Below are 121896 nucleotides of genomic sequence, written 5' to 3' on the forward strand. Positions count from 1 at the left end.
CTATAACAAAGAGCAAAGAAGAGGAAAGGCACCATTTTCCTGCAGCATCTCCTACTCAAACTCCAAACCCTGACATTAAGTCCTACAGCCTTAATTGAGCTTACAAAGTCCCTGTCAAGAGCCAGAAGACTTAAATTTGTGATCATATTACCTATAACATGTGATGATGCCAGTATTCCTTTAACATCTGTTTAAACTAGTAAAGTCTGGAGAGGAGTAAGGCACCCTCTCCAAATCCAAAGAACTACAGTTATTTGCCTTCACTGATCCCAAGATCCTTAAGATTTCCCCCCTTATCTAAAGGCAAAAGAGCAGTTCTAGCATGCACAGTATGCACCAAAAAAATGCAAAATTTGAGAGAAGTGTGCAGGCTGCAGCAAGAAGTAGAAAAATGAGTATCACCCCCTTCCTCCTTTCTGCCTATGGTTTGTACTGCTTCTGTCTACTGCTATTTTTAGTGGGGATTTTATGCACAGAAATACCAGAATGCATAATCCAGTTGATTTTGAGGACAGTATTCTTGCCCCTGCCCCTCAGTAAAGGGAGAAACAGCAAAACCGTTTAGGAGCTGAGGATTCTATCTAAACACAGTATGCTCAGTAAAGTGAGCACAAGGAGAGCAGGAATAGAAAGAGGAAAAGATTAAAAGGGATATTCATTAAAGACCAAGCAGTAGGCGGGGTTGCAATATTAGGTGGACATGTTTCATGCAAGAGAGGTATAGGATCTGTATTGTGATAGAATGCACAATGAATAGGGGCAGACACGCCACATGGGTGAGAGAGAGGCCAAGTCTACTCTGTTCTGAATAGGCATACCAAAAATATGGTGCCAGTAAAATGAGTAAGGCAAAGGAAAAGATCGCGTTCCAAAGAGGCGCGGCTTGTTCCCCATCCTTCCTCTCCTCCCCCCCCCCGTTTCACAAAAATGTAAATCAGACTTAATACTTTTGTAATCAACGTAGTACTACCGATAGGAGGCAAATCTCTCTAACTGTTCTCTTTATTCGATCCTTCCTCCAGCCTTAGATGCGGTAGAGGAGCCGTGCGCTTTTGCATCTTTTCACCTTCTGTCCATGGACAAGAATGCCACGTTACATAGTAGAGGAAGTCTCGAATGTTTCGCGGACGGCAGCTCAGAGATATTAGTATCTTCGTTGCTGCCGCAGTTTTCCTCTGCAGGATGAAGCTGCAGTCACACCACTTGACTTCACTTCGCCCCCATTCTGCAGCTCTTGCAATAATTTATGGCACCCGGGACATTCCTCGCTCCTGCTCTGAATTTGGCTCCAAGTCCTCCTATTGTTTTGGAGCCTTTTTTAAATCCTTTGCCACATGATCGTGCTGGGTTTTGTACTTTAAAAAAAATTATATATATCTAGGACAAAGCTTGGGGCTGAGCTTTTCTGATCCTTTTTCATTATACAAGGCTTCTTGATCTATGACGCTACTACAGGTTCCACAAAGGACAAAATAACTTCCAAATGCAATTGTGTAGCCTTTCTCTTCCCTGAATTGCAGGACTGTCTTGTAAATCTTTCAGTAAATTCAGATGCAAGGGGAATGGGGAAGATAAATTGTAGCTCAGCCAGAAAGTATGTGAGTTACTCGAACATCAAATATGTAGAAAAGCCCTTGCAGCTGTCGGCCATTTGTCTTCCATACCCACCCACGCACCCACCCAATTCCAGCAGGATTCAGATCATTCTGACGTCTTGATTTCTAAATACCACAAAAATCTATATTTTGTATCGTGTATTTAAATGCTGTTTTAAACAATGCAATAATGAATTGTTTTAAAGAACTTAAGACCTGCGTAAAAATAGTGAGTAATTGAGGAAAGTGTGTTTTGGGGAAAGTTTGCTAAAGATTTGGCAAAATGCAGTCCCATTTCTTTGATCTCATTTTGAAAGTGTTTTGAATGAGAAAAAAATGTGTACAGGTTTTATCAATGTACGCTTTTGTGCACTCTTGATGCCAACACAATCATACTGAAGGTCTCTTTTTGTGTTTTAGACAGATGGGCTAGAGGTAGACCACACATATATACAGATTATCCAAATGCGCCACTGTCTCCCCAGGAGACAATATGATGTAAATTAATGCGACAGTGGTGCCCGTCGAGTAGTTTATGTCCCTGCATTTTCTCCTACAGAATGACCCTTTGAATTTGCCTCATCATCTGAAAAAGCAAAGAGTACATTATCAACCTTCCTGGTTTCGAAGTTAGACTTGCCCTGTTGAAGGAGGACCGCTCCGTCTACCTAGAGAAGAGAGTTTTTTAAAAAACAAAGTTTTACCCTGTGGTCGGGATGTCTAACCCTTCGTATCAGGCTTTTCGATGCAAGGAATTCAGTTTGGTGTTAGTAGAAGTCTGCCCCCTAAAAGAAGAATTTGCCTTGCTTCCTCGTTAGAAAGGAAGAGTTGAATCAGTTCACCCGCACGCATACCTCCTCTCTCTCAGCAAATCATGGCAAAAAGGGGGTCATTGGTTTCAGCCAATCACCGATTGTGAGCTCACAGATGGACGTACCAGCCTGCCCAATGATAACTGTGCAATAAGATTATTATCCTAAATGCTTGCAAAGCCAGCTTTCCCACCTAGCCCTGAGAGGGGATATAAAAGCAGCGGCGCGGTCGCTTCTTTTCCCATTCTGTTACTTACATCGACTCTTAGCTTGTCGGGAGAAGTAACATCAATCGTATCTATTTCTTTTCCCTTCCTTCTTGCTCCTGTTTCTTACAATCCTTCCACGTCAGCATCATGGTGAGTAGGACAAAGTGAAAGAAGAGAAGCTGGACAAGGACTTTGCAAGACAGAGCAGCTCACAGGGTGGGAATTACACTACCCTCCCCCATGGTCTCCTTATTGTGGTGGTCGGGGAATGGAACGTGATGTGTGTATCAGGGCGCGGAGATGGGAGTAGAGAATCCAAAAGTTGAATGGAGTTCTATGAAACCTAGAAAAGCCACCGTGAAGGTTGGCTGGCTTAAGACGAGAGCGAGAGGGCGAACGAAAGGATGACGAGATCTGGTTTTAAGAGGTGGAGGAGGGTGGAAAGCTTTTGGTTACAGAACTGGCAGTTTTTTTAAAAAAGTGGGGTTGGAGAGCGAGAATCTTTCAGAACTATGCAGCTTTTTAGAATGGCTAGAAAGAGAATGTGATCTGATCTGGAGGCGGGAGAGGAGATGGGAGAGTTCTTGGAGAAATATTGGAGGCGAGCCTCGTTGAAGGGGGATAAAAAGACATCGGAGAGAAAAAGGAGCAATTTTTTTTTTAAAGTGCACTGAAGGAGGTGGTAGGAAAATCAGGTGGCGAGAGCCCGGTCAGTCTGTTTCTGGGAAGGTAACATAGTTGGTGGGTGGGGGGATGGAATTGAGTGGCGCTGAAGGGGGGAGAAAGAATGTTCTAGAAAATGGCGAGGACGGGGTGGTTGCGGAGTGGGCCTGGAAGAGGGCGCTTGAGGAGAAAATGGGGAGGGTGTTATAGAAGGACTGAGGTGCAAATGGATAGGTTTATTTATTGCACTTTATTGCCTTTCCAGATTCTCTCTTCCACCCTGCCCATTTCATCCTCACAACCTTGTGAAGTGCCCTGTAGGGTGACACGTTCTTCCAATGAGCTTCATGGCTGAGAGGGGATTAGAACCTGGCTTTCCCCAGCCCTAATCTGACCCTTTAACCCCCACTAACCCTAGGTTATGTAGGATTGAAACAGTATTGGGAGTGTGTATGTGTGGGGCGTGGTGAAATTTAGGTGTGGAATCACAGGGGGAAGGGAAGGCTCCCCTCTTTGTGGTGGTATGAGCGGGGCAGGGGAGTTTGAAAAGGCGCGTGGAGGCGTATTGACTCCTCCCCGCGCGCCGGCCGTTACATTTTCCCGCGCGGGAAGCTAGAGACGGGGGGGGGGAGGGGTGCTGATTGCCTTGGCCTGGTTAACGGGGTAGTGAGGCGCGCGTTGCGTTCTGCTGCAGCTGAGTATGCAGTATCTGCATATGCCGTCCGACCTCCGCTTATGCGCGCGCGCGCACACACACATATGTACATTGGCACAAAGAACACATGGTTAACCTTTTATCTTCTGCTTACTCCCCCCCCACCTCTTAAAAACGTTGCAGGACTTCACAGTCCATTGGGACTCATAGTAGCTACAGTTTAAGCAGGAACAAAAACCACCCTTGCTGTTTTACATCCTTCCCTTTTACAGGGCTGGACATGCAAAAGCTCTAGTAATGCCCCAGCAGTTAATGTGAGTTGGAAATAAAATAGTCAGTAGGTAAACTGGGTGAAGAGCAGCTTTTCCATGCTGGTAAATCCTACCAAACCCTGCCACTTAATGAAACCCTGGTCAACGCAGACCGCTAAAACAAGAGGCTAGGATGAGCTTTGGGGCTGCACTACAAGAAGCTTAATGGCAGTTAAATTTGGGGTTAATGTACAAGGCATTGCTTAATCCGGTGGCTTAGAACTACTAAAGGCTTAGAACTATGAATATACAAAATGCTCAGTATATGATGACATCTTAGTGCCATCTGTTCAGGGGAAGACTCTTATCAAGGATTGAAAAGAATGTGTTGAGGCAGGTGGCACTCTATAGAATGGGTGAGATTTGTACATGACGAGCACAAGTGGATGTGTGTGGGGGTGGGGGTGCAGAAGGAATGGCATCTGACAGGAATCTAGTTTATCTAGGCTTGAGATAATCCTAGCAACAGGCTGTCAGCAGATGCTCCCCAGAGTAAATGGATGCGGATAGGAGGCTTCCATTTCCTTTGGCTTCTTTCTTTGCTTTGCAGACATGAGAGGCTGATTGCATCTGCTTTGCCTTCTGAGTCAGCTGACAGTTTCCAAGTGGTGTGATTGGTTGGTAGCCATTCCGGGTGCTGTCTGCAGATAGTACAGCTGCAACATTGTACTTAATAGCTTATTCATGATGTTTTTATAAGACCACAGAATTCTCTGTGATTAAGTCTTGGAATTTCATATTTGTTGTTATGTGCCTTCAAGTCGATTACAATTAATGGCTCAGCAACCTCCAATAGCATCTGTCATGAACTGTTCTGGCTTCCTTTATGGAATCAATCCATCTCGTTTGGCCTTCCTCTGTTTCTACTCCATTCTGTTTTCCCCAGTATTATTGCCTTTTCCAGTAAATCATGTCTTCTCGTTATGTGTCCAAAGTATGATAACCTCCGTTTCATCATTTTAGCTTCTAGTGATAGTTCTGGTTTAATTTGTTCTAACACCCAATTATTTGTCCTTTGTGCTATGCACAAAGCTCTCCAACATCATATTTCAAATGAGTTGATTTTTCTCTTATCCACCTTTTTCATCCATACATAGAGATTGGGAATACCATGGTCTGAATGATCCTGACTTTAGTGTTCAGTGATACATCTTTGCATTTGAGGACCTTTTCTAGTTCTCTCATAGCTGCCCTCCCCAGTCCTAGACTTCTTCTGGTTTCTTGACTATTGTCTCCATTTTGGTTAATGACTGTGCAAAGGTATTGATAATCCTTGACAAGTTCAATATTCTCATTGTCAACTTTAAAGTTGCAAAAATCTTCTGTTGTCATTACTTTAGTCTTCTTCACATTCAGCTGTAGTCCTGTTTACCTTCTATCAGCATTCGTTTCAAATCATTACTGCTTTCTGCTAGTACAGTAATATGGTATCGTCTGCATATCTTAAATGATTGATATTTCTCCCTCCAATTTTCACACCTCCTTCATCTCAGTCCAATCCCACTTTCTGTATGATATGTTCTGCATATAGATTAAACAAATAGGGTGATAAAATACACCCCTGTCTCACACCCTTTCTGTTTCGGAACCAGTTGGTTTCTCCATATTCTGTCCTTACCGTAGTCTTTTGTCCACAGTATAGATTGTGCATCAGGACAATCAGATGCTGTGCCCCCCCCATTTCTTTTAAAGTATTTCATAGCTTTTCATGATCTACACAATCAAAGGCTTTGCTGTAATCTATAAAGCACAGGGTGATTTAATGAAAGCCAATGTTAAAGATGCATTTTTCAAGGTAACCAAGGGCCATGAATTGAGTTATAGCTGTGCCTTGCAAGCAATCTTAACTGGAGCACAATAGTGTTTCTATTACTGTAAATCAATGCACTTTCTCTTTGGCCCAGTATATTAACCATAGTGTTTCCTTTATAAAAGTCTAAGGGACCAAATAACCTTTAGTGCAAACACCTGTAGAAAAATTTGGAAACAATAAGAACAATGGTGTAGTGGTTAGAGTGTTGGACTAGGGACCTGGGAGACCAGGGTTCAAATCCCCGCTTGGCTTTGAAGCTCACTGGATGACCTTGGGCCAGTCACTGTCTCTCAGCCTGACCTATCTCACAAGGTTGTTGTGATAATAAAATTGGAGGTACGAATCATGTTCGTACACCACCTTAAGCTCCTTGGAGGAAAGGTGGGATATAAATTAAATAGGACAGCTACACAATACATGCAGTTTCTAATTTGTTCAATAAACTGTTTATGAAGGGAAATGCTTAATGATTCTTTATTTAGAACTGCTTGGGGCAATTTTTCTACTACAGCTCATCTAAGCTTTATCACATTTCTCATAAAACAGTTACCCCAACACGTTTTGGGAATCATATCTGTTGTACAGCTGCTCCTTTTACTCTGATGCAATCAGAGAACTACACACAAAAGGGCCTTTTCATTGGTGGCTCATGTGGGAAACTCACTACTGAGGTGTGTCTGGCCTCATTCCTCTATAGTTTTAGATGGTTGGTTAAAATGCTTTTTTTGTGTGTGTGGATGGTTGGGGAAAGGAGAGGCCTGTTTGCTACTACTGCTATAAGTGATTGTTATACAAGTGATTTGTAATGTGTTGTATACCATCCTGTGGCTTGTGCGAAAGGTGGTATACAAATAATAAGCAAAACAAAGTGATTAAATTTGTTAATCAAATATTTCTCCTTGCTGCAGCGTGAGTGCATCTCCATCCACGTTGGCCAAGCCGGTGTCCAGATTGGCAATGCCTGCTGGGAACTATACTGCCTTGAACATGGCATACAGCCTGACGGGCAGATGCCCAGTGACAAGACCATCGGAGGAGGAGATGATTCTTTCAACACATTCTTCAGTGAGACGGGAGCTGGCAAGCATGTCCCCAGGGCTGTCTTTGTAGACTTGGAGCCAACTGTGATCGGTGAGCAAACAAGCCTCTTCTAATAGCTTTCTAACTCTTCTATGTGCTTGTATACAGGAGGGACACAAGATGTCTTAATGCTTGGATTTTTTCTCTCCACAGATGAGGTGCGCACCGGAACTTACCGCCAGCTCTTCCATCCTGAGCAGCTCATCACTGGCAAGGAAGATGCTGCTAACAACTATGCCAGGGGCCACTACACCATTGGCAAAGAGATCATTGACTTGGTCCTTGACAGGATCAGGAAGCTGGTAAATAATTTCAGATTGGTTTGAATGTGGTCCTGGGATGACATTAGCAGGATAAGATATCTGAGGTCATCAGCATGGTGAGTCTCCTGAAAACAAAAACCCTTCTATGTGAGGGTTCAGAAGCAGATTATTTCTAGAGTTGAAGATACAGAAGGGTAGTGTATGTGTGGCCTGCAAACCAGTGATGAAAGATCATGGATGAATGAGCAATTCAATACTAATGGATTAATCATACTCTGGTAAGATGTGAGGAATCTTTTCCATGTGGCTCACCTGATGTGGGCTTGAGTTATCTCCTTTGAAATGAGGCCTTGTCTTTAAACATCAGCTATAAAACAGCAACTGTTTAATATGGGCTGCACATGAAGATTGATCTTAAATGTAACCTATATATAGCAGTGGCCTGCTACTAGATCTGTATAATGTGGAGATGCTCCTCAGTAGTTGTCCTTGGGAATGTTAGGGCTGGTATAGAGCACTTAAAGGTCTACACATAAACACAAGCAGTAACCAGCACCGTAATGTTGCAGCAACAGCAGAGGGTGAGCTCTTCGACATTTGTTAGCCCCTGATAAATAGATACATTGCTCTGTCCTGCCCGTTTGAACCCAGAAAACACTTGCATGGAAGGGCAATGTATAGGGGAGTAGTGGAAGAGCTAAGAGTGCACAAAATTTTAGCAGTGCTAATAGACACCTGCAACAAATGTTGCACTTTGTCTCTCACACAGCCTGTTGCTTTTCTCCCTCAATTGTCATCTCCTACTCCATTTCTAGCTCCTGTTTCCTCACTCTGCTGCACCTCCCATTTAATTCCTCTTCAATGTGTTGCCACTGATTCTGCTACTTAGCTCCTCTCTGCTTTTGCTCTTAACTCTCTTGTGTCCTGTCTCTGTGCTTTCCTCCCTGCTTTTCCCAGCACTGCTTGCTTTCTCCTTCCTATAGACACATAGCCAAGAGCCAGCACGTTAGTTTTTGAAAGACTGTTACATAATCTTAGTTCTAAACAGAGTTTACACATGTGAGGAGCATGAGACATGTGCAGTAGTTTTTCTAACACTTTGGGTGATATTTTTGCACTTTTCTGGGGGGTGGGTCTTTAAGTTCTTTAGCTCTTTAAGTTAAACTTACCTCTGAGTGTTCCCCTAGTGTGCTAGAACCTCATTTTTATTTAATAATCTTACTTACCTCCCCTTGCATTGAGACAGGTCAGCCAAATTCTGATGAGCTGGAGGCTTCCTCCAAATCTAGAGCATCAGAGAAAAGGGAATGACCCCCTTCCCAGATGCAAATTCATCTAAAGACTGGGATTTGTCTTATTTATTATTATTTGTTAGATTTATATCGTGTCCTCCCTCCCAGTAGGAGCCCAGGGTGGCAGGATTTTTGGAGCTATAATTGGGTTTGTGGAGGCTTGAAAGTGGAACCATAACAAGCCTCTGCACATTTTAGCTATCCAAACTCCTAGATCCATCCTGGTTGATCTACCTTGGAAAAACCCTGACCTTTGCCAAGTAATGGCCATCTACAGACTGAGACTTTTTCCATGGCAAACATTTTTAAACCATCTGCCATGTGAGATGAAAGGGATGAAGGAAAAATCAATTAAAATTCCTAGATGTCTCATGTCATTTGTGGTACGCTTTTGGAAATCTGATCAGGAAAAGCAGCTGGTCTAACTGCAAGTGCATCAGGGCGTTTTGAGTAGATAAATGCACAGTGTTAGCCAGTCAGATGGTCTTGATGTAAAGAGGTTCTTCTTTTCAGGGCTGTGATAGTATTTTTTTTTTTAAGCATCCTTTCAAAGCTGTTGTGTGTACATTGGCATAAGGTACCCAGACATACTTAACTACAACAGTTAGAGTCTGATGTAAGCCAATCCCTGTTGAAGAGATCAGTGTCCTAGAATGGTAATAATTACTCAGTAAGGCCCAAAGTCATTTTCGTTGCTGAATGCTCATCCTTTCTGTAAACGTGAGCGATAAGTCTTTTCAGCAAAGGTGTGAAAAGCTTTGCTTGAGACAAGAGTATTCAGAATCTTTAAAAACTCTGTACTAAACATTGTGTAATTCTTTCCAACAGGCTGACCAGTGCACAGGTCTCCAGGGCTTCCTGGTCTTCCACAGCTTTGGTGGAGGCACTGGCTCTGGTTTTACTTCCTTGCTGATGGAGCGTCTGTCTGTTGACTATGGCAAGAAGTCCAAGCTAGAGTTCTCCATCTACCCAGCTCCTCAGGTCTCCACAGCTGTAGTCGAGCCCTACAATTCCATCCTGACCACCCACACCACCCTGGAGCACTCCGACTGCGCCTTCATGGTAGACAATGAGGCCATCTATGACATTTGCCGCAGGAACTTGGACATTGAGCGCCCCACTTATACCAACCTCAACCGCCTCATCAGCCAGATTGTGTCCTCCATCACAGCATCCCTGCGATTTGATGGTGCCCTGAATGTAGATCTGACAGAATTCCAGACCAATTTGGTGCCCTATCCCCGTATCCATTTCCCTCTGGCCACCTACGCCCCAGTCATCTCTGCTGAGAAAGCTTACCATGAACAGCTTTCTGTAGCAGAGATCACCAATGCTTGCTTTGAGCCAGCCAACCAGATGGTGAAATGTGACCCTCGTCATGGTAAATATATGGCCTGCTGCCTGTTATACCGTGGGGATGTTGTTCCCAAAGATGTCAATGCTGCTATTGCCACCATCAAGACCAAACGTAGCATCCAGTTTGTAGACTGGTGCCCCACTGGTTTCAAGGTTGGTATCAACTACCAGCCCCCCACCGTGGTCCCTGGAGGTGACCTGGCCAAAGTGCAGCGTGCAGTCTGCATGCTGAGCAACACCACAGCCATTGCTGAGGCCTGGGCTCGCCTGGACCACAAGTTTGACCTGATGTATGCCAAGCGTGCCTTTGTCCACTGGTACGTTGGGGAAGGGATGGAGGAAGGAGAGTTTTCGGAGGCTCGGGAGGACATGGCTGCCCTAGAGAAGGATTATGAAGAAGTGGGTGTGGATTCCGTTGAAGGAGAAGGGGAGGAGGAAGGAGAGGAATATTAAACCTGCTCCCCTACATCTCTGCTGCATGGCTCATCTCTGTTTTTTTTTCAGCTTAACACACTTAGCTTACTTGTTAACTGGGGCAGTGTTAACTATGAAGAAGTGCAGCAGTCTTCACTAGGATGTCTTGCCATTCCACTATGTGATCATGTCAATTTTCCATGTCTTTTAAACGTATCGCCATGTCTGTGAAATAAAGGCTTTAAAAAGATCTTGTGCATATGTATCATTCAAAAGTCAACATTCTCTTAACACAGGGTTATTCTGTACTAGCCAAAGGCACTGAAATGCTAGTTCTTACGTACAATGCTATTCAGTATTGTCACTGTCCTTAGAAAATGCTAGGAGAGAAAATCTCTTAACTGATTCTCATAGCTAATACTGATTATGTGAAATAGGTCACTTTACATTTTATATAGCTTATTTACTGTTTCTTCAATGTCTGGATTAAGGTTTTTATCTTAAACGTGCACAGTATTATTATTTAGACCTCTTGTTACAGAGGTCTCCAAACAACTTACAGCATATCTAAAAACAAACACATAATATTGACAATTTATACAAAACCATGCAATTTATAAAAAACAATACAGTAACGCCCACCCACCCCATAGCTGTAGTGGTAGCACACTAACAGCAAAAATAATGTCTATCAGAAACCTGGGGGAAAATGTTTTATGCTATCTGAGGTAACCTTTTAGGGTCCCTTCCAAAGTGGCTTCCAGCATATTAAGAACCACAATAATATTAATCACAGACAACATTCAACTTAAGTATAAGTAGTAAATTTAATTATTATAAACTACAATAGGACCATTTGTACAACAGCCTATAAATAATTTAAGAGAAAGCAGTCTTTAGGTCTTGCTATTTAGTTCTGAAAGCTTGATTAACATTTTTAAAGGAAACAAAATGTTTAGCTTAACATTGGGTTGCATCCAGTCAAGTCCTGTTCATGCAAGGAATTCTATTGCACAACAGAACATCTCCCCCTTTGTGCCCTCAGCCCAATTTGTGGGTTCTCCCAATCCTCCAGAGAAGGTTTGTGGGGGGACATGAGAGAGGGGGAAAGTTCTGTGGCACAAGTGGAAGTCCTTGTTTGAACCGGACAGCTTTGTTGGATATAACCTATTGGATATAACCTTGTCTACTTCCTCTGTGCTATGACCCCCAGCTGATACACAGTGCCTTGCAAAAGTAATCAGACCCCTGACCAATGCTCTCATATTACTGAATTACAAATGGTACATGGTAATTTTGTTCTGTATGATCATTTTGAAACAAACTCAAAATTGATTATTGTAAGGTGACATTGAATTTATGTTGGAAAACGTTAAGTGAGAGATAATATAATGCAAATGCATAGATTAGGAAAAGGGGTACAAAATATTATCCGAGTGTTTGGATATCCCATTGAGCACAGTTGGATCAATAATGGGGAAGTGGAAGCTGCATCATACCACCCAAGCACTGCCAAGAAAAAGCCGTCCCTCAAAACTCAGCGCTCAAACGAGACTTATGAGAGAAGCCACAGAGGCCAACAATCACTCTGAAGGAGCTACAGAGTTCAGTGGCTGGGAGTGGAATAATGGTGCACCAGCCAACCATACCAAGAGTTCTGCATAACACCGGCCTGTAAGGGAGGGTTGCAAGAAAGAAGCTTTTCTTCAAACAGTACCATCTGAAAGCATGTCTGGAGTTTGCCAGAAAGCATGAGAGTGCCCCAGCTGCGATGTGAGAAAAAGTTTTGTGGTCAGATGAAACCAAGATAAGAGCTTTCTGGTCAAAACTCAATGTGCTATGTGTGGTGCAAACCTAACATTGTCCATGTCTTGAGACACCATCCCTACAGTGAAGTATGGTGGTAGCATCATGCTGTGAGGATGCTTCTCATCAGCAGAGACTCTGCCTCTTGTTAAAATCGAAGAATGGATGGAGCAAAATACAGGGAAATACTGCAAAAGGACCTGTTTCAGTCCACTAAAAAACAGGCTTGGGAGGAAATTCATTTTTCAGCAGGACAATGATCCCAAGCACAAGACCAAAGCAACACTGGAATGGCTGAAGAACAAAAAGGTGAATGTCCTACAGTGGCCCAGTCAAAGTCCTGATCTCAATCCCACTGAGAATCTGTGGTGCTCTTTGAAAATTGCGCTCCACAAGCGACGTCCAAAATCCCTCCGACACTGTGTGCAAAACTGGTACATACCTACCCCAAAACACTTAAAGCTGTTATTGCAGTGAAAGGTGGCTCTACCAAATATTAATGTGGGGTGGTTGAATACTTATGCAAGCAATATGTTTCAGTTTTTTGTTTCTTACAAACATTTCCCAACATAAATCCAATGTCACCATACAATAATTGATTTTGAGTTTCAGTGTTTCAAAATAAAATATCATACAGAATGAAATTACAGTGTACCATTTGTAATTCAGTAATATGGGAGCATTGGTCAGGTGTCTGATTACTTTTGCAAGGCACTGTACCTATCTTGTAATGGAAAGCAACCCCTCATTATCTAGTGATCCTTATAACTACTCTGAAAAGGAGGCCAGTATTTTCCCTATACAACAGATTGGGAGACAGGTTGAGTGCCCTGTATTAAGCTGTTACCCCCACTCAGTGACTTCAAGTCAATTGTTTTAAAAGATACCAATACAGCCTCTTACCATGCATGTGGGTAACCTTTTCAGAAGAGCAACTACTTTTCAGAAGAGCAAACTACTGCACTGTAGTTTTCTTTCAGTTTTATCCTGTCAAGCATATTCATAAACTTCTTGTGACTAATAAGCTTTTATTTCAAATAGTTTGTTTTAGGATTGTAAATTATGTTAACAACCAGATGTTAATAATCCTGTCACCAGCTTTTTATAGCCTGAAAGTATTGCAGAGGAAGAGCCTTTGTTGGTCTTCATTAGGTCTCATTAATTGCCCAAATAAACCTCCTTAGGCTGGGGATGGGGGGGCAGAGAAAAATGGGGGGGCAGAAGAGTTGGGGCATTGGTCACTATAAAACAGGTTTCTGCGGGGAAATGCTTTCATAGGCATTGACAAAAAACCCAATTTATACATTTTAATTAGGAACTATCACTTGTGAAGTTTATAAAAAAGCAAATCAATTTAAATACAATATTTGCCACATGCAAAATAGTTGTGTAAACTAAATAACAGTGACTAGGAAGTAAATGTATATCGTGCAAGTCATCCTACCATAATGATCTGAACTGTTAATAAAGTCTGAGGAACTGTTCACTTGAAATTCCTTCAAATATGTTACTTTCAAAAGCCAAGATTACCAAGTTTGCTTTTCTCTGCTGAAGCGTTGAACACCTGCATGGTGTTAGTGCATGTGTCAAACCTGAGAATGAATTTTCACACACAGCTGAATTATCGCACACAGCCAGAGGTGAGTCCTGCATGGAAAGGCTTCCTTGTACAGGTACAGTGTTTTAGTAAGCTCATGAACTGCAAGTTCAATTCTCCTGAGGCAGCTGCTTTCTGGAACTACCTATACCCTGGTCTTTGTTGCCATGCCAAGAAAGCAATTAAGAGAAGTTTCACTTTAAAAATTAATACCTGTAAACTTCACTTTTCATAAGGAAATGCTTGACAGCATCACAAAGGATCTATATGTCTCTCTGAACTATAGGTGCTAGAATAAACTGTACAAGCACATAACTTGTGCTCTACAGAAAGGCCCTGGGCCAGCCAGCTGCTTCTGATGGCACTACCAGCAAATGTCATACGCCCTGTTTTGTTACTACATAGGTTTGCATGAGAAAAGTTAAATAAGATGAATTATTTATATTGATTTACACAGTTGGATGGAGGTCCAAAGGGTTGCAACTAAGGCTCTAGCCACATTATATACCCTTCAAAGCCATATTGAAATGGAACCAGCTTGAAAAGATTGAAAGGATATCTTTTTCAACTTTTTTAACAAACTAGGGAAGACACACACTCTCTCTGTTTTTTCCAGGTCATTAGGCTTCCTGGGCCTTGGAGAGCCAGCTTAAACACCTCTCTGCTTCTTCTCAGGTTCTGCCCTGGACTCAGACTGCTGCATATCTAGGCCCAAAAGCCTAGGCACACCCATCAGATACACTAACAGCACTACAAGGGAGGGAGATGTCAGTGCTGCTAACAATAATTCCCCACCACCACCAGACCCATGCCCCAAATCCAGCAATATCTGACCTTAACCCGCTGCAGACTGCATTTGATAACATTTTCATTATTGTGAGTGTTATGAAGAATTGCTCAATGAAGCTGATAACAGAATTTAAAAGTACTAGCAACCATTGGTGTGTTGTATTTAAGTTTGGAACTGCAGATATAAATGTGTGTGTGTGTGTGTCTTTTAGACCTGAGAGAAGTATGGAGGTGTTGCATTCCTGGTGTTTTTTTTTTAAAAATGCTGTGTGTCTGTTTGGTTGGCTACTCTAAGAACAGGATGCTGGACTAGATGGGCCTTTGTCTGATCCGGCAGCTGTTCCTGTGATGATTATAAGACATACTGTTTATACAAAGGATACCTGTTGTGGCAACACCTTATTAAATACAGAGGTTCCTCATTAGTGAGGCAGGCGCATTCTGTGCATGTTCATGTTCAGGCCATTTATTTCTGAGGCTTATAGTTCCTAATCATGTCTCCTTTGGTGGTGCTTAGGCTGCATCACACTTTGATTGGGTAGAATGTTGCCTGCACATTTTCCTTCTCAGTAACCCAATTAGCAAGAACCTCTTTGTCTTTATACCTTTAAAAAACAAAGCACACCAGAGGATCTGGACACTTGACTTAAAAATCCTCCTCTCTGTCGCTGGCTCATTGTGTTGCATTGGGTAAATTACTCTGGTATCATTTCAATCAAAGGGGTAGCTAGCCATGGCTTATAGCAAAATTGAAACAATAGTCAAGTAGCACTTTAGAGCCTGTACATAGGAACAGAAATGCAAACAATCAAAAATACAAGAAAATAGCCAAAAGTATATATTTTTTTAAAGGCTAGGTTTTGACAAGACAGTTTCATGAATACATAATAGCAGAGAGAAAAATGAAATTGAAGTATTTGTAAAAACCACCAGATTCTAACCATAAAATGTTTGACATCCACTAGATATTCCACAAGCGATTAGACAGAAAAATTTGCCACTGCCAGATATGTGCCTAAAAACGCTAGATTTTAGTGGGAAAAGCATTAAATTGGCAACAATGGGGGAGATGCTCCGGAGTGCATCACAATAATGACCTTCCTGCCTTGCCTTCCTCCAATTGCAAACCCATAGGTTTGGCAACTTCCTCCCACATCCATCAAGATTTGCATTCATTTCATTCACACTTTCAACTCTGATATTTGCTATGTTTGGTATCTATCCCCTTTTATCCATGAGACAAAGATACTGTGGATTCTTGAGGAGAATTTATTGATCACATCCAATCACATTCTTGGCCTAATCCCTCCTGCCCCTTTTCCCTCTCATCCCAGCTCCTCCCCTCAACTACTGGGCCCTACTCAAGACAAACTTCTTAAAGGCAAACTTCTTATTAACAGAATATGACACTGCATTTCCTTGGTAACTGTGCGCTGCCCCTGTATTTGGATGCCTAAACTGTATTTCTAAAAGCTCAAGTGAAGTTTTAAGTTACTGCCATGCTAGAAATTTGAGGACTGCAGGAACATTTAATTTGGGGGGCAGAATTATCATTTAGGGGGGCAATGCCCTCATTTGCCTCCCCCCGTCGCTACACCCCTGGACCTACTACAGAAAAGGCTAAAAAGTTTTGTCACTTTGTCATGGCAGCTGGATTATGTCCCTTTTAAAGATACTGGAAGACTTGAAGTGATGAGAGTGTATGATATGAAGCAATTCCTACCTATCCTGGACCCAGGATTCTATAAAAGACTTTATAAAGTTCGGAACAATTCCTTTCACTTTGGCCCAGGAACTAATTGGAAGCTAGTACATGTGAGCACAGTAAGGACAATGTGCTCTATTCTGACAATCTACGTCAGTGATGGGGAACCTGTGGCCTTCCAGATCTTGGATTCCATCAGCCCCACCCAGGATAGCCCATGGGGATGTAACTGAACAGCACTGATCACTGGTTCCCCATCCCTGATCTATTTTATTTATTTTTATTGTTCACATTTACATAGCACCTTTCTTCCAAGGAGCTCAAGGCGGCATACATGTGTTCTTTCCCCCTCCATTTTATCCTCACAACAACCCTGTTGAGATATAGCGACTGGCCCAAGGTCACCTAGTGGGCTTCATGACTGAGTGGGGATTTGAACTCTGGTCTGCCAGGTCCTACTCTAACTTTCTAACCACTACACCACACTGGCTTTAGATAATCTGGCTCTTGCATTTTGGACCAGCTGTAACTGTAGCCACTTTCCGTAAAGCTGACGGCTATGTTTGTAATGTTTTACAGGCATCACCCATGAATTCTGAAACACATACAACATTATTAGGTGGTAATGGAAACAATGCAATATGAATTTCTGCAGCTCGTAGGAAGAAACTTTTCGCCCAGCATGAAACCATTCCAAAGTTCTGAAATAGCTACTTGGGGAATGCAATGATCATCTTCAGTATTTTGGATGCAAAAAATGTGTGATACAGACTTCCTCACTGATATTCATTGTGTTCCTCTAAGTAAGATTTAAAACCCTTTGTTTTTAAATATATTCCATTGGTTCTTTTTCTGCTGAGTATCAATGCTTGCTTTCTACATTCTCTGCACTTCAGGGCTATTTTCTGTCATGCTACAAGTTAGAAAGGAGATTTCTTTCTTCCTCCAGTTCACTTGAAAGATAGCATGACCATTCTCTGCTCTCCTGTTGTATAAAGCTAATGTATAAAGCAGGCAGCCCAGGGCCCCAATCTTGTCTAGTATGTTACCGAGTTAGCTGTACAGTATCACACCAGTTAAGATGGTTTCTCATGTTACTCTTTTGTACATAATTATCTCTATTTGTGTACAAAGGGATATGTGTGTAACAAAGAATGATAGAACAAATGTCTAAAAATTAATTCCTTAAGCTGATGCATAGCTAATCCTGCTCTCATTGGTGGTTTCAGTTCAATACCTGTTACCACTTTTAGGATTTTTGTAATTGGCTTGCTTTATATGTTTTGTTTTGTTTTTTTAAATATTGTATATTTAATTATAACTTCATGTTTTACAGTTAGTTGGCAACCTTGGGATCCTAGTACAAAGAGGTGAGATATAAATTTAAATAATTATACTGTTGGAAGTGGGACAACAGCAACTCCCGTTTGGGTTCTTTTGTTTGTATTCCAGAAGGGAGATAGAGTTAGGGTCCTCCAGCTAGCTAGGCTTGCCTACCTTTACCTGTGCTGTTCTCTACCTAACTTCCTTCCATTGTAAATTGATATGCTCAGGGAAGCTGACCTGCCTCTCCTTCCTTTGTCTTTTTCTTTGATTGTCCAAGGAGAGAGGAGACATCTCTGTCTTTGCTCTCTCTCCTGAGCCATGAGGGCAATACCCAAGTCCAGGTATTGCACCTCCAACTAAGTTAGTTAGTTAGAACTAGGTATGCCTTTCCTATTTACTATGTATTTCTATAAATAAAGTAACTTTTCTTATTTTACTGTTAAGCCTCAGTGATCTAAATCCAGGGTAAAAGTCTGCTACTTAGGTAAATACACACACTGGCACACATGCAGCTCAGATGCTGAGTATCTCCGCATATTTCCATAACAAAGGGTTATGGCCACCCAGTAAGCTAAATTGAACTGCAAGTTGTGCCTGAAAGCTAAAAAAGGCTAAGTACTGTGTGTGATTTACAAAAGAGATCAAAAGAAGACTTTAAGTTAGAGAGAGAAAAGCAGAACAAAAGATAGGAAACCATGGCTGAAGAATCAACACTTAAGTCAAGCATCCCTAGGTTGGAGAAGGACAATTATGCAATTTGGAGTCTTGGAATGACTGCACTTTTGGAAGGGGAAGATCTGCATGGAGTCCTCACTGATCCTGAACCCTCAGCAGCGGATGAAGCAGCCTCTGCCTCCTGGAAGCGTAAGCATGCCAAAGTGAAGTCTGTTCTTATGGCTGCTTTATCAGATGAAGAACTAAATGTTTGCATGGGCTGCAGGAATGCTAAAGAAATATGGAGAAAGCTTGAAAATCTAAAAATCATGATGTTTCTCTATTAGTCACCATACACGCTGAAACAATCTGACAGAGAGGATCGGAATCCACATCTGGAGAGATTTACAAGTCTGCTCCGAGAATTAGAAAGTTGCAGAAGATCTTTAGATGATTTACAAAAAGTAATACTCCTGGCCTCTCTAAATGAATGCCATTATATCACGGCTTGCATACTTCAACAGACAGATCAGAATTTGGATCAGATTATGGCATATCTGAAAGATCAGGACTATAAACAGAGACAGGAATAAGCTCTATCTGAAAAAGCAAATTTTACTGCGGGCAGAAACAGCAATCAAAGGCAGGATAGAGAGATGAGTCATGCCCTGAAGCGACAGCAGGGCACAGATAAACAAAGGAAGAATTGCTTCAAATGCAAATATCTTAATCACCTTCAAAGAGATTGTCCTAGAAGGGAGACAGGAGAAAGAGTTGATTTTAAACAGAAACAAGCTGAAAGAAAATCAAATAGCCAAACTAAAGTGAAGCATTCCAGTTGCTATGTACCTGATGGAAAGAATAATGATTATAAAACCAGATTTTTAATCGATACTTGGGCTACCACACATTTGGTAAATAATAAAATTATGTTTAAGAATTTTAGCTCCCATACACAGAATGTCATTACAGCATCAGGAGATGTTTGCTGTTCTCAAGGAATAGGCACTGTGGAGCTACTTTGCAAAATGCCAGAGGGCGCCAGAGAGCTTGAACTGAAAAATTGCCTATTTATTCTAGCACTTAAAGATAGTTTAATAAGTGCCACAATAAATAATGGAGTTTGGAGGTGAACTTTATTTAAGTGCAAAATTTGCCAAGTTTTAAGTGAAGGAGAAGTATGTTGTACCGCAAAACTGAAAAATTGACTTTTGCATTTGGAATATTTTGAAACTATGCATGCAAATACAGCCAAAGAAACCTGTGATTCTGGAAGTTTACATGTCTGGCATCAAAGAATGGGACATGCCAGCTTAGCCAGAATTAATGCTCTAGAGAAGGAAAAGTTGGCTAGAGTCATTAAAATTGGACAAAGTAAATCTACAAAGAAATGTGAATGTTGTATAAAGATAAAAAGTGTGAAACCAAAATTTCCTAAGAAAAGTGAAAAGAAAATGAGAAAACCTCTAGAATTAATTCACACAGACCTTTGTGGACCCATTAGAATGCCATTACAGGGTGGAAATTTATGCATGCTTACTTTGATAGATGATTACTCAAGGTATACTACAATGTACCTACTGAGAGAGAAAAGTCAAGTACTTCAAAAATTAAAGGACTATATCAGAAATGTATCCAACAAATTTTGCAGAAAGCCACAAATTATGACAATGGAAGAGAATTTGTGTCCAGGGCTATGCAAGACTTTCTACGTGAGGAAGGCATAGAGCACCAGATGACTGTTGTTTATACTCCAGAACAAAATGGGGTTGTGAAACACATGAATTGGACTCTTGGACAAATTATTCATTCCTTGTTGGAAGATGCACAGTTACCACAGAAGTACGGGGGGGGAGCAGTGGTTACTGCTACCTATCTGCAGAACCAACTTCTGGCAGCTGCAACCAACAAAACACCTTCCAAGCTATGGCATGATTGGGCACCAAGCGTGTCTCATCTTCGTGTATTTGGCTGCAAGGCCTTTGTGCACATCCCGAAACAAAAGAGGTCAAAATTTGATAACACTGCCAAGGGAGGAATATTCATTGGATATTCTTCAACACAGAAGGGATACTGTGTCATAGATCCCAAAACTGGCAAAGTTGGAGTATACAGAGCTGTCCACTTTGATAAAGCAAAGTGTGCACACCAACCAGAGGGGGTGCCACACCAAACAGACAACAGCAAAATGGAAGAAGAAACTGAGCTATTCTTCCACAATAGGATACAGGATACAGCAGAGCTTGGAAGTAACTCGTTATTTTTAACGAGTTACTTGTAATTAGTTACAATTTTAAATAATTGAGAGCTATTTCGCTAAGGGCGGTATATAAATTGAAATAATAAATAAATAAATAAATAATGAGTGGGTAATTCCATTACATTTGGCAAGTAATGGAACGACTAGTAATTTCCCTACTTTTCAGCTGCAACTTTAACGTTTCCATGTTAGGTTGGACGTTACTTGGGGGCGGGAACAAGGGGAAGTCAGCTCCTGGCTGTGATTGGTTAACACAAGACATGTGCCTCACACTGATTGGACCTCTGCGCAGACTCTCTCTTCCCTCGTGATCTGTGTTAGGAGGCATGAGGGAAGAGATGAATAGGCAGGGCCTGCTAGCGTCTGAGAGGAAAAAATGGACGCCGGAGGAAAAAGCTAGGGCAAGGACAACGGAGGAGAAGGCAGCAGCAGAATGGTGAAGAGCTGTGGAGGTGAGTGACGATGATTTGTGTGTGTGTGTGTGTGCCCCCCGCGGCCCCTTCCGCCCCCGTGGCATTTCCCCCCCGCCCCCGCGGCCCCTTCTGCCCCTCCCACTGCCTCTCCTTGCCTTGCTGCCGCCCCCCCATCAATCACAAGGCACTTCTGAAACTTTGGCCTACTTCTCTTCCTTCCCCTCCTTTTTGAACTCTCCCCCTTGTTCCTATGCATACCTGTGTGCTGTATTTATCCAGACAGAGCACTCCTGCCTTTTAAAATGCCGGCTAGCTTTTTATTGTATATTTATTTGAACTCCATCTTTCTTTTTATTTGTATTTTTGTCCTGTTTAATCACAAGACTGAATTGTATGTGGGACAAAAACTGTCTCAGTAATAATAATAATAATAATAAAAATCATTAGGCGTATAATAAATGGCTTAAGGCTGATTTTTTTGTTCTTGGCAGAGATGAGGTGAGAGGTAGGGTCCTTGCAGCTCCTCCTCTCAGTCCCCCAGCTCTCAAACTCATGTTCTGTGAGAAAGAGAGAGATTCCCAGTCCCAGAGAGAGATAGACTGTTGACAATCTCTGCTAATATCTATACAAATGTACATAACATGCATCACCTGAACTCACATGATCTAGAGTTACCTTAGATCTTGCAAGATTTGCAAATGAGAAGCAATAGGGTTCTATATTAGTTCTGATTGTCTATTGGACTATCATAGGTTATATGTTTTTTTCATTTTCTATGGCAAAAACTCTAACTTCAGTGGAATTTATGTGATGTGTTCTAATCATTTGAATTTGGCTAATGAATGCTTTATTCTTTCATCAGAACTTTAGCAGTAGTACTAAAATATTAATAAAAAAGAAAAGGGAAAGAAAAAATACTTTACATACATCATTCAGCTGTATTGCTAATTATAGATATAGATATAAAAGATAAACGGCATTTTGTCAAAAGTATTTTTGTCTACATTTTATACCTCATCCTTGGTTTTCCAAGCTTGGCATGGAATGCTTCTCATACAGAATTAATTTGAAATGCTGCATATTTATTATCATAATCATCATATTCAAAATAAAAAATATATGTACCGCCTTCAAGTTGATTCCAACTTATGGTGACCCTATGAATAGGGTTTTCATGAGGCTGAGAGGCAGTGACTGGCCCAAGGTCACCCAGTGAGCTTCATGGTTATGTGGGGATTTGAACCCTAGTCTCATTTTGTTCTCACAACAACCCTGTGAGATAGTAGGTTAGACTGGCCCAGGCAGGTTTATTCAGTGAGCAAAAATGATGCAAATAGGATCTCTTTTAATTGTGCTATCGACCTGCTTACTTCCACTCTGACTGGGGGATCTTGCAGCATGGGGAAGAGATGGGGGCACATCACAGCTGAAGTTCACCCATATAGGAGCATTATCTCTTGTTTATTACAGAGACACCTGTAGCAGGTTTTGCTGCTGAGAGCAGCAGTCAGTTAGTGCGGCCACTTGAGTCACAGCTTGTTGATCCTGAGGAGGCAAAACTAGAAAGTGAGGTTCAGAAAGGAGGCCCTGTGCACGAGGAGGAGGAGGGCATGAAGCAGTGCCAGCTGCCCACAGCCACATCTGCAGAACAGCAAGTACAATGGTTTGGCTTTGAGAAAGCTTGTACATTTGTGAGCCAGAGTGGGGAAAATGTTGTTGTACGATGCAATTACTGCCTTCCAAGGATCAAAAATCTGAGATCAGCTGTTTCCTTCTCATCCAATGTGAAGAAACATTTTGAGGTAAGCCTTTGTCATGCTGGTCCTCAAAGAGTGTCCATTGTCTATTTATGTTTAAATTGTGAAGTTCCTCTTCCATTTTTTCTTGGATTCATGCTTTGTTCTTCTTCCTCAGAGGGCACACCCTGAGAAGCTGAGAGCAATTGAAGAAGCAATAAGGCAAGGAGACGTGGCCTTCTTGAACCAATGCATGACACCCCTCCTCCCAAAATGCTGAAGCAGCAGCAGACAACCCTTGAGAGGTGGGGATCTGGCAGGGAGCCTGTCACCCAGAGCAATCTCGACAGGAGAATCATTGATTTCATTGTAGAGGAGACATTACCACTTCAGACTGTGGACAAACCATCATTCATTAATCTGGTTCGCATTGGACTCCCCAAAGATCTCACCATCATATGTGCCAAGACTCTGAGAGACAGAATTGAGAAGAGAGCATGCCACATGAGAGAAACTCTTGCAAACCGAATGGGTGCTGTGGCATATATAGCAACCACTGCAGATTGTTGGACCAATGGCAAGAAGAGTGGGGTAACAGCCCACTGGATCAACCCAACTACCCTGAAATGTGAGGTCGGGGCCTTGGCTTGTAAGCGTCTGAAGGGGCGCCATACATACGATGTCCTTTCAAAAGCACTGCATGATGTACATGTGCAGTACAGGATCCACAACAAAGTTATGTGCACTACTACAGACAATGGCTCCAACTTTGTGAAAGCGTTCAGAGTTTTCATGGCCAAAGAACCAGTGGAAGCTGCAGGCACCAGTGACGATGATGGTGATAACCAGGAGGAGGAGGAGGCTGAGGTGGAGTTTGTGCCTATCTGTGAGATCCTGGACACAGGACCTGAGGCAGAGGAAGAAGCTGCAGACTCAGGAGACGATTTTGTATTACCACCACACCAGAGATGTGCTAGCCACACCCTCAACCTTGTGGCAACACAAGACATAAAGGCCATGCTTTCTGACTCCTCCAAAAGTAGTCTTCTTGGTCCTTTCAAGAAACAGTTTCGTTCCTTGATGGGAAAGTGCAGCAAGTTGTGGTCCAAGCAGAACCAGTCAGCCCAGATTGCTGAGTATATCCGTGTGCAATGTGGTGTGTATCTGAAGGTACCGAATAAGACCAGGTGGAATTCCACCTTTGATGCGTTGAAGCAACTACATGAGCTCCTGTCAACTGTGCCACTAAAAATGCATGCCATAATGGACCGCTGCTCCTTGTCCAGGATCACAGCTGCTGAGATTGAAGTGGTACAGGAATACACAGAGATTATGGAGCCACTAGCCCAGTCCCTAGATATCCTGCAACGGGAGAACGGCATGTTCATGGGGTATTTGCTACCAACGCTCTGCAATCTGGACCGCAAGTTAGAAGGACTGGAAAACAAACCTGAGAGGTACACATACTGTTTTCAGCTGCTGAGAGGTGTGCGCGAAGCCCTAAGAAAGCGGTTTGCAGCTATCTAGGAGGACAAGAGGCTTCTTCTGGCAGCCTGCCTACACCCTCGCTTCAAACTAGATTGGCTGGAATCGTGTCAGGCCACCACCCATACCAACAAGTAAGAACATTAGGGAAGCCCTTTGGGTGGATTACTCCAAGGGAAATGTTGTCTCAAGGGAGGCATCAGAGGGCTTAAGGTGGTAGGCAGGGGCTGGGCCTTTTCTTCCTGGGGCTCCTCATCACAACCTTGGGTTGCTGCAGGTAATCCTTAAGGGTCTGCTGTGCTGCCCCATGAGTGTGGTGACTTGGTCACCTTCCTACCTTCCATGTCATCATCCACAGGCTCAGGCTGGACCCTGAACCAGGGGACATGACAAGCATCAGGAAATAAAGAGCAGATGATGGTTTCCTAACATTTATGTGTTAACATATCCTCTCTCTTTCTTAGATACACAATGGAAGCCTTGTTGAAAGCTGAAATAAAGATGGGTGTTCTTAATAAGGACAGTGATCAGTCTTCAGATAAAGACCAGGAAGGAGATGACTTAGAAGATGACTTCTTTAACTTTCTGCCCCAGGGCAAGAAGTCAGCAGTGGACACTGCTGAGGAGGAACTGGTGAGGTACCTGAGGTCTCCCAGCAGGGAAGTGTCATCACTCCATGGCTTTCCACGTGTGCTGCGGTGTTTTTTGCAGCACAACACAGGCATGCCTTCAAGCGCCGCAGTAGAACGCCTGTTCAGTACTGGTGGCAACGTAATGACTGTAAAAAGACATTCCTTGACTGACATGCTCTTTGAGCATCTTGTTCTTTTGAGACATAACAGAAACATATTATAAAAACATTTCAAGTGTAAAATTTGATTTCAAGAGTTGGGGTATCTTCATTGCTTGGGGGGATGTGAGATTCTGTTATGCCATTATGTTAATCTTATGGATAATTTTTTTTATTCTACTACCCCCTGTGTGTGTGTGTGTGTTTATTTTTAATATTGTTTTAGGCTTCTTAGATGTGCAGCAGCCAAGGCCAGCACCTTGTAGGAGTTTTTTTAAAAAAGTAACTGAAATGTAATTGTAGTGATTACTTTTGAGAAAAAGTAAAGTAATCAGTTACTTTCAGAGCAATTGTAATTGTAACGGTTATTACTACTTTTTTGGGCCAAGTAATTGTAACTGTAATTTATTACTTTTTAAAAGTAATCTTCCAAGCTCTGGGATACAGGATACAGGATCAGTCTCGGGCTCTGAATCTGGCAACCCTACCAGAGGAGCAGGAGACCTGACCTCCTCTCTGAGATTTATAGTGCCCTACAAATTTGTAAAAATGCAAACACAATTTGGGTTGGTCTTTCACAGTCCAATCCATTTTCTGTGTAGCTTGCAAGAATTTGGTAACGTGCCTCAGAGCTAGGGTTGCCAGGTTCAGGGCCCGAGACGGATCCTGTATCTTTAGGAGAAGAGACAGTCAGCCAAGTGCAGGTGTTCTTGCAACACCGTAATGGGAAAAACCACAAGGTGGAATTCTCCCTTCCCCCTGCACAACTTTTAAACATACAGAAGACCTCTTGGAGGCTCGGCCTGGCAACCAAGAGGTCTTCTGTGTCTTTAAAAGTTGTGCAGGGGGAAAGGAGAATTCCACCTTCTGGTTTTTCCCATTGCAGTGTTGCAAGAACACCTGCACTTGGCTGACTTTCTCTTCTCATAAAGATACAGGATCAGTCTCAGACCCTGAGCCTGGCAACCCTATACTAGATGTATTTTGAAGGAATACAACTTCCTAATTATATCATGCTGTCTCACACAAGAATTCTCTCAATGCCTCTAGATGGCACTAGATGCATATGGTTATTTCTGGGGTGGGGAGGTGAACAGGCCTGGATTCATGCCTGGTATAATTGTGACCATGAGTCGCTGCCCTAAGAAGAAAAGGAAAACAGGATGCTGTATGTTTATAGGTGACTCTGGAGAGTTGTCCGTCTGCAGTATCATAAAACACATACCATATCACATGGAGCTGACAATTGTGATGCAGACCTTTACTTAATGGTTTTGATGATATGGTGTTGTGTCTAAGCACATGGCGATGAATAAAGGGCCTGTACTATGCGCTCTCTCTCTCTCTCTCTCTCTGTGTGTGTGTGTGTGTGTGTGTGTGATGGTAATATTTGACTCATCCAGTGCTGGCTCAAGGATTTGGGGGCCCTTAAGAACATAGGAAGCTGCCATTTACTGAATCAGATCATTTGTCCATCTAGCTCACTTTTGTCTAATCTGATTGGCAGCAGCTCTCCAGGGTTTTGCCAGCCCTATTTGGAGATGCTAGAGATTGAACCTGGGATCTTCTGCTTGGAGAGCAGATGCTCTACCACTGCGCTATGCTCTTTTCCCTTGGGCAAGATCCCCTGAGTGGGCTCATCTTCTCACTGGTGTCCCCACTACAACTATCTACTTGCCTTCTGCCTCTGGAACTAAACCATGCAACCACCCAGGACAACTGAAGGATGCTGCCCTATCTGGTCACTCTTGTCACTGCATGCATGCTCAGAGGGCAAGTGAACAGGCAGTGACAACAACAAGAAGCAGCAGCAGCAGCAGAGCCAGGGGGCTCTGAAGGTTGATAGTGCCCCCCCACATAAGCATGGAGCTTGGCAGGTGCCCAAATATGCCTACCTCAAATGCTATTCCTGACCCTACCATGTTGCAAGGCAGTACAATTAGCTCTCCACACAGGCCCCTCTAGACATCCTTTTTATTGTGCATTCATAAGTGTGCTCATGATGGAATTGGGGAGGTTATATGTGATGCTAACTTTCAATACTGTCTGGGTTTGCAAGCATTTCAGAGTGGACATATGGATTTGTTTCTAGTCGGTGCATGTCCTATAACTTTCTTCTGAAAGTCTGTAACTTTGTATACCACAAATGTGATGAGTTTGTGTGTGTGTCCTGCTTTTGTTGCCTTGTAGTTCAAGAGTGCTCCTCCAGACTCCAACAATGTGATAACATTGGAGAAGCATCACAGAACATCTAATAAAGCGGAATTATACTTGGACAGTCCAGTATAAAGCCACCGCTAACCTGTTGGCCATGCTAGCTGGGGCTGATGGGAGTTGGAGTCCAGCAACATCTAGAAAGCTACAGGTTTCCCATCCCTAATCTAAATATGACTTGCTGCAAACAGCTGCCAGAATCAGGCTATGGGCCCATTGACACAGAGACTTACAGTGAGATAGGGGCTACTTGCATCCCCATTTAATTCACAGGGTTTACATGACATTGCCAGCAAAGGGAAGGTGTGTTGCTGCTTTTCCCTTTAAATCCAAATTAAACCAACCCACTGAAAATGTGAAAAGTGAAGGAAAAACCATATCTGCTTTGCTGCGCTCCTCCCATGTAGGCACTTTGCTCCAATGCTTTTTGCTGGGGGGTGGATTGTCACTTTCAGATACTCCCCTTTCTCCACCCACTAAACTCTCCATGAAATTCATTTCGTTTCCATCACCTTAACCAGCCACTTCCAGTCACTCTAGCCTTCCTTTTCCCCCTTCCCCCCCTTAAGTTTCTTCCCTCGCTTTTACTTCTATGGTTGAAATAAATAACAACGAAGGCCAGATGTGTCATTAGAATGCAGTGGGCTGGGAAGAGTTATTTGCACGCACACCTGGCCTCATTTATAGGCAAGGATAGCTTGGGCAAGACCTGTGATGCTCTGTCTGTTGGGAGGAACCTCTATGGTTATTGGTTATGGCCGTTCCTTCCTTGTCTCTGTGGCTGGAGAATTTGGGTTGACACCCAAGCCCTGAGTGGAAGGGTGGAAAGTAACAGAAAGAGACGCTTGGTCAGACACACGTGTCAGTGTGAGGAGTGGCAAGGAGTGGCAACCGCCACATCCACTCGGAAGGCTCTTCCCCGTAGGAACAGTGTGGTCTCCTTGGGAGTGGGACAGTGAAGCTCTGGAGCTTGTGTGAATGTTTCCTACGAAGTAACAAGGTGGTGTACATGCAGAGCTTGGAAAAGTTACTTTTTTGAGCTACAACTCCCATCAGCCCAATCCAGTGGCCATGCTGGCTGGGGCTGATGGGAGTTGTAGTTTTAAAAAGTAACTTTTCCAAGCTCTGAAATATGGTATCGGGTTGTAGCCTTGTATATTGCCTGCTTGCTTGAGGGTGAGCCCTGTTGAGGCTTACTTCTGTGTAAATAAGGACTGGGTAGGCATTTAAGGATGTAGCCTGAGCGCATATGGATGGGAGTAAATCACACTGGACATGGTGGGACTGACTTCAGCAATGCCTGCCTGGGGAAGTCAAGCTCCTTGAATTTATAAGAAACAATGAAAGAACCCCCCTCCCCTTCTCCATTAGCAATATTCCGGAGGGAGTAAACATGTAAATTTGGGGGTGGGACCACAAAGAAACAGTGATACTAAATGTGAATGGAAAACAGCAGATTGGAAGGCAATGTGAATCTTGCAAATCTATCATGAAGAGAAAAGCTGCGTCTTTAATCCGAAGTTTACCTCCCGTGTGAATTAGCCCTGTATTACAAACTATACTTTCCAGAGCAGGTAAGAAAATAAGTTCCTTAGAGTGTATATGTATAGCCTGTTGTAAGCCATCTTGATGTACTTGTATGAAAAGTGTGGCTTATAAATACTTAAACAAAAAAGTAGTATTTATTATAAATATTTTTATGCAGAGTAAAATATCCCAGTTTCAACCAGAGTTAATCCAACCCCTCACCCCCACTTTAGTTAAGGCTGAGACTTTTTAGAATGTTTGGGCCAACTGGAGTTTTTTGTGTTTTTTTAATCAGAATATAACAAAACTTCAATGCTCTTCAGGTATAGAACATGTGAGTGACTTTTTGGTATGCCATAACTGCTGTAACAATTTCTTGCCTAAGTACATGATTTATATTGATATCCGTTGGAGCAAACCTTTTTTCTTTTATTCTCTTACCCAGTTTCACAACTGGGCAGGGCACAGCTTAGACTTCTTTAAGAGCTATGCCTTTTGCTCCTCTGTCCCATATGGGATATGGGATATTCCATATGCTGCTCTATCACATATGCTTTATCGATACCAGGCATACAGAACGTGTGACCTACAGATGTTGCTGGACTCCCATTCCCATCAGCCCCAGCCAGCATAGCCAATGGTCAGGAATGATGGGAGTTGGAGTCTAACAACATTTGGAAGGCCACAGGTGCCCCATTCCTGGTCTACACCACTGGCATTTTGCTCCATTTTACTACACAATTCATCAGAGGGTTTATTCAGCAAGGCCGTTAATTCCTTGTTCTTCCTTCCTGGCCTCACATTATATCTTAATATTTGACAGAGCAACCCTGTACTTGAAATCCACCTGCTGAGGAGCTCTAGGATTTGGCAGAATTGGTAGGAAAGATCTGCCAGCAGAACAGGCAAAATGGAGCAGAATCGTATACCCATATACAGGTTCCGGTATCCTTGCAAACTCCATGACAAGCAGTTATGCAACAGGTAAAGGTGTGTCTAATAGGGAGCTGGTGCCATAGGGGACACTCCAGCTGCTACCCTGCTGTCTGTTGAGCTACTGCAAGATCCACAGGAGCCCTGCTGGGGTGACCAGTTGGCAAACCCACACAGGCCTGTCGTTCGCTTTCAGGGCTGTGTCCTGTGGATGTGAACCTGTCATCATGAGTTCATTGGCTCTTTCCTGGTGTGGGCGGCATGTAGGTATAATTGCAGGGGTGGGGGAGGGGTCTGCTTCCCCAGAGCATTCCCTATGCTGCACTCAGCAACACCTAACTCCCCGCGTATCAGCTGATGAGTAGAGACTTCAATCCTGCTCTTTGCAGGGATCTGCTTCTATAGGTTTGCTATTGGTGGTTTGATGCTGTAGGCACATCTGCCATTTTTGATTGTCTGAGGTGTCCATTTCCCCACTCCATCCTGGGTTCAACGTGCATAAAATACAGCAGCCATTCCACCAGAAGAGCAGTGGCATATCATCCCTGCTCATTGGCATGATTCTTATAGGGTTAATGGAGAATTTTTATATATCCACACTTATAAACATAGGTTATTATATTAGAATGTATAGGTTTATATAATATAATCACAAGGAACTAAGCAAAGAAGGCCCTCAGGACTTGGGACCCCTAAATCCAGACTCACAGAGAAGTGAATTCAGCTTGAACTTCTCAACCCATGCGTTGAAGCAAGCAGGCATTTGTGTATGATTAACTTTTTAGTGATGTATTGTTTATGAGCAAGCATGCATGTGATAAGAATGTAACAAGTACTGGATGTACATGGTTAGATCTTCCCATGGTAAAGCTGGACTTTGATAAATGAGTATATTGTTTATGAGCAAATAAGCATAACTAATTGATCCTGGGAAACTGATTTTTAGTGATTCTTGGTCTCATATGCTGTAAAACAATGACCCCATCTGGGAAAAAACTTTACAACATAACCAAAGTGAGAATGAGATAAAACTTTTAGTTTATACTGATTTTTAATAATATGGGGTGTTTAATTTCACTTTGATAAATAGAATACAACTTAGTAAGTGTGTTTTCATGGTAAAAAGGTATTCTGAGTAGCTTGCCTTTTCTATTCCTCTGGGGCTGAAAGACACTGGTTGGCCAGAATCACCCAGTCTTTCTCTAGACTGGGTGGTCTTCAAATGTAGCCCAGTGTTTAAAAAATAATCCTCTCTCATAAACTAGTGGGATTTCTAAGAAAAAATAAGACATAAGAACCCCTATTAAAGCTGCGGTGCTCATGAAATTTCAGCCATCCTAAGTTGAGGCAAACCCAAGCAGGTGTACCTGGGTCAGCCTGGCCAATCAGAAACAATGGAACAATGGATGTACCGAGTTTGCTTAAAGGCACATTCACAACAGTAACTGGTTTCAACTGGCCTGAAAGAGCATTAGTCTTGAGAGACAGCAGAACAATGGTGATATTAATAAGACAGACAGATTATTGGAATAAGAAGTATATTACCTAATGTTTTCTGTTTGGGTTGGAAATATTGCAGGAAGGAGGAACTGTTATGTTATGTGGGAAGGAACTTATGGGATTGGTAAACTAAGGTCACATGTGTATTCAGTGCTGTATAAATCCATGCAGACTGTATTTCAGTGCAGTCCTCTCCAGACTCTCTGGAAGGCTGACCTTGCATATGCTTGTAAAGAATAAAGGCCTACCTTTTTGCTTCAAGCCTGTGTCCTCAAATTTCTTCAAGGACCCCCAGTAAAATATCCCATAGGAGAAAATTCTCCATCAGATTGCTCTGTTAAAAGGTCCTACACCTTCAGGTCACAACAACAAAGTGGCGTACATGCAGAGCTTGGAAAAGTTACTTTTTTGAACTACAACTCTCATCAGCGCAGTCCGGGAGCTGTAGTTCAAAAAAAGTAAAATTTTCAAGCTCTGTGGTTCTCCCTTTCCATTTTATCCAGAGAAATGAGTACTGGCACCTCATTTTTTTTTAACAAACGAGTGTTATCATACATAAATCCTGCAGGAAAGGAGACAAAGAAAAGACAGTGGAGAATTGCAATGTCATAATTAAAGTGAAAAAGAGCAGTCATGAACACCATGGACCCTCATTGATTTTCTATCATATTCTATCATCAGCGCAGATAAAATTTGCTAGAGTGGGAACTTCTCTATGATGGCACTCACACTGTGGAATTGCTTGCTAAGAGAAGCCCAGTGAATCACCTGCCTGGTGGGGTTGCACCAGGAGGTGAAGAACTTTTTTGTTTCAGAGAGCTTGTGCTGGTGGTTAATATTGCACTGGACTTGCTGAGAGTGTTATTTTTATTATTGTAATTGTTTCAATGTTGATTTTACTGTTCTTGCTGTGTTTTAATGCAACATATTGTAAATTTGTGCATGCATCTTTTTAATGCCAAGTCTTGTACTGGTTTGTTTATGCTGCTATTGCTTGCCAATTAGGCTTTATGTGGATGTTGGTATTTTAATTTAAATAAACTAATGTTTTAATGTTGCATGTCATCTTGGCTGCTTTAGGGCAAAGATGCAACTAAAATGGCATAATAAACGACATAGTTGGCTTTACCCAGGTTTGGGTAGCTTGCCCACATTGAGAAACATGTGTCCTCTTGACAGATGCCAGTATCCATCGAGGCTGGGAAATCTAAACAGGGCACATGTACTTGCTAAGCTTCTGTAGGATGTCTAACGTACCCCTGTACTAGGATGTTGATGCATTTGTAAACAAGCCATTGAGGCACTCTAAATGCACAACTCTTGCTAGGGGTCTACAATCCTTGCAGTACAATCCTGGTCCTATGTGGAATTTTCATTGCATTTCTTGGTATTTATTTGAAGTACTACAATGTTGTAAATCGCTTAGATACTTATCTGAAATATGCAGCAGTATATACAAATTACCTAAATAAAAAAAGAGTCCTTTCCTATTTTTGTCAGTACTTATTATTCCAGTATTGATATGAAGAGTTGCACTGAGAATTGAACCGTTTGGGCTTCATATGATAAATGTGGTGATTTTTCAGTCAGTATCCAACAGTTTCATTGCACAGTATAAAGATGAGGGTGTGAACTGCCCCTGATCTTTAGCGATCGACTCTGCCCTTGATAAAAGAGGTAGCAACTGCAGCATCTGAGTTCTTGAAGGAAACTTTCTCCCAGACATCCTAGGATCCCAGGTCTTTGCAGACAGCAGCAAATAGGGTGGACCCAAGTAGGGAAAGAGACTGTGTGAGCAGTGCTGTCAACAAGAAAAAAATCCCACCAGACCCATGCCCCAAATCCTTCAAAATCTGACCTTAACCCACTAGACACAACGTATCATTTTTGTGTTATTGTGAAACACTGTTTGGGATAATTGCTTAACAAAGTGGGTAATAGAATTTGTTGTTGTTGTTATGTGCCTCCAAGTAGACTACTACTTATGGCGACCCTTTGAATCAGCGACCTCCAACAGCATCTGTCATGAACCACCCTGTTCAGATCTGGTAAGTTCAGGTCTGTGGCTTCCTTGATGGAATCAATCCATCTCTTCTTTGGCCTTTCCCTTTTTCTACTCTCTTCTGTTTTTCCCAGCGTTCTTGTCTTTTCTAATCAATCATGTCTTCTCATTACGTGTCCAAAGTATGATAACCTCAGTTTCATCATTTTAGCTTCTAGTGATAGTTCTGGTTTAATTTGTTCTAACACCCAATTATTGGTCTTTTTTGCAGTCCATGGTATGCGCAAAGCTCTCCTCCAACACCACATTTCAAATGAGATTATTTTTCTCTTATCCGCCTTTTTGACTGTCCAACTTTCACATCCATACATAGAGATCGCAAATACCATGGTCTGAATGATCCTGACTTTAGTGTTCAGTGATACATCTTTGCATTTGAGGACCTTTTCTAGGTCTCTCATAGCTGCCCTCCCCAGTCTTAGCCTTCTTCTGTTTTCTTGACTCTGGTATCCATTTTGGTTAATGACTGTGCCAAGGTATTGATAATCCTTGACAAGTTCAATGTCCTCATTGTCAACTGTAAAGTGGCATAAATCTTCTATTGTCATTACTTTAGTCTTTTTGACGTTCAGCTGTAGTCCTGCTTTTGTGCTTTCCTCTTTAACTTTCATCAGCATTCGTTTCAAATCATTACTGGTTTCTGCTAATAGTATGCTATCATCTGCATATCTTAATTGATATTTCTCCCTCCAACTTTCACACCTCCATCTTGGTCCAATCCCGCTTTCCGTATGATATGTTCTGCGTATAGATTAAATAAATAGGGTGATAAAATTCACCCATCTCACACCCTCTCCAATGGGGAACCAATTGGTTTCTCCATATTCTGTCCTTACAGTAGCCTCTTCTCCAGAGTATAGGTATCAGGACAATCAGATGCTGTGGCACCCCCATTTCTTTTAAAGCATTCCATAGTTTTTCATGATCTACACAGTCAAAGGCTTTGCTGTAATCTATAAAGCACAGGGTAATTTTCTTCTGAAATTCCTTGCTCCGTTCCATTATCCAACGTATGTTTGCAGTATGATCTCTGGTGCCTCTTCCTTTCTAAATCCAGCTTAGATGTCTGACATTTCTCGCTCCATATATGGTAAGAGCCTTTGTTGTAGAATCTTGAGCATTACTTTATTTGCGTGGGATATTAAGGCAATAGTTTGATAATTACTGCATTCCCTGGGATCCCCTTTCTTTGGAATTGGGATGTATATGGAACGCTTCCAGTCTGTGGGCCATTGTTTAGTTTTCTATGTTTCTTGACAGATTTTAGTCAAAATTTGGACTGATTTGGTCTCAGTAGCTTGTAGCAACTCTATTGGTATGCCATCTGTTCCTGGTGATTTGTTTCTTCCAAGTATTTTAAGAGGAGCTTTCACCTCACATTCTAAAATTTCTGGTTCTTCATCATACGGTTCCTCCGTGAATGAATCTGTCATCCTGGCATCTCTTTTATAGAGTTCTTCAGTATATTGCTTTTATTTCATCTCGGTCAGTCAGTGTATTCCCCTGTTGACTATTCAACATCCCTACTCTTGGTTTAAATTTCCCTTTCATTTCTCTGATCTTTTGGAACAGGGCTCTTGTTCTACCCTTTTTGTCGTCCTATTTCTATACAGTAACTATTGTAATAGTTCTCTTTGTCCCTACGTACTAGTCGCTGTATTGTTGCATTTAGGGTTCTGACTGTGTTTCTATCTCCTTTTGCTTTTGCTTTCCTTCTCTCTTTAACCATCTGAAGAGTTTCTTCAGTCATCCATTGACGTCTTTCTCTCTTTTTAACTAGAGGTATTGTCTTTTCGCATTCTTCCCTGATAACGTCTCTGACTTCATTCCATAGTTCTTCTGGTTCTCTGTCAACTAAGTTTAAAGCCTCAAACCTATTCCTTATTTGATCTTTATATGCTTCTGGGATGTTATTTAAATTGTATTTTGGCATTATGATTGCTTTGTTGGTCTTCTTTAGCTTTACTCTGATTTTCGATATGACCAGTTCATGATCTGTACCGCAGTCTGCTCCTGGTCTTGTTTTTGCAGAAAGTATGGAACTTCTCCATCTTCTGCTATCAATTATATAATCAATTTGATTCCTATATTGACCATTTGGTGATGTCCATGTGTACAGTCGTCTTTTCGGTTGTTAAAAACATGTGTTCGCAAGAAACAAATTATTGGCTTCACAGAATTCAATAAGTCTTTCTCCTACTTCATTTTTGTCTCCTAGGTCCCATTTCCCCACAATTCCTAATTCTTCTCTGATCCCTGCTTTTGCATTCCAGTCCCCCATGATTATCAACACATATTGTTTTGGTGTGTGATTATACTTCTGCATAAAATCTCTCCAATCCCTCTTCTTCTGTGTTGGCTGTCGGAGAATAGACTTGGATGATGGTTATATTGATAGGTTTCCCATTTAATCTCATTGATATAACTCGCTCAGACCTTGCATTGTAGCTCCTAATTGCTCTTGCTACATCACTTCTCACTATTAAAGCAACCCCATTTCTTCTTAATTTCCCATTTCCTGCATAAAATATTTTGTAGTTGCCTGATTGGAAATGTCCCATTCCTGTCCATTTTAGTTTGCTCACACCAAGTATTGTAATGTTGATGCGTTCCATTTCTTGCTTGACAATTTCTAACTTTCCCTGGTTCATGCTTCTCAAATTCCATGTTCCTATTGTATACGATGTACAACTCTGGACTCTCCTTTCGCATCTGTGCGCATCGTGCTCTGTATGCCTCTGTGTTGTATTTACGTTTGGAACTGCAGATATAAATATGGGTGTATCTTTAGATCTGAAAGCAGTATGGAGGTTTTGTATTCCTGTTTTGTTTTAGGTTTTAAAAAATGCTGTGTGTGTGTTTGGCTCCCGAGAACAGGATGTTGGACTAGATGGGCCTTTGGCCTGATCCAGTGGGCTCTTCCTGTGATAATTAGAAGATGTACTGTTTATACAAAGGATGCCTGTTATGGAATAATCTTATTAAATATAAACAGAGGTTCCTTATTGGTGCGTTAGGTGCATTCTGTGCATGCTCATGCCTGAGGCTTATAGTTCCTAATCATCATGTTGTCTCTGCTCAAGTCTGTGGGAGCCAGCTGTGGTTTGTGAGGAGTTGATGGTGCTTAGGCTGCATCACACTTTGGGCAGAATATTGCCTGCACATTTTCCTTCTTAGTTAGCCAATTGGCAAGAACCTCCTTGTCTTTATACCTTTAAAAAACAAGCATACCACAGGATCTCTTCCTCTCTGTCACTGGCTCACTGTGTCGTGTGGGTATATTACTCCAGTATCTTTTTAGTCAAAGAGGTAGCCAACGAGCCATGGCTTATAGCAGAAATGAAGCAATATTATTATTATTATTATTAATTGCATTTATATACCGCCCCATAGCCAAAGCTGTCTGAGTAGTTTACAACAATTAACCAAAGCACTCTGAGTCACGTAGCACTTTAGAGACTGTACATAGGAACAGAAATGCAAACACTGAAGAAATACAAGAAAATGTCTGCAAGTAGAATTTTTTTTAAAAGGCTAGATTTTGGCTAAATAGTTTCATGAAATACATAATGGAGGAAAAATAATGAAATTGAAGTATTTGCAAAAACCAGATTTTCGTCATAAAAAGTTTGACATCCACTAGATTTCCCGCTAGCTAGGAAAATTCGCCGACATATGCTAAAAGCACTAGATTTAGTAGGAAAATCACTAAATTGGCAACAGCGAGTAAGGAGCCACTACTTCTACCTCATCAACAGGGTGGAAGGGGTGGTGCCCTGCGAAATAATGGACGCTAAGGTCAACCTACCAGGTTAAACTCTGGTCTCCAGAGGTAGCCAATGAAAAACAACCTTTATCCAGCCTTTATCCAACCAATCAGATTTTTTTCCATGCAAGGGATTTGAAGGGGTTAGGCTGGCTGTTTCTTTTCCTTTGCCTGTCGCTGTCTGCAGAAGTAGGTTAGTTGGCTGGCGGGGCCGTGTCTCTTTAAGAATGGGACGCGGAGCTCCCTCGGCGGCGGATACATTATGACGCGGTTCGAGTGTTGAAACGTTCTAAAAGTTACGCCTCCGCAGAAAAAGGAACCAGATAAGCTTCTTTCACTGTGGCTCCCACACTAGGGCTTTGGGATTCCCGTTCCCTACTTCCCTCAGCTCCTCTGCCAGCCCTTCTCACCTTCAGCCATGCTGACCAGAGAATGGACTCGGGAGAACACGATGTGCTGTCCACGCGGGAGCAGCTATTTCACGAGAGGGTCCGGGAGTGCATTGTAAGTACGGGGCTGGTGGGTTGGCTCTCGGCTGTGATAAATGGTGAAGACGGGCTTAGAGAATAAGGCAGCAAAGGGGCGGGGGGAGAGTTGGCTTTGCATCAGTGAAAAGGAAATGACCTATCCCTAGACTGCAACCCTAACCCCACTTACCTGGGAGTAAGCCCCACTGAATTCCTTAGGGTTTCCTTCTGAGGATGATGGCTAGCACAGGTACTGTAGACTGGCTACACTGTGTGTGTGCGTGTTCTTCGCAAGGAAGAATGATGGCTCACAGGCTGGGAGCCCTTGGGGAGGGGAAAACCATAGATTTCAAGGTTGGAGAGCATCAAGCCCCGTCAGGCCTTCTATGCGGTGAAATATTCTAATCTCTGTCGCACAAGGATGTACAGTCATCATAACCTACGATTAAGAGACGGGTTGCAAAAGCAAGGTAGAGCCGGTCACTAGTGAGAATAGGCAATCAATTTATTTACAGTACCAACTGAAACAACTGGAATCATCTTTTTACTCGTTTATTTTTATCTCACCCTTTCTCCGAGGACTTCGCAGAGTTCTTAACTTCACAACAACCTAATGTGGCAGCAGTTAAAAGATTTGACTAATTTTGTTGCTCAGGGTTGTTGCTCTTTTGTTTTACCGATTTTTTTGTTTTTGTTTTTTCTATTTCTAATGGCTACCCCCATAACAGGAGGGCTTTGGTCAGCAGTGTTGTATAAGGTTGTGTTGAAGGCGGTGGGTAACCTTGGGACAGACGCTGTCTCTCAGCCTAACCGACCTCACGGGGTTGTTGTGAGGATACAAAGGAGAAGGGGAGAAGTGCATATGCCACCTTGAGCATCTTGGAGGAAAGGTGGGATGTGAATGTAATGATAAATAAAAATAAAATAAATATTGACTTGACCAAGGCCCCAAGTGAGGTTCATAACTGAGTGAGGATTTGAGCCCCAGTCATCTTTCCCAGGCTCTCTAGCACTGTTGGTGTACGTAGTGCTTTGTAGGTGAGCATCAGCAAAAGCAGGCAGACCTTGACTTTGAGGAGCCTATAAGCTGGACTGCTTTTGTTTTGCATTTGCCAACCATGTGTTGAGCATTGGTGAGTTGTATAACATGAGGTGTGTATGTCTAGACAACTGAAGTAGGACATATACATTGCTATGAGTTCTTATGACCAAGAAAAACAGAATGTTTGGCGTGTGGGTGTGTTTTATTTGTCCTTGATGGTGGCAGAAATCAAGAGAAATATAGCAAGTGGTCTAGAGCATGGACGGGGAACTTGTGGCCCTTCAGGTGTTGTTGGACTCCAGCCCTTATCTGCCCCAGCCAGCATAGCCAGTGGTCAAAGGATGATGGGGGTTGTAGTTCTGTATAACTGAAGGCTGCAGGCTCTCCATCTTTGGCCTAGAGGCTTCATTGTTAAAAAGCTGCTTAGGTCTCTGTTTTCAAACATTTTCTCTGGCCTGGTGGCCTTGAGACATTTTAGTACAACCTTCATATATTTGTTTAAATTGGAAGAAATTTAAAATTGGCTTGTTTTATTGCAAGGTATATGACTGCAAAAAAACTGAATATGGTTCCCTTTGGTGAACTAGTTGCTTAACCTTTGTGTGATTATAGTAGTGTTCCCAGATTACAACCTGGGTACTTTTCACTGTACCTTTAAAAAGAGAATTAGGAGAGAAGCCAGGCATGCTTCTTTTCCCCCCCTCTCCTTTTCTCTTTTCCTCTCCTGGTCCTGATGTCTGTCCTTCTCTACCAAGTGCTGTGTGATCTCCCTAGATCTTGTTTAACTGCAGAGGGAGGGAGGGATAGGAGAAACTATGGTTGCATCACATCCCAATTCAGCTGCCAGTTTGAAAGTAAAGGAGAAACTCTGGGGTGTGACCTGGTGAGGATTTTGTTTTTAAGGTCAGGCATAGGGCTGCTTCCTGTGTTAACAGTGTGCATTTAAAAAATGCATGCAGATGTATATCTGTAAAAGACTGGTGTACATGTGACTGTTTTGCTGTTAAGGTGCATGTTTGGGAGATAGGTGGGAGGCAAAAGTTGGTCAGCTGAACAAGTCTCAAGAGTTGTCATAACACTTCCTTGTCATACTGACATTTGCCTTCAGGAGCTTTCCCAGACCCCAAACTCCTCCATTTCAGACCCCAGTATATAATTAAATTATTTCGTGTGAGCTGTAGCTTTGGATGAAATTCCTTTATGGTGGCTTTGGTATATTTCTGAAGGTTATAAGAGGACCTGAATGAGAGACCATTTGGGAATGCTCTGTACACTGGTCTTGAGCTCCCTGGAGGAAGAGCAAGATACAACTTTGTAAAGCTACTGTATTATGCTATCAAGTACCCTAACCCATGGGGCATATATGACCACAGCCATATTGAGAAGTTTTGTGAATGCGATGTAGTAGCTATTCTGGCTTATGAAAAATCATTCGGTAACAAACAAGCTGGTCTGTTGAAATGTAACAGAGATTTAGTCCAGTATTTTTTTTTAAAAAGCACTTCTGATTAGAGTTGTTCAGTTTTTGTTTTTGACTTTAAAAAAGATTGCTGCCCTTGTTGGCTTTGCCAAAATCCACATACACAGATCTCTTAATTCCTGGAAACCAGGTGAGATTTTTGTCAAATAGGCAAAGTCCATCACAATGTTGGGATACTTGTATACAGCTAAAAGTATTGATGGAACCTCCCACATGTATCCTTTGTGGAGGCACCTGAGCTGCACGTGATTTCAAAGGTTGGCTGCCTTAACACAAGAAGAGCCCTGCTGTGAGCCAGGCCAATGGCCCATCTAGTCCTGCATCTGGTTCTCACAGTGGCAAGCCAGATGCCTATGGGAAGCCCATAACCATGACCTGAGTAGAACAGCACTCTCCCTGCTTGTAATTCCCAGCAACTGACATTCAGATGCATCCTGTCTCTAACATTAGAGGGAGGGAACAGTGCTGTTGTGGCTAGTAGCCACTGATAGTTTTAGCATTCCATGAATTTTAATTCTAAAATCACCCAAGTTGGTGGCTATCACTAACTCTTGTGAGAGCTAATTCCGTAGTTTAACTATATGCTATGGGAAGAAGCACTTTCTGTTGTCTGTCCTAAATCTTCCAACATTTAGCTTCATTAGATGCCCCTGGGTTCTGAGAGAGGAAGAAGAACTTCCCTCTAGCCACTTTGTCCACACTATCAATCTTATACACCTCTATCATGTCCTCTCCCCAAACACCTTTTTTCTAACCTAAAAAGTCCCAAATGTCATAACCTTTCCTCATAATGGAGTTGCCCCTTTTGTTTTGTTTTTTTAACCTTTGCCAGCTGTACAATAAGCCTTTTGACATGAAGCAGCCAGAACTGCTTTCACCATGTGCCCCGCCCCATTTAAGTACAGATTCTGCTGCATCCCACGAGGTCTGAGATGACGCTTCCTGAATGCTTGCTTAGTGTTATATTTTGATACCTGTTGCCCAAGTGGCTCCTGCTGGGTGCGGGGTTTTGGATGACAACATTAACAAGTTGCATCTATATTTATGGACCTGTCTCTTCCCAGAGACAGCCACCCATGCAGCTTATGCATGATATGAAGGGACTGGAAAGCTGAGAGATTCTTGGCATCCCTCTCTGGGGCAGGGAGTTCAGTCTTACCAGAGTGATTTTGTATGCTAAAGATTAGTCCAAAGTCCCATCTGTGAACTCCAGAGTATTAGTGGAGATCTGAAGTTCTGTAACAACTGCAGTTATTTGCTTAGCAGGGAGAATGCTTGGGAATTATGCAAAATGAGTGTATAGGCCTATGGTGCCTAAGTAAGTAGTGGGCATCAAAAGTGTGCGTTTTCACCTGGGAGGAACCAGTGTTCAGCCATTGGCATGTGGTGACAAGTGGGCACAAAGCATTTAGTCCAGGGGTAACCAACATGGTGCCCTTAGATGCTGCTGGACTGCAACTTCCATCATCCCTGACTATTGGCTGTGCCAGTTGGAGTTGGAGTCAAGCATCATCAGGAGGTCACCACGTTCATTACCCCGACTTAGTCCTTAATAAAAGCATAAAAAGAGTCTGGCTGGATCAGACCAAGCATTGTGTCCAACATCTCCATAGTCCATTCAAAACAGTGATCATCCAGATGCTTCTGGTAAGCCCAGAGGTCTGCAGCCCTCTCTTACTGCGCTTCCAGGCAACTGGCCTTCAGTGAGATTGTTTCTCTGAACCTGGAGTTTCTAGCCAGCTAGCTATTCCTGGCTAATTGGAGGTGATAGACCTATCCTCCATTAATTTATATAATCTTTGAAACTGGGAGGAAGAATAGTATTCTAGTACTTCAGAGAACTGGAATAGAATATAGACTTAACAGGAGATTGTGGGTGGGTGGGTTGGGTGTATCTACATTTCTGCTCATGAGCCATATTGTCATTTCAACCTCAATATACCTCTGAGAATCCAGGCAATCATTCAAACATGGCATGCATAATTCATGCCCTTAGGCCATTGTACTTTAGATAGTAATCTGTGAGCTAGCATAGGATCAGTTGCTGGCTTTCATCTGCTTCCACAGAAGTGCTTTCTGAAATTGTTTCTGTATAGAACTGTTCACATGAACACATTATAAGATGCGAATATTTCAGGATTTATGAATGGGATACTGCATTTCTGCTGTCTTATGCTCTCAGAATCATCCCAGGAAGACCTAGATGGTTGACCATAGTTTGTCTAATATTGTATTATTCTTTGCCTACACCCCAAATCCCTTGGCATCTCCCCATACCTTCGACTGATTAATTCTTTTATACAATGAAACAAATTTACAGTGCAATATTATCCCTCTTACTCCATTCTCTTTTACATAAATAAACAAGTCCATAGTCTCAAAGTAGGGATGGCCAACCTGGTGCCTTATAGATGTTTTGGATTGCAGTTCCCATCAGTTCCAGCCACCATGGCCAATGGAGAGGAATGATGGGAGTTGTAGTCCAACAGCATCTGGAGGTCCCAGGTTGACTGCCCCTGTCTCAAGGACACTACCCTGCTTTAATACTTTCCTTTTCATCTTAATCTCTTGAATCAAGCATCCATCCTGCTGCTGGTCTGTTTTGGATTCAAAACTGATGGAGGCAGGCCCAAGGGAGATGCTGGGGGGGTTGGCTGATGCTTCCACTCCTTCTAGCTACCAGAGCGGGTTCAGAGGTGCTTGGTGGGGGTTGTTGCAGTCACAATGGATGTGTACTCCTGTATGTATGTGTTATAGAGGGAATAATAGCTGACTGCTGTCTGAAAGCGAAGACAACTTTGTCTGGCCCCAGAGCCTGAGCTGGTGAAATGGACTCGAGTCTGTGAAAGCTGATGCCATAATAATGGTGTTAAGTCTTTAAGGTGCCACAAGACTCTTGGTGGTTTGTGTTACAGCAAAAACAACAAATGTAGTTGCCCTTCTGGAAATGGTTTCTATGGATAAAAGCAGCTTTAGATTTTATAGTGGTAGTTGTGCAAGCATATGTCCACAATTAGCTAAGGGAAGACAGTCCAGGGTTGAGTTTGTGGTGTGGCTGGTCATGATCTATGAATGAAGGGAGGGGCTCCAGCTGATGTCACAGGTCACCTCAAGTTGCCTAAGTACTGGCTTCCATACATACTTTTTCATCTTCTCTTCCCACCCCCGTCCAATGGCTAAGATAAAATTTGGGGAGACCTAATTTTGTGTCCCCCAACCCTCCCTTTAGTTATCATTTTCTTAAAGCAAGAGATGTTCCCCTTCTCTCTTACAGTCCTGGTTAATCGTTACAATAGCAGCCTCCAAGTTCAGCTGCAGATGGAAACTTTTGTAAGAACAATTAAAATACTTTTTTTAATGGACAGTGGAATATGGTGTTTGTGTGAGATGCAGCCTCCAACATTGATTTTAACTTATCAATTTCAACAGCAGATCCCAGTAAGCGCCTCCAGCGCCACCAATTATGCCGCCCGACAAGATCAGCCACTCAGGACCTTCTCTCAGTCCCACCAACTAAAACAGCTAGGTTGGTGGGGACTAGAGAGAGGGCATTTTCAGTGGCGGCCCCCACTCTCTGGAACTCCCTCCCATACGATCTTCGGCATGCCCCTTCCCTGAACGTATTCCGCAAAGCCTTGAAGACCTGGCTCTTCAGACAGGCCTTTGGGACTTCCGGGGAGGGTTAATTTTTAGCACAAATTGCCTGTTACTCTGAACTGTTATTATTTTACTGTTATATTGTATTTTATTTGTATTTTATTGTGATGCATTTTGCAATTGAATTGTACGTCGCCTAGAGTGGCCATAGGCCAGTAGGCGACACACAAATTAAATTATTATTATTATTATTATTATTATTATTATTATTATTATTATTATTATTAAGCCTTTTAACAACCAAAACCAGAAACTTCTGGCTAAGGACCATCAGGTCAAGGGCTCTGCAGGTATTTTATAGCAGATATAATCCAGTCACATAGGCCTGCATTCCTGCAGTGTACTCTCTGTTGCTAACCCAACGGTTCCCTAAAAACAAAAGCATTTCCTAGTGGGCTTGAGCTAAAGAACCCCTGATGTTTCTCAGGAGTGATAATGGATATTGGCAGCGGTGGCTGGTGCCCTTTGGAACTGGTGGGGTGGAAGGCAGAGAGCCTGGCAGTAGGTGGAGCCAAAGTCAAGTGGAGCCAACTAATTTTAGCTTTGCCCCCATCCTGCTGAATTCTGCAAAGGCAACACTGAGATTGAGGAGGAATTGTCAGAAGGCAGCTCCACCCCCCGGGCTGGTTTTAAATAAGGAGGTAGGCAAGTGAGGGCAGACAGATTGCTGGGGCAGTGCCCTTAATGTACCAGCCTCCACTGAATGTTGGTGTATACCTCAGCCACTCCCATATAAGTCATTCATATAAATTACAAAGGGTTGTGCAGACTGATCATACTGCAGTCTGTTCCTTTGTTAGTTATTGGAGTAAATAGGGGTTTCCCTCCCCTTTAATGTACCAGATTTCATGTTAAAGTTCACTTTGACCATTATTCTGACCACTGCATTTCCATTCAAGGCAGGTTACATATGCAAAAACTCCCATCCCCAGCCTGATATTATTGGGGAGTTAGGCACAAAGGCTCAAGTAGCTAATGGAGGCTATGGAGATCCATTTTACAGGGAACTCTGGAGTTTAATCTGCTCAGGTAAGAAAGTCCTAGAAGCAGATTTTAAGACTTGCATCAGACTGCAACAGGGTTTTTTTTGGCATCTTTCCTTGTCTAAATTATTTGTTAGACAGGCTTCAAAGCTGCACATGTCATGAGCTGGATGTGTGTCCAATGGCCTACATCCACAGGTACTAGAGCGTATTGAGACACTTTTGTAACATTGAGCACCACTGAAAAACTGTGTTCTCCTTATTGGTGTCTGGAACTGGTCTTAGCTGCCCCATGACTCTCTTGGCCTTTGCTATCCTCTGAGGTTAACCTTCCATTGTGGGTTTGCTGCTGCTGTGTAGCACTTCCCCCCCCCCAAACAGAATAGTTGGGGGTTTGTTGCCATTCATGCCAGGCATCTTGGCTAACAGATATTATTCACTTGCTCTCTGACGTGGCCTGTGCTTCAGGTTGGGCCTGTTGTGCTGCTATCTGTGCTGGGATTCCCAGCATCATCTGTTTTGCAGTGTAGAATGGGCCCTTTCATATTACAGGCGCTTTGTGGCTCAGAGAAGAGCTGCAACAGCAAATGCTATGATTGCTGCTGCTCCCAAGTGAATGCTGGACACGGTGTCCTTTTGCCGGACTAGTTGGACGGGGCAGCCAGCTGGAGGGAGGTTGGGTGGACTGTGTACTTCAGCTTCCAGCTATTTCACTTGGCAGTCTTTGTGGGGGAGTGGCACAGATAGAGGAAGACTCACTTCTGGTTAATTACAACATTCATCCAGAGCCTCAAAAGCGACAGTATTATCCTTGAAGTTGGAAGAACTGTCTTGATACCTTCTCCTCCTGGGCCTGAGGTCTTCATGATGCCTCTTTACCAGTCGCTAATCTCTATCTCGCAGCACCTTGCTTGAGTCAATCATCAATGCCCTGCTGCTCTTATGGGAGAAGCCTAGATCCTGCTGCTTTTGTGGTTCAAAATGTTCTGTCACTTATTTCTTGGGTGCCTCAGTCTCAAACAGGGCTGTGTGTAACCCGCAGTTCCACTCTGGCACCATGTTAATGGCGACTTTTTTTCTTCATTGCAGAATTTAGCATCTCATATCATCTCTGCTTTTAATTTTTTTTTTATAAAACAAGCTTCTATCCCCATGACTGTAAAAATAAGTTCTGAAAATGCTTGATAGTATTGGAAAGCAAGGTGTGTGTGTGTGTGTGTGTGTGTGTGTGTTTGTGTGTGTTGCTGAACTGGAATTGGGGGGTATGGAGCTTCAGGGCCCTGTATAATAGCTCTTTGCTTCTTCCCATGACAAGCAGAAATACAGTGCATTCTATCTAAACACATATATCTTACTCCTTCCTGTGTTTGCAGCAACTTGACTGTTAATATCCAAGCAAGCATAAATCTAAAATAATTGACACGGTTAGTATTCTTCCTCCTGTTCCTTAACTATCATTAAACCACATCGAAATGCTTAAAGAATCTGCCTAAAACTCAACCTACTGCCCGCTGCACTATAAACCGAAGTATGTTTTGCCTTTTTTCATGGGCTAGATGTATATCGATGGCATTTCCTCTGAGTGCTTATTTGCAGCCTCAAGACAATAGCTTTCCAGGCCTTGTTCTTCATTCCAGCTTGATTTAATTTCACAGTTTAAAGCAATGACTAATGACTGGGGTGAGGGCTCCTATAGGAACAGGTGATTTGAGTTGTGTGTAGTTACCATGTTGTGAAGGGTTTTATAGTTCAGAACCAGCACCTTGGTCTTGGTGTGGAAACTAACAGGGAACATGTTTAGTAGCAGCTACAGGGATTGAACATGTCTCCTCCTAATGTCTAGAGGTGAGCTGGCAGCACTTGAAACCTTTAGAATCCTGTTCAAAAGCAGCCTCATGTGGAATGTGCTCTTGAAGGATACAAGGCATGGATTTTTCATGATATATCTTCTGTTGTCTATGGAGAAAAATCTCTGGGGTATTGGATGCATTTCTTGCATAATTTGTGCAAGGGGCAGAATTCAGGGTCTTTCCCTTCATGCACAACTGAAAGAGTTCCACCCATGGAACACTTTACTCCTTAATAAGTTACATACATAGGTTTTTAGTTTTAGTGGTTCTATGAATAGTACTAAACTGGAACTATCGAGTCCCACATACACTTCTCAAACATCTCTGATTATAAGAGATATAAAACATTCACAATTCTTTTGTTCCTACCTACTTGCAAGCGTGCATCTTCTCTGGAAGAACAATTTTGCATTCAGTTCTGTGAAAATATCATTCAAGGCCATTGTCCCCATTTGAGAGAACAGGAGAGGTAGTGGATTGCTGAGACTTGTTTTTTCCTCCCATAGTTAGACTCTGACCTCTTCTAGCATTTTTATCTTCTCTGCTGCTGCTCCTTCCACCTGTCCAAAGTGGGCAAGTCTCCTGAACAAATTCCTCATCTCTGCAGAGACAGCGTGGCGCTCCAAACCTGAACTTTCAGCTTCTGATTACATGCTTGCTCCTGTGTCAGGGCCCCTCTCATTGTGTAAAACTCCACAGAGTGATAAAAAGTTTGTACCTGCCATGATAATCTCTCGGTGTTCCAGAAGGAGTTCAAGAATCTGGTGCCAAAGGTTGACAGCCATAGGGATGCCCTACCAAACAGGCTTCCAGGTCTTCTTGTCCTCTGTGCTTCTTGCATTCCTTTCAAGTTAGCTACAGCAAATATATGGAGAACTCAATCCCCTAAGACAGGGGCTCCCAAACTGTGGTCTGTGGACCCCCAGTGGTCTGTCCGTGAGCTTCATTCAGATGGTCCATGAAGTGTTTGTGGATTTGTGATTGAAGATAGGAGATGGCATATCCCTCACACAGAATAGTCATATTGATTTTTAATTATATTTTTATTGCTTCTTTCATTTCTTGTAATATAATAAAATATAAGAAATAAAGAGTGCAATACAAATGCAGTTAAAAATCATACAGGATCTAGCATAGCATACCACAATCACTGCAAAGAGAAGAAATGTCATTAAGTGGTCCGCCAAGACCTGCAGTAACTTTCAAGTGGTCTGGGGGGGGGGGAGTTTGGGAACTACTGCCCTAATCGGATAGAGATCCTGTATTATCAAGACAGTTATCTGTGTCTTGTGCACAACCTATCCCTCAAACACAGGGGTGGGGAATCTGGGGCCCTCCAGATGTTGCTGGATTACAACCCCCATCATTGTTGACTATTGGCCCTGCTCGCTGGAGCTGATGGTAGTTGGAGTCCAACATCATTTGGAGGGCCACAGGTTCCCCATCCCTGTTTTAACAGGTGAGCAGGCTCTATAGCAGTCTTCAGATAGATTGGCTAGGATATTGCATACACTTTTAAAAAGTGGGGTGTTGCATTAAAACATAACCTGTGTCTCTCAGAACTATTGGAAGTCATATTTGTTTGTTCAAGTGAACTTGTGTAAGTGAACTTTTTATCGCCGCTTGATCTAAGCTTCAGTTTGGGTAGGGCTGTGGGTGGACTAGACAAAATTCCACTTGTCACTAGTCAACTTGCTTGGGTTGTGGAAATTAGCGGCAAGGTGAGGCGAATTCACAATGCGTTTTGACATGGTTCTTGCCTAGCTTCAGCATGAAGTGCATTGCATTAATTTTTCCGCCTTTCTCCTCCTTAGTATGGTCCTTGCCTATTCGTTTTTGTCTACAGGATATATTTGAGTACTGTGGAGGAAAAACAGCTGAGTTGCTGAAGTACAGTGTCTGCTTTGCATGCAGAAGGTTCCAGGTTCAATCTCCAGGTGATACTGGGCATGTCTCCTGCCTGAACAGCTGCTGCTGGCTAGTGTAGACAGTACTGAGCTAGATTGACCAATGGTCTGACTTAGTATAAGGCAGCTTCCTGCGCTCCTAATGTCCTATACCTGTTTGTTTATTTATTTATTTTTAGAACAGGCTGTTCACTTACCTTCCCTAAGGCTGATAAAGCCACATTCTGCTTGGGCCTGAATGAACTTGCTGCAAAACAACTTTTCATCCGTGCAATCAGAGTGACTCAGACCTGGCATTTCTGGAAAGCAGACCAAACACACAGGCTCACCCTCTCACCTTGCCTTTTTTTTCCCCAGTTCAGTGCTGAAAAATGCTTGTATTTCCCATTAATCTTGGATTTCCAGCATTTAACAGTCTCCAGCATGTTCCGTCTGTATGTCAAGCCTACCTTTAGAGAGGCAGAGTAAGTTCTAGTGGGCCAAATTGCAGCTCTTTCCCCACTATGCTGTATTTAGAATGGTGCAAGCAATCTTGGACAAATCCAGTTTGTCTTGAATCTAATTTCACTGGGTTGCCTTAAACAAGCTACATTATCTCATCCTTTGTCCTTCCATCTGTCGTCTGGAGATGATAATACTGGCCTACATTTATAAGGTTGCTGTAAGGATTACTAAAAGAATTATATGAGCACTTATACAATATTTTCCATAATTATACATCAGGTTTGGGGAACATAAGAAGAGCCTGCTGGATCAGGCAAGTGGCCCATCTAGTCCAGCATCCCGTTCTCACAGTGGCCAACCAGCTGCCTGGGGGAAGCCCACAAGCAGGACTCGAGTGCAAGAACACTCTCCCCTCCTGAGGCTTCCGGTAACTGGTTTTCAGAAGCATGCTGCCTCTGACTAGGGTGACAGAGCACAGCCATCACAGCTAGTAGCCATTGATAGCCCTGTCCTCCATGAATTGGTCTAATCTTCTTTTAAAACCATCCAAGCTGGTGGCCATTACTGCATCTTGTGGGAGCAAATTCCATAGTTTGACTATGCGCTGAGTAAAGAAGTACTTCCTTCTGTCTGTCCTGAATCTTCCAACATTTGGAACCTTTGGTCCTCCAGATGTTGCTGAACTACAGTCCCCATTGTCCCTGTCCATTGGCCATGCTGGCTGGGGCTGTTGGAAGTTGTAGTTCAGCAACATCTGGAGGGCCAGAGGTTCCCCACACCTGGTATACATCCTCATCTTGTCATCTCAAGCTATTGCCATCTGTCTCCTCATCCAGTGAACTGAACCTCTCTAAATTTCCTTCCAAATGTCTGTAGATGCTCAACACCCTCTTCTTAAAACCTGGAAGCAACTAGCTATTGGTGCTTAAATCAAAGCTGCCCAAAAGGAAGCCATATTCTCTCATAAGAAATGTTGGGTTCTGTGACAAGGTGCAAAGACTGTTGATAGCCTCTCTCTGCATTTTTTCACTTGGTAAGGAGCCGATCAATAAGGCCTCTAAACTTTCTACTTAGGAAGTTCTTTAAAGGGCTTCCCAGATCTCTTTTGTTTGGGATAGGTGTGTTCCCATTCTTTCCGTTTTGAAATGTTAACTTCAGGGGACCGTTTAGAACATGCTAAACAAAACCGCTTCAACCTGCCCTGCTGCATAGCTCTCTGACACGCCACTTCCCAGGCAGGAAGTCCAGCCTTTAGAGCACAGGATGCCAGTTTGTATGTGATGACTGTTTAGCACCTCTGCTTCCCTTTTTATGCACAACGCCCCTGATGTTGAAGAGGGGGGTGTCTAACAGTTGAGTAGAGAGGCTTGTGCAAGGGTCTAAACTCAAAAACACTACCTCCTGGCCTCTGAAAGCACTTCTTTCCTCCCCCCTCAAGCTTTCATTGTCCACATGTTTCTGAGCTTCTGCAACACTGAGGGCTAGAAACTTGACTTTTAACATTTTAAAAAAACCCATAAAGCAAGCTGAGATGCCACACTTGCATAACCATTCCATATGTATGCTGAATACATACAACCCTATCCTTTGCCAGGTGAATGATTGAGTCCTTTGAAGCTGCTCCCTCTGAGCTTTATTACCTTGGTCCTCTTGGGGTCTGATGCAAGTTTAGAGATTTTTGTTTTGTTTTGTTTTGATGACTAGGGTTACAGCTTTTAGCTGGGATGCCATAGGAAGTTGGGTTACCCCAACTAATTTTGAAGGGCTGTGTCTGTTCATTGGCAGGTGGCACCTGCAACACAAAAGTTGTTCCTGTTCAGGTTTCCAGCCATTCCGTGCCCCTTCCACCCTCCCAACAGCAATTAGCATTCCATGTCCATTTAGCAAGCTCAATTGGATATTTTGGGGGATTCCGCCCCCTCAAGCTTTTTATCAAGATGTTTAATACTTCTGCAAACCTTGGGTATCCCCCAGGCCTTCTGATAATTCCTTTAAAGGTGTGGTGGCATTTGGGCCATGAAGCTCACTGGGTGACCCTGGGCCAGTCACTGCCTCTCAGCCTCAGAGGAAGGCAATGGTAAACCCCCTCTGAATACTGCTTACCATGAAAACCCTATTCGTATGGTCGCCCTAAGTCGGAATTGACTTGAAGGCAGTCCATCATCATCAAGGAGTGGCACTCGGAGAACTGAGTTTGTATTAGCATTATCTGATGATCCAATATGGAGAGGGGAATGAGAAACCCGTTAGAGCTTGGGATGGGGCTGATGTGTGAGTGAGTGAGAAGAAACAACAGTTGGGGGGGAGGTAGCAAGCATTGTGAGCTAAGCCTGGAAGCAATTTGGGGTAGAGGGGATGATGGGAGTTCAACATCATCTGGAGGGCGCCATGTTGACTACCCCTGCTGTAGAGTGTTTGCCCTTCCTGTGGTGTGTTGCATTCCTTTTGTGCATAGAGGAATATATGAGAAGAGCCATGTGGATGTTTTGTGTAGTGTTTCTATCCTGAAGTTTTCCCTTGCTTGCTTTCTCCATCCCCACTTTTGAATGAAGAGAAAGGAGCACTTCTTTTTTTCTAGTAGATGATGACATCTGGCCCTTGTTCTGGTTAACATCATTTACACGACCAAACGGTCCAGCATTAGTTTGGGTTTTGGTGAACTGAAATGGACAAAAGTGGGATGAAGCTGAATCACCATATGGGGTGTCCCATGTGTCAACAGGGCCTTTTTATCTTTCTTCTCTACGCCCCTCCCCACTTTTGTCAGCAGCCCTCCACCCCTTCTTAAAAGCATTTCTTGAACAATGGAGGCAGGCCAGCTTTGGAGTGGCATCTGAAGGGGTATTAAGGCTGCCACCAAAAGGAACAATTGTCCAGTGCCGCCCTTGTGCAAGAACAGGAATGTGTCTCTTTGGATCCTGGTCTGTACTGTTAATGAGCACTCTGTGTGTGCATGCATGTGAACTATTGCTCACATTTTAGCGCAGCTGTCTTGTTTTTAAATGTGCCACCTCCTTTTGGGTTGGGAACCTGCAGCTCTTTGTTGCCAAACAATGCATTGCTCAGTGTTTATAGAAATGGAATTTTGAGATGTGTGCATAAGAGAAGATGATGCTTTGAATTCAACCCCAGTGTTTCATCAGCACTACCAGAAAGTTATCTCCCTGCTCAGCAAATACATCATGTGACAGCCGAAACATCAATGTTTTCTTTACATGTGACCTGTTTCTGTGTTAGATCTGATAGCACAGCTCTATATTAGCAATTTAAACTTCATTCCAAGTCTGGCAGGAAGAGGTGGATTCATTTGCAGCATTTGTGGAAAGGGCCAGGCAAGCAGTCATATCCTCAGATTAAGCCCTATCTTGTTCACGTGGCCACATTCGTGCATAGAACATGGGATCTTCTCAAGGTTCAGCATATAATAGAGGTGCAGTATTGTGCATAAGCCAGTTGTGTAATATGTAACAAATACTGGATATGAACCTTCAAAGTTGTATTTTTAGCTATTTCTGATTGTTTATGAATTTTCTAATATGCTCATTTTAGAAGGCACCATTTATATACATGTGTATTGTCTTTTTTTGTTGCCCCCTCTCCCCCATGGTTCTCTTACTAATCCTGCAATGTATTTGATATTTTTTGTCTGTAGACCAAATAAAAAGAACGCGTTATGAACCAAGCACAGGTTGAACTCACATGGCAGAATTACACGTTTTCCAAGTAGATACCCTGCCATGCTATGGCTGCAAGCAGAAACAACAACCTAAAATGACCTAAGTTGAAGAAAAAAACCTTTTCTTTCTTTCCTGCTCCTCTTTTTTTAACTTTAACCCTTCTTTTAACCTTTTCATCAAATACTCAGGAAATCCACTTATCCCTCTTCCCCTCCTCCCTAGGACTGACATTCCCTATAATTTATATACATTCAAACTTCATGTCAGAACAAAAAAGCAACAACCCTGTTCTGATAGGTTTAAACCAAGAACCTCTAATCCCTTCCCCTACTATCCCTCCTTTGATAAGGCATTAAAAATGGATTTCCTTGCCTCTCTGCAATTCTGAGTGCTGAGGATGGGGTGGGAGTGGGGAAGGCTTAGCACAGCCTTACCCAGAATGGTGCCTTCCTGATGTTGCTGGACTCAAACGCTCATCTGCCCTACCCAGCATAGCCAGGGATGGAAGTGTTGTAGTTCAGAACATCTGGATGGGACCAGGCTGGGAGGGAAAGTAGGCTTGGCTTCTGGTCTGGGAGGCAAACGGGGATTAAACTCCTTCATCTCTTCCATCAGCAAAGGCTTTTAACTCTGGGATGGGATGGCTTCTAAGCTTGAGTCTCTCTTTCATTCTCACCCTGCCTTTGTATGGCATAGAGCTGGTTGCTATTTTCCCTTCTCTCCAATAGCTTTTGGGTGGTGCAGCATTTCCCTCCTTCCTGAAACATCTTATTTTGCTTGTTTTTTCCCCTTACTCCCTGTTCCACCCACCCAAGCTTGTGATTCTCCTTTGCCACCCACAGCACTGTTCTAGCCATCTACTCTCCCCCCGCCCATGATTTCTGGGGTCTTCCTGCTTTCGGGGCAGGGGCTATGGAACCGGCTGCTGCCATTATCCTCTTCCTTGCCACTGACTCTTCCTCCTTAGTGTTTTTGCTTTTGTCTGTGTGAATGGAAAGCCACAATAATGTGGTGGTGCTCACCTTTTAGTGGGGTGGAGTAAGAGTTGTCCTTTTTTAGAGTATTGTTGGATGATCACTTTTAGGAACTTTGTTATATTTTGTCTTTTGTTTGGTTCTTTCTTGATCTTTGGCTGCTACATATATACATATACATACAGTTGCAAGTTGTTTTTGAAACATCTTTCTGTATAAAGCAACAAATAAATGCACTAGTAATAAAATTATTATTAGTCTTAAAACCTCCTCTTACTTTGCCACGTTCAGATCCTCAGCCAGCGTTTGGCCATCCCTTTCACCTGTCATTGAATCAGGCGCATGCTGAGGTAGCCCTGATTGTACCTGAAGCTTCATGGCAGGGATAAGGGAACCTGTAGCCTTCCAGGTGGTGCCATGACAACAACTCCCAAAATCTTCCAAATCACGTCATTTGGCTGTACTGGCTGGAGCTGATGGGAGTTGAAGTCTAGCAACATGGGGCAGGCCGCAGATTCCCCAGCCCCTTCTGTATGGGCTGCTAGCAGTCTGAAGAAATTCCATCAAGGTTTTCCAAGGTGTTCAGGGGAATACACGAACCAGGGCAGTTTCTGCAGGTGACATGCAGTAATGATAGGGTGTGGATAGAATTGCAGTTCTGAGCTGGTATGGTGGGGGGCGGAGGGGGTGTCAGCTGTAAGGGTGGGAGCCTTTGTGACCCGATGTTGTTGGGCTCCCGTTCCAGTGAGCCCCAGCCAGCATGGCCAATGGTCAGGGATGCTGGGAGCTGTAGTCCAGCAACATCTAGAGCAGAGGGTTGCAGGTTCCTCATCACTGGATCTGCTGTCTCTTGAAATCCATGTGATGCTGTTGCTCTAGGTGGGCTGTGTGTCTTCAGATGTCAGTGGGGGAAGGGGTGTGGGTGGGTGGTCTTGACTTCTGACCAGCATCTAACCTGTGTCTCCTTGTCTTCCTGCAGATCTGTGCCCTTCTCTTTGCCAGCCTGTACATCTTGTGCTACTTCATCCTAACCCGCTTCAAAAGGCACACAGACTTCACAACAGGTAATGGGGAGGGTGGGAACTTGGATGAACAGGATCAAACCCCTCTAGTCCCATTGTTTTCAAAGTGTTTAAGTATAGCTTAGATTCCTTAGGGAGGCATGGGAAGTTGCCATGGGGAGACAGGATTTGCCCTCTAAGTATGCCTTGACCAGGCCAGGGACATGATGCCTGGTAACCCAACTAAGTGTGATTGTGGTACTATTGTAGATTCAACATTGTGTGCGTGTTTGGGGCAGTATTTCTGCTGCAGCGGCACTGTTTTGGCAGGCTTTTATCTCTAGGGGTTTTCTTCCTGATCCACAATGAGCATTCAATTTGCTACTGGCCCTACGCATGTGTTGGGGCACACTCTGGACTTGATTTTTGCCTCTGGATTAGGGGATGGTGATCTGAGAGTGAGGAATTTTACATCTATTCCTTTGTCATGGTCAGATCACCGCCTATTAAGGTTTAGACTCACATTGTCTTCTCCCCTCTGCAAGGGTGGAGGACCAATTAAGATGGTCCGTCCCCGGAGACTAATGAATCCTGAGGGTTTTCTGATGGCTCTAGGGAATTTTCCGGCTGATAGAATTGACGGTCCTGTCGAAACCCTGGCCACGCTGTGGAATACAGAAATGGCCCGGGCAGTTGACACGATCGCCCCGGTGCGCCCTCTCCGTTGCAGAGCTCAATTGGCTCCCTGGTTTACCCCGGAGCTAAGAGTGATGAAGCAAGAAAGGGGACGGCTTGAGTGCAAATGGAGGCGAACTCCCGACGGCTGTAATCATGCACTTGTGAGGGTCTCTACCAAACTCTATGTGAAGGCAGTGAGAGCAGCAAAGAAGCAATACTTTGCTGTCTCTATTCAGTCATCTCTTAACCGCCCAGCGGAACTTTATAAAGTTGTCCGGGGACTTTTACACTCTGGTCCCCAGGACGCAATAACACCATCAATTGCCCGCTGTAATGAGTTTGCGCAACACTTTCGTGATAAGATCATGAACATCCGCCGGGACCTTGACTCCATTATTGTAGCAGTTGATCCTAATGAGGTGTCCAGAGCACAGTCTTGTCCTGTTTTACTGGATGAGTTTCAGTTGGTACAGCTCGAGGATGTGGACAAGGTGCTTGGACAGGTGCGGGCGACCACTTCTGCTCTGGATCCTTGCCCCTCATGGCTAATAAAAGCTAGCAGGAATGGAACAGCCGGCTGGGCCAAGGAGGTGATTAATGCCTCTTTACGAGAGGGAGTGGTCCCACCCTGCCTGAAACAGGCGGTGGTGAGACCGCTCCTAAAAAAACCCTCCTTGGACCCTGATAATTTGGACAACTATAGGCCGGTAACAAATGTTCCATTCCTGGGCAAGGTCCTAGAGCGTGTGGTCGCTCGCCAACTCCAGGCTCTCTTGGATGAAACTGATTATCTGGACCCATTTCAATCGGGCTTTCGGCCGGGGTTTGGTACAGAAACGGCCTTGGTCGCCCTGTATGATGACCTCTGTCGGGAGAAAGACAGAGGGAGTGTAACTCTGTTGGTTCTCCTTGATCTCTCAGCGGCGTTTGATACCATCGACCATGGTATCCTTCTGGAGCGACTTACGGATTTAGGAGTGGGAGGCACTGCTTGGCGGTGGCTCTGCTCCTATCTCGGGAATCGTCTCCAGAAGGTGATGCTGGGGGAACATTACTCGAGTCCCTGGGTACTCCAATATGGGGTCCCGCAGGGTTCAGTTCTGTCCCCCATGCTTTTCAATATCTATATGAAGCCGCTGGGTGAGGTCATCAGGAGTTTTGGAGTGCGTTTCCAGCAATATGCTGATGATACGCAGCTCTACTACTCCTTTTCATCTTCGTCAGGTGAGGCTGTTGATGTACTAGACCGCTGCCTGGCCGCGATAATGGGCTGGGTGAGAGCTAATAAACTGAAACTCAATCCTAACAAGACTGAGATGCTGTTGGTGGGAGGACCCTCTGCCCAGATGGTTGATGTTCGACCTGCCCTAGATGGGGTTACACTCCCCCTAAAGGAGCAGGTACGTAGTTTGGGGGTCTTATTAGTCCCGCTCCTGTCACTTGAGGCTCAGGTAGCCTCGGTGGCACGGAATGCATTCTACCAGCTTCGGCTGGTAGCCCAACTACGACCCTATCTGGACAGGGAGAATCTCGCCTCAGTTATCCATGCTATGGTAACCTCTAGATTGGACTACTGTAATGCACTCTACGTGGGGCTACCTATGAAGACGGTTCGGAAACTTCAGCTAGTGCAAAATGCTGCGGCCAGAGTTCTCACTGGGACAAAGACATTTGACCATATAACACCTGTCCTGGCGCAGCTGCACTGGCTACCGATATGTTTCCGGGCCAGATTCAAAGTGTTGGTTCTTACCTATAAAGCCCTAAACGGCATCGGACCGCAATACCTGGTGGAGCGCCTCTCTCGCTATGTACCTACCCGTTCACTACGCTCGACGTCGAAGGCCCTTCTCCGGGTCCCAACTCATAAAGAGGCCCGGAGATCAACAACTAGATCTAGGGCCTTCTCGGTGGTGGCCCCCGAACTATGGAATGTTATCTTTTCGGCGCCAGGTAAAAACCTACCTTTTCGCCCAGGCTTTTTAAACATTTTAAATTTAATTTTAAACCTAATATGGATTTTAATTTATAAACTCAATGGCAATTCTATTTCGGATTTTTATCATGTTTAATGTTTTTATAATTGTATTATATTTTTCACACTTGCTCATATTTTAATTGTGATTTTATTTGTTGTACACCGCCCTGAGAGCTTTCTGCTATAGGGCGGTCTAGAAATGTAATAAAATAAATAAATAAATAAATAAATTCTGTGGACCTATGCAAGCAGGCTTTCCTCTCCTCCCCCTTTCGAAATGCTTGCTCATGGAGCTGCTTGCCATAGTGAATACATTTTCTGCCCCTTAAAAAGTTTTGGTCCCAATTAGATCTCTCCCACAGGAACCCAGGGCGGCAACCACTATGACCAGGTTTTGAGTGCTCTTCCAGTAGCCCAGTAAAATTCTTCTCTTCTGCCTCTAAGCAATGAGCAGCTTGCAGGGTCATGAGGCTTTATGGAGGATAAGGCTATCAGTGGCTACTAGCCACATTGGGTTATGCCTGACATCCAACACCAGTTTCTTGGAGTCACAAGTGAGGAAAGCGCTGTTGCACTCAGGTTCTGCTTGTGGCTTCCCATGGCATCTGATTGGCCACTCAGAGAACAGATTGCTTGCATAGAGAGGTCTTTGGCCTATCTAGCAGGGTTCTTGGGTTCCTTTTCCTTCAACATGAAATGTAGGGATGTTCTCCTTCTCCTTCCACCTTCCCCATCACAGAGCTGCCCCCAAACTGCCAAGTATGCCAGTGTCACTTTAACTTGCTAGAGAAGGCTGCTCTGCATATAAGCAGCAGCAAAGCTCAATCTGTAGCAGCCCCTTTCATCACTTCAATGGCAATTAGTTAAAACTGTACACAAAGGAAAGAGGACTTGGAGAGAATCCACAGACTGTCCCAGCTGTAGTCAAAGTAAGCTCCCCTGGGGAGCTTGCTCTGTTAACTAACACACAGAGCACAGTCTCATAAGTGACGCTACCAGAGGCAATGCACCTCTTCTTTCTCAGCTAGTTTGCTTTAGGGAGGCCACATTCCCTAGGGTCTGATATCTTTGCAACTTTGAGATATACATATATATAATAATTCTATATTTGTAGCCAAACCCAGTGGAAAAGACATTTCCCCTTCACATTGCAGTTTGTTTACACTGTTGTTAGCCTGGTTGTCTTGGCAGCAGTTGGCCTGGGCAACATGGGGCTAGGGGAACAGGGTGCTCTGGGAGCCTTTTTTCCAGTTTTGCAAATCAGTACTGGAATGGTTCCACAACATGATGCTGAAGATGACTAGCTAGGTACAAAGTCTTTGAGGAGAGCAGTAAGAAATAATTTGCCCACCAACTTTTAGAGATCTCGTGCTTTGTCTCCATTTCAAGTCAAAGGTTATTTTCCAGAATGCTCAGTTTCAGCACATGAATAGTCAAGAGGAATGATGTCCCCTAGAAGCAAAGACACTGTAGCAGTAAAATTGCCCACTTTCGAGTTCACTTATCAAGCAGTTGCTGTTCTCCTGGCGCTGCATCGCCTCTGTGTAGTTCTCTTAGGGGCTGGAAACATCCCATGTTCCTGATGACCTAGAGGACTAGAAACCTAATGCTGGAAAGCTTTCAGCTGAGGCAGGTTAAGCATGTGCGTTTCTACTATATTCTTTTTTATGCTTGCATGCACCCGTTTTGAACGTGAGCTTAATACAGGCGACAGTGTGCCATGTGATGGCCTCTTTGTAAAACTTGCCATGGGACTATATTTATTATTTATTTATTGCATTTGTATACCGCTGCGTAGCCCAGCCATGTGGGAAGCCACTTGAATGTAGTAAGGCAAATTTTACTACATTTACACTTGTGGAATAAGAGCGCAGAAAAATGTTGCTTTGCCTATGCTCAGATGGCCCCCTCTAGGATGCACACCTTAACATGGTGAGGGGGTTTGAGAGTGTTGAAGAAGCTAAGAGCAATGCCGTCAGGAGTCTAGACCAAGAGGCTAAACTCCTAGCAGGGGCGCCCAAGGTGGAATGGTCAAAGCTAAAACACCAGACTAAGATGCATCCAAACTCAGAGGAAGGCAATGGTAAACCACCTCTGAATACCTCTTACCACGAAAACCCTGTGATCAGAATATCCAAAATGCAACACAAGATAGTGCTGGAAGATGAGACCCCCAGGTCAGAAGGCATCTCACTGAGCTACTGGGGAAGACAAAGGACAAGTACGAGTAGCGCTGTGACTAATGACGCAGCTGGGTCAAAGCCGAAAGGAAGCCCAGAGGCTGATGCGCACATATGCGAAAGGAGAGTCTGGAGTTGTACGATGTACACAACAGGAACATGGAATGTGAGAAGCATGAACCAGGGAAAGTTAGAAATTGTCAAGCACGAAATGGAACTTATCAACATTACAATACTTGGTGTGAGCAAACTAAAATGGATGGGAATGGGACATTTTCAATCAGGCAACTACAAAATATTTTATGCAGGAAATGAGAAATTAAGAAGAAATAGGGTTGCTTTAATAGTGAGAAGATGTAGCAAGAGCAATTAGGAGCTACAACACAAGGTCTGAGCGAGTTATATCAATGAGATTAAATGGGAAACCTATTAACATAACCATCATCCATCTATGCTCCAACGGCGAACACAGAAGAAGAGGAATTGGAGAGATTTTATGCAGAAGTACAGGAAGAAATTGGTCACACACCAAAACAAGATGTGCTGATAATCATGGGGGATTGGAATGCAAAAGTAGGGAACAGAGAAGAACTAGGAATTGTGGGGAAATGGGGCCTAGGAGACAGAAACGAAGCAGGCAAAAGACTTATTGAATTCTGTGAAGCCAATAATTTGTTTCTTGCAAACACGTTTTTTGAACAACCGAAAACACGACTGTACACATGGACATCACCAAATGGTCAATATAGGAATCAAATTGATTATATAATTGATGGCAGAAGATGGAGAAGTTACATACCTTCTGCGCAAAAAAAGACCAGGAGCAGACTGCGGTACAGATCATGAACTGGTCATATTGAAAATCAGAGTAAAGCTAAAGAAGACCAACAAAGCAATCATAATGCCAAAGTACAATTTAAATGACATCCCAGAAGCATATAAAGATGAAATAAGGAACAGGTTTGAGGCTTGAAACTTAGTTGACAGAGAACCAGAAGAACGATGGAATGAAGTCAGAGACGTTGTCAGGGAAGAATGCAAAAAGACAATACCTCTAGTTAAAAAGAGAGAAAGACGTCAATGGATGACTGAAGAAACTCTTCAGATGGTTAAAGAGAGAAGGAAAGCAAAAGCAAAAGGAGATAGAAACACAGTCAGAACCCTAAATGCAACAATACAGCGACTAGTATGTAGGGACAAAGAGAACTATTACAATAGTTACTGTATAGAAATAGCAAAGGACAACAAAAAGGGAAGAACAAGAGCCCTATTCCAAAAGATTAGAGAAATGAAAGGGAAATTTAAACCAAGAGTAGGAATGTTGAATAATCAACAGGAGAATACACTGACTGACCGAGATGAAATAAAAGGAAGATGAAAGCAATACACTGAAGAACTCTATAAAAGAGATGCCAGGATGACAGATTCATTCACGGAGGAACCGTATGATGAAGAACCAGAAATTTTAGAATGTGAGGTGAAAGCTGCTCTTAGAATACTTGGAAGAAACAAATCACCAGGAATAGATGGCATACCAATAGAGTTGCTACAAGCTACTGAGACTGGATCTGTCCAAATTTTGACACAAATCTGCCAAGAAATATGGAAAACTAAACAATGGCCCACAGACTGGAAGCGTTCCATATACATCCCAATTCCAAAGAAAGGGGATCCCAGGGAATGCAGTAATTATCAAACTATTGCCTTAATATCCCATGCAAGTAAAGTAATGCTCAAGATTCTACAACAAAGGCTCTTACCATATATGGAGTGAAAAATGTCAGACATCCAAGCTGGATTTAGAAAGGGAAGAGGCACCAGATATCATATTGCAAACATACGTTGGATAATGGAACGGAGCAAGGAATTTCAGAAGAAAATCACCCTGTGCCTTACAGATTACAGCAAAGCCTTTGACTGTGTAGATCATGAAAAACTGTGGAATGCTTTAAAAGAAATGGGGGTGCCACAGCATCTGATTGTCCTGATGTTCAACCTATACTCTGGACAAAAGGCTACTGTAAGAACAGAATATGGAGAAACCGATTGGTTCCCCATCGGAAAGGGTGTGAGACAGGGGTGTTTATTTAATCTATACGCAGAACATACCATATGGAAAGCAGCATTGGACCAAGATGAAGGAGATGTGAAAGTTGGAGGGAGAAATATCAATAATTTAAGATATGCAGATGATACCATACTACTAGCAGAAACCAGTAACGATTGCTGATGAAAGTTAAAGAGGAAAGCACAAAAGCAGGACTACAGCTGAATATCATCAAAAAGACAAAGTAATGACAATAAAAGATTTATGCCACTTTACAGTTGACAATGAGGACATTGAACTTGTCAAGGATTATCAATACCTTGGCACAGTCATTAACCAAAATGGATACCAGAGTCAAGAAAACAGAAGAAGGCTAAGACTGGGGAGGGCAGCTATGAGAGACCTAGAAAAGGTCCTCAAATGCAAAGATGTATCACTGAACACTAAAGTAGGATCATTCAGACCATGGTTTTTGCGATCTCTCTGTATGGATGTGAAAGTTGGACAGTCAAAAAGGCGGATAAGAGAAAAATAATCTCATTTGAAATGTGGTGCTGGAGGAGAACTTTGTGCATACCATGGACTGTGAAAAAGATAAATAATTGGGTGTTAGAACAAATTAAACCAGAACTATCACTAGAAGCGAAAATGATGAAACTGAGGTTATCATACTTTGGACACATCATGAGAAGCCATGATTCACTGGAAGAGACCATAATGCTGGGGAAAACAGAAGGGAGTAGAAAAAGAGGAAGCCAAACAAGAGATGGATTGATTCCATCAAGGAAGCCACAGACCTGAACTGACAAGATCTGAACAGGGTGGTTCATGACAGATGCTCTTGGAGGTTGCTGATTCATAGGGTCGCCATAAGTCGTGGTCGACTTGGAGGCACATAACAAGAACATGCTCGGATGGTAAAGGTAACTGCTCCTGGTACGTTTACAATTACCCCCAAGGGAGTGTGCAAACAGCCACCAGGTGGCAAGCAGTTTTGTGTCCATCTGCAAATTATTATTATTATTATTTATTTATTAGATTTATTAGTTGCCCATCTGGCTGGTTGTCCAGCCACTCTGGGTGACGTACAGAATAAAAACATACAAATACATTAAAACATTAAAATCTCAACAGTAGTAATAAACCTAACCCACCCCATAAGCCTGTCTGAAGAGCCAGGTCTTCAAGGCCCAGCGGAAGCTCATCATAGCAGGGGCGTGATGGAGATTGTTTGGGAAGGAATTCCACAGAGTGGGAGCCACAATGGAAAAAGCCCTCTCCCTAGTCCTCACCAGTCTAGCTGTTTTAACTGGTGGGATAGAGAGGACGCCTTTTGAGGCTGATCTTGTTGCGTGGCATCCTTGATGAAGCTGAAGGCGCTCTTTCAGATAAACTGGGCCGAGACTGTATAGGGTTTTAAAGGTAAAAACCAACACCTTGAATTGGGCCCGGAAAATAACCGGCAACCAGTGCAACTCCTTCAGCACTGGAGTGATGTGATCTCGCTGGCACCTGCCTTTGATCAGGCGAGCTGCCGCATTCTGTACCAGTTGCAGCTTCCGGACCATTTTCCAGGGTAACCCCATGTAGAGCGCATTACAGTAGTCTAGGCGAGAGGAGACGAGGGCATGTACCATCGATGGGAGCAGATGGTTGGGAAGGTAGGGGCACAGCTTCCGTATCAGATGGAGTTCATATAGCGCTGCCCGGCTCACAGCCGAGACCTGAGCCTCCATGGACAGCTGGGAGTCGAGAATGACCCCCAGGCTGCGGACCTGGCCTTTCAGGGGCAATTGTACCCCATTGAGCACCAGGTCAACATCCCCCAACCTTCCCTTGTCTCCCACGAACAGTACCTCGGTTTTGTCAGGGTTCAGTCTCAGCTTATTCCTTCCCATCCAGCCACTCACTGATTCCAGGCACTTGGACAGAGTTTCTACAGCCAACCTTAGTGAGGACTTGAATGAGAGGTAGAGCTGCATGTCATCCGCATACTGGTGACACTGCAGCCCAAATCCTCTGATGATAGCCTCCAGCGGCTTTATATAGATGTTGAACAACATCGGGGAGAGGATAGAACCCTGTGGCACCCCACAAGTGAGAGGCCAAGGATCCGAAACCTCATCCCCCAATGCTACTCTCTGGTACCTACCAGAGAGGAAGGAACAGAACCACTGCAATACAGTGCCCCTTATACCTAACCTCTCCAGACGGTCCAGAAGGATACCATGGTCAATGGTATCAAAAGCCTCTGAGAGATCCAGGAGGACAAGGAAGGTACATTTGCCCCTATCCAGTGCCCTCCTCATTTCATCCACCAAGGCGACCAAGGCCATTTCAGTCCCATGTCCAGGCCTGAAGCCTGATTGAAATGGATCCAGATAATCCACTTTCTCCACTTGCTGCGCCACCACCTGCTCAACCGCTTTGCCCAAGAATGGCAGATTTGAGACTGGGTGAAAGTTGTTCAAATCTTGGGGATCCAAGGAGGGCTTCTTTAGAATCGGTTTTATTACTGCCTCCTTGAGGGCTGATGGTATTACTTCCTCTTCCAGGGACATATTTACCACTACCTTGATCCCCTTGCCCAGTCTATCCTTGCAGCTCATAATGAGTCAGGACAGGCAAGGATCGAGTAAGCAAGTGGTTGGCTTTAAGGTTGAAAGCACCTTGTCCACTTCATCAGAAGGAAGAAGCCGAAACCGATCCCACACCACCAGAGCACCACTGGCTGCCTCTGGCTTGCTCATTGTGTCCACAGTGCACGGAATAGCACTCTTAATCCGATCGATTTTATCCGCAAAGTGCTTTGCAAACTCATCACAGGAGGCCTTAACATGTTCCATCGGTTCTGGGGCAACTGGACCGACCAGGCTCCGGACCACTTGGAACAGCCTCCTGGGACAACACTCTGCGGATGTAATAGAGGCAGCATAAAAATCCTTCTTTGCTGCCCTTATTGCCACATGGTAGGCTGCTGCAGCCGCTCTAACCCGTGTCCGATCGTCATCAGAGCGAGATTTCCACCACTGGCTCTCTAGCCGTCTCACCTCCCGCCTCAGAGTTCGCAACCGTGGAGTATACCATGGTGCTGTCTGGGCTCTATTCAGGAGGAGAGGGCTTTTCGGAGCCACCCGGTCTAATGCCCTGGTGATTGCAGCATTCCACCCCTCCACCAGGGTCTCAACCGAGTGGCCTTGTGCCTGCTCCAGAGAATCCCCAAGCGCATTCAGGAATCCATCTGGATCCATCAGATGCCTGGGGCAGACCATCCTAATGGGTCCTGTACCCCTGCGGAGGGTTTGTGGCACCAAAAAGTCCACCCTCATCAAATAGTGATCTGACCGTGACAAGGGGGTGATGGATGTACCCCCAATTTTCAGATCACTTCCCTCCTCTCCCGAGACAAGCACAAGGTCGAGAGCATGACCAGCTACATGGGTGGGCCCCGTTGGAATAAGGTGCAGCTCCCAGGAAGCCATGGTTTCCATGGTCCTGAGGCGCCCCGTGAGGATGGCCTCCGAATGTACATTGAAGTCCCCCAATACCAACAGGTTTGGGGACTGCACATGGACGTCCGAGACCATCTCCAGCACCTCAGCCAGGGAGTCTGTCGTGCAACGGGGTGGACGGTACACAAGCAGAATCCCTAGATTGCCCTGTGGGCCCAACCTCCAGTACATGCAATCCGCAACCTTGGTCTCATGGAGAGGAGGCCTGGTGAGAACCAGGGACCTTCGGTAAATGACCGCCACTCCTCCTCTCCGACTACTGGCCCTTGGCTGCTGTGCATATATGAACCCAGCCAGACACATGGCCGCAAGGATAGGAGCAGCCAGGTTTCCATGTAATTCAAAGCCCAGCTTGAACCTTCAGAGTCTTGTGTATGAGGTTAATTGCATCTGCCTCACTCTGAATTCCTGTGATGCACAAGGTGTCCTTCCTCGCACCAGGGTTTGGGATGGAACAAGAAGATCAGGGTAACTCTGCATAGTTTGAGTTTCCCTGTATCCCCAAGGTGGCAAGCAAGCTGAGCTTAGGCAAGCACTGCTTAGGTGGCTGCTTGTCAGTGCAGGAGATTCCCCTTACTCATGCCTTTCCCCCACATTGAGCATAAATCCAGGACACACAAGAGTTTTCCTTTGAGCTGTGGAGTTAGGCATAGAGATCTAGTTGTTATGCTGCAAGCGATTTCATATGCTTCCAGCTTGAGCTGCCATTTGAGCCTGGGTGGTGGTGGTCCATATTGTGCGTGAACTTAACTTTGCTCAGTGCCCTCTCTCTTGTCCTTGCAACGGAACGGCTGCAATCCCAGCACGGGATTTTAGCTCCGCGTGAGGCGCCTTCCTCCCATCTCACAGAGCAGGAGTGGGGATACGTATGGAGAAAACAGTACACAGGTACCAAAGGGCATAAAGTGCCAGCAGGGGAGGAGAATGAAAGAGGTTCAGTTGGTGGGAATTCAACATGGGACCTTCTCTGTGGTGACACCCCAGTTATGGAATTCCCAGCCCTGATGATTTTGTGGGGACAGGCAGTAAAAACCTCTTAATTTTGTTGACCTTTCAGTAGTATTTAATAAGAATACAGAAGCTTTAATTTCTTCACTCTTTGTTTTTCATCTTTTTCTTTACATGTTTCTGTTTTAAATTTGTTGAATGGTTTTATTGTTTTAGTGTATTGTAAGCGGCTTTGGGGTGTCCTTGTTTAGGACTGAAACGCCGTCTAGACATGCTCAAATAAAATTAATAAGTAATGGCATCTTTTCAACAGTGCCTAAGAAGGGGAGAAAAACTGGTTGGCAGAGGATGAAAGAAGTCCTCCCTTCAGAACCATCTCCCCCTTTCTCTCTCTCTTATCCTTTCCCTCCATGTTCCCACAGAAGCTAGTCCTTTACTTGCTGGGCATTCTGCCAGCCACCAGAATAGCAATTCAGCAAAACTCTTGTTGCAGTGGATCTGGGTTACAAGTTGCTGGACCCAAAACAGAATAGATTAGTTCTGGTTCTCTACAGGAAACTAGTCTTTCAATCACTGTATGCCTTGGAGTCTGGATAGCAGGGAGGCCAGCTGTGCTCTGCAGGGCTTAACATTGCTGTGGAGTGGGTTGCCATTCCGTTGAAATTGCTAGAATCTTAAGAGCATCTGTGTAGGGTTTTTTTAATAGATCCATTGTCAATGGTAATTCTTTCCTGCCAAGCAGGTAGGGCAAATATTCTAAACCAGTCTCCTAAAAAGAAAGAAAGATACCCTCCTCTCGCCTGTTTTTTGTTGCACTGTGAAACAAAAGAATTGACTAATCCCAGAGATTCTCCTCTCCCTGCTTCATATTTAAATTGTTTTTAATATTGTATCTTTTAATTGCTGTGACGGGTAATTCTTCATCATTGTAAAAAAATTCTTCCATACAATTGATGTGTTTAATGTTAGTATTATTGTTACCTTGTCTAAAATGCTGAACTTGGCAGAGAGTAACTCTTTGTTCAGAAGTGACACATAGAGGACTTGAAGATTATCCTTGTTGCACAATAATCCAGAGAGACCTCCGCACAAAATGATGAATGGCAGGTCCTTGGTTAAAATGCTTGTTCTTGGCATTTCCCAGCCCAGCTCCTAAGCTGCCAAACTAAACTTTTCCTAGCCCAGCCTTCCCCTGGCTGGTGCTGTCCCAGATGTTTCAGAGTCCCCGGCCAGCATGTCCAATGATCAGAGATGATGGGAGTTGTAGTTCAGCAACGCCTGGAGGGCAGGAGGTTGAGAGAGGCTGTAGCCCATGTATACTGCAGATATTTTTTTAATGAAGGCATGACCTAACAAACATTAGACTAAGACTGGGGTTCAAGTCCCCACTTAGCTGTGGAACAAATTGGGCCTGTCAAAATTTCTGAGCCTGATCTACCTCACAGGGTGGTTGTGAGGATAAAATGACGTGGATGTCAAGAAGAGAACCGTGTATGCTCCATAGAGGAAAGGTTGAACGTAAGTGTAATAAGTAATAATATCTTTTCTGTTTCTTAGTTGATGAAGATGCCGCTGTCAACAGAATTGCGTAAGTTCCTTCCCTTTTTCCTCAGCCTTCCTGGTACTTACATTCTTATCATCCCTTTCTTTCCTCTCTCCCTTCTTCCTGCTTTACTGTATTTTTTCTGCTTATAATTTTACTGGTGATTAAAGTTTTAAAAATATAATCTGTATAAAACTGAACAGAAAAGGACTGTAAATGACAAGGCTGCAATTCAATACACGCTTGTGTGTAAGTAAATCCCATTGAATTTCCATGGGGTTTACTTCTGAGTAAATACATATGATTGTACTGTGCATTATTGATTGAATTCATTTACTGAAAAGGTGAAACAACAAAATTCAGGAGAATGTTCAGTTTCATGCGCTGTTGGGGTTACTTCAAGGAAGACTGCACTGTTTAAATTGGATGTATTATCAATCGGATATGAGAATTGCTCCTTTTATTCCTGTGAGAACTGTGAAAATGCAGGGTATTTTGAGGTCTCCCATGTGTGTGTGGGTTATGACTGCTGGTTAATTTGTAATGTCTGAAATTATTATATAAAATACACAGGGCATGCATTTAAGGAGCCAATTTGCAAGGTATCCTTTATTAGTGTGAAAAATGCAGAGGTATTTGATATTTCTTCTTAAAGGCAAAGGCAGTGATCAACAGATCCCCAAAGCAGTCAAGGAACATTGCACACATTCTCCAGGCATTAGAAATGCTGGGCTATCATTTATTTTTATACACACCCCATTTGCCATCTGTTTTTCAGTGCATGTGTTTCAAATAACAGGGATTGTCTTAGGCTGTTGCACAGCTGCCAATCTACATTCTTAGTGTAGGAGAAATATTGTCTGCTTGGAGGGGACATGTGAAAGGCTATCGATCATTAGATCCATTTCTTGGTCCCCTTTCTTTCCATGCTTTGCTTTCTTCCCTAGGTTATGGCTGTGCACCTTCACCTTGGCAGTGTCGCTAGGAGCTGTGCTGCTGCTGCCCTTCTCCATCATCAGCAACGAAGTCCTGCTCACCTTTCCACAGAACTACTACATCCAGTGGCTGAACGGCTCCCTTATCCATGGTGAGCTCCCTGTGATGAATGTTGAGAGGCCACCTGGGTCCGTGGCGCCGCTCTTGGTGTTGTGTGGGAGGAAGGGTAACCTGTCTTACTCGCAGTGACTGTGGGGAAGGTAGAGGGAGTTGTGTGTGTCATGAGCTCTTCAGTAATAGCCAAGGATAGGATTTGCTGAATACCTTCCATTATACTGAAGATAGCGTGACTTGGTATCCAGTGCATCCGTTGGATTCTTGAGAATCCCAGCTTTGAGGAGGGCTGTTTGGGGGCAGTGGGAAGATCTTAGTTCCTGTGGCTGCTCAGGCAAACTTTAAGAAACCAACTAAAGCCACATTAGGAGGCAGCGTCAGTCTTGGATTCCATCTGTCCCTGAACTTGGCCTCTCTTGTCCTTTTTAAAAATACCACTATATTTCTCCTTGTCGGTCTCCCTTGAGTCCCATACCACCACCACCCTCAGCTGTTGCACTGTGGGGACCTAAACTGCTGTGGATGGCAGGGTCACAGGGAAGCTGATCCGGATGGAGTCTGTGGCTCTGCATGTGTGAGTGTGTGTTAATCCCATGGGTCAAATACACAAGAGGTTGAAGTAGTGTAATCTACCTAACCCATCAGGGCATTTTCTGAATTTGGCTTTCTGAAAATTCAAGCTGGCGTTTTGGCTTTTGAGAGTAAATGAAGGCCCTTGGTAATAACTGGGAAGCAAACTGGGCACGTAGGGTCTAGCTTTGAAGGGAAATAAATAAATAGGACCAAGCAGGCTGGGCAATTGGGCATAACAGTTGAAGTTGTGCGTTGTGAGATGCAGTGGGGGCTCCAGCATTGGTCAGAGCAGGAGGAGCGTGAACTGCTGTTAAAGATTTGCTGCTACTTAAATCAATCCATCTCCCCTTTAGGCCTCTGGAACCTGGTCTTCCTCTTCTCCAACCTCTCCCTGGTCTTCCTCATGCCCTTTGCCTACTTCTTCACTGAAGCTGAAGGTTTTGCGGGGTCCAAGAAGGTATCAGCTGCCCCTCTGACATCCTCCCTTCCCTTCCTCAGTCCCCAGCTTTGAAGCAGTGGTTGAACCTTTTCTGTCCCCTTTCTCTCTCTGTCTCTCCAGGGGATCATGGCCCGTGTCTATGAGACGTTTGTGGTGCTCCTCCTGCTGACATTGTTGGTGCTGGGAATGGTCTGGGTTGCATCTGCCATTCTCGACAACGATGCAGCCAGCAGGGAGAGTCTCTATGGTGAGTGAACATCCCTTAACTCTCTCCCTGCTTTGTCCCCATTGCTAGGGCTTGTGCGTTTCAAAGCAAGATGTGGGGAGAGGAACCTCCAGGTGCCATCCAAGGCACAAGCACTTCTGTGTGTAAGGTTCACTGAATATTGTTGGACTCATATCTGAATAAACAAGAATAAAATTGGACTGTAGGTTCCCTGACTTTGCATACTACCAGCAGTAACTGGAAGGAGTATGGTCTAGTACAAGGGTAAACATTTTTACAAGAGGCACATAGCAAGTATATTAGGAGCCCTGCTGGATCAGACGAAAGACCCATCTACTCCAGTATCCTCTTCTTTCAGAGGCCAAATGGATGCTGACGGGAAGCTTGAAAGCAGCGCATCAGTGCAAAGACACTCTTCCTGCTCAAGCTCATGATTAGGAGCCATTGACGGCCTTATCCTCCACAAATTTGTCTAAATCCCTTTTAAAGCCATCTGAAGCGGTGGCCATTGTTACATCTTGAGGTAGCAAATTCCATAGTTTAAGCATGTGCTGTGGCTATGGCCCCATTCATGCCATACATTTATTCCATTTTAAACAGTCATGACTTCCCCTTAAAAATCCTGGGAAATGTAGTTTATGAAGGGTGCTAGATGTTACTAAGAGGTCTCTGCTCCCCTCATAGAGCTGCAGTTATCAGAGTTCTCTGGAGAGAGGGACTGTGAATGTTAAACCACTCTGAAGTTGTAGTTCCGTGAGAAGAATAGGAGTCTCCTAACAGCTCTCAGCACCATTCACAAACTTCATTTCCCAGGATTCTTTGGGGAAGCCATGATGGTTTAAAGTCGAATAATAGTGGAGTTAAATGTATGGCGAGAATGTGGCCTATGTGGAGCAGTGCTTCCTTCTCTGTCCTGAATCTTCCAACATTCCACTTCATTAAGCCTTTTTCATATCCTTTCGTCAGCTTTCCATTTCTTAATGCACCCACAAGCACTGTGGAATTGGATGCCTCAAGTCTGGAATTCCAAATGGAAGCAAAATGCTCTCTTCCAGTGAAGTAGGAAGATTCAAAGAAACCTGAAAACTCACAGCCATGTGTGGTGAAAAACCAAAAGTGAAATAAATTACTTGATCGCCCCTCTAGCTGCAGGTTCAAATATGTGTGTTTCTTCAGTAATAAAGAAGTGTTTTCCTTCTTTATTTTGGATAGGGAACCCATGTCCATCCAGATGTTGTTGGGCTCCATCATCCCCATCCAGGCTGGCCAACAGTGTGGGATGATGGGAGTTTTAGTCCAACAACAGTTGGAGGGCCACAGGTTCTCTTTTTTTAGTATGTAAATAAAAAAAAAATTGCCTCTTTCCTTACCTGTGCTCACAAATAAGAACATAGGATGCTATGTTCCAGCAATAGCTGGAGGGTCACAGGTTTCCCACTTCTGGCTTAGTGAATTAAAGCAATAGAATGTTGAGCCAGAATTATATCTGTGGCTCTGAGTAAGATGGGGATTGTAGGGGCAATTATGAGTAAAACTTTGGTAATCAGGATTATGAGAACTGGGGAAAATCTCAGTGTCTGGACAATGGAGATTTTGTTGCTTGAATCTGTTCTGTTGCCCTTCCCTGACCAGCTAGCACTACTAGCTGGCTGCAGGCTGAGCATGGTCCAAATCAGACAGTGGCAAAAGCTCTTTGTTCTATGACTTTAAAATCTCACAGAGCTGTTTGGAGTTTGGCTGAGTGTTCCCATGGATAGTTGTGGGATCCAGGGAAGCCCAGGAATAGTGAATTTGGAGCAGGCCCATGTACTGATCGAAGGAGTTTTTCCCTTCTAAACTTTAAGAGGTGCTGTAGAGGAAGCAGAAAAAAAACTCTTCAAAATCCACAACTGGGCAATACCTTTATTGGAACCAATCAAAATGTCGCAAGCTTTTGAGTTCTCCAGAGATCTTCATCGCGCAAGTTGTTGCTTGAAGCAGGGGGTGAGGAGGAATGAAGAAAAACAAAAAGTACAAAAATGAGACTAAATGCCGTCGTCATAAGATCAGCATTTAGACTGTTCCAAGACGGAGACTGCAACTAACTAAGTCTCTGCTAGGTGATACATATATTGGGTTATACCACTATCACCTTCTGCAGTGAAGAAGCAATGGTTGCTCTCCATCTCTGAAAAATTCAAGTCTGGCTTGTTCCCATACCTCAAATGGAACACACAGGTTCCTGGCACAAGAAACATGGCAGCCTTTAATTAAGGAAAGCCACGGATTAATTTTGGATTGTGTTCTAGGTCAGAGGTTCTCAAACGTAGTTAGCTTTACTCAGCTATAACTGGGAGGAGGCCTCAAGATTTTTCTATGTCCTGCATTTCTGAAAAGGGCATTGAAATAGCCTCGGCTATTAATTTATTTCAGTATTGTGTTTTGCCTTTCAAAACAGTGAAAGTGGTCTATGGAGAAATGAAGTTTAGGAACTCCTGCTCTAGACACTACACCAGAGGTGGGGGACCTATTTCAGCCTGAGGGCAAGATGACGAACCAAACCGTCTGCACAGGAAATAGATCCATTTGGAGGGCAGTTTGAATCCAACCTGTGCCTGCAAGCGGACAACTTCAGAGGGGCTTGTGATTGCGCTATCAGCAAGGCCTGCATGCCAAGGCCCAGTGAGGCGTGCACTTTAAGGTCCTGGTTGTTCCTTTGCAGCTGTGTCTTTAGCTTTAACTGATGTTGCATCTGATGTCAAGTGTGGGGCAGGCATGTTTTGGAGGAAATGGATTTACTGTGTTACCGCTGACTGTCTTTCTTCCCACAGACCTCTGGGAGTACTACCTCCCCTACCTCTACTCTTGCATCTCCCTGTTTGGTGTGCTGTTGCTCCTGTGTAAGTTGGTTGGTTTTTCCCAATTGTTTTCAGTTGTCCTTGGGAGGAGGGAGACCTCTGTGTTGGGGCACAGATCCAGTCTGCAAGGTTAGGGGGACTCTATAAATGTCTGGGTTGAGCTGCCAGTTCTGCAGTGTGAGAGTCCATTGCATACCCAACTTCTCTCAGCTTTTGTTTACATTTTTTAAAAAGGCAGCTTGCTATGTTTCTAAGCCACTCTTGACTCATTGTGCATCTGATCTTTGGAGTCCTCCAAGCGCATCTCTTGCTTGGGACGCTGTCTTCTGCCAGGTCACAGTCTTTGTGCATCTAGCCCAATATTGTCTATTCTGACTAGCAACAGCTCTCCAGGGTTGTGGGCAGATTCAGGTCACCTGCCACCTGATTCTTCTATCTAGAAATGACGGAGGTTGAAATGAAGAGCTTCTGCACGCAAAGCATGTGCTTTGCCACCGGGGCATTATCCCTCCTTTGGACCAATGGTGGGCAGAAGGTGGATCAGGACCTACTGGTACTTCTCTGGATGACTGGAAGATTTCTCTTTCCCCTCCCCCTCCCAGCTACCAATTTGTTTGATAATAACAAAATAATGGCTTAAAGACTGTGGAAATGAAGGAAGTTAACCAGGAGTGGGCTGTCGTGTGAGAGGATTGTGAGCTCGTTTCATTGCTGGGACTGAGAACCAGGATCAGAATGTGTGTTCAGAGGCACCTGCCTCTTCTTCAGGTCTAATTCTGTGTCTGTCTGCACCTGGTCTTGGTTGGCAGATATTCTTGGAGTTCTAGTAAAAACAACAACACCACACACACAGAGAGAAAGTAGGTCCAACAAGGTTGAAGTCTGCCTATCCCCTGCTCTAGATCATTGGTCTTCAGCTGATGAGTTGAGATCAATAATATGGTAAAAAATTAAGAAGTGGGACTAAAAATGCCCTTTTGGTTGAAGGGGGGGTGTCTCAGGTCTGGAAAGGTTGAAGACTCTAGACATACTCTAAGGGGGCTGCTTCAAACATAATGAATTTCCCACGCAGAAAATGCATCCATTATAAGAAATCGTGCATAACTTGGTTATACATGGCAGTGGTGAACCTGCTAATTTTATTTTATTTTACTTTTTTTTTTGCTGTGTCTGTGTACAATAGAAGTATTTTCTGTGTACTAATCTCATCACATGTGGCTCTAATGAAGTTGAGGCCAACATACCTCTCTGCCACTTTGGAATTTTAGGATTTTTTTGAGTTTGCTGCTTCAGAGCTTCCTAACTATTATGTGCAGTTCCAACGAGTCTTGCAACAGCTGAGCTGCAAGATGACAGCCGAGTTCTGTGCAAGACCTTTGCTTCCTTGCAAGTTGAGATCAGCTTTGAAACTCCAGTGCATTTAATAATAATGGAGCAAAATAAAGAGCTGCTTAGTGCTAAATACATAGTAGTATCAAACAGGGTAATCAATTTTGCTTTTAATATAATTGTAAATTATCTGGCTGAATGCAAGTATTGTAACATTCAGTGGCATTCTTTCAGTATTGGCCAGGGGACCATGAACATGGTGGGACACATAGATTACTAAGTAAATGGGAAGAGCCCACTTACTGACAGTTTCAGATTTTTAGACATTTTAAAGCTTGATTTAAAAAAACAAACTCTTGACCTACTTTTGCTCACCACTCAGCTATTTGAGGCCTTTCCATATTGTCTTCTGGTTTTTACCCTGCATCTTACCTGAATGAATTTTACCTGACTTAAATTCCCTGCTTTTTAAAAATAGATTTCTCAGATAGCCCTGGCAGTTCCTTACTCTTGCAGAGGACAAAAAGCTAACACCCCTCATTGTTCCTGTCAGAGGAATTGGAGTGATATGGGTAGAACTGGCTATTGAGAAAGGAAGATCGCTGTTCAGTGTTTTATAAAGATTGCATTTCCTAACAGAAGGAAACCAGTAGTGCAAATGGCTGCTTTCCAGGGTGTAGATAATGGACTGTGGGAGTGGGGTATAGCTGAATGACCAAGACACTGTGATTCAATGTAGTGGGTTTGCTGCATAGTCAGGGGGTTGGGCTAGATGACCTTGAGGTCCCTGGGTTGTATCCAGAGTCCTGCTCAGAATAGAGCCATTGAAATTAATGCACATGACTAACATAGGTCTGTTAACTTCAGTGGGTTGACTCTGGGTAGGACTTAGCTGGATGCAACCGTTTGATTCCATGTACACTATAGAGGGGTTGATAAGACTCTCACTCACACTCATATACACACAAGAAAGGGTAATGTAGCTCTCTGCACGTGAAACAAATGGGCAAACGTCTGTGGTGCTGCAGTGTCCCTTGGCTCTCTGCCAGATGGTGTGTGTCTTTCTCATGAGGGTGTGTCTGGCAGGCCAGAGTGTTTTTGAAGCATCCTGGAATTCATTCTCCATGGGTTCTAAAAAAAAAAAAGTTATCTTGAAGGGAGGGCAGGGATGACGACATCTCTGCAAAGAGCTCCAGCCAGAGATTTGTTTCACTGCAGAATGAGGTGACTTAAGTACAGATTTTCAAGGCCAGCTGGACTCATAGAGTTGTCACACTTTCCAGGAGATGTTCTGTGCCTGACCCTTCTCCAGCAAAATGGCCTTGTGGTTTTGCCTGTGTGGCAAAACAACTCCTTGAACATGGAGAATGGCGCCACCTCCTGGCAGATAGGGGTCATTATGGATTTATATGCTAGTGTTGTTCATGCCTCTCTCTCTCTCTGTCACCCTCCACAGTATGCACACCCTTTGGCCTGTCACGAATGTTCACTGTCACGGGGACGCTGCTGGTGAAGCCCAGGGTAAGAACAGGCAAGGCTTTGCAATGTCCAAGGCCTAGCACGAAAGAAGAGGGAAGAGCTAAAATCTATAGCCTGTATAAAAAAGTGAATTAAATATACAGTGCCTTCCAAAAGTAGTGACCGATGCTCTCATATTACTGAATTACAAATGGTACGTTGTAATTTTGTTCTGTATGATATTTTATTTTGAAACACTGAAGCTAAAAATCAATTATTGTAAAGTGACATTGGTTTTATGCTGGGAAGTGTTTGTAAGAAACATAAAAAACTGAAACACGTTGCTTGCATAAGTATTCAACCCCCACACATTAATATTTGCTAGAGCCACCTTTTGCTGCAATAACAGCTTTAAGTCTTTTGGGGTAGGTGTGTACCAGCTTTGCAAACGGTTGGACATCACTTGTGGACCGCAATTTTCAAAGAGCGCCACAGATCCTCAATGGGACTGAGGTCAGGACTTTGACTGGGCCACTGTAGGACATTCACCTTTTTGTTCTTGAGCCGTTCCAATGTTATTTTGGCCTTGTGCTTGGGATCATTGTCCTGCTGAGAAGTGAATTTCCTCCCAAGCTTCAGTTTTTTAGTGGACTGAAGCAGGTTCTCTTGCAGTATTTCCCGGTATTTTCTCAGTCCATTCTTCCTTTAGTTTTTAACAAGATGCCCAGTCCCTGCTGGTGAGAAGCATCCCCGCAGCATGATGCTGCCACCACCATACTTCACTGTAGAGATGGTGTGTCTTGAGACATGGGCAGTCTTAGGTTTGCCACACATAGCGCTTTGAGTTTTGGCCAAAAAGCTCTATCTTGGTCTCATCTGACCACAAAACCTTTTCCCACATTGCAGCTGGAGCACTCTCGTGCTTTCTGGCAAACTCCAGATGTGCTTTCAGATGTTACTTTTTGAGTAATGGCTTCTTTCTTGCCACCCTCCCAAGCAGGCCAGTGTTATGCAGAGCTCTTGATATGGTTGACTGGTGCACCATTACTCCACTCCCAGCCACTGAACTCTGTAGCTCCTTCAAAGTGATTGTTGGCCTCTCTGTGGCTTCTTCACAAGTCTCCTTGTTTGGGCGCTGAGTTTTGAGGGACGGCCTTTTCTTGGCAGTGCCTGGGTGGTGTGACGTAGCATCCACTTCCTGATTATTGATCCAACTGTGCTTACTGGGATATCCAAACACTTTGATATTGTTTTCTACCCTTTTCCTAATCTATGCACTTGCATTACATTATCTCTCACTTCTGTAGAATGCTCTTTGCTCTTCATTTTCCTTCAGATCGCCAGCATGACCAATGATCAACAATGGGGGTTTTATCCTATGTGGCAGCGACTTTAATGGTTCACAGGCGGAGGCCAATGGTAAGGTCATTGTGTCCTCGACAGGGCAGTTTCTTTCATCTGTGTACACTGGGAGCTTCCACAGCACAGGGGTTGAATACTTATGTAAGCGACATGTTTCAGTTTTTTATGTTTCTTACAAACACTTCCCGACATAAAACCAAAGTCACCTTACAATAATTGCTTTTGAGTTTCAGTGTTTTGAAAAAATATATCATGCAGAACAAAATTACCATGTACCATTTGTAATTCAGTAATATTGAGAGCATTGGTCAGGGGCCTGATTACTGTTTCAAGGCACTGTATTTCCATGTGTCTGATTTTGCTTCTGCTGGTCATAATGGAGGGTAGCAAAGATCTATGCAGATCTCTGATGCCTCTCCTCTGGACACCGGGATTTTTTTTTTCATCTTGTTAAAAAAAAATCTCTGGTTAAGTGTAGGTTTATAAACCTGTGAGTTACCTGTATATATGTAACCTTGTCTCTATGTATACCCCAATGAGATTTTTAATAGTGTCTTTAATCCTGTGGGAGGCTATTATGGGTAATGGATTTTATCTGGAAACATGCATGTTCTTCTTCAGGAAACTAACAAAGTATGCTCGGTATGTTAGAAACTGAAAACCATGAATCAAAATGGATATAGTAACTAATAATCTGTGGGAAGGCTTTTGCTTAGCTGGCCCCTTAAATGGACCCTAATCTTCTGGCCTTGCATCCTGGTTGGGCCATATAAAAAGGTGGTGAAGGGGGCAAAGCAAATAGATTTGTCCCCAAAGTATGTGTGTTGCTGGGCAGCCGGGGGTGGTGGAGAGGCAGGGTTGTTAGGCTCCTGATTGCCTAGCTTCTCATATATGTTCCTCTCTCTCTCTAGCTACTGGAGGATTTAGATGAGCAACTGAACTGTACAGGATTTGAAGAAGCTGCCATTTCACGTAAGATCAACTCTGGTAAGTGTCTAGCTAAGGCTGAACTGAGCTGGGACTTGGTTGAGCCCAGCCACAAACCTCTGGGCTTGGTGGGTTTGCTACATGATTCAGTCAGCTTGAGTTCTAGTGCCTTGAAAGTGAAGCTGCCAAATGTGGGCACAGTGGATAATTCAGGTTCTTCTTCCTCTTGAGTATTGGTTGAATTGTTTTTGTCTTTGTGTTGCACAGGGAAAACCTCCTGCTGGCTTAACTTTGATGTGGAAGTGCTGAGACAACAATATCTAGCAATTCATGCACACAGGATTACGCTGGGTAAGAATCAAGTGGGATGTGGGAAGGTGCTCTAACTCTTTTGTGTTTCCCACATAGCTGCTATATTACTGGACAACTGTGGGAGCCAGCATCCATAGCTTCTTAGCTGCTTTATTAAATTTCAGCCATGCTTCCAGTCTCTGTGTGTGCTCTGCAGTTCAAAAAAAAAAAAATCAGGTTTGCACTAAGAAACAACTTGGTGGTGTTACTTGGATAAATGATGCAGATTAAGCCAATTTACATAAGCAAATGTTTAATGCATAATGCTATCTCTGCCAGCCCTAGGATGTTCTGCATCAAATATCTGCTTCTACATTTGCACAATGCGATCAAAGAAAGTACTGACAGATTCCATTTTAGATTCCTATCACTCTAATATAGTGAGCGTACAAGATGAGATTTAAAATCATAAGGTAAAATCAGCACAAGATATCAAAATACAATGAAAAGTGGGACATCTTCATGGCTCTTTTGGACATCTGCCATGAGTTGTGGGTTAATAAGTGGGGCTTCCAAAGAAGACAGTGATGATTGTGGTGCCACAACCAAGAAGACCTTGCTGCTTTGTTGCTGCGAATCTAAACTTTTAAAGGTGGTTGGAATGCAGAACAGTATCTTAGAGAATCTCCTGAATTGTATGAGAGAGGGTGCAATTGATGAAGATGATGCACAAAGCTCTGAGTCATAGCTGGGGATAAATACTTGAAAATGCACCAATGTCCAAATCTTGGAGGGAGTAGAACAGAGCATCTCATGATCAGTGGGTGGGCTTCGGTATTCCTATACATGGAGGCCGCTGCTCTCTGAGCCTTTCTCTTCTCATTTCCCTGTCTCGATACTCAGGCATTTCAGGCTTTAAAAAAACCCCAACCACCACCATTAACAAATTATTTGGTCACTTGATAGCAGAAGAAACAATTAAAATGCGAAGTAAGTGTATGCAAAAGGTCTTAACTTTCAGAAATTGGACTCCTGGATTCTAGTTCCTGTCCATGTTAGCGCCCCCCCCCCAGTGTATTAGGTTTGGGTTGATTGGGTGGAGGGAAGATGGGGGTTTCGCTGTACTGAGATGAATTTACTCTTATTTTTATTCAGTACATTTGTATCCAACACTTCATCCAAAAGGAACTATTTTCCTTGGAAGGGAAGGTAGAACAAACATGGTGGGCATGGGGAGCTGTTGAAATGTCTAGCTATTCAAGTCCTGTTACGTGTTTTGTTTTGTTTTGACAGAAACACGCCGCAAGGCCTCTGCTTGGCAAAGGAACCTGGGATATCCACTGGCCATGCTTTCTTTGCTATCTCTGACGGTAAATGTTGGGGTTCACACTGGGGGCGGCAATTCTGCTGTTGTAAAAAAAAATTGACCTTGCATCATAGCCAGTCGTCCTCCCGAAGCCAGGAAAATGAATGTCTGAAAACCCCAGGCTTCATCCTGCTACATTTCAGGAAACCCCGTTTGCATTACCTGCCAAGGGACCCTTTGGACATTGCAGAGGATTCTGGGGCGTGTCCAGCAGTCTACCATTTTGGAGGCTTAAGGGCCAAGCCAGAAATGGTGATGGCCTGCTGGTTTGGGAAATGCAACCAAGCAGTGGCTCACGAGGCCCTCACCTGGTTTATGCTCCAGGGCAGGAAAAGATATTTGGGGTGGGGATTGACAATGTTTGTCCTGTGCTGGGGTGATCAGAACTATTAATGTAGTGGCAAACTCAGAAGGGCAGGGTCCCTTCATGAAAGTTATACTACACCCCCTCACAGCCATGTCCCCTTTCCCGATTTCCCTTGCCTCCCTGTTCTTGCTATCATTTTGCGAACCCACGCTCCAGTGCAACAGATATCCCTAGGAGCCAATCAGTATGAAAGGGGAGACTGAGTTGGCTACTGAGAAGAATCTTCTCAGTGGCTGATTCACCTCCTTTCACGCTGACTTGCTCCAATCAGCGCAAAAAGACAAGGACTTCTCTCAGTGGCTAACATGCTAATTGGCTCGTACATAGGGACCTGGCTGGGACCCTGCTCCCAAAAAAACCCCATGACCCCCCACAACCCCGGACAACTACACCCCTAATCAGAACACTTTGGCAGCAAAATGGCAGCCAAGCTGTGTGTAGTCTTCTCTCTTCCCATCCTTGAGCTGAGGAGGGGTTGGGAATTCCTCGGCATTCCACCTCTCTGCAGCTCCAAGGCTGGGAAGACGACTCCTAGTCCACCAGCCAGTGGTGGCTCCCTTGCCATGGGGAGCAAAAGCAAGGAAGCTTTTGAAAGGCGTCGCAATGTGTGGAGTGGAACTGGTGGAGGTGGTGGTGGTTGTTGGGGAGGGGGGGAAATGGGGAGCCAAGTCCAGAGCTTACTGATTCTGCAGGTGACCATTTGTATGTTGCCAAAGGGATATCATCCTTTCCCTGTACCTCTGGTATTTCAGCAAGATTTAAGGAAAGCTTCTTGCTGGGCAGTCTAGTTTAAAGGATGCCTGGAAGGAGCACTGGGGCACTTTAGTATGCTTTGCTCTTTTTAAGGCTGGGACCGAAGGATGCCAGTGCTATACTGAGAGGTCTTTTTGTTTTGTCTTGTCTTCCGTGCTTCCTTTTCCAGGGCATCTCTGTTCTTGTTGTGTGTTTCCATGTCTTGGAGCTGCTGTTGGATGATGCTGCAATGCCACGAGGGATCCAGGTGAGCAAAAGGGACCCTCTTGCTATCTCTTTGGATATCGTTTGTATTAGAGGTTTATCCAGCCAATCCCTCTTCGTTGCTCAGACATCTTGCCTGATGCTGTTGTGTTGCTTAACTCTCAAAGCTTTTATCATTATTTTCACTTGTAAAACAGATTAAAAGCAGAGGTTCAAGAGGTTTAGCCATTAAAACCGCTACCTCTGTATGCATCCAGATTGATGGGTGTGCTGCACTAAGAAAAATCCAACCTGCAGAAAGCCTGTTCCTGTACTTACGTTCCTGGGAAAGAGTCTGAACACAGGGCAAAGCCAAAAGGATTCAAAGACTTTTTTTTATTCAGCTCCTGCTAACCTAATTGTATTTCTCTTTCATCTCTCCATTCCCAGGATGCACCACTGGGAAAAGTTTCTTTCTCTGTCTTTGGCTCTTTTGGGGCCGCCATGCAGGTGATCCTCATATTGTATCCTTTGCAGTATTTTGAAATCTTCTCCATCACCACTTTGTCATATGAAGATTGTGGGGCAGTTTCATTGGAAAAATCCCTATTTTCCCTTGGTTTTCCATTTCTAATTTCTCTTACCTGCTCCCCAGTCAAAACCTTGTGGCTCTCCCATAGCGTTAATCTGACCTGGCTTGTGTGCGTGCCTAGTTTATTACCATAACCATCAAAATGTGGCAAGGAGATCTTCCTTGCCTTTAGAGTATCACGGCTGTGTTTCCGTTCTGAGCCTACCTTTGTGAGGAAAGGAAGTGGGAACGAAAACGTTTGATCAACAGAAGCATCTCTGTGAATGATTTGTGTGCACATGCATTAAAAAATGTGTCAAATATTCTGCTTCCCACATGATCCTTGGTTATCACAATTCCTCCACTGTTTTTTCCTTAACACTCTACCATTTTAGCTATCTAATGATTTCCTCGGTTGTGGGGTTCTACAGCTCCCCACTGTTCACCAAACTGCTGCCTGAGCAACATGACACAGCCATGACCAAGGTATACATCTGGCTTCTGTTTTACATAATACATGTAAAAATGGGCTACTGCCAGTGGTGTCCTCCCAGCCTGTTGGCTGAGCTGCTATGATGTCATGGAATGCTAGAAATAATAGAAAGAAAAAACTATTAAAATATCTTAACTGCTGAGAGAGAGAGAGAATCAGTTACATAATGTTAACAATTAGGGAGCTTTTGATCTGGCAGCAGGACTGTGGCCAGGAAATCTCAAAGAATCTGGGGGTCAGAGAGGCTGTGGTTTGTAAACTGCAGAGAGGCCCAAGGTGATAGTGGAAGCTGAGTGAATTGCAGCTCACACAGTGAAAAGCTGAGGCACACAGACTCTTATTTGTGGGGTGAGGAATAATTGTGGCTATGATGCTACCTCCTTGCTAGGCTCCAGTCGAGAGGCATGTGGGCTTCTAGTGTCATTGGAATGAATGCTGGGAGGGGGTCAGAAGAGGTCTGTGCTTCCAGTGTCCTTAACAGAGGTCCACTGCATCTCGTGCTTTAAGTGTAGAACAAGATGGGGAAAGTTTGGCCCTCCAGATGTTGCTGAACTACAACTCCCATCAGCCCCAGCAAGCATAGCCAGTGGACAGGAATGATGGAAGTTGTAGTTCAGCAACATCTGGAGGGCCAAACGTTCCCCACGTTTAGTGTTGAAGGAACAGAATGGCTAAGCCAGGTTGGCCAAAGTTGTCTTGTGAGGATCCTAGAGAGACTGCCTGCATTTCAGAGCAGAGGTTAAGCAATCAATGACACAAAATGCTGCAGGCTTTTTCTCATACTTCTGCAGTCCCCATTTCAAGAAGAGATGTGTGGGACCACAAAGATCCACAACTCTTGATGAGGAGTAACAATGCTGAATCTGGTAGCTTCTAAGGGTGTGTGTGTGTCTCCCCACATTTTCCATTTCATTTTTGGTGTTTGGCAATCAAAGGAGGCTCTGCCCATTTTGATGGATGGACTGGGAGAGAGATTTGAGAGTGAAGGAGGAAGAACTTTGCAGTGTGTTGTAGGGCTGGGTGAGGACACAGGCAAGTTGCCTTACACTGAGTCAGGCTAAAGGTTCCTCTAGCTCAGTATTGTCTACACTGACTGGCAGTAGCTCTCCACAGTTTTAGGCGGGAGGCGTCCATGGCTGTACCTGGTGATGCTGGGGATTGAACCTTCTGCATGCAAAGCAGTTGTTTTGTCTCTGAGTGTTACTCATTTCAAACTGGGTTTCCTTGCAGATAATTGGAAATTGTGTCTCTTTGTTGGTGTTGAGCTCTGCACTGCCAGTTTTATCTCGGACCTTGGGTGAGTTTCGTCAGCTTCACTCGGTCTTCATCTTCCTAAGCATGCATCAGTAAAATGACTGGTCCAGCCTTGCTGTGGGAAAACTGACATATAGTCAGGGCTGTGGTTTGTTTTTGTTTTTTTAAAAAAACACTGTGCTCAAACGAAGCCCACATCCTATGACCTGGATAAATAATACAGGCTAAGGATATTTGTATATTCATTGACCCATTCCAATCTGGGTTCAGACCTGGTTATGGGACTGAATCAGCCTTGGTCGCCCTGGTGGATGACCTTTATTGGGAGAAGGACATGGGGAGTGTGACCCTGTTGTTCTTACTTGATCTCTCAGTGGCTTTGATACTATCGACCATGGTATCCTTCTGAGCCGACTTGGTGAGATGGGTATTGGAGGCACAGTTTTACAGTGGTTCCAATCCTATTTCCAGGGTCGTTTTCAGAGAATAGCTTTGGGTGATTGTCTTTCGGCCCCCTGGCAGTTGTGTTGTGGGGTGCTGTGGAGTACCATCTTGCCCAAAGCTGTTTAACATCTATATGAAGCCCTCGGGAGCGGTCATCAGGAGATTTGCGGTGAGGTATCAGCAGTACGCTGATGACACCCAGCTCTATTTCTCTGTAACATCTGAATCAAGAGAGGCCATGCACACACTGGACCGGTAAGGGAGTCTGAATCCTAGCAAGATGGAGGCGCTGTGGGTTGGTGGTTCCTGAATTTGGATAATTGGTCAGTCGTCTGCTTTGGATGGGGTAGTTCTCCCTCTGAAATAGCAGGTTCGTACACTTGGGGTGCTTCTGGATCCATATATGTCACTAGAGGCCCAGGTGATCTCAGTGGCTAGGAGTACCTTTACCAGCTTCAGCTGGTAAGACAGCTGCAGCCGTTTCTGGACCGGGATAGCCTGACCACTGTTGTCCATGCACTGGTAACCTCCAGGCTGGATTACTGTAATGGGTTCTATGTGGAGGTGCCCTGGAGGTGCAAAATGCAGCAGCGCAACTGCTCATTGGGGCAGGGTATCGCCAACGTGTCACCCCACTGCTGAAAGAATTGCACTGGCTGCTCATTAGCTACCGGGCCAAGTTCAAGGTTCTGGTGTACAAAGCCCTATATAGCTTGGGATCAGGATACCTGAAAGATCGTCTTACCCCTCCTATAACCAGTTGATCGCTATGCTGTGCAGTTGAGGGCCTCCTGCAGATACCATCTTATCAGGAGGTCCATTCTGCACAACATAGGAAATGGACCTTTCATGTAGTGGCACCTATCTTTTGGAATTTCCTCTCCTTAAATATCAGACAGGCATAATCTCTGTTATCTTTCTGGCGCCTCCTGAAGACCTTCCTCTTTCAACAAGCCTTTTAAGTTGAGACCTTATCCCAGTCTGCGTCTGTGTTGAAATTGCTTTTTAAGATGTTTTTAAAAAAAGATGTTTTGTTTAAAATATATTTTAAAGTCTGTTTTTAAGATGTTTTAGAGTTTTGTTTGCCACCCTGGGCTCCTTCTGGAAGGGTAGGATATAAATTTAATAAATAAATAAGTAATAAATAATTTACTATCTTTGCATCATTTCACTTCTACTAATCCGAGCTCAGCTAGAATAAGTATTGGGGCACTGAAGCTCTGCCTCCTGCAAAGCTTGTGTAGCTTCAAAGAGTTTACTAGGCACTACCCTTCCATAATTACTTTCAGAATCACATATGCTAGAAACTTGCTTAAAAAACAAACAGAAAATATTGTCAGGATGCTGCATGCTGTATTCAAATTCCATCCTTCTGTGCTTATGTGAACTTGTAAATCACAAATAAAGCTATTTACAGTTTGAATTCTCTTGCATAGAGACTTGAATAGTGAGGAGGGACAAAATCCTGGCTGTGAGGAACTGTGATATTGCTGAAAAGTGCAATGTGGCTGGAATTCTTAGAGCATCGTTTTTCCTGCATTTGATGGTTTGGATATTTGCCAAGTTGTTCTAGGATGTGGTGTACAATTGTAGAAATCCACCATTTCTCAGAACACACAGCAGTGTGCATAGGAAATGAGAGAAAATGGCCATGCTGTTGTAAGAGAGTCACAGTGTCAAATTACAGGGGATAGTGGGAGTTCTGGAAAATTTAATTTCAGGGAGGGTGTTTGCGTTGCCTGCATTTAATAGGATTTAAACTGGAAGAAAAGCAGTCCTGGAGAACTGAGCTTCATATGTTTTGTTGATTATGATTGTATACCACAAATATAATGTTCAGGAAACCCTCTTGGAAGGAGGGTAAACAATAGATAGTATAATGACTCACAGATCTAAAAAAAATTGGGAATGGGCTTGAAGATTCAAGTTGGTAGCACATGGCAAGCATTTTCTTTCTCTCTCTCTCTCTCCCCCCCCCCCAATCTCAGGGATTACAAGGTTTGACCTGCTGGGTGACTTTGGAAGGTTTAACTGGCTGGGAAACTTCTACATCGTCTTTCTCTACAACATGCTTTTTGCTGGCCTCACAACTCTATGTCTAGTGAAGAAATTCACCTGGGCTGTACAAGCTGAACTCATCAGGGCCTTTGGTAAGTGCTGGCACTTTTCCCCCCCTTCAAACTGTCCCACTCCAATTTGTTGTCACGAAGACAGTGGAAAATGGAACTGTTAAGTGGCCTGGTCAGTAATGAAGGGACCAACTCCTGGGTAGAAGGGGAAGAGGGGAGAAGCTGGTCACATTAATGTCAAAAGTTCCATTGAGGTTGACTGTGGCCTGGTTCACATGTCATGCTGTACCAGACCGTGGCTTAGCACAAACACAAGGGCTCCAGGAGAGAACACCACAGCCACTTTGCTCCTCTCCAGGCGTTCTGCTGCGCTGGCACTGCTGCTTGGCTTAGTATGTCGTCTGAACCCAGGCCTGAAGTTTAACTTTCTTCAGACTAACCATGAGTTGTAAGCAAGGTTTGTTCTATGGTATACAACTCATGGTTTGTCCGGGAGAGCTAAACTGTGAGTCTGGGTTTGGACAACATGCTAAGGCATAATTTGGCTTAGCTCAGTGGTTCTTAACCTTTTCCGCTGCCAGCACCCCGTGGATTTCCAAAATATGCTCTCGCCCCCGCCCCCCCCCCGAAAAAATACTGTTCATTTTTTTTAATGTGTGTTTTAGCCTAACAGCTAAGATAAATAAATTTTTTAAATCTCTTGAACAACGCCTTGCATCCCTAGAAAAAGTGTCTCACACCCCCGGGGATATGTGCACCCCAGGTTAAGAACTGCTGGCTTAGCTGATGTGTGAACCAAGCCAAATTGTGGTGGACCCTGGTTCCTTGTGGATGCTTGCAATACTACCTTACAATCTTTCTACCTAGGGTTGCCGGTTCACTAACGGGAAAACATTTTTGTGAATTTGACAACCATTGTTCATGTGAGGAAACTCCCTCATCCATTTCCGATCTGGCCATGCTTGCTTTGTTTTTATTTACTATTCTTATCAGCCACTCTCCAGCAATGCTGTTGGAATGGCTTGCAACAAATAATAAAACTGCAGTTTTATAAAGCACCTTGTTGAGTTGGTTGTCTTCTGGACTGGGTATCAGGATGAGAGATTGCAGGCTTTGGCCTCTAATCTATAGTTCTTCCTCTTTCTTTCCCTCCAGGCCTCCACAAGCTGCCTCTACCTGTGACACGGTCGCACCAGCCATGCAAGCTCAGCTAGAATAAATGTTGGTGCCTGAATCAAGCTTGGCAAGGCCACCTTGCCTGCAACCTACAACTAAGACATCCTGACCTTGACATCATGATTGTGCTTGTCTTCTGAGCCATCAGAAGAGGGTGGGGCAGAGAGTTTTCTTTGCTTCACCCTCATTTTGACCAACTGCCTGTCAGAACAGAAGGAAGGGAAGGTGGCGCCTTTGGTGACTTGGCCCTCCTCCCGTATCCCAGAAGCCTGAGGAGGTGATAGGTTCAAACTGCTATCAAGACCTCCTTGCTCTCTTCTTTGAGGTCCCCGTTCCTATCGGCTGAGGGAGCATCTTGTAGTTCATGTGGTGACTGCAGGACTAAGGCGACGGGAATAGATTGTGAAGAAAGAAGTCTTGGACTGTATTGGAGAGAGACTAATGTAGAATTAGCCCCAGGGCATTATAAAGAGCAAAGCAAGCGTACATGCTATTGGCGAAAAGTGCCTGGTGTCCCTTGACTTGGCAGGGGATGCTGCAAATTACTGCTCTTGTTATATTTGACATTGTCTTAAACCTCATGCCCATGCTGGCCTCTTTTCTGTCACTAGATCCTAGAGCCCAAATTTCTAGTTTTCAATTTTGAGCCAGTTCTGAGTAGTAGATTGAGCTCCATTCCATGTTTACATACCTCACTCAAGTGCAATATAAGCTGGCGCTATTGGGCCATGTATCTGTGGCTTTCCATTCAGCAGCCATCTGTGTGTGTAAGAGAAGAGGGTTTTCTGTAGGTTTGTTTTGCGTGTGTGCTTTGTGTTTTTAAAATTTGCCCTGCAATGTGTGTGTGTGTTTCCCTCTTCCGTAATTATGGGGTGTCGGATCAAAGTAAGGTGGGTACATCTGGTAAGTTTCTTCTTGGTGAGTTTTTTCCTCCCAAAATGGTAACTGAGGGATGGGGGAAGCAGCAGCCAATGAGGGTACTTTTGCCCAGCAAAATGGAGAACCCACCACCACTGCCATTCCATCATTCTTGCATCATTGTAGAGGTATCAGTGTTGAGACTTTCTGAAGTTGAGAATGGTCCTTAGTGATATTGATGCAACTTTTCGTTTCCTCTGACCCTATGCCTTGCTTGCGACAGCAAATTCCCGTCAAGGGTCAACTTCACAGCCAGTTTATGTTCCTTCCCCACTATCTAGGAAGAGGTGGTCAACGTGGTGCCCTCTAGATGCTGCTGGACTACTACTCCCAACACCCCTGACTATTGGCCATGCTGGCAGGGGCAGATGGGAGTTAGAGTTCAACAACATCTGGAGGGCACCATGTTGACTTACCTGTCTATATACGCCCAATAATACAAACAGCTCCTATTATTGGGGTGGGAAGACTTGGAAAGTGAGCCTGTTCAATGTGGCAGTATATATCAAAATTAGGGGAATGGATGAGGGGAGATGTTAGGAGAAAAAGTTAATATGAAGAATGGTATGGAGGGAAACAGCCCCCCCCCCAAATAGCCACAGTATTTTGAAGCCCTGTCACCTGTTCTGGTCCCCATCCCTATTCTCTTCCGTCTTTGGCTTCCTAGCCACATGTCTGTGGATCTACTATGACTGCTCTGTTTGGCATCTCTGTCTTCAGATGCTGGCCTGGGTTCTCCAGTTTGTCAGGGCCCTTGTGTACCCAGTATTGGACAAGAATAATATGAAGGAATTGAATCCCATATTTGAATTGGGAAGCTATAAGTAGAATTCCCAAGTTTGGCTTAAGATGTGGAGGGAGGTGTCAAATTTTCTAGTTCAGATGGGAATGATTGTTCCTTACAGAAGGTAGCATGTGTATCTTTTGAGTGTTATGGTAGGAATTGCTGTGTGTGTCTTTTTCCTCAGTGTTTGTGGCACCGTTGTTTTGCTCTGTGTGTACGGGGCAAGGTCACAACTGTCCATGTTTACAGCGTAAGCAGAAGTTGGCTTCAAGATGTGTGGGTATCCCTTGTGGGTAACTTGAAGAAGTACAGATTTGCTGAGTCCTTGTAATGTGGCACCCATATTCTCCATAAACGTTACAGCTCGAGCTGAAGAAAGCTGCATATAAGTCCTGCACCCTTAACACAGCCTAGACTTGAACAGGGAAAGGGCTGTGTGTGGATTAATCATTTTGTTTCCAGAACATGTTATGGCACTGTAGGCCTCAATTCAGAGGGGAAAAACTTAAATGGAGACTTGTGATTCTTGTCTGCCTTTTTTGCTTCACGTAGTGACTGTCTGATCTCAGTACTATACTGTTCATGGGACTTGTATCCATGTAAGCAATAAATTCCCTAGTCCTTCCCCTCCCCCCCCCTTTGGATGCTTCTTGTGTGTTGTGGAAGTCTGGGAAAAGAATGATGCTCTGCCATCCTTGCTAGATAAAGGAAGAAACAAGTCTTTCCAGCTCGCCATTTCTGCTGAGCATTCAGAGCCTCTGCAGTCCCATTCATTGAATATCTAGTCATCATTTAATGTGGAAGTTAGGCATTTATAATTTAAATGGGCATTCTGGGCTCTATGATTGGCTGCACTACACAACAGTTTAAGCAAGAACTGCTTTGAGTCACAACAGTTGAGCCAGATGATACAAGTCAGGGAAGTTCTTCTGCATGTGTTTATATTTAGCTAGTTAATCCATTTGCAAATAGCCATTTTTAAGTTTGCAAATATAACAAAAAAAGGGAAGGAAAAGATAACAAATAAGTTGGAGAATTTTAAAATAAATATATGACTACTACTAATAGTTACAATAAACCACCATAGGTTTACATTACAGATACAATAACTACCAGTACATGCACCTTAAGTTAAACATGTATGTTAATATAGGCCTTCTAGGTGTCCAAATAGATATCCATGCAAAATTGACATCTATATGAAATACGTTCAAATGTAGCCAGGGTTGTGAGGTCCTCAGTCAATTGCATAATAGACAGTTGGTATTTATCCTTCCGGGCTCATAGTATGTGTCTCAGCAATCCTAAGTGCTTGCAGACTCCTTTTTTGTTGTCTTGCTGTTAATCCTCATACTACAGGAATAAAATTCAAAAGTGCAAATAGCCATGTCAAAAAAAATGATTAGAAGAGAGCAAACATCTTGCTTCTTCCTACCACTATGGTCTAGTATTAGAGTTAAAGCTTTGCTGTAAACTGGCACATGACAACTGTTGGGCTCTAACTCCCATCATCCCTGACCATTGGCTTTGACAGCTGAGGCTGATGAGAGTTGATGTTCAGTCCAACATTACTGTGAGAGCTGCTTTAATGTATTAGTCTTCAGCTTGTGGGTTGGGACTTGCACGTGTCATGCTCTGACGTAAGGTGGGCTGTAAGCAAGGGTCATGGTCACAGTTTTCTTTTTTTTGTTTAGATGGGCTGCGCTATGAGTGAGTGCAGCTGACTGGCCCCATACAAATGAGGATAAGGGCTCTGTTATGTTGCACAGGTGCCTTTGTTTTGGGAGGGGGATTTTCTTGCCCAGCTTGACAAGCTACATCTGACAAAAATGCTACACAACTGTGATTGGTGTGGGAGCCCTGATCTTCTTGGTATCTGCTCATTCTAGATCAGTGGGGAACCTGTGCAACTTTAATGTTGCAGAACTTAACCGTTTCTACCATACCTGACTATTGGCCATGTTGGCTGGGGTTGATGGGTGCTGAGAGTCCAACAGTGTCTGGAGGGCCACAGGTTCCCTATCTGTGCCTTGAAAGATAAAATGATAGATATACGTAGAAGTTACCGGAAACTGTGCCCTATGTTGCAGGTTCAGATTAAAGGCTAGCTTAAGTCATTAGAAAGCTGCACAATCTCTCACTAACAGCAGGCCTAATATGAAGCTTATTAATCAACATGTTTTCCTCCTTGAAGTGGCCTTCATATTTCAAGGCAAAACCACTGACTAGTTGCTACTTGCTTGTTATGACCTGTTCAAGGCACAGGGTGCTCTTGTAATGATGCCTTATCTCCTCGGAGACTTAACCTTCCTCACCCCTCTCCCATCCTCCCTGGGACCTAAGGCTTATGTCAAGTTAACCCGAAATGAAGCCATGGTCGGTTTTGATGAGAAGTTACAGGATTCTGATGCTGGGGAATAAATAATTTTGGGGTGGGTGGGATGGCCGAGTTGTCCCCTGCCCCCTTAGAGGAAGAGCGGGCCACCTTCGGAGGGGGGGGGGAGAGAGAAGAGAAGAAGCAGGAAAGCTCTTTTCCTCCGCCTTGACATCTACTTAACCCTGTCTGATGCGCTTGCATGAGGGGAATGGGGCAAGCGAGGGAAAAGAGGTCTCAGTACGACAGGAGGTGGGCGGTCTGTGTGACCTTCCTCTTGTTAGGGAAGTAAAATAGGTCGCGCAGTGCTGCGGCGAGAGAAGTTGGCCCGAAAGTGGGTGAAATTATGACGTTAAGAGGCGGGAAATTTTGGAAAACGTGGCCCAAGCTAGGAAGGCGGGAGCTGTCGCTTCTGTCTTGTTCCACCAGACTCTTTCCCTCCCGGCCCCCCCTTTTAAAAATATTCAGAGCTTGGAAAAGTTACTTTTTTTGAACTACAACTCCCATCAGCCCCAGCCAGCGCCATGCTGGCTGGGGCTGATGGGAGTTGTAGTTCAAAAAAGTAACTTTTCCAAGCTCTGAAAATATTTTATTAGCCGTGGCTTCTTCTAAGGCTAAGCAGTTTAAACAAGGAATAGGAAGGGAAATGAGCGTCCCGCTTGTACTGACCCAGCCTCTGCAGCAGAGGGCGCCAGATCCGCAGACTGATCCAGGCAGTTGCAGTGGAGGGCGACCCTCCGAGGCACTTGCTACACGAGGCAGGATGGGGATGCGCCAGAGGAGGCGCACCGCCCTGCAGGGCGCGGAATATGAGGCGGTGTCAGCTCCGGGGCAGTCCGCACTGCTAGGCAGGGGGTGTTCACGGGGCGCGCCTCCCTCCGGGCATAGGCCCAGGGCGTTTAATGCAGGGGGGGGCACTGGGAGGGATGTGCCCGGCACAGCTTCTCGTGGGGGCCGGTCTTGAAGGCGGAGTCGGGCAGCGGGAACGACGGAGGGACCCGACTGGGTTGCCCCGCGCCAGCCACCACCTTGGTGGCTGTAGTAGGAGAACAGTGTCGTACCGCTCTCCTCCCTCGCTTGGTGTTTGCAGGCTTCTCTGCCTTAAGGGCTGTGAATGGAGCACGACGGTGGCTTTTGGCAAAGGGGGGCCCAGGGGGCAGGAGGAGTTGGGTTGGGCTCGGGAAGGTGCTGCTAGCTGGAATGGCAGATTTGAAAGGGCACTGCTGGATGGCACTGGGAGGGGCCAGACTTATATGGGGACCAGTGGGTGGCACTGCATGAGTAGAAGAGAGGATCCACTCCACGCTGGTGAGGCACAGCGGGTTCTCATTGCCAGTAGTGGGCACCTGAAAGTGTGTGGGCACAAAGGAATCCCTTCGCACCCCAACCTGGGTCAGCCCTGCAGTGATGATGTCCTTCCCTGGTTGACAGCATTCTTGGCAATTGACGGAGAATTGAGAAGGGGGGGAGAGCGCTGGGTAGCCCTGACATCTGGCTGCAATGGCCTGGCACAGGCTTGTCATCTTGCTTGGGCTTTGCTTGGCTAGCTGCCTTTTGCCCCCTGCTCAGGGCTGTGGCCCAGGCAGGGGGCCGGTAGGGAGGAAGCAGTATAGCCGCAAGAACTTGACACCGCTGCAGTACAAGCAGTTTGTACCCAACGTTGCAGAGCAGACCTTGGGTGCCAGTGGGAAAGCGGAGGGTAAAATCGGACGCCACTCGGAACACTTCAAGGACCTGGTGCCCAATTACAACCCTGACATCATCTTTAAGGATGAAGAGAATACAGGCGCAGACCGGTTGATGACTGAGGTGGGTGCTGCTTGTTGAGCAAAGATTAGAGCCCAGATCGCCAAGGCCTTGAATGTCTGGCTCATCCAGGACTTGATCTGAACCAGGTCTCAGCCCTGACATATTGGAAGTAATAGAGAAATGCAGTGTCTCTGAGCATATGCTGACTGCCTTTCCCATTGCTACTGATTAACCAGAGCAAGCCCCAACACATCTGGGATAGGTGTTCCATATTTGAAGATGTGACTTCCCATCATATTTCAACCCTAGTACTTCTCTTTACAAGTGCTAGCCGCTGGTCTCTCCCATAATTCAGTTGTAGGAACTATGCCAGACTTAGTCTTCAGATAATAAAACAGCTGTAGCTACTTGTTGATTAGTCCTTTTACTTGGGATGAGTTTCTAGTAGTGAGGTCAATGTGGACCTGTGCATGTTTTTGTCCACAAAGAGATCCCTTTTGCTGAGCTGGACACCGAGGCTGGCTAGAGCTGTAACCTGCTATTCTCAATCTGTTCTACTTAGTCTAGAGCTTTGACAAATGTAATCCTTTATGTCACCAGCACCTTGGCATTTATTGTATCCTGGGACCTTGAAAGGAAAGAAGGTAGAGTGACAGAGTTATAGGGACCGTGGCATGCAAGCTAATCATGTCTGGGATCGTTGCTAGTGGTGAACGTTAGGGAATGTCTCTTGGGCAATCAGATCCCTGGGAAATGAAGGTGGAGAGTTGCACACCTGTACTTCCTCTGGCAGAAGTTTTATCGTATTTGGCTAACCTAACATTTCGAATTTCAAAGTGGAGGAAGGCTCTAACCTTGTTGCTCCTTTTCTAAACTGTAAATGGTCTCCTCTTAATCCTGTTTGCGCTCTGATATATGTGGGGAAAGAACCTTTGAGGCATTCGGATATCAAGCAGGAGACACATATCACTCTGTACACCAGGTACATATACCCATAAAATCTACAGTGGCCGGAGTGAACACTTGATTTTAAAATGGCTTTCTTTCATTTTCTATCCGGCAGTAAACAACATTCGCATGTGATACATAATATGAGAGAAATGTATGTCACAGTGTTATGTCTGAAACAACCCTAAGGGCTTTTTCATGCAAGATATAGGTCCTCTTATATAGAGACATTTTTTGTGTATACCATTATTGGTGAAATGTATAGTTTTTTATCTTGCTGTAATATGGAAAGCCATCTTATCTTAATAAGTTTGCTACACTTTGCAGGGAATGGGGAATAGTGCAAGGTGCTGCTATTATTACTAGAAGTAGCAACGTTTTGATTTCTTACTCATGTGGGCTATCTGCTCACCATTTCTCAGGCTACTTTACTGGAGTTAGTTTTTATTTCTGTATCTTAATTGCTATCCATTTTTGGTGCTGGAATGCTATGATCTTGAGCCACCTTGAACTTTTTTTTAATGGAAAAATGGGGTATGAGTGTATAAATTCATCCCTGTGTAGGAAGAAAATATAAACTTTACACTTTTTCTTTGTGGAGATTAATGTTGATGTGTGAAGCAGCCCTTCAGTGATAGATTGAGCAAGCACTGTGGGTATTAAAGCTGAGTATATTCATCCTCAAGACATAAGTGTGAGTGCCTCCTCCAAGACCTCAAGCAACCCCTGAAACTGGCAAAACTTGGGTACAAAACTGCCTCAAACTCCTATTTTTAACTTTCCTGGGATCAGGATGAGGCAGTGAACTAATGTTGGGTGGTGTGCATGATTAACCATTGATGCAGACTGAGAAAGAGAGACCTTCCTCCCTCATCTCCAAATTAAGGCAAAACACAAAACATACATTTCAGAGAGTTGCATTTCAGCCTGGTCTGTTTTTAAGTTGGGGGATCCATGGAGTAGTCCTTCAAATTCCTAGTTGTTAAATATGTCTTGTCCTTTGCTTTTATGTTCCACTTGGACACTTCCTACCCCACTCCTCATTACTCTTCCCCTTTGGCCTCTTGATGTCCCCATCCGCTCATGCCTGAGGGGCAAGAAGGTAATCAGATCCAAACTCGTCTCTCTCTGCATATTAACCCAAGAAATCTTGATCAGATACGTCACTCTCTGAAAGAAAGTGCAATACACAGAACAGAAACAAACAGGAGATGCCAAGTATGTAGCTAAAATGGGCATAGTCGGTCAAGCCAAATTCTACAGCAGGTGTTCTCAAACTGTGGGGGCAAGCTCGTCCCCTTGTGAGGTGCAGGACATCTGACATCAGAGAGAGGGAGGACCTGGAGACAAACAGTGCCAACCTTCCACCAGCAGCCAAGAGGTAGATGGATTGATTGCCCCTCAGCAGAGGATCATTGGATGTGTTCCTTCACTTATGCTATCACACTGATCTGATTTGGGAAGGATTTTGCTTCAATGTTTGCCTGATGCCAGCATTGGAACTGTACCCCCAACCCCCATAGATTGAGGTATACTGTCAGCAGTAGGCTGTATACGTGTGACTTTGTGCAAAGATCTTTGCATGCTCACCAACTGATGATTGGTGCCAGGTTGGGGGTATCTAGAAGGCAGAGTGAATTTTCAAAAGGGGACCTGAGCTCAGAAGGTTTGGGGGAAAGGCTTCTACAGGAAAAACAAAACTAAGAACCTAAGATCTTTGTACAAAGTCCCGTGCATACAGCCTATTGCTGAGTGTAAGGATCTATAGATCTGGGGGTACAAATCCAGCACTCCCATTAGAATGGGATATCTCCAGCTTGTCCTTGAACCACATGAAGGGAAACATTGAACCTGAAATATGTTGATCAGTTAATAGTTTGAACATGAAGCAGAACTCATTCACTGAGTGCACCATAAACATTTTTATTGGGGCATAAGCCCATCCCATCCAAACGTCCTGTGTCTGACTGATACTCCTTGATGCCCAAAAGGACCTCAGTGGGTGATAAGTAGGGTTCTAGAAAAATAAAGTTATTACTTCTCTTGGCTTCTCAAGACTGTCAGTATGGATGGGCAGAACTTTTCAAAGATCATAGTGTTGGAAGGGGTTTAGAATGTCATCTAGTCTGACCCCTTACTGATTCAGGAAGTCTACCACTACAGTATCCCTGATGGGAGTAGGAGTGATGTCAAATATGAGTGCTCCTCATATGAGGTACAGTTAAAAGAAGTGGCACAGAACTCTGCTTAGATGACTACCAGCACATGTGTTCCTCCTTTCATAAAGCATGTGAGGATTTAATAACTACTGAGGAAGTCTTTTTAATATCCTGGGAATCTGCCTCTAGCAGTTTTCTCTCCCAGTTGGTGTTGCAGGGAAACAAAGGCAGAAGCAGCAAGAATTTGCTAACATCAGATGCGATAACTGATAGCCACAAACTCACATGGCTTTAAAAGGGCATTGGACAAATGCACGAAGAATGGAACTATCAGTGGCAAGACACTTTGGTAGCTAAATAGAACTGCCATGTCAAGAAGCAGTTAAGACACCTCTGGAGAGCAAAAGCAGGACAGCACTATTTCCTTCACGCCCACCTTGTGGGGTTTTTATTGGCCATTTTGGACAGCAGGGTGGTAGGCTAGATGGTGCTTTGGTCTGATGCAGCAGGACTCTTTTTATGTTCTTGCACGGGGAGGGGGAATACTGGTTAAGAGAAGCTACGCTGGTGATATGGTTCTGGTTAGCCTTTCGGTCTTAAATGTGACAATACAACATATTGTTCACTATCTTCTCAGACAAAACTCCAAGGAATAATAGATGCTGCCCCTGTGATAATGCTGAAGTGGAGTCTGTTTTACATGTTCTGTTTAATTGTAGGTATTATGAAGGGGCCAGAAAAGATCTTTTATACCCCATTATGCAGTCCCTTCCAGGCCGCTCCCCTGAGTCTCTTCTGCCTGTTTTACTAGAGGGCTCTGACAAGGTAATTACTGTTCAAGTGGCCAAATTTCTGAACTTGGCCATTGTGACCAGACCCTGTAAGATTGTGAATTGTAATTAATTTTATCGTATTGTTTTGATGTCTGCCATAGCTCTGTCACTAAGCAGTCTCACGTTAACATTTATATTTTTATATTGTATTGTGGTCGGTTGACTGAAATAAAATTCTTCTTCTTCTATCTTCTCAGCTGGGCCCCAGAAAGTTCAGAGGTGTTGCAAACAATATTCCCCTTCATCATACTCTTAGAGGACTTCTTAAATTGGGACAGTTTGTGTAAGGTACACCCTGTGTCTTATGTTTCATTTGGTTTACAGTGAAAACCTTTCTTGCACCCATTTCTAGCGTATAAACCTGTAAATGTGAACAAAGCCCAATGAAGTTTGCATCTTGCTTGATTTAGGCTAGTGCAGACCAGCATGACGTGTTACCTATGAAGTTAAATGCAACCCACCATTGGCATCCCAGTTTCTTGCTGCCCGCCTGCCAAGCATGTGACAGCCCACAGCACATGGCTGATGAGTTGCATTTGACTTGGTGGGTCAAAAGATGCCATGGTATAACTTGTTTGATTTAATAGCTTGGGGAAATGTGAATGGGATAATTTAGTTTGCATGTAACTAAAATATATCCCTCTTTAAAAGCAATTGCCCCTAGCTTAAAATGGGAATTGTTTGTATGTCTACAAAAGGGTAGGCAGAGCCCCAAATGAAAGATTGGGATACACGTGGAACAGAGAAAGATACAAAAACCAACAAACCAGGAATCCAGAACAATGATGTTTTCAGGTTCAAAGCTCACACCCACCATATTTTGCATCACAGTTATAATGGACATTTTCATGTAGCCTAAGACAGGGGCTCCCAAACTGTGGTCCAGCTGTATCCCATCAGTGGTCCATGAGCTTCATTCAGGTGGTCCATGGCATGTCCACATGAAATATTCTTCTTGATTTTTAGTTGTATTTTTGTTGCTTCCCTTATTTCTTATATTGTATTTTTTGTATTACAATTTGAATTCTATAGAATTACATTAAATGTAATATAAGAAATAAAGGAAGCAATAAAAATACAACTAAAACTCATGCAGCATCTTAGCACAGTGCCTAAGAATTGCTGCAACAGGCAGAAAAAACATTAGGTGGTCCGCCAAGACCATCAGCAATTTTCAAGTGGTCTGTGGGAACCACTAGCCCAAGAGAAAGGGAATGGGGAGGGGCAGTTGTGTGCTGAAAGTTCCTGGGCTAAGGGGGTGCTACCATAAGTTGCAGTTGAGTGCTACCATTTCACCAGCAGATGTGACCTGGCAGAAGGGTCATGTTTACATCCCAGGTGTTTGATATGGTCTGATGCTGTTCCTATACTATCTCCCTATAGGAAGGAAGAATGTTTTAAAAATGCAAAAACTAGAGACGATCTAAAATGAACCCCCAAACAATGAATTTGAATGGGAGATATATTTGAGATGTCTGCAGACTGTTTTTCAATTTAACTCTTGAGAAAGGCCCTTTAAAAAATAATTGGCCAAAATGTGTAGGGCTGTTTTGAAAATAAAATCCACATTTTTTTCACCATCTTGAGATAATGTTCTCTTTTGATTCAGGAAGACTACTTCCCTGCAAAGTCTGAACTATGTACTAGCATGAATAGCTGTCCCTAATACCAGGAAGTGCCACAACAGAGGTGATAGGATTCTATTTATTGTGTAACAATTTGGTCACAGAAAAGAGAGCACTGGCAGAGGGAGGGCAGAGAAGGGATTCTTTCCTTTTGGGACAATGACATTTGCCTTTTGTGAATAGAAGCTGACTTCATTCCAGTTTCCTGCTGCTGAGTCACAACATGCCATCCAAAGGCAGAGTGGGTGAGGGTTGGCAGCAGACATTTCACTTTTAATAACTATGGGGGTGTTCAGAGAACAAAGAGAAGAAGGACAGGAAGGTTGACTGGCTCCTCTGGGACACTGAGGACTGCCCTAAATGGAGACAGGAGGCTGGGCAATGTGGGCTTCAGCTCCATTTCAAGTAATCTTCCATAGATGCACTTTGTTCATGCTCGAGAACTGTCAGTCATATTTAGGGTCATCAAGGATTATTTCCCCAGGACAGATTGGATGGAGACTCTGGTTTGTTTCGGCCTTGTGAAAATTTCTGTGGGGTTTTTTGCCTTTCCTGTAGCATGTAGCTTGTCTTACTTGCCTGAGCTGTCGGTAGTAATTTCATGCACTTGCTGCTCTCCTACTGTGGCGTGCTGCAGTCTGGATTGTGCAGGTCATTCAGTAATTGTGTACAGATGACCCTGCCTTTGGGGCAATGAGCTGGGCTAGATGGCATTATTATCCCTTTCTGATGCTGTGGTTTTTACAATCAAGGCATAAAGCGGGAAGTGCTTGGTTCCGTGTTTCCTCTTTGAGGAGGAGGAAACATAGTAAGTAGAACAGACAACATTAGGCTGCAGAGTTCTCCTAGGCTGAATTCACCAGAGTTACTTTGGGTGATGTACTGTTTCTTAATTTAACATACCTTGCAAGGCTGTGTAGTGAGGGCCAGTGAGACAAGAACTGCTTTATACAATAATAATAATAATAAAAACCCAGTAGGAATGATTGGAAACATAGTCCCAGTGGCAGGGGTGGAGAACTTGTGGCCTTTTAGATGCTGCTGGACTTCAGTTCCCATCATCTCTGACCACATGGCTTTGCTGGGTGAGGCTGATGGGAGCTGGAGTCCAGCAGCATCTAAAAGGCCACCGGTTCCCCACCCCTGTACTATGAACAGAGTGTAGTGGCAAATTGAGAAGTGCAGGGTCCCTTTGTGAGTCATGCCGCACCTCCCACTGCTATCCCTTCTACCACTGACACCATTGGGGCCTGCATAATTGACTTGGAAAGCTACAGCAATAAAGAAAAAAACACATGATGTTGTATGGAAGCTTCACCCTCTCATCTCAGTCCTCATGGATGGATCCCTTCCCCTTTGATTCACCAGCACACGTAGATTAACCAACCCCCTTCCACACTCCCTTAGCCCCAAAATTACCCATCGGCCTTCCACAAGATAATCATCCCCCCCCAACAACACCAGCCAAGTACTGTGGCCTGCAAGTACTTCGCAACCTGCATTTTTGTAATTTCATATAGACAGCAAATAGGAGTTTTGTCAAGTCTCTGACAAACCACCCTGCATGGCTGATAGGCTTTTTTGGTCACAGACTTCATAGGCCGGCCGGCCTTTGTCAGATGAGACTACTACAGGCAACTTTTTTGGAGACAAGTCTTTCTCAATATATTAAAGAAATAAGTTAAACAAGTCTGGGAAGACAGAGAGGAAGACAGGAAATTGCCTTATACTGCGTCTATCTTGCTCAGTATTGTCTACACTGACTGGCAGCAGCAATCCTGCAAGAGCCTCTCCCAGCCCTACCAGGTGATGCCAGGAATTCAACCTTGGATCTTCTGCATGGAAAGCAGATGCTCTGCCACTGAGCTACGGCCACTTAAAGCCTATTTTCATAAAGGTTTTTTTTTTAAAGTGAATTGTGGTTTTAGAAGCTCATTTGTGGAAAGATCCTTCCATGCCTTCTCCACCTCAAGGTTATGTACTTAGAATAATAAAATGACCTTAACTCACATGAATTATTTAACTATCATTCTTTAACAATCATTCTTATCTCTAATCCAGTCATACAATCCAGCCAAAGAAAGAAATTAACAACCTATTTTATCAATATAAAGCTGCTATAGTATCATGCAATCCAATCATTTGCATGTTAACTCATATGCAAGCCCCACTGTGATCAATAAAGCTTACTCCCAAATAAACCAAGTTAGCTTTAACATGTTGGTGTTGCTGCCTTCCTAGCTGAGAAAATTGCTTCCTTGTTCACTCCTCCCACAGGAGTAGCATCCATTTCCTACAGGGTTAAAGCTGCAATCCGATACATGTCTACTCAGAAGTAAGCTCCATCAATGGAACTTACTCCCAGATAAGTGTGTATTGGATTGCAGCCTAAATTTGTTAACGAGAGAGAGAATTTTGTCTGGGCAGAGTTTGACAGAGAAGAGAAGACATTGCTTTGAGTAATCTGTCGCTCATATAACAGAGGCAAGAAGCACCCATTTTCCTTCTGCATTTACAAATTATAATGCTTTGCCTCAGGAATACTTTCAGATGCGGGGGGGGGGGGGAGGGAATCAGAGGGGGGAGAAGGTGGGAAGGTCTCACAAACTTCTAAAGCCTATTGTTTTTAAGAGAGACAGAGAAAGGGCACAATGCCCTTTTGAATGCTTTGCAACTAATGTGCCCCTCCTCCTCTTCTGAAACCTGAACTGATCCATCACCTCTGGGAGGGGATAAAAAAGAAGTCAAGAAGCAAGCACCACATTGGATTCCTTCCTAGGCTGGGTGATTTAAAGTCAAAATAGTCATTCCTGGGGCTGCAACCACTTTCCATCCTCCCCCTGTGTAAACGCCTTCTCTCACGCTGCATCATCCGCACCACCTTTCTCCCATGTAAACTTCTCTCAAGTGCAGAGTCCCTTCACGCCACCTGCCTCACGTACACACATGCACTCACAGTGTGCTGCTACAGATCTGCCACCACCACCCCGCCCCGCTACCATGGAGAAGGAGGAAGCAGGAGCCGCCCCCCCCAGCACATCCATACAGCAGAGGCCACAGCAATATCCTCCCCAGGAGTGGCAGCCCAGGGAGGAGGAGGAAGAGGAGCCACACTGTGGGGCAAGAGACAGGCCCCGCGGTGTTGCACCTCTTCCTTTTCCCCCTCGGTCAGCTCAGAGAAGCTGTTGCAGAAGCCTCTGCTGGGGAGCCCCCTCCCCTCCGGCCTCCTCCTTTGCCCTGGGGTGTGTGTGTGAGTAGGTGGCAGATTGGAGGGGGCTGGCACCTGACTTTGGAGGTTTGTTCTGAGGATGCCCCTGCTTTGCCTCTTCTCTGGACTTAATTTGTTGCCTTTTCTGTAATTTTCCACCACCCATATTTGTTGGAGGAGATTTTTTTTTTTTTTTTAAAGCCTTAATTTACTGGAACTCTGCTCTAGTGAGTGTTTACATACTGCTGATGGTAAGGCTAGATAGTGCAGGGGTGAGGAGCTTTTTTCAGCCCAAGGGTCACATTCCTTTCTAGGCAACCTTCCAGGGGCCACATGCCAGTGGTGGGCAGGGCCAGAGGCAAAATTAGGTGCAGGACGTAATGTAAATGGCACTTTTGTACAATCGGCTCACTGCTACCCCCCCCCTCCATCCCCAGCAGGTGAGGCATTCTCAGAGTTCAAGGACACATCTCATCCAGACAAAAGCATTCAACAAGGTGCCAAGCAGGGCTGTTGAGGGATGTAGCCTGGGGAGGGGGTGTGGCTGGGGATGGAGCGTGGCCCGAGGAGAGTGTTGAGGGCCAGATAGTCAGGCTTGGAGGGCTGCATCTGGCCCCTGGGGTTGAGGTTTCCCACCTCTGTTATAGCTCTGTATATACTGCCAGTTCTTGGCAGTGTTGGCATTAACTCATATTGGCGCATATAGTGTAAAGCTGCTTCAGGCATTACTGAAAAAGCACTTCCCACCTCTGGGTTCTAATAGCAATGTTGCTTGTAACAACCTTGTAAGTAAATTAACAAAAGATACTAGCCTGCAAAAAACCCACTTTACTAGCTTTGGGGGGCTGGTAGAGGAGGGATGGAGAGCTCCGTCCCTCCTGCAGCACTTCTATGCTGGGGGCAGAACACCGCTCACTTGCCTAAACACAGTTCCTGCCCTCCTATTGCTGTCAAGCTAGTGCTTAATCAAAAGGATAGCTTATAGCAGAAGTTAGAGACAGCCAGTGCGGCCTAGTGGTTAGAGTGTCAGACTAGGACCTGGGAGACCACGGTTCAAATCCATGCTCAGCCACAAAGTTCACTGGGTGGCCTTGGGCTAATCAATGTCTCTCAGCCATACCTAAGAACATAAGAAGAGCCTGCTGGATCAGGCCAGTGGCCCATCTAGTCCAGTATCCTGTTCACACAGTGGCCATCCAGACGCCTGTGGGAAGCCTGCAAGCAGGACCTGAGTGCAAGAGCACTCTCCCCTCCTGTAGTTTCCAGCAACTGGTATTTGGAAGCATACTGCCTCCATCTATGGAGACAGCACATAGCCATCATGGCTAGTAGCCATTAATAGCCTTATCTTCCATGAATTAATCCTCTTTTCAAGCCATCCAAGTCAGTGGCCATCAGTGCTTGTTGTGGGAGTGAATTCAATAGTTTAACTGTGCCCTGTGTCAAGAAGTACTTTCTTTTGTCCATCCTGAATCTTCCTACTTTCAACTTCATCAGATTTCCATGAGTCCTAGTTATGAGAAAAGCAGAAAAACATTTCTCTATCCACTTTCTCCATGCCACGCATAATTTTATACACTTCTATCATGTTGTCTTTCACTCACCTTTTCTCCAAACTAAAAAGCCCCAAATGCTGCAACCTTTCCTCATAGGGGAGTTGCTTCATTCCTCTGATCATTCTGATTGCTCTTTTCTGAACCTTTTCCAGGTCTCCAATATCCTTTTTGAGGTGAGGCAACCAGAACTGTGCACAGTATTCTAAATGTGACTGCATAATAGATTTGGCATTATGATATCAGCAGTTTTATTTTCAATACATTTCCTAATAATCCCTAGCATGGGATTTGGCTTTTTTTTTACAGCTGCTGCACACTGGGTCAACATCTTCATCAAGCGATCCACTACAACCCCAAGGGCTAGTTCCTGGTCAGCCACTGCCAGTTCAGACCCCATAAGCGTATATGTGAAATTTAGACTTTTTGCCTCAATATGCATAACTTTACACTCGTTTTTATTGAATTGCATTTGTCATTTTACTGCCCATTCACTCAGTTTGGAGAGGTCCCTTTGGAACTCTTTGCAATTCTTTTTTATTTTAACAACCCTGAACAATTTAGTATCGTCACCAAACTTAGCCACCTCACTGCTCATCCCTAACTCTAGATTGTTTATGAACAAGTTAAAAAGCACGGGTCCTAATACCATTCCTTGGAAGACTCCACTTTCTAAATTCCTCCACTGAGATAACTGTCCATTTATTCTTACTCTCTGCTTACTGTTTCCTAGCCAGTTCCTAATCCACAAGAAGGACCTCTCCTCTTATTCCATGACTGCTAAGCTTACTCAAGAGTCTTTAGTGAGGTATCTTGTCAAACATTTTTGAAAGTCCAAAAGTCCAAGTACACTATTGCGTATCTTCTGGATCACCTCTACCTATGTGCTTGCTGACACTCTCAATGAAGCTGGTTCTGCTTCAGCAAGGCTTGTTCTTCTATATGCTTATCTTTAACAATACTTTCTACCAGTTTTCCTGGGACAGACGTTAAGGTAGCCAGTCTGTAATTTCTGAGGAACCCCCCCCCCCGATCCCTTTTTGAAATGAAATGAATATTGCTCAGAACCATAGGTTACCACATGTAAAAGGAAAATCCAAAATACATATTAAAATACAAATCATATTAAAACAAAACACAGTTCAACAACATACAGTAAAAGAACAATACATTTCAGATAAAATTTCCTCTCCTGAGCGAAAGCTACCCTGACCCACCCCATGTCTTAGTGTATAAATACTACAGTCATAATAGCGCTGGGGCACATCCCACTCACCCCACAAGGTGTTTTTGTTATTTAACCCTTACTTTTCCCGCAGCGAGACCAAAGTTTGCCACCTGAGTAGTTATAAATATATCATTGCCTGCTAACAGAATGCATATCTGCTCCAGGGGAGGTCTATTTGACAGGGAGTGAAGGGTGTAGGAAAGAAATTTTAACCTTGGGGACTTATATAGAGGGCAACTTAGTAAATAATGTATAATGTCCTCAACTTCACCAGATTCACAGACACAAACTCTTTGTTGGGTTGGAATGTTAGAAAACCTCCCATCCAGAAAAGCAGAGGGCATAGTCTGAAGTCGTAAAGCTGTGAATGATTTTCTCGGGGTGCCACTGTCAGAAATGTGAAGTATTTCTCCATGCCAAATGTTGTTTTGTATAGTGGGTATCAAATAGAATATGACATTTGGGTAACTGAATAGAGGTCCCACCATTTAGATTAATGATGGGTTCTTTCTTTTAAAGCCTGCTGTTACATTAGCCACTTTTCAGTCCTCAGGTATGGAGGCAGATCTGAGGGATAAGTTATATTTTTTTGTTATATTTTTGTTGGGTAGATGTGATTTGTCAATTCCTATTTTGTCTATTAAGCCTAGAACTTCATCTCTCGTAGCCACTATTTGTCTAAGTTCCTCAGACTCCCTTCCTACAAAAGTTAGTTCAGGCACAGGGATCTGCCCTGTATCCTCTGCTATGAAGACAGATGCAAAGAATTAATTTAGCTTCTCTGCAGTCTCTTTATTCTGCTTTAGCACACCTTTGACTCCCTTGTCATCCAAGGGTCCAACTGCCTCCATAGATGGTCTCCTGCTTTAAATGTAGTACGAATTTTTGTTTTTATATTTTTGGCAATGTGCTCCTCAAATTCTTTTTTAATATCCCTTATTGTCTTCTTGCATTTCTTTTGCCAGAATTTGTGTTCCTTTTTATTCTCATTCGGACAAGACTTCCAGTTTTTGAAAGAAGCCTGCTTGCCTCTAATCGCTTCTTTGACTCTACTCATTAACTACACCAGCATCCTCTTGGCCCCGGTGGTTGGGGAAGTTTCCTCTTTTGAAGTAAAATGTGACTGTGTTGGATTTTCTTGGCAACTGGCCATTTACATGTATGTTTAATTTAATAGCACTATGGTTACTGCTCCCAATTGGTTTGACAACACTTTCATCTTGCACCAGGTCCTAGGTGCCACTTAAGATTCAGGGACACTCCTCTGGTTGGTTCCATGACTAACTGTTCTAGGGCACAGTCATTTAGGGCATATAGAAGTCTTACCCCTTTGTCATGACTGGAGCACATACATAGCCAGTCTGTGTCAGGATAGTTGAAGTCACCCTTTACTACAACATTTCCTAGTTGTTGTGAGAATAAAATGGGAAGGGGAAGAACCATATGTGCCACCTTAAGATTCTCAGATGAAAGGCTGGATATAAATGTAATAAATACAATGAAATGAAAAGCATTCAAAGGCGAACTTTTTAGCAGGCTGTACTCGCACCTCTAGCCTGAGCAAGTTAGCTGCTCAGCTTTAGAAAGTGCCACCAACCAAATGCAGAAGTGGTGGCAATGTATTTTCTTGAGTAGCATCTGAGGCTACCACCCCACCCAAAAAAGCCAAAGTGGTCATAACTGCTGTTTTTTTAAAAAACAACACTGTTGTATTTTACATATAAGGCATGCTCAGGATAGCATTCTACTGATATTCAGAAAGTTGTGCTCCCAGACTAGTCCCCCATGCTGCCCCATGGCTCAGATGCATGGTTCGTAACAACTAGAAGCCATACTCCCAGTGCAGTGGGCCCAAGCCTGTGGAGCTCCCTCCCAACTGAGATTAGACAAGCACCCACCTTGTTGAACTCCAGGCCCATGACTACAACTTTCTTGTTCCAGCTGGCATTTTAAGGTAGTCTTTGGATTTATGATGATTTTACTGTTTATTTTATGTATGGCTTGTTGTTATGTACACCACTTAGAAATGCAAATGATTAAGCAGTATATAAATGCTCTTGACTCTGCCACAAACTTGTAGCAGAGGATATTACCTTTGGCTCATTTTTACTTTTTAAACATCTTTATCAGAAAGCATTTATGAAAACAAAGGGTCTTTCCAGTGTTGTATCCTTATAATGCCACTGCAGTTACTGAATAAAGGTGTCCATTTGCCTCCTAAATTAGATATATTCCATTCTTTCAACAAGCTTTAACCATCAAAATGTTAATTTTGTGAATATCTTAAGATTTTAAACAACCACTGCATGATAGTCTGAGATAGAGGGAAGTTCTCAATGCCGAACCAAACTATTTTTGTTGCCGTTCAAACATTCCCTTTAAGATTTGCAACTCTGAGATCCTTTACCTCAATAAAGGAAGAGGCTCAGATTTTCATCTGTCGTAGTAGCCTTGCTTCAGTAATTTGATTCCAATAAACAATTGCAAATGGACAACTCTACCAAACACATAAGTAACTCTGCATCATCGTGTTGAGACTTCCAGCCTTGCCCTCCTGATATGAAAATAATTTCAAGGCTTTTTCACATTGCTTTGTACAAGTTTATTTCAAAATAACAAAAGGGACTCCCTTTTCAGCCTAAGACTTGTGCTGCCTCTCATGCTGTCAAATCCGTTTAATGGAGGTGAGAGACACGGGCTGCTTTCACACTGCATTTTTTTCTGTTATTCTGATGATTTCTTACCTGCCAATTTGTGCATTATATTTGATCTTTCACATAACGTACAAGCTAGTTCTGGAATTCTAGTGGAATATAGTGCAAGTTTAGTGTTAATTTTCATAATAAATAATACCAGAAATAATCCATTTGCAGGCTTGGGAACCTGGAAAATTGTGGGAGTTTTTCACTAGCTGCAGCTGCTCACATGACAGGCATCCTGGCCTGCAGTGCATTCCTGCCCTTCAGGTGCATGGAGGGGGGGGGAGGTATTTTCACCCGATGAAAATTGTTCCGGTATTTCAGCATAGAGAGCCAGTGTGGTGTTGTGGTTAAGGGGCTGGACTATGACCTGGGAGACCAGGGTTCGAATCTCCACACAGCCATGAAGCTCACTGGGTGACCTTGAACCAGTCACTGCCTCTCAGCCTCGGAGGAAGGCAATGGTAAACCACCTCTGAATACCGCTTACCATGAAAACCCTGTTCATAGGGTCACCATAAGTTGGGATAGACTTGAAGGCAGTGCATTTCTATTTTTTTTCATTCCAGCATAGGCGCTGATAGCAGCAGCATTCCCCCCCACACACACACGGGTCTATACAACTATTTTTTTTAAAAAAAATCAGATGCTAAAGGGGAGGGGTTGCATGGCAACAGGATGAGATCTTAGACCTGCACAGCAGAGGACTACAGTGCACAGGTGTATAATGGGTGAGGGATGAAAACAAGACATTGTTCGTTGCATCCGTGTGAAAGACATTTTTATGAAATGACAGTATATCAGCTGTAAAAGCCACTGTTCCTTAACGCAACAGGTACTGCAGTGGGAAAGGAATTTTAGAAATTGGGACAGAAGCACTACCATTTAAATCTGTTAAACTAATGCATTAAGTCCCAATGTCTGAAAGCAGCCGTGATCTGTGGAACCCTTTAACATCCCCTCTCCTGGTTTAACTCTTATGCTTGCTCATTAAGCCCTGTTCAGAGGAGTCAGGCATCATTTCTGCCAGGAGTGAAACAGGACCATTCTAAAGCAATCAGTGGAAAAGCTCCTCACTGAAGAGAAGATCATCAAGACAAATAAAAGTTATAGCAAGAGACCTTTCCTATCACACAGGTCCAGGACATAATTGGGGGTGGAGGGGGCTGTGTATCCCTGCAGCCTCATGGATAGTCCCATCTAGGACCATTTCCTGAATATTCAGCTTGTCTCTGTGTTGAGTTTCTAGTCCTTTTTGTTTTCAGGAGTATAGGAAAGAACATTCTATCACTTCCCTGCTGAAATGTTCAGTAAATAAAGTTGCCTCTACTTTACACCGCTCTGGCTAATGAGTGCAAAAAGCATGGGGATGTCTTAATGAGCACTTCACAATTCTCATAAATTATTACCATATGATATTATTGCACATTTTTAATATTATATTGGGATGTATTCAGCTAAGTCAGAGTAGACCACTGAAATCAATGGATTTAAATTAGTCGGGGCTATTGACTTTGTTAAATTCAACCTGTTATATTTTAACACGTATATTTATTTTTTTGTAGTCAGTTTCACATTGATTTATGGTTATTCCCTCAAGCTTCCCACCACAAAATGCCTGGCTTCCCTGCTTGGACAGTCGAGGATGAAGTTGGCTTCTGCTATTACCCAGTCCTGTGTGACAGAGCTGTGTGAATGGCCTGAATAAGGAAACAAATCTGAATATTATATATCCATCCCTCATTATGCAAATTCTGTTTGGGCAGAGATCATGCAAAACAGATTTAAAAGATACGAAGCTGAATCATAAATTTGAGGATGAACCTTCTGTGATTTGCTTTTTCTGTTAACTGGGTAGAGCAGAGGCCACAGGAGTGTCTGTGTTAGCCCAGAGCAATTGGTCCAATTTGGATAGTTGGCTGCGGGGGTGGGGGGGAGAGGGAGAGGGAGGCAGGGAGGCTATAAGTCTCTTCCATGATGAGACCAATGACTGTGAGGGGGCCAGAGGGAGGATTACTCTAATGTAAATGGTGTTCCAGCAGCCCGTCATAGTTCTCTGCAGTAGTGTCAAAGGAGACAAATTAGCTATTTGGTTTTAATGCCGCCTGCCAGCTCTGTTTGCCCGGTGCTGCTGAACGGCCCTAGTGGGAGGAGCAAGGGGGAGGTTTGGTCAGCTCAGCAAGGTCCCATCTATGACACATCCTACGGTGCCCTCCCACCCCCCTCGCATTGACACCAGCACAGGGACCGTGGAGCTGCTGAAAGAGTTCTTTGTGGCAAAGTTGATGATTTTGCTCTTATTACCCGAGGAGTTTGAATTCTCGCTGCGTTAAGTAATTCTGGGCCTGGAAAACAGCTATTGTCCTTAGGCCCAGGAGCCGATGGGAAGTGTTGAACATTCCTCTTCGGGCTTCTATGGTGTTCTTTTCACTATAGATATTGCCTTTTCATTAAATGCCATCTCTCTTCCCCCCATCCCCGAGGAGATTGTGCTATTTGTCCAGTTGTTTTGGTAGTCTGTGTGAGAAAGAAATCTCTTAAAAGAATCCAGTAGGTTAAAGTAAGAGACTGGTCATTCTCCATGATGAGTTATGATGACCAGCTATGTTTTGGAGTCCAGACAGCTTATGAAAAAGAGGCAGTGAACTAGCTGCATACATCTCACTAGTCTGTTGCCTTGAAAGAGAGTTAAAATTTCTGGCTGGCACAGGTTTTATCATCTTCCCATAGAGTTTTATCTAGGCCTCAACCCTTGTTTCAAATTGTTGTAATTTGCATCATGAGAAAATCAGGGAATGGTATTTTCAATGCGTTTTTAAAAAAATCTGTATCTCATACTCTTCCACCCCATTATATAGCTACTCCAGCTGTAATTGCATCTTAACGCTGATGAAGGGATCTCTACATAAACAGTTATTTCATATGACACCAAACCGTTGTATCGCAGCTCTCCAAGAAATTATCCTTATACAAATGGATGTGGCTACTTTGTAAGTCACAGGAATAGCGTGTGTGTGTGTGTGTGTGTGTAATTATATTACATGAAACTGATGATGGATTATGAAAGGCATAGGATCCTTTCACACACTATGCAGAGAAAAACCCAAGAGTGCTAGTATGTATGCACTCAACAGGAAGCTACAGTCAATCACAGCTCCCTAATAAGTGTATCTATAGTAGGCATATGTTGAAAACATGCTTGTCACAGGTACTTTTAAAGAAAGATATACACCTGATACGATTCCAATATACACACAAAATAAAATTTGTCAAATAGCCGCAAGTGTTTTACATCTGTAAAATATTTAGGGCAGTGTGTACTTGGTATGGGGCGGGGGGACCTTGTAGGACAGTAAATGTAAAATCCGAAAAGCTGGATTCTGTGGCCTACATTTTGAAAAGCAGCAAGATCTACCTATAAATTATGCAAATGTGCATATAGTTGCACCTTATGCTTAATTCTATTTCTGTAAGTAATTGGGTTGGGGCACATTAGCTTCACCCTCCTGACAACTGTAAATCTTCTGCAGGCCACCTGGCTTTGTTTCAGAGATTCACTGAATATTGTCTACGTTCTGTTAAGCCTATCTATAATCATAAGAACTAGAAACATATCTTTAAAATATGAAAGGGAATTCTTGGGATGCTGAAATTGGTTCTAATTTTTTGCACTTAATCTGTGTTAGGTATAAAATTGCAGGATATCAAGAGCCCTGAAAACAGTGTGTGATTGTATTATGCCATGTATGGATTCCCCCCCCTCCATATACTTCCACCCAAATATTGTAACCACCATTTTCTGAGACAACAGAATGGCATAAAACTGTCAGACTGTAATAACTTTTAAGGACCTTCAGTCTGCGTATATTATATATACCCCTTCTGTTGCAGGCATATCACGTTTTCCCAGCACTCAGATGTCGCTATGTTTAAACACAGGTCCTTCCCTAGCCAGTGTGTTCTCACTGCTTTTGTGAGTGCAGTGTGGAACATGGCTGCACAATTGTCAGAGGCAGCTGCTGGGTCACCCCTGTGAGAATTACTTTCTCCTCAGTCCTACCTGTGCCATTTAGTATTTTTGGTTTTGTTTGTTTTTAAAGTGACCTCAGTTGCTGTGCACTCCCCCTGCGGTGCTCCACCGCTCTGGAACGCACATCCAGCACTCATTGAAAACAAAGTTCAAAAAGTAGTAGGCTCAAGTAATTGCCTTTCAAAGTGCTTCACTGCTGACGGAACCTTTCCTTCAAAGAAAATTGTGCTTATCCAGTACCACTTCTACCACCCCAAACCTTCCCTCCCCTCCCTCCTAAGCTGGGAATATTGGCACCAGTTATTCCTGTTTCAGGAAGGCAGCCTATACCCTATCCAAGATATAGTGCTATTTGCACTGGACTATGATTAGTGCAAATGAAGTGATAAAAGTTTCTTGTTTTTGTTTTAATCACTTGGAAAACAGTTGAACTGTTATGGCTTCACCCAAGGAACCATAAGAACTGAGATAGGCATGTGCATTCCTTGTGAGAACTTATCTTCATGTTTTTCTAGACCCAGCAGGGGGTGCTGTAGGAACTGGGCCAGGGATGATGGGAATTACAAGGGGCGCCTGTGATACTGTAACGATAGCAAGAGTTCTTGCTATCTCTTGTACAAAGTAATGGCAAGAAACTGGATGCAAGAGTGATTTTTCTCTTCCAATTCCTAGAGTAGTCGTCTTGTTAGGCTCTTGCAGCAAAAGCAACAGTCTTCTGGCACCTTTATTATTTATTTATTTATTACATTTATATACCGCCCCATAGCTGAAGCTCTCTGGGCGGTTTACAGCAATTAAAAACATTAAAAACAAATATACAAATTTTAAAAGAAAAAAAATTAAAAACACAATTTAAATTTTTTAAAAAACAATTTAAAAACATGTGCATGTCATAACCATCATGCAGCTGATGAAGTGGACTTTAGTCCACAAAAGCTTAAGCCATAATGAAATGTGTTAGTTTTCAAGGTGCCACAAGCCACTCTCTGTTGTTTTCTCTCCCAGGTTAGCAAGCAGGAGGGATTTAGTTAGAAAAGGCTGTTGAAGCCAGTTTAGCTTCAACAGTTTAATCCAGCAGGGGGCGGTGTTCAAAGTAATGGGCAAGAGCACTTTCACAGGAAGAGACAGATAACCTAGCTCAATATTACTTGCATCTACCCACCCGACACCCTGCACAGACTAAATCAGGTTAATTAAAAACCAGATAAGGAATCAGAACGTGTTTTTCTCAGGACAGCTGGTAACCAAGGGTTTGTTTTTCCACATGGCCGCTCCAGGTGGGAGGTAGGCCAATCCCAAAGAGTTAATGGTTAATTCTCAGTGGCCACTCAAGCCCACCCCACCCACCCCGTTTTTAAAGAGATTGCTTTACTTGCTTGTTCTTTTTGTAAACAGACTTTGCAGCCAATGGTGGGTGGAGAGGAAAGCGTAAGGCTGCTTAGAAACAGGCAAAATATTTCTGAGAAAAATTAATACTTTCAGAGCAGAAGGTTTTGTTTTTGTTTTTTTAAAAAAAGGCAAAACCTTCTTGGGCTTCTGAAAACTTCCTACATTTACATTTTTGATTCTTGATTGCAAAATGCTTGTTTGATTATTTTGCTTTCCTTCTTGTCGAGCATAGTGTTAGATGATTAAATTTAGCCAGAAAAAAAAAGAAGGCTTGAAATGTGAGAAAAAGCTAGTATAGGACTGCTAACTTTCTCTTACTTACTTGATTTTCACCAAGCCCAATTGCAAAAACTCTTTGCAGCTTAACAATACACTGAAATGCATAAAGTGTTTAAAATGCTATTGTTTAATTCACTAAATTGCACACGCCGAGCTGTACCTCTTGCCAGTAAATTTGGGCCTTAATAGGAAAATCTTACAGCACTTCTAAAAGAGTCAGATCCTATCCAGGGTTCATCTCCCAGACCTTCCCTGAGCTGCCAGGGATTGAACCTGGGACCTATTGCATGCAAAGTAGGGCTGAGCCCTACTGCCCTTCCTCATCAATGGACTCTCTGAGACATTTCCCATAAGACTTTGCTACCTGAATGAGTTTACTGGGACAAATGCCAGTCTCTGATTTTTGTGTTTGTGTATGTGGCTTTCCCCAGCCTGGAAGAGAACAAACCAGGAACTTCTTATATGTGGAGCCTCTGTTGTTCTACTGAAATATAGATACACATGAAGCCCCCTTCACTTTTGAGCTCTTGGGGGAGCCAGAGCACATAGGACTGCACATGTCATCTGCCACTCACCAGAGGCCACAGGATGCTCTGATGGTAGAGGCACTGTCAGACTTGGCTTCGTAAAAGCCTACTCATGCATTGTGTGCAGAAGGAGGACTGGGTTCTATGACATTGTCATGCTGTCTCTGCTGTAGATTGGTTTCTTTCTTGCATGGATAATTTGGGGTATGGTCATCAGATCTCTACATAATACTTGGTGGATGGCAGTTGAATTGCCATGGTCACTTTGGGAGTGGACTCGGACTCCAGTGTTGCTATAGTATTTCATGCGTGCGTGCGTGCGTTGCTTTACCGCTAGGAGTGCATGCACAGGCTTGTTGGGACTACATTACTTGGGTACAACACATTGTGTAGTGGCCATTGGCATAGTGGGATCATAGAATTGGCCTGTACAGCCTAGCAGAATCTTCCTGTAGAGCAAGGATGGGGAACCTGTGGCCCTCCAGATGTTGCTGGACTGCAACATCCATCATTCCTGACCATTGGCCATGCTGGCTAGGGCTGATGAATGAATGAATGAATGTTTATTTCGGTCCATGACCAGCAAGCAAAATAAATACATACAAAAAACATAAAACACATGTTTCCAAATCCATAAATCTAGGGCTGATGGAAGCTGGAGTTTAAGAATATCTGGAGACCCACAAGGGGTTCCCCATCCCTGGTGTATAACATAGATGAGTGTGAAAAGAGTTCTACGAGAGGAGGGCAAGTGGACAGGAAACCAAAACTGTTCTGTATATGCCTCATGGTTGGTACACACATGTTATAATCAAGAGGGCACTTTCAGTTGATTGGCAACCCCCTGGGCAGGGTGACATTATTTTTAAGAATGCCAAAGTCTAAGGCTGAGAGCTGGCACTGGGCCCAGGGCAAGATGCATGATCAGCTCCCCCTCCCTAAATCTTCCTACAAACCAAATGCTACTTTCTTTAAACAAGTTTTTAAGTGACTTAGATTGAAGTTGTGTTTGCAAAGCATAGCATAATATATTATGTATATTAATTTTTATTTAATATATAATCTAATAACTTAAGGAATGGCTTGGATCTAGGGAAAGACTGCATTCTCCCATACAAGCCTGCCTGCCCAGACTTCGAGATCTGTTTGGGAGGCCCTTTCTTTGGTCCCACCACCAGGAGACACATTGGTAAGGATGCAAGAGAGGGCCTTCTCAGTGGTTTCTTCCAGGCTGTGGAACTCTTGCAAGGGAGGCTAGGCTGGCCCCCCTCCCTGATGTTCTTTGCCTACAGATGAAGACCTTTCTGTTCATGAGGACTTTGGGTAACTGACTGGCTGCTGAGGACAGGGCTCTTAATTGATGGGTGCGTACTTTATTGGATCCTGGCCTGACCCATTAAGCTGTTATGCCTAAAAATGCATAATTTTTGTGTTGCAAAAAAAAGTTAATGTTTAAAAATATATATTCAGCATTATTTTGAGGCATTTACTTTATATCAGTTCGGGCTATTTTTTATGCTGTTTCCAATGGTGTATATAATTTTAATTTGTTTTACTTGATACAGGACCTACAAATGAGGTCCAGGAAATTCACAGTTGTCCTAAATTTTCTGCAAGTACTGAACACTAATATTAACTTGATGTTTGAAGAACAAGTATGTCTCATATTTGGTTTTGTTCACAAAAATGAAAGAAAGGGTAAATATGCAAATTTATTTAGGTATGCTAAGTGTACAAGCGAATTTAATTCACAAGGAAGTATTCAATAATGAGATACAAGACCAATCTATCCTTACCTTGAGCATAATGCTAGTGCATCTCTGTTCTTCTGCTTCAGCAGAATCCTCATTAGCTTTTTCTTCTAATACTTAAGCATCTGATGACTGGCTTTCACTATCTCATCACCACAGGCTGAATAACTTACTTGACTTTTTTGTTTGCTTTTTAATATTTTTCCCTTTTTTCTTCTGTGCTCCAGACTTATTTTTATACTCCATAATGTTAATTATACCTGAAAACAATGCCAACACGCATGTCAACTTGTTTCAGCATGTTCCAGTCACAAACTAGGAAGAACATGCACTCCTACATATTAACTTTCTGTCTACCACTGTAGTATACTGTTCCTTTAAGAGAACAGCTCGTTGAGCAAATGAGAACTGGGGCCTAGTAGTTCTGGTCTCAAGGTGTATGTCTGCATCATGTTAATAGAAGTTGCTGCTTGCAGAAGACTTGGATATGCTGAGATTTAGCAAGAGACTTTATAGCCACTCTCAGGTCTGTTGAGATACTGAAATTTATTTTGAAATGTATTGTTTGGGTTTTCATGACCCAGGCTCCCAGAGGCTCGGGCCCTCCACAGGTCTGGGGGCCCGGGGTTTTGGGCCCCCACCTCCCTCTCCTCAGGTCTGCCCCTGACATTCTTTGCAACATGACAAGAATAGTAGAACACAACCCTCAAAAAGTGCAGTGTGGCTGCTTATTGCAGCAACATACCTTGAGCTAGCTCAGGGGACTGGAGAAAAAAGGTATGTTTGGCAAAGCTCTTAAAAGACAGAGCTTGGAAAAATTACTTTTTTGAACTACAACGCCCATCAGCCCAATCCAGTGGCCATGCTGGCTGGGGCTGGTAGGAGTTGTAGTTTTAAAAAGTAACTTTTCCAAGCTCTGTTAAAGGATATATGGTTCAAACCAAGAATGTGCTTGGGAGTAGGCCTGGGTATGAGGCAACCATCTGAACGTCAAAATTCCAGCAGCACCTGCCTCAGTTGTGTAAATGCCTGGAAGAGAGAGAGAGAGACACGCTGCCTGAACCTCCAAAGGAGAGATACACAGAAGTAATTTAGCAGGTTGTGAGCCAGGTGCGCTTAGGCATTGACAAAGCTGTAAAAGAGAAGAAGTCATGACAGATGTTTAAAAATGATAAAAGGCTGACCCAGTAGCTCTTGATAATTTAACATGCTGCTGTTATGCTGCTCAGTGTATGAGAAGACTGAAGTGGCAATGTTTTGATTTAATTCAAAGGGCAAGGGCCATAGTGGCAGAGATTCTGCCTTACATGCAGAAAGTCCCAGGTTCAATCCCTAGCATCTTCAGGCCAGTCAGAATAGACAATACTGGGCTAGATGGACCAATGGTGTTCACACAGTATAAGATAGTTTGCTATGTTCCTAATTTATCTAAGCCAAAAACCAAAAAGTAAAAAAATCCTCAGGCTTCTTAATGTGTTCCAGGCATTGTGTGCTTCTCTTTCAGATTCTTTCTTTGAGCGAGCATTTTTCCACCCACCCCATTTATTCAGCATGGATTTTAATGTTCCCTCAACCTTTGTTTCCCGCAGCGTTGCAAGGACAGAGTGAATGCCTTGGCCATTGCTGTGATGAACATGTGGCCGGGCACCAGGCTGCGAGTGACGGAGGGCTGGGACGAAGACGGGCACCACCTGCCCAACTCCCTGCACTATGAAGGCCGGGCACTGGACATCACGACGTCTGACCGAGAGAGAGAGAAATATGGCATGCTGGCCCGTTTAGCAGTGGAGGCTGGCTTTGACTGGGTTTACTATGAGTCCAAGGCGCACATTCATGTGTCAGTGAAAGCAGGTAAACAGGAGAGGAGCTCACCAATTACAGGAAAGGGTGGTGGTGGTGGAGACTATGAATGAGGTTTACACAGCGGGCTATGGAGACGGGGCTTCTTGGGGTACACCTGCAGTTCTGAGAGAGGAGGGGTTCAGAGTCCCGCTCTTAAGGAATGGGAGCAAGACCAAACTTTTTAAACATTTTTGCTATCTTAGTGGATTTTTGTTGTTGTTTTGTCTAACAATGACATCCCTTTTGTATCCTAGAACTGGGGCATAACAGGCCTTCCTCATTCATCCTCAGATTTTTTCTATTTATTTATTTATTTTTTTAAAACATACAAGATAACATCCATTAGCAAATTTAGGTCTGCGATATATATATTTGGTGGTAGCATCAGGGGAGTCATTCTCAGATTCTGATGTGAAGCCCTGGAAAGAAAATGGGAACATCTGAGAAAAAAACTTGCTTTTTTCTGTTTCCTCCCCAAGTTTTTCAATCCCCCCCACCCCGGGCCATCACATCTCTAGTCTTCACACACCCATTTTAGATCAGCAGTGAGCCCTGGTACCCACATCCCACATGTGTGGGTTTGCATGCGCACACTGATTTGCAGCTCATGCTTGGCTCTGGGCCCACTGGCTTCCCCACTTTCTGAAGGTTCCCTTGCCCCATTGCCCACCCTGTTTAGCCCCCTTTTTAGTGTCAGGTTCTCTTTCCTTTTATCTCTTGCTGTTAGCAAAGAACAGGTGCTCAGATGTGAAGATGGCTCTAAAAAGAGGGTGAACCTCTTCCACTCACTGCAGCAGAATGAGTGCTGTTCCCTTCACTGAACTGCACCTAAGATGCTGCCAAGGACTGTCCTATGGTAAGGCTGGCTTTGAACAAGAGATAAGACACACACCCCTCCCTCCCTGCATTTCATGTATGGTCCTGGCAGGCATGAAAACATGGCAAGGAGGTTGGGATACTTCACTTCTTATCCACAGCCAGAGAAGAGGCCTCTGAGACAAAACGGAGTAGGCTGGAAGTCCAGTGCCATGCTTCTAATGACGTCTCCTTATGCTTCCTTAGATAACTCCATGGCTATTCGTGCTGGGGGCTGTTTTCCTGGTGATGCTGCAGTGACTTTGCAGAGTGGTGAGAAGAGAGGCCTTTCAGAGCTTCGCCGGGGGGACTATGTGCTCAGCGTAGATCAGCGTGGGCAGGTGACACCAAGCGAGGTTTTGCTGTTCCTTGACCGCGACCAGCACCGGCAGACCACCTTTGTGGCCATTGAGACGGACGGCCCTGCTCGCCGGCTCCTCCTCACACCTTCACACCTTGTCTTTGCTGCACGGGACCCAGCCAACTGCACGGCAGACTTTTCCCCTGTGTTTGCCAGCCGGGTGCGCGTGGGGGACTCGGTGCTGGCACACCAGGCAGGGGACATTCAGTTGCACCCTGCCCGGGTTGTCCGTGTTTGGTGGCAAGAGGACATTGGGGTGTATGCCCCCTTGACTTTGCATGGCACCATTCTGGTGAACGGGGTGTTGGCTTCGTGCTACGCTGTCCTTGAGAGCCACCAGTGGGCACACCATGCCTTCACTCCACTAAGGCTTGTCCACAGTCTCTTCTCACTGTTGCCTCTTAGGGGTGAAGCCAGGAACTGCAGTGTCCAGGAGGCAGGCGTGCACTGGTATTCACAATTTCTGTACCAACTGGCAGGGGGTGTGCTGGGCCAGGACACCCTTCACCTGTAGAGACTTGAATGACAATGTGTCTGCCTTACGGATTTAAGCTCATCAAGCCATAAGACAAGGATAGCCGTGTCAGAAACTAACTTTGTCCCACACCTTGTTGGCCTTGGCTTAGCAATGACTCCTTTAGCTGGTGCCTCCTAAAAACATTGCAGTAAAGAGGGCACAAATAGGGGGAAAGGATGTGTCAGCAGACGGACCAGCTTGCGTGTATGTTGGATTTGGAAAGCATGATTTGGTTAACTGATACTAATACTCCTGCTGTGGGCTGCATACAGAAGACCCTGGGCTGTCTACAGATGCGTCTGTGGAACTTTCAAATATCCAAGGTGCTCTGTGTTCCTCCTCCTAAATTTTAGCATAAAGCCAGTAAGCCCATTGTCTAATTTTTGTGGGTGGGATGGATTCCCCCCCCCTTCTTACTGTTGTCCTAAGTGATCTCTGCTTGACATTAGGGTAAAAATGAGTTACAGCTCTTCTCCCTCTGCAGCTGCCTACCTTAGATAAGCGGGGGAAGAGTGTGGAGGGGGAGGCAGAAATGAGATCTTGTGGGTCCAAATGCAAAGGAGGTCTGGGAGAATAGGTCTGTTGTTCTCCTCTCCCCACCCCCCTCTGGAGGTGCGTTGCAGTAACTTGGAAGTCAGAGCCATGAAAGATAACTGAGTAGTTATTTGTTTTCTTCTCATAATTCTAGAGGTGTGTCCATGAACCAGTGGGGGGGGGGACACGTGTGTCTCAAGAGGGGCTGGGCAATGAGCCTGAGGCCCTATTCGAATGGGGGGGGGTTCTTTGAAACATGGTGTGCACAGGATCACTTTAACTTGGCATCCTTTACTTAGCTGAGTCACAGCACTGGATTCAGGAGGAAGAGGAGAGGTGCAAGAGGAGAGGCTCTAATCTCTTGCAGGGGATGGATTCTCTTCTGTAGGCTGGGACAACTGATTGGTTCTGTGAGGGGGAGCTGCAGCCCCTTCCTTCCCTTCCCTTCTCTGCCATCTGGGCCTTAATCAAGCCCTGTCTGCATTTTACTGTTGCCATTGAAGGTCAGGCAGGGCAATCTTTATACTTACTGCTGAAACTTAAAATCCATTCCTTCACTCTTAAGAAGTGCTGCTGTAACAGGTTTAACTCTCAGTTCCCGCTTCAGAGTTTTTATTTTTATATGTAGTAATTTTAAGTGTGATCTGTTGCCACCTCTGCTCTCATGGTGGGTATTAATTTGAGGTTTTGCCAGGAAGAGGAGTGGGAGGTTATTTTTGCAAGCTGCATTTAACTTCTCCTCCCCCCCTTTTTTACAGTAATATTTTTTATGTATGTTTTACTAAAGAGAATTTCTCCAACACCTTTGACAATAAATGTTTTGTGGGGGAAGGCTCCCTGCTTGGACTCTGGGTAAGGCCTGATACTAGAGTTAATGTATCCATTTCAGAAAATATCTGCTGTGTGTCTTCAACATGTGGCTTGGCCGGAAACTCCCATATTTGATTTATTGTATGGTTGTGCATAGCGTTCCATGCCGCACATCTGGATATGCCAGAAGACACGTTGGTCTGCACTGTTCATCTCAGAATATAGTTGGATTTCATACATGCTGCATTTAGACCAGTCCAGTTATTTCCTGTGAGTGAGGGAGCTTTACAGTGCATGAGCCTATAGAGGTCACTGGCCCATAATAGCTTCCCCAACAATTTCAACAGAGCCAACAGACCTGGGCTTGCACCCTTTTGAGTACAGTAGGGCCCCACTCATACGGTGGGTTACATTCCGGACCCCCGCTGTAAACTGAAAAGCGCTGTAAAGCGGAACTCATTGAATAGAATTGTGCACAATGCCCAAAAACCGCCGTAAAAGTGGAACAAGCGTCGTATGAGTGGGGCTTTAGTCTAATTGTGTTTAAATGAGACTGCTGTATTAGCGAAGCGCCATAAAGCAAAGCGCTGTAAAGCGGGGCCCTACTGTACATGGATCCACTATCCCCCTTGAAAAGTCTGGCAGGCCCTGCATATGCAAGATCTTTATGTGGTTCCTGGAGCTCAGGTAGGACTTTTGCACTGTCCACATCTGTGGGGGATAAAAGACTTGCTACCAGTTGGAACTGCTACCAGTTGGAGGTTCTGGAAGTGGGCTAGAAAGAGCATTGATCTGCCTTTTTCAATATATAGGCAGCCACTCATATCCCAGCCCAGAGTCTTCTTGCAGAGCACCAGCTTGCCTTGTTGGCACTCTTAGTCACGCCTGGGAGGGTGCCCCATCACCTCCTGCTGGGATGTTTGACTTCATGCCACCATTTCATACTCTCCTAATCCTGTTTCGCATTCCTGCCTGTGGCATTTGTATAATGAAGGTCAAGAGGGAGCAGGGAGCTGAGAGAGGCAACTGTTTACACTGGGCTGTGTGGGCGTGAAGTCTGGCTGCTTCTATGTCCTCTCTTGCTCTGTCTAGCCCCACTTTCTTCTCCCTTCCCCCCCCCACTGCTATACTCCACCCGTGTGGGTTAGTGGCATTCAGGGGACGTTCCTGTGCCTTCTTTAACAGGTACCTGTGACACAGTGGCAGGAGATGCAAGGAAAGGATGTTTGCCCTCCTGAGCCCAGGAGGATATCTTACTTGTTGTGAAAACATTATGTTGGAAACGGTGCATTTTATAGTAAAGGAGGCCCAGTTTCCCAACATGTACTAGCACCATTACTCAAGTCATACAGAAATATATAATAACGGTATTTTTTAAAAAATGGCTACAGGTTGATCAACAAAAAGTACACTTGGTCTATTCATTTCAGTGTTGCAATAAAAGAACCCCTTTCATTATGTACTTTGAATTGGAGCTCTCTGCCATAAAGCACTTGGCTATGTCTCAGGAATTTAGAATGGATCCTAGGACCACCATCCGTAGCATTGCGCGCTAGCTCTTTTCCTCTGTGTCTGGAGATGGCTGGAGAGGATAAGGTATCTAAAGATGTCCAAGTTGCCCTTCCATCAAAACATGTATCACCTTCCACTATATCTTACAATGGGAGAAGTAGGGGGAGTTTGAGGATTCCCAAGGAAGAAGGTGGGTAGTTTCCAGGCAAACTCATCCTCCAGTGTCACATTTCATTATTATTATCACTATACAATATCCTGACAAATATGGCACCATACCATTATTTATCCTCATTATCAATGAATAACTGTTTGTGTCACCTGCTGTACCTGTTACAACTTTGAGAGAGCAACCAACATCCAAGAGGGTAACTCTTAGCAGACAGCTTTGAAAACACCATGAGAAGCGTTCGCTTCAGATTATATAGCAAGAATTAATTCTTAGGGTTGGACTGAATATAATGCAAAGGGAGACTTCAGGATATTAGGGCTCAAAGTGGCATTGTTCTATTCTTGCGGAAGCCTCAAACATTTTACCTAAAGCATTGTAAACCTGTACCTGGGCTTTACCACTACAAATGGTGGGTGAAAGTTCACCAGCCTGAATGCTCCTCACAAAAACCTTAACCACACAGAGAAAACAAGAATGACAGCAAGAAGGCTGTGCTATAAACCTTCTTGGCATTCTGGTTTCCTGTTCGGGGAGACTTTTTTTTAATGGAGAGTAGCATCCTAGTCATGATGTCCAGGATCAGAGACAGAGAAGGAGACAGCTATTCTCCTCATGTCTTCCATGTGGATTTTCCAGAAGCAACTTTTTGGCCACTGTGGGAGGTGGGATGCTGGATT

General features: G+C 43.9%; 3 protein-coding genes and 1 long non-coding RNA gene across 5 annotated transcripts; 3 read left to right on the top strand and 1 right to left on the bottom strand.

The window, feature by feature from the left end:
• Positions 1–2619: 2619 nt before the first annotated feature.
• On the top strand, positions 2620–10713 carry LOC133379687 (tubulin alpha-1B chain). Of its 2 annotated transcripts, none has more exons than XM_061615429.1 (4): positions 2620–2766; positions 6967–7189; positions 7292–7440; positions 9522–10713. In XM_061615429.1, the coding sequence occupies exons 1-4, from the start codon at positions 2764–2766 to the stop codon at positions 10500–10502; spliced, it is 1356 nt and encodes a 451-aa protein (XP_061471413.1). In that variant the 5' UTR covers positions 2620–2763; the 3' UTR covers positions 10503–10713. The 2 variants fall into 2 exon arrangements, with proteins under 2 accessions (XP_061471413.1, XP_061471414.1); XM_061615430.1 differs by having other exon boundaries at positions 2621–2832.
• Positions 10714–37181: 26468 nt separating this feature from the next.
• Positions 37182–88897, top strand: LMBR1L (limb development membrane protein 1 like). Its single transcript, XM_061615432.1, has 17 exons — positions 37182–37530; positions 54487–54571; positions 67409–67439; positions 68342–68481; positions 69371–69474; positions 69577–69703; positions 72493–72561; positions 75305–75369; positions 77580–77655; positions 77863–77946; positions 79180–79256; positions 80542–80619; positions 81006–81079; positions 81522–81612; positions 82850–82916; positions 85306–85467; positions 86542–88897. The coding sequence occupies exons 1-17, from the start codon at positions 37459–37461 to the stop codon at positions 86598–86600; spliced, it is 1461 nt and encodes a 486-aa protein (XP_061471416.1). The 5' UTR covers positions 37182–37458; the 3' UTR covers positions 86601–88897.
• A 494-nt stretch (positions 88898–89391) lies between these two features.
• On the bottom strand, positions 89392–91401 carry LOC133379692 (uncharacterized). Its single transcript, XR_009761242.1, has 3 exons — positions 91308–91401; positions 90211–90293; positions 89392–89617 (listed from the first exon to the last, which is right to left on the bottom strand). It is a non-coding gene; the product is annotated as an uncharacterized LOC133379692 (long non-coding RNA).
• Positions 91222–119571, top strand: DHH (desert hedgehog signaling molecule). Its single transcript, XM_061615433.1, has 3 exons — positions 91222–92447; positions 116206–116467; positions 117521–119571. Exons 1-3 carry the CDS (start codon positions 92139–92141, stop codon positions 118186–118188), a joined length of 1239 nt encoding a protein of 412 aa, XP_061471417.1. The 5' UTR covers positions 91222–92138; the 3' UTR covers positions 118189–119571.
• Positions 119572–121896: the final 2325 nt, after the last annotated feature.

This window comes from Rhineura floridana, chromosome 3 (genome assembly GCF_030035675.1).
Source record: "Rhineura floridana isolate rRhiFlo1 chromosome 3, rRhiFlo1.hap2, whole genome shotgun sequence".
In the NCBI taxonomy this organism is placed as follows: Eukaryota; Metazoa; Chordata; class Lepidosauria; order Squamata; family Rhineuridae; genus Rhineura; species Rhineura floridana.

What these genes read in the sequence shown, in the direction of transcription:
- LOC133379687 (XM_061615429.1), top strand. An exon ending in CTTGGAGCCAACTGTGATCG is followed by an intron (nt 7,190 to 7,291) that starts GTGAGCAAACAA and finishes TTCTCTCCACAG; the next exon opens with ATGAGGTGCGCACCGGAACT. An exon ending in TTGACAGGATCAGGAAGCTG is followed by an intron (nt 7,441 to 9,521) that starts GTAAATAATTTC and finishes TCTTTCCAACAG; the next exon opens with GCTGACCAGTGCACAGGTCT.
- LMBR1L (XM_061615432.1), top strand. Translation starts at nt 37,459, where the DNA reads ATGGACTCGGGAGAACACGATGTGCTGTCCACGCGGGAGCAGCTATTT. An exon ending in ATGACACAGCCATGACCAAG is followed by an intron (nt 81,613 to 82,849) that starts GTATACATCTGG and finishes GTTTCCTTGCAG; the next exon opens with ATAATTGGAAATTGTGTCTC. An exon ending in TGAACTCATCAGGGCCTTTG is followed by an intron (nt 85,468 to 86,541) that starts GTAAGTGCTGGC and finishes CTTTCCCTCCAG; the next exon opens with GCCTCCACAAGCTGCCTCTA.
- DHH (XM_061615433.1), top strand. Translation starts at nt 92,139, where the DNA reads ATGGCCTGGCACAGGCTTGTCATCTTGCTTGGGCTTTGCTTGGCTAGC. An exon ending in CAGACCGGTTGATGACTGAG is followed by an intron (nt 92,448 to 116,205) that starts GTGGGTGCTGCT and finishes TGTTTCCCGCAG; the next exon opens with CGTTGCAAGGACAGAGTGAA. An exon ending in TCATGTGTCAGTGAAAGCAG is followed by an intron (nt 116,468 to 117,520) that starts GTAAACAGGAGA and finishes ATGCTTCCTTAG; the next exon opens with ATAACTCCATGGCTATTCGT.